This window comes from Oncorhynchus masou, chromosome 10, assembly GCF_036934945.1.
Source record: "Oncorhynchus masou masou isolate Uvic2021 chromosome 10, UVic_Omas_1.1, whole genome shotgun sequence".
Lineage (NCBI taxonomy): Eukaryota > Metazoa > Chordata > Actinopteri > Salmoniformes > Salmonidae > Oncorhynchus > Oncorhynchus masou.
In genome coordinates this window covers 27,440,778-27,584,956 of record NC_088221.1, presented here as the reverse complement: position 1 = coordinate 27,584,956, position 144,179 = coordinate 27,440,778, and the positions used below count along the sequence as shown (strand labels likewise).

The 144,179-nt window shown below is 41.6% G+C and overlaps 6 protein-coding genes across 7 annotated transcripts; 3 read left to right on the top strand and 3 right to left on the bottom strand.

Annotated features, from left to right (window-relative positions):
- Positions 1-14,909: 14,909 nt before the first annotated feature.
- LOC135546962 (glycine receptor subunit alpha-2-like) lies at positions 14,910-24,815 on the top strand. The gene is made up of 9 exons (XM_064975524.1): positions 14,910-14,977; positions 15,617-15,744; positions 18,577-18,644; positions 20,017-20,240; positions 21,457-21,539; positions 21,645-21,788; positions 21,906-22,120; positions 23,235-23,384; positions 24,184-24,815. Exons 1-9 carry the CDS (start codon positions 14,910-14,912, stop codon positions 24,463-24,465), a joined length of 1,362 nt encoding a protein of 453 aa, XP_064831596.1. The 3' UTR covers positions 24,466-24,815.
- A 7,855-nt stretch (positions 24,816-32,670) lies between these two features.
- Positions 32,671-42,315, bottom strand: fancb (FA complementation group B). Its single transcript, XM_064976478.1, has 9 exons — positions 42,172-42,315; positions 40,939-41,929; positions 40,709-40,864; positions 40,464-40,556; positions 40,151-40,279; positions 39,830-39,993; positions 36,702-37,114; positions 36,246-36,486; positions 32,671-36,013 (listed from the first exon to the last, which is right to left on the bottom strand). Exons 2-9 carry the CDS (start codon positions 41,863-41,865, stop codon positions 35,596-35,598), a joined length of 2,541 nt encoding a protein of 846 aa, XP_064832550.1. The 5' UTR covers positions 41,866-41,929; positions 42,172-42,315; the 3' UTR covers positions 32,671-35,595.
- A 278-nt stretch (positions 42,316-42,593) lies between these two features.
- On the top strand, positions 42,594-69,164 carry LOC135547449 (motile sperm domain-containing protein 2-like). The gene is made up of 15 exons (XM_064976477.1): positions 42,594-43,092; positions 43,203-43,260; positions 43,985-44,137; positions 45,175-45,261; positions 45,446-45,600; positions 47,033-47,093; positions 47,310-47,348; positions 47,478-47,602; positions 47,859-48,029; positions 57,381-57,502; positions 63,823-63,916; positions 64,123-64,219; positions 64,977-65,106; positions 65,392-65,500; positions 68,566-69,164. Exons 1-15 carry the CDS (start codon positions 43,060-43,062, stop codon positions 68,707-68,709), a joined length of 1,578 nt encoding a protein of 525 aa, XP_064832549.1. The 5' UTR covers positions 42,594-43,059; the 3' UTR covers positions 68,710-69,164.
- An 8,895-nt stretch (positions 69,165-78,059) lies between these two features.
- Positions 78,060-86,335, bottom strand: LOC135547448 (ankyrin repeat and SOCS box protein 9-like). Of its 2 annotated transcripts, none has more exons than XM_064976475.1 (7): positions 85,980-86,331; positions 85,783-85,862; positions 85,286-85,393; positions 79,575-79,725; positions 79,180-79,314; positions 78,748-78,939; positions 78,060-78,521 (listed from the first exon to the last, which is right to left on the bottom strand). In XM_064976475.1, the coding sequence occupies exons 1-7, from the start codon at positions 86,071-86,073 to the stop codon at positions 78,370-78,372; spliced, it is 912 nt and encodes a 303-aa protein (XP_064832547.1). In that variant the 5' UTR covers positions 86,074-86,331; the 3' UTR covers positions 78,060-78,369. The 2 variants fall into 2 exon arrangements, with proteins under 2 accessions (XP_064832547.1, XP_064832548.1); XM_064976476.1 differs by having other exon boundaries at positions 78,385-78,521; positions 78,736-78,939; positions 85,980-86,335.
- Positions 86,336-87,820: 1,485 nt separating this feature from the next.
- On the top strand, positions 87,821-108,406 carry LOC135547447 (G-protein coupled receptor 143-like). Its single transcript, XM_064976473.1, has 9 exons — positions 87,821-88,271; positions 88,794-88,903; positions 94,586-94,680; positions 94,906-94,998; positions 95,527-95,636; positions 95,872-95,980; positions 98,042-98,159; positions 98,315-98,570; positions 105,387-108,406. Exons 1-9 carry the CDS (start codon positions 88,013-88,015, stop codon positions 105,488-105,490), a joined length of 1,254 nt encoding a protein of 417 aa, XP_064832545.1. The 5' UTR covers positions 87,821-88,012; the 3' UTR covers positions 105,491-108,406.
- Positions 106,581-139,259, bottom strand: LOC135547446 (F-box-like/WD repeat-containing protein TBL1X). The gene is made up of 15 exons (XM_064976472.1): positions 138,949-139,259; positions 121,157-121,522; positions 120,602-120,747; positions 119,959-120,178; positions 117,982-118,114; positions 114,168-114,309; positions 113,972-114,035; positions 113,765-113,862; positions 112,490-112,550; positions 112,258-112,379; positions 111,971-112,045; positions 111,703-111,830; positions 110,557-110,722; positions 110,264-110,365; positions 106,581-108,695 (listed from the first exon to the last, which is right to left on the bottom strand). The coding sequence occupies exons 2-15, from the start codon at positions 121,212-121,214 to the stop codon at positions 108,669-108,671; spliced, it is 1,542 nt and encodes a 513-aa protein (XP_064832544.1). The 5' UTR covers positions 121,215-121,522; positions 138,949-139,259; the 3' UTR covers positions 106,581-108,668.
- Positions 139,260-144,179: the final 4,920 nt, after the last annotated feature.

Sequence of the window (144,179 nt, the reverse complement as noted above, 5' to 3'; positions counted from 1 at the left end):
AAGGGGGTGTGCCCTCCTTGTTCACCGACCCACTCCATTGATAATAAGCTGTTTTAATGCATAGCCTCTTCTGTATGTTCTCCCAGTTTGTGTTTTTAGTACTTCAGAGAGCTGCCTGGCGGAAGTCTGTTTTTAGGTCAGTGCTCTTGTACTTTCTGCACTGCTCAGACTCCTGGGAGATTCAGAAATCACTGAGGAGAGCTGTGCTGCCGTCAAGTATAGCCTCTTTCAGTTTATCATAGGCTGCAGAATAGTCAGGTTTGTCCATCAATGTCCTCTTCTCTACTGCGGAGACTCAATAAAGAGCCCCCCAAGATGGTGTATGTTCTGAGTCTTGAAGTTTGTGTACCATCCATGTAGGCCTAATCTTATTTTTCATTGTTTGCAACAAGAATGTGTGGTAAATGCTGAGTGCATGAATATTACAAAGGGCATTGACTAAATACAGTATATGTACTGTAATGGTTATCTTATTTACATTTTTATCTCAGGCATCACGGTAGGCTAATCGAAATTGAAATGATATTAAAATATTGTAAATTAATGTGTATTTGATTGTTACAAGGAAATTAATTTGTCCACATTGTGCCCACATTATCTGCTTGTTATCTGTGACTGATAATGCAAAGAATCAAATAGATTCCTCTACTTCTGTGGATCTCCCTTGGAGGGTCGTCACTAGTTACCACAGCTACAAAGTCATGATCATGTCTAAACCCCGCTTATTTCTACTATTTCTCTTCTTAAAATCTGATTTGAAATCTTAACCATAACCACACTGCTAACCTTATTCCTAACCCTAGCCTTAAACTAAGACCAAAAAGCAAATGTGCGTTTCCATGAATTTGTACTGTGGTAACTAGTGACAACTCTTGAAGACATTGTCAATGTTTAATTGTGTTCTTCAACTGAAACACTCTCAGCTTTTGAGGCTCCATTCGTCATCACAGAAGTGCAGAGCAATTCGCTTATCAATGTGTGTCTGGGGGATGTTTCCCGGCTGTGTTCTGGAAATGGTACCAAAGTGATAACTGAGCCAGACCTGTAAGTGGGGTGTACTGAGAGTCGGACAATGTAACAGGTGGATCCAAATGAATGCACACAAACCAAGGATTGTATTCGCCAGGTTTTTATCAATTGTAACAATTCTCCTTTAAATAAGATGAAAACTGATAATTAAGATTTTCTAACCTCGTGTTCTGTTTTTGAAAGTAAGGTAAATCAACTTATTAGGGAGAGCATTGTATTTGGCATTGGATCTGGAAGAAGTTAATACTTATTATAGAATAATGCCTTTTGTGTCTCAATTAGTCCTGTTTCCATGGTTATTATAACTGGCAGCTTTGAAGGGGATGGGTTCTGGGTAGTGAGAGCTGGTGAGTGCTAATTTAGATGGAAGCAAATTAGAAACACATACAGTATTAGTGTGGAGAGCCTATTGTAGAATGAAAAGGGTTAATGAAAGCCATTATTTCCTTCCCTTCCTCACAAAGTGGATTTCCCTGGCATGTTGCCCAAACCTGCACACTAAGAGATAGTTTGCCTTTTTAAATTACTCATACCAAGGGGAACCATTGTCATTATAATTGCTTCATTTCCTCCAATTTTATCCTTCCCTTTTCTTACAGCATAATGGGAGAATCTCAATTGCATAATCTTCATGTCCTCTCTCCTCACCTTCTTCTCAAAACCCATTGGATGAGAAAGCCAGAGACCCCTCCCCTCTGACCTTCTCCTCCCATGGGTGTTGAGAAGCCGAGGAGAGCGAAGAGAGGACGTGAGGAGTATGCAATTGAGATTCTACCATCGTAGCAGTGGCGGCTAATTATAATACTTTGGGGCGTGGTTTGCACAGTTATATCCTTCCTGTTTGGCCCTGTCCGGGGGTATCATCGGATGGGGCCACAGTGTCTCCTGACCCCTCCTGTCTCAGCCTCCAGTATTTATGCTGCAGTAGTTTATGTGTCTGGGGGGCTAGGGTCAGTTTGTTATATTTGGAGTACTTCTCCTGTCTTATCCATTGTCCTGTGTGAATTTAAGTATGCTCTCTTTTTTTTTACCTTTATTTTACTAGGCAAGTCAGTTAAGAACAAATTCTTATTTTCAATGACGGCCTAGGAACAGCGGGTTAACTGCCTGTTCAGGGGCAGAACGACAGATTTTGTACCTTGTCAGCTCGGGGATTTGAACTTGCAACCTTTCGGTTACTAGTCCAATGCTCTAACCACTAGGCTACACTGCCACCCCTCTAATTATCTCTCTCTCTTTCTTTCTCTCTCTCGGAGGACCTGAGCCCTAGGACCATACCTCAGGACTACCTGGCATGACGACTCCTTGCTGTCCCCAGTCCACCTGGCCGTGCTGCTGCTCCAGTTTCAACTGTTCTGCCTGCGACTATGGAATCCTGACCTGTTCACCGGACGTTCTACCTGTCCCAGACCTATTATTTGACCATGCTGGTCATTTATGAACATTTGAACATCTTGGCCATGTTCTGTTATAATCTCCACCCGGCACAGCCAGAAGAGGACTGGCCACCCCTCATAGCCTGGTTCCTCTCCAGGTTTCTTCCTAGGTTTTGGCCTTTCTAGGGAGTTTTTCTGAGCCAACGTGCTTCAACACCTGCATTGTTTGGGGTTTTAGGCTGGGTTTCTGTACAGCACTTTGAGATATCAGCTGATGTACGAAGGGCTATATAAATAAATTTGATTTTCTAAATTTGATTTGGATGAGATGTTCCGACGGTTTGGAGCACTGCAAGGTCTAGAATGACTTGCCTAGTTAAATAAAGGTTAAATAAAATAAAAACAAACAAAAGGTCTCCACAGTGATCAGGTGAGACATTTTGACATTTTGTCCTTTGGAAGTCCTCCGGAGCTGGAGGTTTCCTGGAGCAGCAGGCATGGAGTACCCAGTACCCCTATGACTTCGCTCAATGACTCTTGTCGGAAGCAGGGGTCAAAACGACCCTGTAAAGTCCAGGGATTTAGTCTCTAATGACTCATCAGAAGGTAAGGAGACATGTGAGGTGAGTTCACATTGAACAAATTTTATCCTTGAACTTTGCGACCTTTTGCCACATTTCAGGCTTCAAACATAAAGATATAAAACTGTATTTTGGGACACAATCATGTAAGTGGGACACAATCATGAAGTGGAACGGCATTTATTGGATAAATCAAAATCAAAAACTGAACAATTGGGCGTGCAAAATTATTCAGCCCCCTTAAGTTAATACTTTGTAGCGCCACCTTTTGCTGCGATTACAGCTGTAAGTCGCTTGGGGTATGTCTCTATCAGTTTTGCACATCGAGAGACTGAAATTTTTTCCCATTCCTCCTTGCAAAACAGCTCGAGCTCAGTGCGGTTGGATGGAGAGCATTTGTGAACAGCAGTTTTCAGGTCTTTCCACAGATTCTCGATTGGATTCAGGTCTGGACTTTGACTTGGCCATTCTAACACCTGGATATGTTTATTTTTGAACCATTCCATTGTAGATTTTGCTTTATGTTTTGGATCATTGTCTTGTAAAGGGGTAAGTAAAAGTAAAGGGGCTGAATAATTTTGCACGCCCAATTTTTCAGTTTTTGATTTGTTAAAAAAGTTTGAAATATCCAATAAATGTCGTTCCACTTCATGATTGTGTCCCACTTGTTGTTGATTCTTCACAAAAAAATACAGTTTTATATTTTTGTTTGAAGCCTGAAATGTGGCAAAAGGTCGCAAAGTTCAAGGGGGCCGAATACTTTCGCAAGGCACTGTATGTCTTCATATACAGTAGATACTGTATCTTATTGATTGATCTGGTGATGTAAAAATGGCTTTATAAATACATTTGATTTGATTGATTGACAGTAACTATAGAGAATCAAAAATGGAGAAAAGTGATATTATTATCTAAACAAAAACTCCAGGACCTATACATTTAGAGTAAAGTAAATGATTCCACAGATATATTCAGTTATTCATTGGCACTGACCAGTGGCACTTTTCCCAGTTCTGTGGAGTGAAGCCAAGCATAGCAACCTCTTCTTCAGTAATCAGAGCTCACTGGGCTGTCTCCTGGACCTGGCCTGATAGACTAGATCAATGTCCTGTCAGATCAATGTCCTGTCAGATCATACCCTTCAACGTACCATGTCACTGGGCTCTCCACAGCACAGGCCCCACAACACAGGAATGACCTGCCATCTCACAACGTCCACTAGTATTTACCTGGTGTTTCATAGGAAGTTAGGTGGTAAATGAAATGAACCGGTAATTACCTGCTGTAAAATCGGTACCTAGAGGTGCTTGTTTTCATAGGGGGAGAATATCTTTACTTCAAAGACAAGTCCCTGTAAGCTTCACTAATTTTCTATCTATGTAATAATTGTGTATTCAGTAGCTGCATGGCTCTGGAATTTTTCAAAATGTAGGTTTTCAATATATTTCCATAACTACGTATCATTAGACTGGTGCATTCAAATCACATTTTATTTACATGAAGGTATGAATTTGCAGCCAATTTAACATGCAACATTTCAAGCTTATAATAATTATGTAGCGAGAAATTTAGTGAGGCTTACAATTGTTGTCAAGTAATAATACACAACATACCAAAAATATGTGGATACCTGCTCGTCAAACATCTCATTCCAAAATAATTTGCATGAATATGGAGTTGGTTCTACCTTTACTGCTATAACAGCCTCCCCTCTTCTGAGAAGGCTTTCCACTAGCGGTTGGAACATTGCTGCGGGCACTGCTGCGGGCACTATGCTTCCATTCAGACACAAGAGCATTAGTGAGGTAGAGCACTGATGTTGGGCGATTAGGCCAGGCTCGCAGTCAGTGTTCAAATTCATCCCAAAGGTGTTCCATGGGGTTGAGGTCAGGGCTCTGTGCAGGCCAGTCAAGTTCTTCCACATCGATCTCGACAAACCAATTCTGTATGGACCTCGCTTTTGTGCACTGGGGCATTGTCATGCTGAAACAGGAAAGGGCCATTTCCCAAACTGTTACCACAAAGTTGGATGCACAGAATCGTTGAAAATGTAATTGTATGTTGGAGCATCAAGATTTCCCATCACTAGAACAAAGGGCCTAGCCCAGACCTTGAAAAACAGCCCAGACCATAATTACTCCTTCACCAAACTTTACAGTTGGTACTATGCATTCGGGCAGGTAGTGTTCCCCTAGCCAAACTCAGATTCGTCCGTCGCACTGCCAGTTGGTGAAGTGTGATTCATCACTCCAGAGAACATGTTTCCACTTCTCCAGAATCCAATGGCGGTGAGCTTTACACCACTCCAGCTGACGCTTGGCACATGGTGGTCTTAGACTTGTGTGTGGCTGCTTGGCCATGGAAACCCATTTCATGAAGCTCCCTACGAACAGTTCCTGTGTTGACGTTGCTTCCAGAGGCAGTTTGGAACTTGGTAGTGAGTATTGCAACCGAGGACAGACGCTTTTTACATGCTACGCACTTCCGCACTCGGCGGTCCCGTTCTGTAAGCTTTTGTGGCCTACCACTTTGCGGCTGAGTCCTTGTTGCTCCTAGACATTTCCACCTCACAACAACAGCACTTACAGTTGACCGGGGTATCTCTAGCAGGGCATACATTTGACGAACTGCCTTGTTGGAAAGGTGGCATCCTATGACAGTGCCACATTGAAAGTCACTGAGCTCTTCAGTGAGGCCATTCTACTGCCAATGTTCGTCTATGGAGATTGCATGGCTGTGTCCTCGAGTTAATACACCAGTCAGTAATGGGTGTGACTGAAATAGCCAAATCCAGTCATTTAAAGGGGTGACCACATACTTTAGAATATACAGTGTACATTCCAAAGTAGCTCCAGTAGTTTGTGGAGCTGCTTTTAAAATTTGGTTAAATTTAGTTAAATTTCCTCAGGATTACTTTTTATAGTAGTATCAAAATAAAGATACTGATCACGAAGGGGTTCAATTAATGAGAAAGTAATGAGTAAAATATGTAGAGAATCCTCAGGAATAGTCTGCTTAACATATCTGGTCTATTTATCATGCATTCTCACACAGGGTTTTGTCAATTAAATGCAGTTTGTTAGATTAATATAGCAGGAAATGGATGAGTCATTGTTTTACTGTTCTCACCATGACTAACATGACATGTGGGCAGGAAAACATGACAAGTGAGGACACTGAATAATGACAGCAGTGTTAGCCCTGTTACTGCAATGAGTTTAAACCCCTATACAGGACTTCAGCATTATACATTCATGTAATACACATGAATAGAATACAACCATTAATGATGATGATATTGTGTAATATAGCATTAGTGACATACAGCATAATATCAATGTACAGTACAGGTACAAATTGATTTTACGCATTTGTTCAGTTTCTTAATAGCGCATATAGCCACAACCCTTACTTAAACCCTACTCTATGTATGGGAGCATATTCAGTGTCTGACAGTCAGTCATCTTAAGCATAGCCTTCCATTTGACAGAATGCATGTTAATCACTTTTATGGATGTTTGGTGCAAGCACATCATGTGCTGTATTATGTGTTTACAGCCCATAGATATACTTCCTGCACATACAGTGCCTTGCGAAAGTATTCGCCCCCCTTGAACTTTGCGACCTTTTGCCACATTTCAGGCTTCAAACATAAAGATATAAAACTGTATTTTTTTTGTGAAGAATCAACAACAAGTGGGACACAATCATGAAGTGGAACGACATTTATTGGATATTTCAAACTTTTTTAACAAATCAAAAACTGAAAAATTGGGCGAGCAAAATTATTCAGCCCCCTTAAGTTAATACTTTGTAGCGCCACCTTTTGCTGCGATTACAGCTGTAAGTCGCTTGGGGTATGTCTCTATCAGTTTTGCACATCGAGAGACTGACATTTTTTTCCCATTCGTCCTTGCAAAACAGCTCGAGCTCAGTGAAGTTGGTAGGAGAGCATTTGTGAACAGCAGTTTTCAGTTCTTTCCACATTCTCGATTGGATTCAGGTCTGGACTTTGACTTGGCCATTCTAACACCTGGATATGTTTATTTTTGAACCATTCCATTGTAGATTTTGCTTTATGTTTTGGATCATTGTCTTGTTGGAAGACAAATCTCCGTCCCAGTCTCAGGTCTTTTGCAGACTCCATCAGGTTTTCTTCCAGAATGGTCCTGTATTTGGCTCCATCCATCTTCCCATCAATTTTAACCATCTTCCCTGTCCCTGCTGAAGAAAAGCAGGCCCAAACCATGATGCTGCCACCACCATGTTTGACAGTGGGGATGGTGTGGTCAGGGTGATGAGCTGTGTTGCTTTTACGCCAAACATAACGTTTTGCATTGTTGCCAAAAAGTTCAGGTCTCCCAGGTGGCTTGTGGCAAACTTTAAACGACACTTTTTATGGATATCTTTAAGAAATGGCTTTCTTCTTGCCACTCTTCCATAAAGGCCAGATTTGTGCAATATACGACTGATTGTTGTCCTATGGACAGAGTCTCCCACCTCAGCTGTAGATCTCTGCAGTTCATCCAGAGTGATCATGGGCCTCTTGGCTGCATCTCTGATCAGTCTTCTCCTTGTATGAGCTGAAAGTTTAGAGGGACGGCCAGGTCTTGGTAGATTTGCAGTGGTCTGATACTTCTTCCATTTCAATATTATCGCTTGCACAGTGCTCCTTGGGATGTTTAATGCTTGGGAAATCTTTTTGTATCCAAATCCGGCTTTAAACTTCTTCACAACAGTATCTCGAACCTGCCTGGTGTGTTCCTTGTTCTTCATGATGCTCTCTGCGCTTTTAACGGACCTCTGAGACTATCACAGTGCAGGTGCATTTATACGGAGACTTGATTACACACAGGTGGATTGTATTTATTATCATTAGTCATTTAGGTCAACATTGGATCATTCAGAGATCCTCACTGAACTTCTGGAGAGAGTTTGCTGCACTGAAAGTAAAGGGGCTGAATAATTTTGCACGCCCAATTTTTCAGTTTTTGATTTGTTAAAAAAGTTTGAAATATCCAATAAATGTCGTTCCACTTCATGATTGTGTCCCACTTGTTGTTGATTCTTCACAAAAAAATACAGTTTTATATCTTTATGTTTGAAGCCTGAAATGTGGCAAAAGGTCGCAAAGTTCAAGGGGGCCGAATACTTTTGCAAGGCACTGTACTTTTCATAGCCCCCGCCTCTGCTATAAAATATAGCAGGCGTTCTGAAACCTCTCCTTAAGTAACCCTGACGTTCCATGTATTTGAACTATTCCACAGCTCGCACACCTGATTCAAACGATCAACTAATCATCAAGCCTTTGACTAGATTAATCAGGTGAGTTCAGGGCTACAACAAAATTGTGAACCTTCTGGGGTCCCTGAGCAGAGGTTTGAGGACTGCTAAAATAGAGTGACAGCAACTACCAAGGGAGGAATTTCCCAGCTTCCTCTGACAGACCTCTGCGGATGTAACAAGCAGTTGTATCAGTCAACATTCCTTACCTTACTTAGGGAATATCCAACCGGACATATGGAATATGAGTCAAACTGGGTTGGAATCTCAACCTACAGTAAAATCCTACACAAGCCGCTGAGGATTTGAGACGAGACTCAAATAAAATATGATTAAAGAACATGAAAATAAGTGATTGTCCTTTGTCGGTCTCCGTCTTGTTGGTAACTGGGTCTTTAACATACTGCTAAGCTCCACTGAGGGGAGAGCTGATGTAAACAAGCTAAGCAATTGGAATTGTGCTCAATCTTCAATCTCCCCCTTCATCCTTCTGACAGTCATCTACAGCTCCAGTGACATTGCTCAGTGAGAAAAGCCTGCCAGCCAGAAATAGATTAATTGTGAGCCAGTGTCAGCGTCAAGCAGACGTTGGACCAGAGAAATGCAGACGTTGGACCAGAGAAATGCAGACGTTGGACCAGAGAAGTGTCTGTCTTTTGGGTTTGGGTGACTGTATCTAGAGATTCCAACCTAAACCTTAGACCGGAGAGGCAATGAGGCAAGCAGGTAAGCTGATCCATGCAATGGACTCTATCAACATGTAACCCCAAATTACTTTTGGAGAACAAGCAGGAAATACACTCAATTCAATGTGCGTGCTCCTTCTACCACATGGATCCTAATAACATTGTTTACCTTGTATTTTTGTGCTCAGTCTTATTCCATATATCCCTAAGGGCATGGGAGCCCAGTTCAGTAAGTATTTGCTACAGAGACACTGTAATCACACAGATAGATAAACAGACAGGGTAGGGTTTTGTTGTGACTGACCAGAGTGAGTATGGAGCGTGGAGCCTACTGAGGGTCTAGACTGGGGATCAGTGGGGTTTTAGTGCTCAGTGATGTAGAAAGGAAGGCTGAGTGACTGCCAGGTTGGTCCCGCTGATGGGGAGAGAGGGCTGTGATTGACAGGTGGGCTCGTCACCAGTCACCCACTCCTCACCTGAGATCAGCATCCTCCTATAGGCTCTGAGGGGGTCACTCAACCTGGATCCATCATGCACACCACAGGCTGTCTGCTCGCTCAGAAAGCGGTCCTCTGCAGCTCAGTTGGTAGAGCATGGCACTTGCAATGCCAGGATAGTGGGTTAGATTCTTGGGACTACCCGTACGTAAAATGAATGCATGCATGACTGTAAAGTGTAAATCATAGTCCACAGACGCTGAGACGCGAGAGTCCGGCGACCCATTGTGACACAGCTATGCAGCTCTGAGACCACCATCCGGGTGCACAGTCCGGACAGGCACGTCCCCACAATTCCCAACCAATGTGTCTCTGGTACACATCCTCTATTCATTTAAAAGTGTTGACAGTTGGAGAAATTGCTCGAGCTGTACTGAGAAATTCCAAAAGTATGAAAGCCAGCGGTCCAATATTCTAGAACACTTGTGTGTACGCGTACACATTTGATATTCTGATAGAACCTTACATCGCTTTGGATAAAAGTGTCTGTTAAATGGCTTGTATATTTTTGTTGTATATTAGAAAGTCCATGGAAGCTCCATATCTCCACACTGAAACCAGTGTCCCTGTCTTGTCATATTGTGTTTGTCATCTTCAGTGGTTATGGTAAGATTCTGCTAAATAGCTTCACGTTACTTTACTATGAGAAAAAGATCAGGGATAATATTGAGGGATGTTGTCTCTATGTAGAATTCATTACCATCCTCTCTCCTCATGAGTCCTCTAATTAAATATTTGTGTGTTTCCTCTTTCCAGTTAGTAAAGCTCACCATGGTATAGCTACTGTATAACCACCAATAACAATCCACCTCTTCTCTTTGTTTAAATTCATGGGATGAATGATACAGGGAAAGTCATTAAGTGGGATAAAAATACAAGGGATCGATGGTGCAATGGATACTCCCCAACACTTGATGCTCCACTCCACTGAACATGAGCATCAGGGAGGCTCAAGCCTGCTTGTTGTTTCCAGGTGAGCTCTGTAGCCCAGCTTTATCTCTCTCTCTCTTTCTTTCCATTTCTCTTTCTGTCTCTCTACTTCCCTCTTTCTCTCTCTGCTTTCCCTTTCTATCTATCTCCCTCTCTCTGTCTCTCTCCCTCAGCCTGTCTTCTCTCTATCTATCAACCTCTCTCTGTCTCTCTCCCTCAGCCTGTCTTCTCTCTATCTATCTCCCTCTCTCTGTCTCTCTCCCTCAGCCTGTCTTCTCTCTATCTATCAACCTCTCTCTGTCTCTCCCTCAGCCTGTCTTCTCTCTATCTATCTCCCTCTCTCTGTCTCTCTCCCTCAGCCTGTCTTCTCTATATCTATCTCCCTCTCTCTGTCTCTCCCTCAGCCTGTCTTCTCTCTATCTATCTCCCTCTCTCTGCTTATTGGAGAGGGTCGTTGGAACTGCTTCGTCCTGACTGGGGAGAATGTAGAGGCTTTCAGCAGGTGACTGCCTCAAGTATGTTCTTCTGAAGATAATGTCATGTCGATTTAAAGCCACAGCCATCAAGTGGACATGCCCCGCATTGACAGCCTGTTCCCTCATAATAGCTCATCAACCTGGGCATACCATACTGTGGCACTGGAGAACAGTGATGGAGATAACACATTCACTTATTCATTATTCAGATCCTGGATGTTCTCTCTCCTTTTACCCAACTATGCAAACCAGAGTGAATTTGATTAAGACGGTGCGATTAACAGATGATGGATAACGTATTTAATATTGCAATAAATTTGATAAAATGCTATATTTAGAGTACACAGAGTAATTTCCATGTGAAGAAATATCTTAAATTATATCAAATAACGGTAACACTTTATTTGGCTTGTCCCAAGTAGATGGTTTGTAGATGTTCAATAACTGTCAACAACATTTTCGCTAACTATCCACTAACCCTAACCATAACCATTTTCCTAACCCTAAACTTCACCCTTACCCTAACACTAGATAACGTTAGCCACCTAGATAACGTCAGCTACCTACCTAATGTTAGCCACAACAAATTGGAATTTGTGATATATCATACCATATGACACTTATCATATCACACTAAATGGAGGGGGACAGATTTACTTTTACTATGTTACATCTACTCCTGAGTCCAGGGTGGATAAAACAGCGTGGATTAATAAGGACAATGTGAGGTTATTCAACTCATTTGTTCGAAAATCGTTTGTCACTGAATATATTTTCCCTTTGTCATTCACCATCTTTTTCAGTTAGCATATTCATATATTGTAAGTCGGAGTGGATAAATTGTCTCTCAGATATGAATAGTATAAACAAAAGGCACACCAGCAAGATGCCTCCGGGGATGTATTTGGTGCCCCGGTTGCCCTGGAAACAGATTTCAGAGGCACATCACTGTAAATGCTGAAAGGTTGGCCACCCAGAGGGAGCCAGGGGATAAGGGGATAACTGACTGACTGACAGAGAGACGCTCTCACTCTCACTCTCACTCTCACTCTCACTCACACACTCACACACACGAGTGAGACTGACATATCAAATCCGATTTAGATATTTAGCGTTGCTCATTTCTTAAGTATTTATATAAGAGCATGCACCTGTCCTGAATTCAAACTGTGTAAGCCATTTAGGAGGCTGCAAGTGCCTTATCATCATGGTCGAAAGGCATGAATGATGTTCATTGGACTTGGAAAGGCTGGAGAGCACACAGGGAAACACAACAACAATAACAACAACAGTGTGAAAAGGTCTCTCTCTCTCATTCATGTCAAGCCATCCATAGGCTGTGTGAGATTACTCCTAGGTACAACACATGGCTGAATGCTGTGACATGCTTGGGGGTTATATTACTCCTCAGTCTGGCACTCTGTTACTGACTGGCTCAGCTTCAAGCTCCTCTGCTGTGCTGTTCTGCTGCGAGAGACTGAGGCCCAGGAGGAAATAATCCACTCCATCTTCCTCCTCCCCTGTTTAATTCTATGAACCAAATTGCAAGTGTCACATTGGATCCCATGGTACAGGATGTATGAATTGCTCTGGTTTGAGGTGTGTCCTTTCTTTTTCATTAGAGCGCCTGGGAATTGACATGTTCTACTCCCCAACGGCAATGAAAGGTTAAGAGACTTTCAATGGATGAATCAGTTTTATTTGCACTACAGTATACAATACATGAACCTTCCAGTCACAGTCATATTTTACTAGGCAAGTCAGTTAAGAACAAATTCTTATTGACAATGACGGCCTAGGTACAGTGGGTTAACTGCCTGTTCAGGGGCAGAACGACAGATTTGTACCTTGTCAGCTCAGGGGTTTGAACTTGCAACCTTCCGGTTACTAGTCCAACACTCTAACCACTAGGCTACCCTGCCACCCCAAATGAGAAAATGTAGAGGAAAAAATGTAGTATGTTTTGAGTCATCAGACCAATATTGAATCATCTAGGTCAGGGTTTCCCAAAGTCGGTCCTGGGGGCCCCCCTGGGTGCCTGTTTAGTTTTTTTGCCTTGGCACTACACAGCTGATTCAAACAATCAAAGCATGATGATGAGTTGGTCATTTGAATCAGCTATGTAGGGCTAGAGCAAAACCCAAAACATGCAGCTGGGGGTGTTTCCCAATCTTTATTGAAGTAGCCTTGGCCTATTGTAATGAGCTGCAATAGTTCCCTCCTGTTTTCCGTGAATAGGAAGACTTTTGTACACAACACACACACCAAAACATATCTTGTCTGAGATCCCAGAGAAATCTCTTAACATCCCTAAAGAGAAACCCTCATCTTGGCAAACGTTATCTTAGAGAAGGTTTCACCGATCAACCAGAAACTCTTCCCATATCTCATTAAATAAACCCACACAGGATGTATGATGAATAAGTAATGAGACAATGTATAGAGGATCAAGACACACTGACCCCATCCGTAGTCACTCCGAGTCCAAAGACAGCTACAATTGGCTTGACCATGTTCCAACCTCCAGTCCCCACTCCAAATGGTCATTAGATCCCATCAGTAAGGACCTTTGGGCAGGTGGATCAGATAACCGTCAGATAATTAAGGAATTTAAATCCCATTCTGCATGTCACCAAAAAGAAAGAGAGATGTATCAATCTGTGGGTTTAACAATAATAAAACACCCTAATCCCCTGACTAGAGCTGTCTCTTTCACTCACCCAGGACTTCCAATGCCCATTAAAATAAGGCACAATGCAGGACAAGCCTTTCTTTCATAAAACTGCCCAGATACAAGTGAGATTGGCCACTGTTGCTTGCTGCTCTATGTGGAATTGAGGATTTTACATTGCCTGGTTTATAGTGCAATCCATTTAGACTCTGGTTGGTGCTGGTTTTGCAGCACCAACCTAAATGTTGTTAGTATACCTGTTACTGCTCACAGAGGATGCTGTTAATCTCTCTTTTCTAGGTGGTTAATTGCCGTATGTGTGTCTCCATTGGAAAACATTAATCATTTGGGTCACACTTTATTCAGATAGTCCCGTACAGGTGATCTACAGATGGTTATACTATCAACAAACTATCTGTAGATAAGCAACTGCTTACTAACATTAGCCAGCTAGCTACAATTCGTAACATATAGTACTTTATGCAAATTCTTACCTTATCATATGAATTACAATTTGTATTATATCATACGAAATGGGTGATGGACATCCACATATTAATACATACCACATGAAACGTAATATATCAAACTAAATGGAGTGTCTCAGATTTACTTACAGAATAATATGAAGTGTTCTGAGACCAGGTTGCAGGCAGCCAGCCAGCCAGTGTCAGGTGGTGAAACATTCTAGAAAACTATTTTCTGACAACAAGATGTTCTGGCACACAACATCTGTGTACAGTCCCTCCTGACCTGAGCACTTCCATATCCATACCGTTTTATGGACAGCTTTCAGGGGAATTTTACTCGAAACACAGGAATTTGGATCATTAACAACGATAATTTGAATTTATTTTTTAAAATGTTGTATTCCTCATTTATATGACATGTTGAAAATCAACCCAGTTCTTAATGGTGCGCTTGCGCGCAAAGGTAACGGGAGCTATCCAAGTGCTGAATCTGAAGAGGCGTCCACTTGTCTCCATTCCAGCAGTGGACAGTCTTCAACGCAAGGAAAGATTATGCTTCAACACCGCTATATGTTTTTGAGAACATACATCTGTTTTCAGTGAGTTTTTGAATGAAAGTGAGAACGCCTCATTGACGACTCGGCGAATTGTGTCACCTCACGACGTTTTTTTTACAGGTTATTTTTTGGCGGCAATGACTCAGAATTTATGATTCTGGGAACCAGTGTTTCATCAAACTAAACTATGATCCTACGGACTGGAATGCCACCTGCGTATTCTCTGTGTGCCACGAGAACACCCAACTGCGCTTTGGTCAGAAATAAAGCGATACTGCTGCTTGGATTGTGTGTTTGACCAGCATTCACATATGGAAGAAATAAAGAAGTGAAGAAATAAAAAATCAAGAGGAATGAATCGCCCCTTTATCAAAGTCTTGACTGCTTTATTTGCATGTTTAATGGAGACCAACAACAGCAGGTAGGTGAATGGCTACGTTATTGGCCATTTAACATAAACAAATAAAACTATTCCAAATCGAATTAGATACTTTCTTGGATGTATGTATATGTAGTCTATTCAACTGTAATGTTAATCGTTTGAAAAGGCAAAGTGCGTTGCCATTAAAACAAAGTTTAGGAAATGTAATATGAATCTACCTAAAATGAACACATTATTTCCTCATGGACCTCAAAGTTCCAATGTTACTAATGGAAGGTAGAAATCATACAGCTTTAATGTTCAATCATTGGACTGAAAATATAGCTTAGGATGTGTAGCCAAGCTAATCACTGCCTCTAACTCTGTGGGCGTTGTCAAAACGTTGTGGAATTATAGTAGCCTATGCCAGAGTAACTTATTTCAAAATGTGCATAGCCAATAGGTATACAATGAGGAGAGTCACGATGCCAATTCTTCATTAGTGACAAGAGGCTTATTGCACACCTTGTCTGCCAATGTGTTCCACACTATTGTAATTCTCCATAATCATAGAATTTGAATCGCATTTGTGTTTATCTTAATACCTATTCAGGCCAGGATCATCTTTGGTTGTGTTTAAATAGAAATGTTTTCACCACACTTTGGACTAAGTAGGTGTTTTTCATTTGTTTCTCACAGGGTGGTGGATGCCAAGGAGCATGAGTCCAGATCAGGATCTACTACTAACTTGTCTCCCTCAGACTTTCTGGACTCATTGATGGGTAGAACATCGGGTTATGATGCACGAATAAGACCTAACTTCAAAGGTTGGTTTTTATTTGGCTTTCCTATGACTTGTTTAGTGTGGATTACAAAACATTTGCATGAAATGCATCTGGAATGATCAGTGTATCCACCTATATGGCTACATTTATTTTTCTAAAGTATTGACATCCCTTACATATAATGATGTAGGTGTATACATTCTCAACTGAACACATCCTCAACAGTCAATAGGGCATATTTTGAACAATGTCTACATTCACAACTTAAAAACCCATCAATTGTAAATACGGTTTATTATGAACATGAATTATGTATTTGTCTATTGATGTAACCCACCCCTTAAATATTTAAAGAAGAATGGCTATCAATCACACTTGTAGACAGTGACACCCTCATCCCTGTAGGACTTATGGGATTGAGCTATCGAACATGAAGGGCTCACACCAGAACCAAGCAGTAGGCTAGATATAGTTTTGTATCTCAGCCCACCATCACAACACCCAATAACTATAGCTATTTCCTCAATTGTCATTTATAGTGTGCAACAGCTATATTTACCATCAGTATTCAACACTAGAAAAACAATAATGAGCTTAAAGTTATAGATGTGGGCCCCAAAACAACGATGGTGCCACAGTGACAGCCACAGATGAGGGATTGGTTCCCTCTGGCTAGACTGTGGGCTGTTGAGTTCCTCTATTGTTGTGTTGTGGTGAGGGGGAGAGACACAGCATATGTCACTGTGATGGAGCTGAGTAAGGAGAGGGAAGGGAACTCATTGATGCTCAGGGAGCAGGGTAGGCATTTATTGTCATGAATCTTGCCCTGGAGGCAGCTCTGCAGAGTGGTCACTAGCTAGCACAGCCACAAAGTCATACAATTCATTTAAACCTAACCTTAACCACACTGCTATGCCTAATGCCTAACCTTACATTTTTCTTTTCATTATTTTTACAATATAAGTTCTTCCTCCAGTGCAAGATTCATGACAATAAACGGCAGGCAGGCAGGGAGGCAGGCAGGCTGGGTCAGGAGGGCTGGGAGACTAGTGGTGGAACAATGCTGAAGAGAAGGCCACTGTGAGGAGAATAGCACAGGAAACCCAGTCTGAGATTGGTCAGTAAGACTCAGCCTCAACCCAGAAACATTGGCCCAGATCTATCCACTCTGTCTGGGAGAATGGAAAACAAGTGTAGACAAGACCTCAGAAATTGACTTAAGATTAGGGGAAGACTTGTCTGTTCTGAAAAGCAGAAACAATTTGAATCAGTACATGGATATGGGAGAATGTTGGAGTAGAGGTGAAAAAAAAGTCTGGAGTGAAAAACATGATCTTACCTTGTCTGGTAAATTGATGAAGGACTGAGTCTCTGGCAGATAGAGAATTCCAGTCTAATGAGGTGTAATACCACACCAACACATGCGCATGCACGCACACACACACACACACACACACTTACAGTACATTTGCACATCCATGTACAGTATACAGGGATATACATAGATGATGCTAGTTTATCACTTACAAACCATACTGTGTCACAACTATTCCCCACAGTGCTGATGGAGCCTGACCTACATTTCCTTGCCGAGGTTGTTGTGCAGAGTTATTCCGTAAAAATGTTGTTACTGACATTAAATGTAGTTGCCCGACTACAAACAGAGGCAAATATTAATACCACCACGTCACATTGAATATTGATGAATACACAGGGGAAGGGCACTGTGCTCACATCTTAACACAGAGACCAAGATTTGGCGCTGCTTTAAAGGGTCTTTGCTGTCTGAGGCTGCTTGGAGAACTCATGTCAGTGAAGGCTGCTTGGAGAACTCATGTCAGTGAAGGCTGCTTGGAGAACGCATGTCAGTGAAGGCTGCTTGGAGAACTCATGTCAGTGAAGGCTGCTTGGAGAACTCATGTCAGTGAAGACTGCTTGGAGAACTCATGTCAGTGAAGACTGCTTGGAGAACTCATGTCAGTGAAGGCTGCTTGGAGAACTCATGTCAGTGAAGGCTGCTTGGAGAACTCATGTCAGTGAAGGCTGCTTGGAGAACTCATGTCAGTGAAGGGCGTTGAGATGACACAGGGTTTACTATTTCCTAATATTCTTTTCCCACTGTTAATGTATTTACCAGTCATTCTGCCACCAGTCCTCAAAGATATCAGCATAATGCTTGTGACACTAAATGAACTGTTCTGTTTGCATGTGCCACTGTTTAATGCCAGTGTGTGTATGTGTCAACGTGTCTCTCGGTTTGTCTTTCAGCATGTGTGTTTGTCTGTCCTTTAACCCAATCCAGTAAAACATTCGTTGTCATCCTTATTGATTTAGTGAAGTCAGTAATTCTGAACGATACCACTGTTTGTTGAATAATGATCCGTCATTTTTTTCCCTGGTCTTATTACTGTACCAGGCCTGCTTTTGAAGACAAACACTTGGTGATGAGATTAGTCAACGACTATCTGTGGCTTTATGACTTGCATGGCGTGCTTAGGAGAACAACATGCCTTTCTTAAGTTGACAGAAATACATACAGCCCATATTTTGATGATAGATACATTTATTACACTCAAGTTACGTCCAACAGATATTGCACCACTATCTTCCTCAACCTCCCTCACCTCTATTTGCTAAAGCACCCCGTGCAGATGGCACATGATAATTAAGGGCTAAAAAAACGTATTGACTTTTTCTTGTCACCTCATTCTCACTCCATTTCACATGTCCCCCTGTAAACGTTACATGCAATATTTTTATCAACAGCTTTGGGCTCGGTCACAGAGACCAGCATGGTAAGTGTCCCGAACGTCTTCTTGCTTTACCTCTTCCCTGTCAAACATGTCAATGTGCTATCTGTCCTCCAACCTGCAGGTCCCCCAGTTAATGTTACCTGCAACATATTTATCAACAGCTTTGGTTCTATAGCAGAAACTACAATGGTGAGTTGGAGTGTTGTGCTTGGTCATGTTGTCTTCAGCCTGGCTATTTATCTCCTCTGGAGTTTAAGATTTAAATCATCCAATACAAATCATTTCTTTGCTGTTCATGAGCTAATTTTCCTTTTAGTTTATGGATGTTTTCAACGTTGTCCCATCCCCTTAGTCTATTGGCAGCTTCAGGGGGCAAGTATAGCACACTATACTCAAGGCAATATTGGATTGCTATTCCCATGACACTCCCTTGTGCATGTGTTAATCATTTACACAGTGAATGCAAGCACATAATTCACTTTAATTGCAGCCAATAGCTGTAGGTGTGAGATTTAAGCAGATTGATCGGGTGTAATATCTCTAGACATGCAACTGCCCAAGGGGTAAACAATAGCAAACCTAGAATACGCATTGAGATCCCATTCAATAGTTATATCGCAATGACGTTAGTTGCCAGCTGAGCTGGGGGTTCAAACATTTGCCCACAATTGTTCAATACCTTGTCACACATAAGCATACACATCTGGGACTGCCAATAGACTGTTGACTGCAAATACACTACTGCCTACCAAAGAGGTCTGTTCTGAAAGGAAGAGAAAAGGCATCTCATCTGATACGGTCGGTTCATCTGCAATCAAGCTTCTTGCAACCTGCATGAGTCAATACTAAATGCATCTTCAAACTTCAATGTACTTTCTGCTTCTACTTCCTGGGTCACCCAAACATCATCTATCTCCTATTATGGCACTTCAGCAATAACAGAGGAAACTGATCATATGGAGCAAGTAACTAAGTTAGACTGAAGGCTGCAATTTTTTGATGGCTCTTTTCAACAAATTTGTATCTACTCTTAAAATGTCATTTGGATTTTAGATGATGGTATTGTGCTGTGATTTACAAACATACAAATATGCATTGAAATCCACGTATTGCATCCATTCATTCATGCTATTATTTATCATATTACAATTCTATGTAAAACAAATAATTGAGCAATTTCTCCAGTTAAGGTTGTGGTCGTCCCACAGTGTCTGTATTCTATTACCATTGATATTAATATTAGTATCATTGGTGCAATATTAGGTGCCAAATGTAATGCTGCATGTCACTACGATGGAACCAAAAACCTGAGGCAGGCATTTGGCCAACATATTAAGAGGTCAATGTTGTTTTGTATTAGTAACACTATCATTCTAAATATGTAAAAGTCCACAGCAAAATAATGTTTTCATGAGTAAGTGACCAGTCATGAGTAAGTGACCAGACGCAACATATTCTAGTCATCAAAAGTAGAGTACTGTATATTTAATGGGGATAGACAAAAGTAGTTAATATGTCAAAAATCAAGCCATTCTAAAGCTGATTTCACTATTTACTCAAGGATTACAGAGTGAACATCTTCCTGCGACAGAAGTGGAGAGACCCTCGGCTGGCGTACAGCAAATACCCAGACTCCTCTCTGGACCTGGATCCGTCCATGTTGGATTCTATCTGGAAACCTGACCTGTTCTTCGCCAATGAGAAAGGTGCCAACTTCCATGATGTCACCACAGACAACAAGCTCCTGAGGGTCTTCAAAGATGGTACCGTCCTGTACAGTATCAGGTCAGATGTGGAGCATGCATTGAATGGTGGACTCAACTCTATTGATTGGGGAAATAAGTGAAATAGGCTGGAGAGATGTAGAACAAGGTCACGCAGAACATTTCCTGTTGGAAACATCCAAACAAAGATAATATTCAAATCCAGTGAAATTTCAGCAGACAGTCAGAGATTCCCTTCAACGTTAGTCTACTTCCAAGCCCTTAACGCACATGTAATTACTTTTGTAAGAAACATCAAAGACAACCTCTCTGGTTTCATGGGATTCATCTGAATAAAGCATTCCTTTACCTGGAGGAATTGGCTGCAATATGGTCTCCACTAAGAGTCTCCATAGAAACACAAACTACTTGAGTAGCCAAAGGCTACAGGGAATTTTTCTCCAAAGATGTTTAGAATACGTTCAGGGACGGAGTATGGGGAAAAAAAGCCGCTCATGTAGGCTATTAATTTCCACTGGGCATTTGCTTCATCCCTAGCATTGCATGGGATCAGTAAGATGGAATCACTTTGCAGTAGATGCAGCCCACTCGTAGTAGATGAGACATGGGTAACCTTCATACAATAGCCTCCTCCTACAAAAATCACTACTACACTTACATTACATAAAATTTCATTTAATTTCAATATCACTTCAGTCACACAACTCAGCCTCAGATTTAAACCTCAAGGGAACGGAATAATGCAGCTCAATTTTGTCCATTTGGAGAGCTGATTCAGGTGGAGGAGCCCAGGTGTGGAGGGAGGCAGGGGGTTCTGAGAGAACAGATGAAAGGTGGTTAGCCACTCACTCCATTCATGAGAGAAGAGATGAGAGAGAGAGCAGACTGCAGACGACAATACATCTCAGACGCAATAACTGTCCAGTAATGAAAGTGTGATAAGAACCTGCTGAAGGGAATCCCACATGCTGTGTGGGAAGGGGAGGCTCTCAGAGGGGAAGGAGAAAGAGCATTGACTGCAGGAGAGGAGTATATGTTTATCACATACTGTACACAGTAGGCATACATTGTAGGGAGCTTGTATTTAAATTTTGAAACAGTAAAAATTAGGTTCCATATAAGATTTTTAATTTTACATTACATGCATCTATTGAGTGAGGTATAGAACACGATAATGTAATAAGCCAGTATCTACATAATTTATATAATTTACTTGTACATTCACAAAGAATGCCTGCACAGTTGACTCCTTACCTTTACATGTCTCTTCTTCAAAGGTTGACTCTCATTCTATCTTGTCCAATGGATCTGAAGAACTTTCCCATGGACATGCAGATCTGTACCATGCAACTGGAGAGCTGTAAGTGACTGCTCCTTACATCCCATATGGTAAAGCACATGCAACATGGTTTGTAAAAATGCAATAACCTCTCAAACATCTTTGCTGTATTCATTCATTCCTCAGTTGGCTACACTATGAATGACTTGATCTTTGAGTGGGAGAGCAAGGACAAAAATCCGGTGCAGGTGGCCGCAGGGCTGACCCTCCCCCAGTTTATCATGAGAGATGAGAAGGAGCTGGGATACTGTACCAAAAGCTACAACACCGGTCAGAGAACCACACACACACACAGTACACACACACATTCACAGACATTCTCCGCACACACCACACCTCTCACCACACCATCCCTGATCTGAGGTGTCAGTGTGTTTTGTTCTCCAGGTAAATTCACCTGCATTGAGGTGAAGTTCCACTTGGAGAGACAGATGGGTTACTACCTGATCCAGATGTACATCCCCAGCCTCCTCATTGTCATCCTCTCCTGGGTCTCCTTCTGGATCAACATGGACGCCGCGCCCGCCAGGGTAGCGCTGGGCATCACCACTGTGCTCACCATGACAACCCAGAGCTCCGGCTCCAGAGCCTCCCTTCCTAAGGTAATATTGTTAACCCAAGCAGGGTGAGTGGACAATCTGATGGAGGAGAGAGGGATACTGGGCCATGTTCAGATCAATCAATATTCAATTTCCTACTCATTTTCGAAGTCGTACATAATCAGATACTGCTCATGAAATGTAAATATGCCTAAGGTTGAAGTCTCCATGCTTTCCTGAATTTTGAGTATTGGGTTCTGATTCAAGTGGCCTAGGGCAATAGATAAGCAATCAATAGATTTATATCAAGTGAATATCAATGCACTTGTGAAGTCTTTAATTTTTAAAATCAATAAGTTGCAAAACAGAGAAGACCTTTAAACATTACATTATCACAATATATTGAAATGTATTTAACTTGTTAGAATAGTGATTTAGGTGGTGATATAACATGACTAAATTTAACAGTAGTGTATACACAGCGACAGTGCACTGTCAAACACTAAATTGCTATTCACACTTACGCTAGCAAGAGGCCTCCAGTGTGAGTCATCTCTTGAAGATCAATAATTTCCCTACACATTGGACCACACATGACCACGGAGGGCTCGACAACGGAGGGCTCGGCCACGTCAAAGAGGCCAACATGAAAGAAACGCTGATAAATATTAAGATAGGACTTTGAGAGGCCCAACTCAGAGCAACAAAAGCTCAATATGCCTAAAGAGCACTCAACAACGTTGAGTTGTTTTCTCTCCATGCAAATGACCTGTCATTTTGAGAGACAGATGAGGTCATTGTAGGATGAATAAGAGGTCATCCTTCAGATTCTAGCCTCCATCTCACATCCGGCTGGGAGATGAAGGCTTCAGCCTAACTGCTACTGTTTCCTTTATGTTACCTTGGTAATTGAAGCAGCAATTATTTCCTTCCAGTGCTATCGCTGAAATCACTCATATCAATTTCAGCTTTGAAAGTTTAAAGCACTTGTTAGCAAATACCACCCCTCTAATTATGGTGATTTAGAATTTACATCAACTCTGATTAACATAACAAAGCACAATGAGGGAAGATAATAATCCCATTGAAATGTTAATTGACCGATGCATCATGACGCCAGGACATACAAGGATTATGCAGTCCCAGTAAACTATTGTTTGTTTGTTTCTTGTCACAGGTGTCCTATGTGAAGGCCATTGATATCTGGATGGCCGTGTGTCTCCTGTTTGTATTCGCTGCCCTACTGGAATATGCTGGGGTTAACTTTGTTTCCAGGCAACAGAAGGATTTACTTCGCTTGAGGCGAAGACAGAGGCGGACACACAAGGTAAACAGTCTAGTCTTGAGGAGCATCCCACTGGACACATGCTGCTTAAATCAACGTTGTTTCTACTCCATTTCAATGAAATTACGTTGAACCAACATGGAATAGACATTCAATTGACGTCTGTGCCCAGTGGGATTGCCGTTAGAACAGTCACTGCAAAGCCCAGACTCATTAACCATTTTTAAAGATTGGGAGTTCCACTCCAGTATTTTTTAATTGCTATTGAAGAGATGGGGAGAGACAGGCAAGACTGAGAAAATGTGTGTTGAAAATGCAATATGGGACCAGGACTCGATCAATCCCTCGCTTACACAGGCTTGCATGCACCAAAGGCAGGCGGTGCCAGTAACTGCTACAACAAATCCCAGGGCCTCATGGCTGATCATATGAATGGTGTCTTTCAAAAGGAAGTGTGACATGATGAAACTGGGCTGAATGAACATTTAGGGCAGACAGAGACTTGTTGACTGAAGTGTGTCAGGTTATCTAAGGTTATCTAAGTGTGTTAGCTTGTTGTTGCTGCTGCAGCAGAGGGAGGGAGGTAGGGAGGGTGTATCTGGGAGACATTCAGCTGTGTCCCCAGTGTTAATGAAGCAGCTGTAGATGTCGCCTGGAGGCATCCTCAGGTAAAGGGTACAACACCTGAGTCACGGGCCAAGAAAAGGACGCAAGAACATGGCTACTGGCCATACACCACAATGTCATAGTGTGTGTGCACATGGGAGTGTGTCTGAAACTCTTTCTCTCCATTGAACAGAAGCAAACTCACCATGGTTCTGCCTTTGTTTTGTTTCACCAGGATGACGACATGAGGGATGGCCGCTTCAATTTCTCTGGTTACGGCATGACTCAGTGTCTGAAGGATGGGCCGGCTGTTAAAAACGCCGTCTCAAACCCCAGCTCAGCACCACCAACTCCTAAAGAGAAAGAGGTGATAAGAAAAAGGTTTGTGGACAGGGCCAAGAGGATTGACACTGTGTCCCGAGCAGCCTTCCCTATGGCCTTCCTCCTCTTCAACATCTTCTACTGGATAACATACAAGGTCATCAGGCATGAGGACATTGGCATGCAGTCAGGGTAGTCGCTCTGCCCGGCAGGTTTTACCTATGGAACCCTCATCTCTCTCTCACTCTAATTTTACTGAATGAGAAATGATTGGACAGCAGTGAGACTACTTTATGTTGTGGGACTGTACATGGAGGAGAGGCACAGTGATGCTGGGGGTGGTGGTGTTCTTTCAGGGATAATTGGTAGGTGTTCAAGCAAAATCGAATAGACTAATGCACATGTTTTAGATGAACAAGTGGTGAGGCACAGATATATTCCTATGTGTTAATGCATCCTGGAGATTCTACTGGGTTTTTACTCAAGGCACAGAGCAATGATGTAAAAAAGTGGACCACATTTTATGAGACAATACTGCCTTTGCATTTGTGCAACCTTGCAATGGAGCAACATTCCATGCATTTGTATGTGCAGTAGTCTGGGCTTTAGGGTTAGACTTTTGTGTGGTTTTCATATGAAGGTTGATTTAGAGCAGTTTTATACAATTGTACTGTAGTTCCTCACTGTTTCTACAAGCAGCAGTTCTATACGAGCACAATGTATATACACACACACACGTTTTACTATCCTTGTGGGGACCAAACAATTGATTCCCATTCAAAATCCTATTTTTTCTAACCCCTAAACCGAAACCAAACTCTGACCTTAACCCTAACCCCAAGACTAAGACTAAAAAAGTATTTTTCCTTGTTGGGACCGGCAAAATGTCCCCACTTGGTTGAATTTTCCTTGTTTTACTATCCTTGTGAGGAGTTCTGGTCTCCTCAAGTATAGTAAAACCAAACACACATCTATAAGGCCTACATGTGTGAAGAGATTAAATCCAGATTGACAGTTAGAAACTGCATTTTTATAAGCTACCCAAAGCCTTAGATATCATGGATTTGGAGATAAATGGTAGGCTTCCCTATCTTTCACAAAGCAATGTCTCTTTTCGCTCAGCTGTCTGTCAGAAATGAATGCACTTATTTATTTAAAACTCAGTAAAATTTTGCCTAAAGGTGGTTTGTATTTTCCACTCCCCTTCAACGTACAGTTGAAGTCAGAAGTTTGCATAAACTTAGTTTTCAACCACTCCACACATGTTTTGTTAACAAATTATAGTTTTGGCAAGTTGTGCATGACTCAAGTAATTTTCCCAACAATTGTTTACAGACAGATTATTTCACTTATAAATCACTGTATCACAATCCCAGTGGGTCAGAAGTTCACATACACTAAGTTGACTGTAAATTTAAACAGCTTGGAAAATTCCAGAAAATGATTTAGAAGCTTCTGATAGGCTAAATGACATCATTTGAGTCAATTTGAGGTGTACCTGTGGATGTATTTCAAGGCCTACCATCAAACTCTGTGCCTCTTTGCTTGACATCTTGGGAAAATCAGCCAATATCTCAGAAAACAAATTATAGAGCTCCACAAGTCTGGTTCATCCTTGGGAGAAATTTCCAAATGCCTGAAGGTACCACGTTCATCTGTACAAACAATAGTACGCAAGTATTAACACCATGGGACCACGCAGCCGTCATACCACTCAGGAAGGAGATGCATTCTGTCTCCTAGAGATGAACGTTCTTTGGTGCAAAAAGTGCAAATTAATTTCAGAACAACAGCAAAGGACCTTGTGAAGATGCTGGAGGAAACAGGTACAAAAGTATCTACATCCACAGTAAAACAAGTCCTACGACCTGAAAGGCCGCTCAGCAAGGAAGAAGCCACTGCTCCAAAACCGCCATAAAAAAAACAGACTACGGTTTTCAACTGCACATGGGGACAAAGATTGTACTTTTTGGAGAAATGTCCTCTGGTCTGATGAAACAAAAATACAACTGTTTGGCCATAATAACCATAATTATGTTAGGATGAAAAAAGGGGGATGCTTGCAAGGCAAAGAACACCATCCCAACCGTAAAGCACGGGGGTGGCAGCATCATGTTGTGGGGGTGCTTTGCTGCAGAAGGGATGGTGCACTACACAAAATAGATGGCATCATGAGGGAGGAAAATTATGTGGATATATTGAAGCAACATCTCAAGTTATCAGTCAGGAAGTTAAAGCTTGGTCACAAATGGGTCTTCCAGATGGACAATGACCCCAAGCATACTTCCAAAGTTGTGGAAAATGGCTTAAGGACAAAAGGTTCAACGTATTGGAGTGGCCATCACAAAGCCCTGACCTCATCCTATAGAACATTTGTGGGCAGAACTGAAAAAGTGTGTGCGAGCAAGGAGGCCTACAAACCTGACTCAGTTACACCAGCTCTGTCAGGAGGAATGGGCCAAAATTCACCCAACTTATGGCAGGAAGCTTGTGGAAGGCTACCCAAAACGTTTGACCCAAGTTAAACAATTTAAAGGCAATGCTACCAAATAATAATTGAGTGTATGTAAACTTCTGACCCACTGGGAATGTGATGAAAGAAAAAAAGCTGAAATAAATCACTCTACTATTCTGACATTTCCCATTCTTAAAATAAAAAGTGGTGATTCTAACTGACCTAAGACAGTGAATTTGTACTAGGATTAAATGTCAATAATTGTGAAAAACTGAGTTTAAATGTACTTGGTTAAGGTGTATGTAAACTTCCGACTTCAACTCTATATCAAGTCATCATCATTACATACATGTTATCTAATCTATTTCATTATTCAACGTATCATCGCTATTTTCAAACTCCATCTTTTGCATTTCATTTTCTTCTTGTTCTATTCTTAAATATGTCACACAGGGTACATGACAAACTTCTGACCCACAGACAATATCCCACTACTCAATATTCTCTTTTTGACAATTCATTTCTTTGTATCACAGATAAATATTTAGAGTTGGGGTGTACCTTTTGTAGATTTAATTGTAATGGAATGTTTATTGTAATGAAGGCAGATGATATGTTTTAAACTGAGATTTCTATTCTACTTCTTAAGATTCCTCAGAGGACTGCTGAATGCATTCCCTCTTTGGGCAGTACGTATTACAGTTAACATTGTATACTACACAGCATTGCCACTATGAAGGATATCCTCGTAACACAATGGTATAGAGCAGCTATTGGTCCTTGCACTCCTGACATACTACAAGGAAAGTATTTTCTTGAATGCTCAGTGTTTCCCCTATTTGCATTTAGCAGCGGCGCAATGTAGATGTATAGATGCATTCCCCAGAAGATCTCATCCCCGTGCACCGCAGGAAGACCCCCCCCCCTACTCTGCCAACGCTGCTGTAAGAAGTCCTAGGGGAAACTAATGCTGTTTCTGAAAAAGGTTGTTTAAGAAACTGTACATCAATAAAGTTGAGTGTGCACCACATATGCCCTCTCCCTCATCATGGTAGTGTGTTGTCCCATCATCAAACAGACTGTCAGAACATCACATGATGTGTACTGTATGGAACTAGCTGATCACATTTTAGAAGAAGAAGTATGATGCAGACTACAGAGTTCAATATTTCTAGTGGGATGGCAACAGGGAATCATTACCCATAAATAATGATTAGAGACCAACCAAGAAAAATCTAGTAAAACAGACATCTCTATGGTGACTTGGGACAAAGTTAGAGAAAAAACAACAACTGTCCTTTCTTCTTACCTGGCCAATGACTCAGGGTGACTGCTGAAGCCTGGCTGGGCTCTCTTTGTATCCAGGTCGCGCCGTGTGACACAGAACTGGGGCGACAGCTGGCTTCCGCTAATGTAGGATAATGGACCTCACGGTGTGTTGGCGAGACATCACAGCAGGTAGCGTTTACCTGTGTGGACACCACCTGAATAGAAAATGCCAGAGTGGCTTCACTGCCACGGCAAAAACATTCTATTAGACATACACCTGGGACTAAGTGGTAGCACCTCCTAAACGGTCTTCACTCAGTGCAATTGTCTCCGAAGTTGTTTAATGTGAAAACCATGGAAATCACTGCTGCCCAGAGAGAATCATGTTATGCTCCCTGACACCAAATGACCATGTGAATCATCTTAATTAGACAGAAAAGATAACATTGCTCTAATGTAGATTGGACTTACCTTTCCCGCTAGTCAATTCACTGGACCTTATTACCATGCTGGAAATGAATGCGAGAGATCAACATTGAGCCACATCCAACAAAGTGTGCTATTGGAGATGATTGATTCTATCAAAGCAAAATAATGCATACAACTGTGGTTGAGTGTTTCACATCAGGATTCTAAACTGATTCATAATGTTAATAGTCTACAAATAATACCTCCAATTTACTGTAGGTGACACTTTACGTCACTGATCATTATTGGTCTAAAAGGCAAGGATGCAGTCTTATTGAAATAGCCAGTCAGTGACAGCTTAGAAAAAAATACAATTATTTTCAGAATAAAGAGTAAAAATAGATAGCATCTTAATTGTCTCAGAGAGAAAATACGACTTCCAATCGTTCATTAGGCTTCGAGATGGTCTGGGAGGGAGAAAAAAATAAATTACAGGGTTTCCATAGCAACTGCACAGAAATGGAAAGGCCAGTGTGTGGGGAAAGTGCGGATTGATTGAGTTTGAAAACTGGTGGATCATTTTGTCACAGAATATATATTTAGTCTTTCTCCTCTTTAAAAAGGCTGGGAGAAGAATATTTTGACAAATGAAAACTGTTTTATGTTATTCCAGTGATTAAACCAGCCTTATAGATGACCATAACAAAGCTATTATCATTGTCATCCAACTTAAACCAATGTTAACCCATTATCCTGTCTGGAACAGCAAAACAGCCCCCCCAAGTCTATATAAACTAATTAACAAAACCACTTAATGTCAATTCAATTCCCACCTTTAGAGGTTGGACACAGAGTTAAAACCCAGTGCTACTGCTGTAGATGGGGACGCTGCTGATATTACAGAGTATTGATCTCAGATCCTTTGTCATGGCTCAATATAGTTAATCTATAAATCAATGAGACTGAACTGTCTGTGCATGCTTCGATTCCCCTCCAGGCCTTCCAAGACTGGTTTCTCTGCTCTTAGGGATTTTTCAAAGCACAACGATTCTATCATTCTAAATCCCTACTCCAAAGTGCATATATAAATATCCCTTTTTAATCACAGAGTTGTACTGCTAAGAGAAATGGTTTCTAACGAGAACTGATAAACACTGTTTATGCTCCTAATGGGACATGTACAATTAGAGGAATTAGACTGAGCAACCCTACGCTTTGAGTCAGGCATGTCCCATCAGTCAGAAGAAGTAGTCAAATCAGAAAATAATATAAATGTGTTAGGATGTGATAAGGAAAGAACGCAGGGGAGTCGCTAAGTTGAACAAATACCATAATACATGATTGATATTTGATAAAGTCACGCAATTGGGATTTACGTCTGAGGTCTACTTTAAAAGTGTATGTGATGGTTCCATTCAACACATTACTGGGAAGTGCTTTTAAGAGTATTTTTTTTTTAGACTATCTGCATAAGAAATGTTGTATTTAGAAAACTGCAAGTGTGCCACTTGGAATTGTAGTCAATAAACACAGGGTGAGAGAGTACTTCTACGACTACTAGTCAAGGCGAAGTCGAAATACATCTTCAATGTAGAGACACTTGGTATAGTTGTGCCTACTTCTCTATTGTAATCAATAAGCCTATGTATTTCCACATAGATTTGACAGTCACGGGTATTTATTGGGATGACTCATGTACTGGAGGGTAGTCACGAGCTGGCACAAAAACAGTCAATCTGATTTGAAACCTAACCCTAACCACACTGCTGACCTTATGCTTAACCATAAATTAAAGGGATACTTTGTGATTTTGGCAATGAGGCCCTTAAACTTCCAGTCATTGTGCTAAAGCTAGTTAGCATTGGTTCGTGAAACTACTTCTAACTTCCTTCATACTGGACAAAGTCATTAAAATGGTATCCAGAAGTTCATCTAACTCTGGGGAATTAGATAAAGTGCCTATTGCCAAAATCCCGAAGTATCCTTTAAAGACCAAAAAGCAATTTTTTGTACTTATTTAGCCAATTTTGACTTTGCAACTGGCCCATCTAGTGTAAATCCCTCAGTTCTGCCTCTAGGACAAGATTCATCCCAATAAACGTCAACGTGCGACATAGTCCTGCAGCGAGAGGAACCTTAGTCAATAGCTATACTAACCAAGCCAGGAGCAGAGCGATCAAGGTTGACCTGTCACTCAGAATCAACATAACAATGACTTCTCTCCACCAACAACACTCATCATTGTTGGTGTTAACATTACCAGAACGATGCCTCTGGAAACAGTCAATCAAGTATCTGGGGCTTGTTTGTCCCTTAATAGATTATTAAAATTGTGATTCATGTTCAGCAACATAAGAATTCCAAAAAACTGTACAAGATGGAAACTAGGCTACATGTTGTCTTGTCAACGGATTTAAATCTGTAACGACTGGAAAATTGCCTTCATGTCTTTAAGGCCAATTCCACCATTTTCAAAAAAAATTCATATCCAGAACAATACCAGTGTCTACATATGTGAAAACAACACATATCTACATTTTGTAGAAAAAAAAGTGAAAGTTCTACCCGATGACATTTTAAAAACAGTGATTTTCAAACACTACGAGATTCGGAGTGACGTGTGGAGAAAGAAGATACCCTCCCTCTGGACTCATTGCAGATTTTGAAAAGCAGTTTTTCTGCTTTCTTATCTTTTTTAACCACAGATCATAAAAACGTGCCATTTTCACATATGTAGACTCTGGTATGGTGCTGGAGATGAGTTTGAAAAGTGGCAGAATTGCCCTATAATAACCTTCAAACTACACTGAACAAAAATATTAAACGCAACATGTGTTAGTCCCATGTTTCATGAGCTGAAATAAAAGATCCTAGAAACTTTCCATATGCACAAAAAGCTTTTTCTCAAATTGTGTGCACAAATTTGTTTCCATCCCTGTTAATGAGCATTTCATTTTTGTCAAGATAATCCAGATGTGGCATATCAAGAAGCCTTAAACAGCATGATCATTACAGTGCACCTTGTGCTGGGGACAATAAAAGGCCACTCTAAAATGTGCAGTTTTGTCACAACACAATGCCAGATCTATCACGTTTTGAGGGAGCGTACAATTGGCATGCTGACTGCATGAACGTCCACCAGAGCTGTTACCAATGAATTAGGCAGTACGTCCAACCAGCCTCACAACCACAGACGGTATGGCGTCGTAAGGGCGAGCAGTTTGCTGCTGTCAACGTTGTGAACAGTGCCCCATGGTGGCGGTGGGGTTATGGTATGGTCAGGCATAAGCTATAGACAACAAACACATTTTACCGATGGCAATTTGAATGCACAGAGACACTGTGACGAGATCCTGAGGCCCTTTGCTGTGCCATTCATCTGCCGCCATCACCTCATATCCAGCAATTGAAGAGGAGTGGGACAACATTCCAGAGGCCACAATCAACAGCCTGATCAACTCTATGCAAAGGAGATACTGACTGGTTTTCTGATCCACGCCCCTACTTTTTTTTTTTTAAAGGTATATGTGACCAACAGATGCATTTCGGTATTCCCAGTCATGTAAAATCCATAGACTAGGGCCTTTTTAATTGATTTCAATTGACTGATTTCCTTCCGTAAACTAACTCAGTAAAATCTTTAAAATTGTTGCATGCTACGTTTATATTTTCGTTCAGTATATTTTGGCTTCGGAGAAGAGGCATATGCAAGCTTCATGCCTGGTCCTCGTCTGCAATGGCGCCTGATGACATTCCTCTGTCAGGAACCGCATTCTTCATTCTGATGAAAACACTTACGTGGATCGAGGGCAGATGCCCTGCAGTCATCCTTCTCAAACTTAAAAGTTAGCTTGCAATAATGGGATGACAAAACAAATCCCCATGCATTCTCCTCAGCCTGCCAGGCAGTGAGGTTTGAAGAGGCCTCCAGGCAGAAAACCATCCCCAGCTGATACCATAACAAATCGAGCAGGTGCCTCAGTGCAGGCGCTGTATACCTAACCCCAGAGGAAAACCCCAAAACCTGTGTGTTTGAAGGAGGCCGAAGGTGTGAATTAGTGCGAGTGTTGTGAAAAAAGACAGACAGCAGAGCAAAACACAAATGGCAGGTATCACCAGATGATACAGTTCTCAAAAAACCGGTTCAAAGCTGAATCATTTGAATTGCATGTCTTACCAGACACCTTTAGTCAAACAGCTTGGGATGAGGACTCATCCCAGGCTGTTTGAGCACACATAGTAACTGTACTACATTTGGTCAAGACAAGACAATATCCAAGATGGGTTTAATTTATAGCATTTTACAGAAAACATAACTGCGCCATAACGGAAAGAGACAAAGCTTTCTCAGCTTCTAACCAGGGAGGCAGGTGTAGACGTTTGCCATCCCGTTACCTCCTAAAGTTCCATTCTGAACACACAGTGTTTCACACTTCAGATCACAGCAGCAGCGTTTCACAGGCTGCCGGTCTGAGGGGAGAGAGGAGTAGCTATTACACAGAGATTAGAGGCGTGAAGCACAGGAGGTGGTCCAAGGAAGACATGCATTCACACACGCACACATTCATACAGCGCCTTCAGAACATATTCACACAACTCAACCTTTTCCACATTTTGCTGTGCTTCAGCCTGAATTTGAAAGGGACTAAACATATATTGGTCACTGGCCCACACACACACAACCCCATAATGTCAAAGTGGAATATTGTTTAGATCTTTATTTATTATTAAAAAACAAGAATAAGTATTCAACCTCTTATGGCAAACCTAAATAAGTTCAGGAATAAAAACTTGCTTAAGTCATTAGTTCAAAACAGAGTTTAAATGGCTGAGGATGGATCAACAACATTGTAGTTACTCCACAATACTAACCCAATTGACAGCATGAAAATAAGATGGTACAGAATAATATTGCAATAAGGCACTAAAGTAATACTGGGAAAAAAGTGGCAAAACAAGTCACTTTTTGTCCTGAATACAGTGTTATGTTTGGGGCAAATCCAATACAACATTACCGAGCACCATTCTCCATATTTTCAAGCATAGTGGTGGCTGCATAATTTTATGGATATGCTTGTTATCATTAAGGACTAGGGAGTTTCAGGACAAAAAAGAAAACGGAGCTATGCAGTCAAAATTATACAGGAAAGCCTGGTTCAGTGTGCTGTACCACTGGGTGATGAATTCACTTTTCAGAAGGACAGTAACCTAAAACACAAGGGCAAATCTACACTGGAGTTGCATACCAAGAAGAGAGCAAATGATCCTGAGTGGGCGAGTTACAGTTTTGACATAAATCTGCTTGAAAGTCTGTCAAGACTTGAAAATTGTTGTCTAGCAATGACCTACAACAAATTTGACAGAGCTTGAAGATTTAAAAAAAAATAATGGGCAATGATTGTACAATCCAGATGTGCAAATCTCTTAAGAGACCTTGCCAGAAAGACTCACAGCTGTAAGTACTGCCAAAGGTTATTCTAACATGCATTGATTCAGGGGTGTGAATTCTTATGTAAAAAACATTTGAATTTACATTTTATTAAACTGTCATTATGGGGTATTGTGTTTAGATGGATGAGATGTTTGTTATTTATTTTGTCCATTTTTAATTCAGGCTCTAACAAAACATTTTCACAAAGGGGTGTGAATATTTTCTGAAGGCACTGTATGCTGCTGTTCCGCTACATCAGAAGAAATAAAGCACCATTGGTTTTGAGGTGCTAATAAAAGGAAGTGAAACTATTTACTTGTTGTGAAGCGCCATAAACCGATTAGGCTGAGCCCCTTCTCGAAACAGAAACTTCTGTAGAGAGAGCAATGCTCCACCCCATCAATGCTGACTTAAATGAAGAACAAGCTTGAAAAATTTAGAAAATAAAATAAATAATAAAAATGGGCAGACATTGCACATACCAGGTGTGGAAAGCTCTTAGACTTACCAGAGAGACTCACAGATGTAATCACTGAGAGATACTTAAGTAAATGAGATTTCAGTATTTCATTTAATACATTTTAAACAATTTTTCAGAACGTTTTCACTTTGTCATTATAGAGTGTAGATGGATGAAACAAAACATATTTAATCAATTTTGAATTCAGGCTGTAATAAAATATGGAATAAGTTGAGGGGTATGAACACTTTTTTTAATGGACCGTACATCTGAGGAACTATAGGTACAGGTTTACAGTATGAGAGATTAACATAATAATTACAATAACCTACAGGGTGAATTGCATCTCAGGTTTGTAACTTCTCATTACCAATGATAACACACAAGGTAGCACTCAGTTCAACATGGCATAAGACAGTGATCATCTGGACTGAATCTCAACATTTCATTGACAACAGGAACATACAGAATATTAGAAACCAAAAGGTAACCATACAATCCTGTAGAAGGCATAGAAATAAAAAAGTACTGCACTACCGTGGCCAGTTTATTAGGTACACCACACCATTCACGATAATGGTTCACTCCTACAGTGAGTCACGTGGCTTGCTATATAAAGCAGGCAGACAGGTATCGAGGCGTTCAGAAACTGTTCGATTGAACATTAGAATGGGCAAAACGAGTGATCTAAGAGACGTGGTATGATCGTCAGTGCCAGGCGCATCGGTTCCAGTATCTCAGAAACGAGAATGATGCGACAAACAAAAAACATCCAGTGAGCGGCAGTCCTGTGGGCGAAAACAGCTTGTTGATGAGAGGTCGAATGAGAACGACAAGAATTGTGCGAGCTGACAAGCGGGCCACAAACAGGCAAATAACGGTGCAGTACAACAACGGCATCTCGGAATTAACAACTTGTCGGTCCTCGTCACAGATGGGCCATTGCACCAGACGACCACACCAGGTTCCTTTCAGATCAGCTAAAAACAAGAAGAAGTGGCTCCAGTGGGCACTCGATCACCAACACTGGACAACTGAAGAGTGGAAGAACTTTGCCTGGTCCAACTAATCCCGGGTCCTGTTGCGTCATGCTGATGGCAGAGTCAGCATATGGCGTAAATAGCATGAGTCCATGGCCCCAACCTGCCTGGTGTCAACGGTATAGGCTGGTGGCGGTGGTATAATGGTGTAGGGAATGTTTTCCTGGCACCCGTTAGGTCCCTTGATACCAATTGAGCTACGTTTTCCATGAACCCAAGAATTTGGACTGGCCATTTAGTGTGCATGTCAATGCATTGCAAGCCTAAATTAGTGGCTGTGTCTCTAGGAGGGCAGCTACATCTCCTTCAAGCTGTACCTGGGTTAGGCTCTGGGTCAACCTGCGATAGCGCTCCACGCCCACCAGGGGGCTCAACTGCCTCCTGCTCCTCTCCTTGTCCCGCTGCCACTCCTCCCTGCACCTCTGGAGTCCCTCAGCAGAGCCTGGATCAGGGGGCTCCATCTTCTTCACTCCACTGCTCTTCTTCACCTCCTCCATCTCCTCTTCCTCACCATGGAGCAAAGATGACACGCCCTGTTTGAGTGACAGTACCTCTTTCTCCAGGGAATGGGCCAGTCGTGGTACCGTCCCGTCTCCTCCCCCCTGCCTGAGGCGCAGTATGGAGCATGATGCTGGCAGGAAACCAAACAGGGAGTCGAGGAACTGCAGCACCTTGAACTGGCTACAGGTGAACAATTATGTAAATATCATGAGAGCTATATATGTATTATTTGTGTTTAATCTGTATTGAAACGTACTATACCATTGAAGTATTACAGCGCCATTAAATGTTCCAGTATATTTGGATTAAGGTACATTCATGCATGGCCCACCACTAAGTAATTTAATCACTCGTGGATAATTTCCTAATTCGTTGAACATATCAAACGGCATTGTAAGCAAAGATTAGCTACCTGCAGTGGACGGATAATTCTCCCTGGAAAGGTGTTTTGTGCCGCCAGTGAAACAGCATGACAGCAGATGGCCCAGCAGGATTGGCCAGTAGGTAGTGTGGGCTGATCTCTAGCCTCTCACAGGGAATGCTTGTCTGGATCCAGCCAGCCACATCACACAGGGTGTGGTCAGGAGAGTGGATCAGGAAGGTCCAGGCATCCAGCACAGCCAATAGGCTAAGCAGGTCTTCTCTAGCCTCATCTAGAGAGACAGGAAAGAAAATAGAATGCAATAGAATAGTGAACACACTACATACATACTGTATTAACTGTTTATTCAATGAGTAAGCAACACTATAACACTGTTAAGAAAAGACGTGAAGATGTCCACACAGAAACGACTATCAATTATCATAAAGGGAGTTACAGAGCTCTTACTTATTAACCATCCACTGATATAAAGTGTCACAGTTTTACCTGTTGTGAGTTGACTGTTGGTCATCAGCTGGCGGTGGTGTTTGACCTGAATATCAATTTGGATTTGACCGCACTGGACCACTGTTGGTCCTGGAGCGGTTACAGAGGCCGAAGATCCCTGTCTGTGGACATAATGGAGCATAATGGGGCATTTGACACTGCCAGAGGTCAGCAGAGGGGTCAGGTCAGTCATAGCGGTCACTGCCAGTCGGTGTGTGGCACGGGCTCCGCTGGCAACGGTCCGCCTGCTCCTCTTAGCCGCTGGCTCTGGGTGAGAGTAGGGAGACGGGGGGCTGGGTGTGGAGGGGCTGGGTGTGGGGAACCAGGACGCTTGGCTGTGGGTCTGGATGACTGCAGGCGTCTGGCTCTGGCCTCTCTCTCTCAGGATGGATAAAGTAACACTCTCCGCTGAGCTGGAACAAAAATATATACTGAACAAAAATGTAAAATGCAACAATATCAAACATTTTATGAAGTTACAGTTCATATGAGGAAAGCAGTCAATTGAAATAAATTCATTAGGTCCCTAATCTATGGATTTCAAATGACTGGGAATACAGATATGCATCTGTTGGTCACAGATACCTTAAAATAAACAGGCCTCACAATGAGCCTCAGGAGCACGTCATTGGTATTTCTGTGCATTAAAAATGCCATTGATCAAATGTAATTGTGTTCGTAGCTTATGCCTGCCCATACCATGACCCCACCATGGGGCACTCTTCACAACATTGACATCAGCAAACTGCTTGCCCACATGACGCCATACACATGGTCTGCAGTTATGAGGCTGGTTGGAAGTACTGCTAAGTTCTCTAAAATGATGTTGAGGCGGCTTATGGTAGAGAAGTGAACATTAAATTCTCTGCCAACAGTTCTGATGGACATTTCTGCAATCAGCATGCGAATTGCACGCTCCCTCAACATCTGTAGCGTTGTGTGACAAAACTGCACATCAGTGTCCTTTTACTGCCCCCAGCACAAGGTGCACCTGTGTAATATAAATTCTGTTTAATCAGCTTCTTCATATGCCACACTTGTCAGGTGGATGGATTATCTTGGCAAAGGAGAAACACTAACAGGGATGTAAACAAAATTGTGCACAATATTTTTGAGAAATAAGCTTCTCGTGTGTATGGAACATTTCTGGAATCTTTAATTTCAGCTCATGAAACAAGGGACCAACACTTTACATGTTGCGTTTATTATTTTGTTCAGTGTATAACACGTCAGTAACAATCCCTTGGACACAGTAGGCTGCTGAACAGGGAATCAAATACATTTAGCATTAATGAAGTGAGTGAGCGAATAAATGAAAGACCAAAAGAATGCATGAAAGAACAAACAGATGAGTGATCTCAAACTGTCTGGAAAGCCTATGTACTACTTGAGCTGTACCAGTGCCATGTTAACCCACAGCAGCAGCACTGAGGGCCCCCAAGCAATTCCACCATAAGGATGATATTCTCCATCCTCAAGACATGCGCCCAAGTTAAAACAGAACAGGTGGCGCAACTTGGACTCTTGATTGCTCTGCGCTCCCACAGAAACCGCTCTGAGGGCTGTTGGAGAGTATGTTGCCATGGTGACCAGATAGAAATTACTCTACAGCAGCCACATGCCTCAAAGTCTGGAGAGTTATCGCCCGAGAGAGTAAGACTGGCTCCTAAAAGTAGCTCTTCTTCAGGCGGCTGAGGCAAGGCAACAGGGTGGAAGGGAAGACATTATTGATGTCCCTTCAGTCTTGCTTTGAGTGCACTTCACAGGCATAAACAGCATTTGATGTTACGTTTGTTTTCTATATGTCCTCATAAATGCTATCATGATCTAAGTTGTATAAGTTCTGTGATATTAACTAGGTTTCCATCTCACTTTTTATGCGAGTGTTGACAAACCAAAATACGCTAGACAAGCTGGAATCTTTTTGTGTCGGTACAATTAATTTTGCGAGAAATGGTGGTGGAAACGCCTTTATGCACACATATTGATACAATAACATCATATCGAAGTAAAATTGGAGTTACGCGATATTTTGTGTGATCCTCTCACTACAACTCGGGAAAGCATGCAGTTTATTAAGCTACAGATGAAATAAATGATGAAGCTCACAGAGTAGTGAAAGTACACAGCGATGAGCTTGATGCTCTTTTCCAATATTCTGGTGACATTATGATCTACGCTTGGCTGTCGTTTGACATAATAATCATCTTATCGTGTAGGCCAGAGATTCCCAACCAATGGGTACTTGAGAAGATTTGAGATCATAGGACTACTGGTAAAATGCATGAGGGGGTAACCCCTAGCAGAGCAAAATTCAGTTGGTGGTACAGTAACGGACAAAGGTTTGGAACCACTGATGTAGGCTATACCTTCACTACATGTGCAAGCTGTTGCTAGAGCGCACGTGCCAAGGCCAGAGTGGGAACATTCTCTATTTAAAAAGACAACATGTTTTGTGACAAAACCATCAGTAGAATTGAAAATGCGATGGAGACCCTTTTTCCCCCCTCTCTCGGTACATGGGAATTTAACCGCAAAAGTAATTTATGTGCATTAAGTCATCACTGCCTTTTGTCCGCAAAAAGTCAATTGGATGACACCACATCTTAAATGTGAAAATGCGCATATTGTTTTAAGCGTATGCAGATTTTACAATATTTGTCACCAATTGGATTGAAACCTAGCTAGTGAGACAAATGTCCGGAGGGGAAACATTGTCTTTCGGGTGTGATTTAAGTGAGTGGATTTAAAGATCAATATTCTGGCAGTTTTTATTTATTTTTTATCTCTTGTCTTTTGGTTGGGGGAATTGCTTGTTGGTAGGTAAAGAAATCTGGTCAGCCACTGTGGGATCTAACATCTGGTCAGTGGCTTTCACCAGGAACCATGCTTGACTGAGCCCATTAACACATACTATCATTACTTTAACACTGCCGCTATCATTACCACGCCCTCAGCTCCATAAAATTAAGATATCAATAAAATTAGAAGCTGCAAAATTCACTAATAACAATTGATGTTCAATGATACGTAGCTGAGGAAAATAAGATGCAATGTTCATAGGGCTCTCAAACGAGCTCACATGACAGTGAAAATATCAACTGATATAGACAGAGAAGTATATTTACATGGCACTCTCTGTGGATAGTATCACGCCCACAATCAAGCGGTCTTCAATGACACGGTGCCAAAGATTGTCCACTAGAGGTGGTGGCATCACCGGCATAACCTGCCTCTTCTCATGAATGGCCTCGTCCTCTGGCTCATCTTCCCATAGAGAAACAAGGCCTTCCTGTTAGAGAGGATCAAAGACTACCATCAACACCAATATGATAACAGTCACATACATCTGGCATATATTGAATTGTCATATAAGAAAGATCATGATAATGTGAGAATGATCATGATAATGTAAGAAAAATAAGTGTGACTAGGCTAATGACAATCACCTGCTCTGTCTGGGTGAGAATGTGTTCTCTTCCCGAGACCAGGTCTGTGAGGGCTTGGACTGACTGGCGTAGAACCCTCTCCTTCACCCTCACATCGCTCTGAAGATCCTGGAGCAAGGTCAGGCCACTCTAAAGAAACACAACATAGTGGAAAATAGCAACATCTTGGATAAACTGGAATATTGTTGCATCTGGACAATACACTCCAAACATGACAACTGTTAAATCATTTATACATTGTTCTCATTAGCACCCAAATACACAACTACAGAATAACAGCTGTTATGTTGTTCTCCTGAATGTAATAATATACCTGTAGTCTGGACTGTAGAGCTTGGACAGTTAGGAGGTAGTTCTCCTGAGCGGTGTCAGATGCCTGCTGTCCTTCACTGCTCTCCTGTTCATGCTGAAACATACAACAATCTTTAAAGATCAGAATAGTACCTTTAGGCATTTGGTTTACAAAACACCAGATATGAACCTTGTTACATACAACATTTAGGGGTATAAATTGGGTGTTATAAAACTGGTAAAGAAGAACAAATAGTAGTGTCTCACAGAATAGGTTTCCCCACAGAGATCTGTGATGAGGAAAAGATCCACTGGATCCACAGGAGGGCTCTGGCTTCCAAAGACCAGCAGCATCTGATCTGTTCCACAGCTCAAAAAGTCATCCACATGTAGGGAGGTCACACCTGACCAGCATGATGCTACCTGAGGGAGACAGAACAGGGCCATGAGAATTTTACAGTAAGCACGATAGCTCACCCAAAATAGCAGAACAATACCTGAAAAGTATCTTTCCACACTGCACAGACATGTCCATCGTTGAAATAGATGGCAAACAGACATCCATTGCGTCCAGTGTTGACCATCTGAATGTGTTGAGGTTCTTCAAAGGGAAGCAGACATACCTCAATGGGAATGCCGTTCTCAAAATAAACCAACTGCTTTTTACTGGTCGCTGCCACCACAGTTGATTTCAACACACTGTTCACCTCTTCAGCAGAGATCACAAATACACACTGTGTGATGGAACTATAGGCATGAGGTAAGATCAGATCTGCATTAAATACTTGTCCGTCCTCTACAAAATACCCCATGGTTTTGCTCCCGCCTGGAGCGTCCAACTGATCTTTCAGGCATTCTTTTGATTGTGTTTGGTAACCTAGTATGAATATTTTTCTTTTGTTGAGAGGAAACTCAACAATACAATTCAGAGAGAGCTTGATAGGTATTTGTCTAACTTCACCTGCCTGCAGTGACGTGTAGAAGACAATACCAGCATGGCTCCATAATACGGTAGGGCCTTGCAAGATAGTAACATTGTCTTTCATTCGGTATGGCAGTTTAAACTCCATATGTGGCTCTAATCTATTTGAGATGCTCAGAGTGAGAAGGCTGTACTTGAAGACATTTCCCTTCTTGCTCTGTATCAGTAAAATGCATGGCGAAGTGACTCTGTTTTTCACATGTAGGGCAAAGGTGCATGCCACTATATCAATATTAGATGAACTCTTTCTGTTGATGACGGCCATACCACCATTCCCCTTTAAGAAAGTGCAGCCATCCCGTTGAAATGTCAGTCTGCTGAAAGCCAATTCTGACCCTCTTCGACTTTCGCCATCTCTGGGATTCGGGAGTTTGCACTGAAATGTGAGAATATCACCATGGAAGGAGAGCAGCTTCGTGTGTTTGGGACTGTCATGTGTCATTGTGGTACTTTTATCCACAGTAGGATGAGTTCAGCAGGTGCCCTCTGTGTCCCCTCTTCGTCACCTGAAAAGTATATGCACATGACTCTTGTTGAGTTTAGCTTGTCTAGCTAGCGTTACCTAAGTTAGCTTAATCAGCTGACTGAAATGCTCAGCTGGTGTACTGTAGTTATAGTAGCCAGTTACTGTAACGTTAGCTAGTTACTTGCACTAAACCCTAAAATTGCACCTAACAAAGTTAGTAGTTAACGAGCTAGCTACGTGATTTCGATATACAATTATGAAAGATGAACCGGTGATGCTTACCTGCAGTTATGGGGCAAAAGTTTGTCAAATAGTTAGCTATCAAATATTCACTGTCAAAACATCGCGCCAGCACTCAGTCAAGGTGCCCTTAATTCATGTCGCCTGCGTAGAAGATGGGTGGAGTGTTTCATGGCCAAATACCAAAATGGTTGATGTAGTTGTGTGTATATATATATATATATATATATATATATATATATATATATATATATATATATATAAATATATAATTCATATAAATATATATATATATATAATGTTATAAAAGTCTCATATAAAGTCCTCAATCTTACAAGTGCATCCGGCGAAGCACGTGACCCATATCTAACGCTTTCAATTACGTAACAAACTTTGCATTGTGGGATAGCCAGTCTTGTTTCCAACAACATACACGTGAACAGTTGTCGTATTCAAAACAACTGGTAACTCGGAAAACTCCGACTCCCGACTTCAGTGCGCTCATAACCATTGGGAACCCTGGAGAAACAAATGAGCTCCAACTGGGAAATATCGTATTGGACAGCTCATCCAACATGGAATCTCTGGAACTCCGAATTTCCGACCTGAAGTTCACTGACGTCATGATTTGACCTTTTTTCCCCCGAATTCCCTGTTGTAGTGAAAGCACCAATGGAAAACTATTGCTTACGTGCTTTGTCATCAATGCTTACGTTGAAGACGTTTGAATTAATCCATATGCAATGTTCTTTACATTTGCATAAATGGACCTGAGATATCATATACTTATGTATATATTTGACGAGCTAGCCAAGAGTAAAAATGGCAACATATATTGCATATCAGTGGGTAGTACTGATTCATCTATCAACTTCCATGTAGCCACACTAGCCACCACAGAAGCAGTCACTTGAACAGAGTCACTTGAACATGGCGGAAGTTGGGCAGCTCGAATCAGAGCAGGTAGCACACCAGCTCATTTTAGCAACAAGATTACATATATTTTGCTTGGCTATTTGTTAAGATAATATTCTTTAACATTACACATGGCAAACTTATCTCTCTTAAAACAGGACATTGAGAAGAAAATTGAGGAGACAAAACAGAAGTTCAAGAATGAGTACGTCCAAGGTAAGTGCCTGTTAGCAGTCCAGTTAGCTAGCTAGCAAAATAACATTTGACACAACACCCCATAATCTAGCTACTGTAACGCATACCATCATTCGCTAACTAGTTAGCTAAAAGCCAAAAAGCTATGCGCTGTTCGATTTCAGTCCATCAATCTAGTTTACTTAGCTAGTTAACGTTACCTATTTGACTGAGAACAGATCATACTTTTGAAATAGTAGCCTGTTGGCATTTGTTCACATGTGCCACTTGTAAACAATAATTATCATAGTAATCATCATCATACCTATTCCGTTTCTGACAGATTGTTCTGATACATTGATTCATTGATGAATGAATATTGATTTGCCTACTGGCAGTGACATGTTTGTGGTCACACCATTATAATGTAAACTTGTTTTTTTTGTAATAGAAAAACCTGTTATTTTGAGTAGTCTACTTGAAGTGAAAACTATACTATACCTTTCAGTCCCCTGATAAGCGTTCTTAAAAGACCAATCCGTCTTTGAAAGAACACTTGTTTCCTAAACAGCTACATTTAGTAAATGAGGTAGCTGAAGTAGCAAGGCACCCCTGTTTTGTTTTACATACAGTAGGCTAATTGCTGTCTGCACTCTATGGTAGGGTCTTATCGCAAAAGGTTAGAAGCAACAAACTCATAGGTGTGTTTTTGGAGTAGGTATTCAGTTTGAGTAATATAAATTGTTAATTTCTCTATCCCTCACAGAATCAGACAAATATGACTCCAGAGATGTGGACAGGCTACAGAAGGATGACGCTCTGGTGGAGGCATACCTGACATGGCGACAATACTCTGTGGACGATGCCTTGAAAATGATTGACGATAGTTTCCTGTGGAGGAAAGAATTTGGTTTGAATGGTGAGGAGACTGGGCACATTTTTAACCTCTCCTAAAATTCCATTGCAGGTGTCCTTGTTTTCAGGGATTAAAGAAGGGAAAGGAAGTGAAACTGTCAATAACCACATTTCCATCCACAGTTTTTATGCGAGTACCATACCAAGTCATACCATTATAAGAAGTTTCGGTACAATTTCGGTACGATTTCATAAATGCCGACCGATAATCTGTTTGTTAGACATGGTGGGATTGAGTCGCAACAAAATGGAATTTAGCATTGCATATAAATGTTCGGAATGACACTTTCATGTGTACAACATCTAAAGATCTACATCACTATACTGAGATCTTTGCTGTTTCTAAAAGGACATATTTGGGTGTTTTTGGAGCCTTTGTTCATGTTAATCTGTGGCCCCCATACTGCAAGTGTGGTAGGTTTCTCAAAACCAAGTTAAATGACAAAAAAAGTGACTGGACCCTTCTATAACATGCCATTTGCATCAAATAGAGATTTGGTTGTAAAAAGTAAACTTCTCCTTTTAAGGTTGTGTAGAAAACAGGAACAACACACATTCTACACTCAGCTAAAGTAGTGTCCTTACTATATTCAAATACAAGTTATAAAGAGCATTTTTATGTAGGCCTATCTGTATTACCACACTGTGACGATTCATCAGTAGCTGTTTTGTGTGCCAATGTGGGATAGATTCTTGGCCTTCTCTCAGAGAAAGGCTTCATAGTCCATCCGTACAAGCCGGAGACAATCTTCTATAAGCCTCACTGGTAAATTGCTGCATTTTAGTCATTCAATTACAGGGTTTTAATCCAGCCAACAGTCAGTTTGTTAAATCGGCGTCATGCAGAAATTGGATTTACAACTTCTGATATGAGTTATTGTCACTTGTTGACATGTTTTGTCAGTCTTGAATAGAAGAGAGGAGTTAGGAATACTTTGGTTTTTAAGATAATTATTTTGGCCAGTAATTGTTCCTATTATGAAACATTATTATTGAATGGCCAAGAAAGTTTTTGGCCATGAGAGTTTTGTCTTATTTCAGACCTCACTGAGAGCAGCATTCCAAAGTGGATGTTTGAGACGGGGGCTGTCTTCCTCCACGGCTACGACAAGGAAGGCAACAAGCTCTGTATGTTGATTCAATATGCTCATACGGTACCATATGTATAATATATTTCTCTAATAATTGCTCACTGACACAATATTTATACCCCTTACAAAAGGATACAAAAATATGTTCAGTCATTGTTCTTTAATACGTTTGCCACATATGTTGAGATTATTGAATGCAATGCCTTTGTCTGTGTTTTCAGTCTGGTTCAAAGTCAAGCTCCATACCAAGGATGCAAAGACCATCATGGACAAGAAGAAGTATGTTGCCTTCTGGCTGGAGCGCTATGCTAAGAGAGAGCCAGGGATGCCACTCACTGTTGTGTTCGACATGGCTGATTCAGGGATCAGCAATATCGTGAGTGGACACTTACCTGTATGGTTAACATTGTAGTAATTTCATGTATTTGTCACCTGCCCTTATTATTTGATAGTCTTTGAAGAATCACTGTAATTTCATCCATTGCTACAGTAATGGATGATATAGCTCTGGTTTCAACCAATATCACTGTTGATCCACTCTACATAGGTTAAAGGCGGGCTTTATTTTTGTTAATTTTTGTCCTCATAATTAAACATGTTTGCCCCCTTTTCAAAAAGATGTGGCCTAACTCTGTGGGTGGTTATGAGTGTCATTGAAGACCCGGTGTGTATCCTAATTTTGCCTGCTGTTTGAGCCAGGGACTTGGAGGGATTGATGCTCTTCAATGCTTAGCACGTTGGAGATTAAAGTGACCTTTAAATCCGTTTGGTCAATCCAAATCGACTGACTACCTAATCCATAGACTGACTTTGTCTGTCAGAGCCTCCAGGCAGGCACTCTCCTCTCTGTCAGTCAGCTTGCTTCACAGGCCAAACTCACTCCTGGAGAAATGCACCAATTAAACACACACGAGCCAGAGAGAGAAACCCCAAATATGAAATGTGTGGATTAGTCGATCAGTTTGGGAAGCAGTCTTAATGACGTTTTCGGAAATAGCCCACTGTGTGGGTTGGAACAGGCCTAGCCAGTGTTATCTCATTAACTTTAGAAAATGTGTCTGTAGGGGGTGGGATCTAGACAGGCTCCTCCTAAGGGTATGACTAGATTGATAGTGTTGTCTGACGATAATAGGCCAATATGGTAATGGAAACATGACTGAGTGAATTGTCATGAACGAGGCTTTTAAGGTTGCTGTAATCCATTCAACTGACTGGAGAGTTTTAGATACCGGTAGTCTCGTGTGTTTGTATGAATTCAACCTTTGTCCTTGTTTCAGGAGACTCGGGACAGATAGCATTGGTTTGTTTGGCGGACACGTGCACACACGAAAAGGAAACCTCTGAGTTTCCAATCTGTCCGTAGTTATCGCAGCCAAGGCTTGTTATGGAGAGCGACTTTATACAACCTTTTATTCAAGGTTCCTCAATCATACAGTAAACAACCAAACTGCAATGTGTCAGCAAATACTGTGATTAATACAATCAGCGCAATGCAAGTAGACTAGCCTTTGCCTTAGTTATGGTGGTTCATGGGGTGCCTGAATTATATTTCATATGATTGAGTTGAGGGAAGGTGTTTGAAAGTATGAAATGGATTGGCTACAGCTCTGTTCAGTAGAACTTGTGACAAAGTTTCAATGGTGGTGATTTGGGTCAATGCACAGCTTGCGGCAGTAAATATCTTAGGCTGAGCAAACAATTTCCCTATTGAAAACCCATAAAACGTCTTTGCTCGTCAAAGCCTGCTTTGAGGCTGTATAGCACTGTACTTTCTGAGTCGTGTTCATTTACTTTTTTTCCTTTTTCAGGACATGGATTTTGTGAAGTATATCATTAATTGCTTCAAAGTGTATTATCCAAAGTTTCTATGTAAGTATATAAAAAGTGTAACAATATGGGTTTCATTCACGGGTTGATCGATCAACTTTGTATGACACAGATGGCCTACATAATTAGTATTATCATTGACACGCATTGTGTGAAATTAGTTTTAATAAATGGATTTAAAACAACGCACATGGCATCATATGATTCTGTGTTGTGGCCTTGTTACCTCTCAGATATGGTTTTATCTTGTCATTTCAGCCAAAATGATCATTGTTGACATGCCATGGATCATGAATGGTGAGTCATGTAGTTATTCAAAATAATTGCTATAGAAATGTTAGTACCCATAAGGAACCAGTCTTTATGATTGAATCGTAGTTTGGACTTCGTAGTTGGGACACCGTTGTTTTTTTGTTTTTTTTTCAGCTGCATGGAAGATTGTGAAGACATGGTTGGGTCCAGAAGCCATCAGCAAGCTCAAGTTTGCATCCAAAAACGAGATCCAGACGTTTATTGACCCTGAGTACCTCCCTCTTCACATGGGTGGAATGGTATGTACCTGCAGTAATTAACTCACTGAAGATGGCAGTGACGCTGTCCATTGATCTACCTGGCTGCATACATTTTCATCTTACTATCTCATCTCATGAATTCCCCTTTTCAAATGTCAACATTTTACAGGTTTTGCCTCTATTCCTCTGCTCACTTTTCATGAGAAAATGTGTCTAGCCTGTGACTAATCAATATTTGGCCATTATCACCTTACTTCGGATGGTTGACCTAATACTATCTCTGAATTCATTTCAGGACCCCTTCAAATACAGCTATCCTCCCCTTCCTGACGATGACTTCCAAACACCCACCTGTGAGAATGGACCAATCGTCAGCGAGGATGACAATGAGAGCAAGGAGGGCGAATCAGAGGGCAAGGAGTTGGACTCAAGCTTCAGCTCCGAGGTCGCTGTCAAACCCAAAAAGGTACAAAGGCTCCCCTTTTATTTATCAACTCTGGTATTTTCTGTCCTCCTCTCTAAATGTAGGTACAGCAAGGAAGACAACAACATGCATAGATACATTGTATATTCACGCTCTGGCTGCATATAAACTCCTAATCTGGCTTAAATAGTTTTACTTATCCATTAGAGTTTTAGAATTAGTACAAGATGTTGTCATGTTTCTAAGGTAGCCTGCCATTAAATCTGATAATGGCTGCTGCTATTACTCATTAACAGTAGAGTGAATTTAGTTAGTATTTGCAGTGAGCTAAAATTGATTACTGACGGTTTAACCCTGCATGGGGTTCTCTTAGAAACAGCAGACAGATTTTATCTTCATCATTAGCTCGAATTACCATTAAAGCACACCCTGTCCACACTCGGCAGTCAAATAAGACGTTAGAAGTAGTCCAGTCGAGTTACTCCTCACTTTGATGTGCCGTTTTACTCCCAGACCCTTTCATTTCTCAACGTTTAGTGTGAGATAACAGTATGTAATCGGGGTCCTCTGTGGAGAGAGCTGTGAATGGTTGAGGCGCTAATGCCATGATTTGGCAGCTGTTAAGCTCCTCCTCATTGTCTCGGTCAAGGTGACTTCCAATGTCTCCAGCTGCAGCTTAATCCTTCCTGTCGACTGACTGACTGTACCCGCACATCGCAGTCCCACTCTCTGGATCTACCTCAGTCTCCCTCACTCAACCCATGGCTCCTCTCATTAGGCTATTTTTTAAATTTGTATTATTATTTTTTGACCTTTATTTAACTAGGCAAGTCAGTTAAGAACAAATTCTTATTTTCAATGACGGCCTAGGCACAGTGGGTTAACTGCCTGTTCAGGTGCAGAACGACAGATTTGTACCTTGTCAGCTCTGGGATTTGAACTTGCAACCTTTCGGTTACTAGTCTAACGCTCTAACCACTAGGCTACCCTGCCGCCCCCTATTGAGAATGTGTCAAGTCTGACTGGCGTCAAAGAAGCTCTTCCTAGCTGCGGTGGGAGAACGCTTTTTCCCGCATGCGTAGCTCGGCTTACCTGACTTCACAGCAGTGTTTAAAGCAGTTCCCAGAATACACCCGCGGGGCCTACTTTCTTTCTTTTGTGTTACCACTAATGGTTTTGTTGCCGGCCGGCCCTCGTGCAGCCAGCGCCCATCAGAGACAACCTGCAGCTCTAGGCTTTAACACACCTCCACCATCTAGTGCTCTCTGCTGTCGTTAGGCTGCCGTACCCTAGCAACAGTCAGCACATCATTACTGGCATATGCTGCACACATTCCCCTCTTTCTCTCCCCTCGGGGTCTTCACTGTTCATCCACAGCACAATCTATTTAGCCTCTACTTTGTGTGACAAGCAAAACAAACACACATTGTAGCCTATGATAGGCTACTGTCATTTCTGTCATATGAAGACTAGCCTGTATGAGTAGATCTACCTGTTTCATATTCTTTAGTGTAATGTCAACTGGATGGTAGTGCGGTGAAGTCTTGGGTGTTTATTGATGTAGCTCTCTGGGTGTAGCTGCGCTAGCTATGTGTCCTGTATTCCTGGCAGAGGGCTGTGTTGTCTCTACATTGTCAGACAATGGGGCGCTATGGCTATGCTGTGACTGTGCTGTGTCAAAGCAGACTTCTGTTGAGCATTTAATTAGGCTTAGGCAATGTACCGTATACTGTGGGAATTTAGAAATACCTTATATATATAATATATTGTTTTTGAATCATACCATCTGTATTTCTAAATTATGGTGGAAAATAAGTATTTGGTCAATAACAAAAGTTTATCTCAATACTTTGTTATATATCCTTTGTTGGCAATGACAAGAGGTCAAACATTTTCTGTAAGTCTTCACAAGGTTTTCACACACTGTATTTTGGCCCATTCCTCCATGCAGATCTCCTCTAGAGCAGTGATGTTTTGGGGCTGTTGCTGGGCAACACGGACTTTCATCTCCCTCTGGAGACTGGCTAGGCCACTCCAGGACCTTGAAATGCTTCTTACGAAGCCACTCCTTCGTTGCCCAGACGGTGTGTTTGGGATCATTGTCATGCTGAAAGACCCAGCCACGTTTCATCTTCAATGCCCTTGCTGATGGAAGGTTTTCACTCAAAATCTCACGATACATGGCCCCATTCATTCTTTCCTTGACACGGATCAGTCGTCCTGGTCCCTTTGCAGAACAACAGCCCCAAAGCATGATGTTTCCATCCCCATGCTTCACAGTAGGTATGGTGTTCTTTGGATGCAACTCATCATCCTTTGTCCTCCAAACACGACGAGTTGAGTTTTTACAAAAAAGTTATATTTTGGTTTCATCTGACCATATGACATTCTCCCAATCTTCTTCTGGATCATCCAAATGCTCTCTAGCAAACTTCAGACGGGCCTGGACATGTACTGGCTTAAGCAGGGGGACACGTCTGGCACTGCAGGATTTGAGTCCCTGTAGGCGTAGTGTGTTGCTGATGGTAGGCTTTGTTACTTTGGTCCCAGCTCTCTGCAGGTCATTCACTAGGTCCCCCCGTGTGGTTCTGGGATTTTTGCTCACCGTTCTTGTGATCATTTTGACCCCACGGGGTGAGATCTTGCGTGGAGCCCCAGATCGAGGGAGATTATCAGTGGTTTTGTATGTCTTCCATTTCCTAATAATTGCCCCCACAGTTGATTTCTTCAAACCAGGCTGCTTACCTATTGCAGATTCAGTCTTCCCAGCCTGATGCAGGTCTACAATTTTGTTTCTGGTGTCCTTTGATAGCTCTTTGGTCTTGACCATAGTGGAGTTTGGAGTGTGACTGTTTGAGGTTGTGGACAGGTGTCTTTTATACTGATAACAAGTTCAAATAGGTTCCATTAATACAGGTAACGAGTGGAGGACAGAGGAGCCTCTTAAAGAGGCAGGTCTCTGAGAGCCAGAAATCTTGCTTGTTTGTAGGTGACCAAATACTTATTTTCCACCATAATTTGCAAATAAATTCATTAAAAATCCTACTATGTGATTTTCTGGATTTTTTTTCTCATTTTGTCTGTCATAGTTGAAGTGTACCTATGATGAAAATTACAGGCCTCGCTCATCTTTTTAAGTGGGAGAACTTGCACAATTGGTGGCTGACTAAATACTTTTTTGCCCCACTATATATTACGGCCCTTGTGTGCACTTCCGGTAATACCCATGTATGGTATGACAATCTGGATGCCACCAACCCTACATTTAAGCCATTTGGGTAACTTGCACCACTTTTGTAGCTCACAGGGGACTCTGTACATATACACACGCAGATACACAGACCTATTCTCCAGAGTGGCCCCGGCAGTTACGCGTCGCAAAGCTGCTCGCATGAGCCTCTTAAGCGCCTGGAGCCTAAAACGTCAAAGTCCCACTTGTAAATTAAGACCACATTAGTCATGCACAACAGATTTAGATTTACAAATGGACATATGCAAATGAGTCGGTAAATAAACATAGTTAGGGCTACCCAAAATCCTTGGGACGTCCCTACCCTAAACCCAAACCTTATCACCAACCCTAACTTTAACCATAACCCTTACCTAATCATAAAAACTTTACATTTCAACTTCAGTGGGGTAGGGATGTCCCAAGAATCCCCGATAGCAAGGACCAATAGTTCGCACCCAAACCCTTTCCTTGGAATGGCCAGCTGACGGTGTTGTAACATACAGACCTGGAGTCAAGCTACACACTCTGCTGTGGCATTGGAGTGTAGCTATGTATTTATGGCCAGGGAGGGTCAGCCTGCCTTGCGCAACACTAGAGGGAACGGTATGGTTGGTGTATGGTTCAGGTTCAGCCTTGGTATTTCTTTGGCATGATCAGGGAATGTCTTGTAATAGATTATAATAAATCAGGTTGGCAAACCAAAACCTGAGCCTCATCCAGTCTGTGTGTGGTTTTGTGTGTAGGCCTGTGTGATCGAGTGGTATGTGAATGAGTCCATCTATACACGCGAGTGAGCACAATGGTCTTTGTTGACTCTAACAATCTACTTAGGCTATAGGCTAATCTCTTGGTTTGCTTTGATTAAGGTTAGAGTCCTAACTCCAATCATGATATCCATTGCTTACAGTTTGTCTGTCTGCACACATTCTGCCGTCATGATCATGTTCTGCTACTCCTCTCTCTACATAAATATTGTCTTGCCTCCTGAATCAATACCTGTGTGTCTCAACAGTGTTGATACAGTAGCGTCCCAGAGCGATCAGCTAATTGCCTTTCTCTCTGTTTTGAACCAAGGGCTGGTTTTGGTAAGCCATTTTATGCTCTTAGCCTCACCAGCAGAAGTACTGAGTCCTGGAGTGTTCTGCAGTCTGAAAAGGCAGTCTGAGGGTTTTACTCATGTAGAATGTGTGAGTACCCCACCCTCGCCATCTAATCACCATCACCGACTCATTCAGCCTTTGATTGAATCCAAAATGGACCTGGATCAAACATTTCAAATTTGACTCCTACAATGTGTTGCACGTTTTGGACTCCGTGAGATGATTTGGAATTTGATTATGTTTTTGAAGAAATTCATAGCCAATCAAGTAGGCTAAGATACATTACTCACAATACTGCATCATAAAAGAAGAAAAGCTTTCCAACCTTGATGCCTGTCCCAGTGACCAGCTTTATAGCATGGTGGTATTTTATCCAACTTGAGTGTTTTATCTTACTTAATATAACATGAGGGAAATTGTTTTTCTGTAGTGAAAAGAAAGGAAGTGAGCCAAGTGTATACATGCCTAAATGTATTGTACTGACCTTTTTAATCCAAAACCATACTGTATTGTATCATTACTGTTCAGTTCAAATGAGCTTATTATAATGATGAATGTACTCATTGTTTATAATACTAGAGAAAGATAATTATACAGTCATACTATCACCAGCGCTAATGTTTTTGGTATTTTTACCGCACCTACGTTAGCAGATTTGCACTTACCTTATTACAGATATACCTGTAATTGCAAGACCTACCTCTGTGTATCGACACCGTTTCAAACGACGAGAGAGCAACTTTTCAAAAATCATCTGTATTGTGCCTTACTGTCAATAACCACTCCAGGGCCCCGTCTTTCAAAAGTTATTTCTCCGGATTCGGCTATCAGATAGGAGTCCCCATTCAAGTCAATGACTTGTCCGTTTTAATTCATTATATTTCTATGCATTTAATCCTCTCGATAGGCGAAATCCAGATGAATGGCATTTTAAAAAACTGTGCACAGATCATCGGACAGTCATTTCACGGTCTGCTTGGGGACGCTGCCGACAAATCATGTTATCAATTCAAGAATTTCATACTGGCTACATTTCTTAGTCATTTCTGGATATATGGATTTCATATTGTGTCTGCTGCCTAGATCAGCCTCATTCACTCCAGCGTAGTGGCAAGACGGTCCTTTTTAATTTCTAAATGTTTGTTCCTGACCCTATGTCATTTTTTGGGTGATTTCACATTTTAGCCAGTAGGATTAATATTAGATGTAATGGCAAAATGTAGATTTCCGCCTAAATAGAGATACCCAAAAGTAACTGCTATTCATGTGTAATTACATGATTCTGACATGCTAACACTTGGTATATTTGGAAAGAAGTCATCTGTAAGATTGTGAGGAAATGATCAGAAGATAGATAGATAGATAGTTACATAGTTCAGGGAACACAATCTCAAGCACACACAAAATTACTTATTTTATTTTGAAATTGATCTTTCATTGACAAGCTATAAGTTAATTATTGATGCCCAGAGCTGGAAACGCATCAGGTGGCTTCCACAACATGTGAACAATATCAGAAGAAATATGGGATTGATAGACCTAACCACTAGAAATGGGCAGATGTTTTAGTAAGTGGTGTCAAGTGTGGTCACGGGACATTTCCAAGTGTCGCTAAACCTCTCCACAGTGGCATATGTCTGTAAATTAGATAATACCAGTGCTATTACATATTTGCAATCCCTAAATGCACATTTTTCAGTCTAAAAACACAATTTCTTCCATATAAACCTCACTCAAACATTGTATCGGTGTTATGGGGTATCCAGGGTACATTCAAGTGTCCTTCTCTCCAAAGTGTCTGAATGTGGTAATTGCACAGTTTTTGCACACTGGATGTCCCTAAAAGTTATTGTTCACTAAAAAATGATATTTCTACAACACCAACCTCTCTCAAACATTGTGGTGGTGTCGGGGGACATACGTGGGATATTGAAGTTTTTTCATATTTTTCATGCGCATTTATTAGTCACTCAGTAGACATTCAATGTTGCCATTAAGTCATACATCATCAGATAACATTGACAATAGGCTATATTTGTTCCTACCAACGTAAGGATTAATTTGATACCCCCATATAGCCCAAACACAGACCAAATTGAAGCTTACCTTGCAAGATGTTTGCTGTTTGGTGAAAACGTTGTGTAAAATAAACATTTGAACTCTCGGGGCTGGTGATCAATAACGGTAGGTCAGAGTATTTTGATCCTGGTTTTGATTAACCAGAATGATAAACTGAACATTTTGTTTTTCACTGTTTGATTAACAATTGATTTAGTTATGACTGTAACTCTTATGCAATTATTTGATAGTCTATTTAATCAACGGAAATTCTGTAGTTTTTTATTTATTCAACAGATTAGTCTCTGCCAGTCAATTATGCTCATGCACATTTCAACAGTAGCTAATTAATCCCTGTTGTGTATTGCACTTGATTTGAACACTGAATAAAAATAGACATTTCAGAAGCAGCTCAGTGTCTCTTGATGTCTTTATTGTGTCATCTGTGTGTGTCGCAGCGGCCTGGTGGAGGTGTGTGTTGCTTATCACAGTAGAAGACACACTCCCCATTTGACTCATTAGTGCTTGTACACGGATCACAGGCACACCCCAGTCACCTCTCATCCAACTCTCCCATCCTATCACATCTTCTCTCTCCTACTGCACTCCCCCTCTCCCTATCTCCCACCTGGCTTACTCAAGCTGTGGGACTGGCCTTGGTAATATACTATAGAGGCCAAATTACGCTCGTCCCACCACAACTGACCTTTCACCTGTCTTTCCATAACTTTCTGCCAACGTTGAACAAACCACGTGTTCATATCGGCTGTTCTGTGGTCTCGTGAACTCATTGTGTGGGTGGGTGTATGAGGGAGGGAGTTGGATGTGGGCGAAAGTTTACGTTTATTGAAGTGAAAGTGCTGACTAGCCATGGGACCATGTGTTCTCACAGGACATGTGTTTGTAGGGTTCCTCTTCTTGTTTCCTCACTATACTGTGAACAATGTTCAGGGGTTGTCATGGGGATTGATGTGGTTATTTAGGAAATGAAATGACCTGTCACACACAGTCCCAAAATGTATTTAACTGATATAATTTGAAATAAATCCAATTTTATATCGGATTTGCTGAATACAACAGGTAGACCTTACCGTGTAATGCTTACTTAAAGTCCTTTATCAAAAATGCAGTGAAATAAATAGTTAAAAAAATAAATAAAAATATAATCAAATCAAAAAGTAACACCAAGAAAATTAACTAACAATTACGAGGCTATATACAGGGGGTACCGGTACCTCAATGTGTGGAGGTACAGGTTAGTCGAGGTAATTTGTAAAGTGACTATGCATATATAATAAACAGCCAGTAGCAGCAGTCCGGGTGGCCATTTGATTAATTGTTCAGCACTCTTATGGCTTGGGGGTAGAAGCTGTTAAGGAGCCTTTTGGTGCTAGACTTGGCGCACCGGTACCTCTTGCCGTTTGGTAGCAGAGAGAACAGTATGACTTGGGTGACTGGAGTCTTTGACAATTTTTTGGGCCTTCCTCTGACACGCCTAGTATATAGGTCCTGGATGTCAGGAAGCTTGGCCCCAGCGACGTACTGGACCGCGCACACTATCCTCTGTAGGGCATTGTGGTCGGAGGGCCGAGCAGCTGCCAACTGGTCATGATGCTCTCGATGGTGCAGCTCAAAACATTTTTCAGAACCTGGAGACCCATGCCAAATCTTTTCAGTCTCCTGAGGGGGAAAAGGCATTGTCGTGCCCTCTTCACAACTGTGAAGTGTTTAGACCATGATAGTTCGTTGGTGATGTGGACACCAAGGAACTTAACTCTCGACCCGCTCCACTACAGCCCCGTCGATGTTAAAGGGGGCCTGTTTGGCCCTCTTTTGCCTGTAGTCCACGATCAGCTCCTTTTGTCTTGCTCACATTGAGGGAGAGGTTGTTATGCTGGCACCACACTGCCAGGTCTCTGACCTCCTCCCTATAGGCTGTCTCATCATTGTCAGTGATCAGGCCTACCACCGTTGTGTGGTCGGCAAACTTAATGATGGTGTTGGAGTCGTGCTTGGCCACACAGTCATGGGTGAACAGCGAATACAGGACGGTACTGTGCATGCACCCCTGAGTGGCTCCAGTGTTGAGGATCAGCGTGGCAGATGTGTTGTTGCCTACCCTTACCACCTAGGGGCGGCCCGTCAGGAAGTCTAGGATCCAGTTGCAGAGGCAGGTGTTTAGTCCCAGGGTCCTTATTGATGAACTTTGTGGGCACTATGGTGTTGAATGCTGTGCTGTGGTCAATGAACAGCATTCTCACATAGGTGTTCCTTTTGTCCAGGCGGGAAAGGGGCAGCGTGGAGTGCGATTGAGATGCATCATCTGTGGATCTGTTTGGGCGGTATGCGAATTGGAGTGGGTCTAGGGTTTCCGGCATGATGGTGTTGTGAGCCATGACCAGCCTTTCGAGGGCACTTCATGGCTACAGACTTGAGTGCTACAGGGAAGTCCTTTTAGGCCGGTTACCTTCGCTTTATTGGGCTCAGGGACTATGGTGGTCTGTTTGAAACATGTAGGTATTACGGACTCAATCAGGGAGAGGTTAAAAATGTCAGTGAAGACACTTGCCAGTTGGTCCGCGCATGCTTTGAGTACAAATCTTGGTAATCCGTCTGGCCTCGTGGCTTTGTGAATGTTGATCTGTTTAAAGGTCTTGCTCAAATTTTCCAAATGGAGGGGGAGGGAGAGCTTTGTATGCATCTCTGTGTGTGGAGTAAAGGTAGTATAGTTATTTCAAAAACAAAATTGTCTTTTTCTTTTTTTTCTCTGGTTGCACATGTGACATGCCGATAGAAATGAGGTAAAACGAATTTGTTTGCCTGCATTGAAGTCCACGGCCACTAGGAGCGCCTCTTCTGGATGACTATAGTTAAGCCTTTAATAGTTTTACTTAGAAATGAATAAATATTACTTATGAGAATATGTATCTTTTTAGAACACCTCTCCAAACAAAGCACTGAGAATGATGAACTGATGAATTATCAACTGTTGTCTTGTTTCAGGTGTATTTTTCTGAGGAGAGTCTGAGCAGTCTGAAACTGGATGACAACGACAAAGGAGACTGTCGGACGAAGGGAGCTAGGAAGCCACTGACCACATTCAAGGGCCCTCTTCTAAACGTCAGGTATTCAATGCAGCCCTCTCTTAGTCTTCTCTTGCTGAATATCAAATCAACCCTTACTCGCTAGGCACTCCTGTATCTCAGAAAGTATTGAAAATTTATAAGCAATATGCTAATTCTTTCACTTTGCCTTCTGGGTGGAATTTTCACCATATTGTTTATCCAATAGTTGCAGATATACAAGATTTTCTAAAAATTCAGGAGGGACTAGGGTTTGATTTGGAAATCAGCATCTCTTAGCTGCACTCAATGCTTAAAGAATAGCAGGACTAGTAGCACAGTGACTAGGCTGTAGCTAATCCATATCCACATGGGAAGGATTTGAATGGGTTGTAGAGTTTAGGATGAATGTGTTTTTGACACTCAAGCCCAGAGACAGATATCAATATGTTTGCACCAGGATGGATCGATTGATCTTGTAGTATCTGAACAGAAATAAAGGATGCCTGCGATCAATAGTGCATTGCGTGGAAATCAGTTGGTGCAGTTAATTACTGTGCTGTGATATTCAATCAAATTAATTGATTGATCATACCGACTATTACCTCCCATATTGACCAAGGAGCAACCAGTAGTCCCCATGCAAATTGGATGGCTAAATGAATGTGGCATTAGTGATCGAGTGACACTTTTGTGCAAAACATAGTTCAAGGTCATTCTGTTACCTAATTGTACTCTTTTGTGTTGAAGCGGATGTATCATTTATCTTGAGGCTGATTATAGAGCGCCATTATTCAGTGTTCTATGTTATTTGAAAGAACTTTATCTTTCCTAATCATTTTATAAGAATTTGTTGATTTAAGGTGACCTGTATGGGGTGCTGTTGTTGCTGTTGAGGTTGACTTCAGGTACAGTAGTTGAGCTACCTCCATTGATGGCTATTTTGATGTCAAATCAGATCATTCCTCTTTTCCCTAGTCATTTCTGTCGAGTTCAGTTTTTCGGAGAGCTGACACTTTGATGTGAGATTTGACAGCTCAGGGCTACGTATTAGATGCAATTATGTCTCTGAGCTGTGTTAGTCCTGATTCCAGTGAGACCATGAGGAAGGCAGAACGCACTGAGAGGGGAGGGGCATGAGAGGGGAGGCTTTGATCTTCAGAATATGTTTGTCAAAAGGTTTCTTGGAGTCTAGAGAGTCATTCTGGGCTCAGGGGAGCGCTGTGCTCCTCAACACTTTACTGGGGCAAAGAATAAATACAGGAGAATGTGGAGAGGAAGGAAGTTGGAACAATCTGTTTAGAGGAGCCGTACCCTATGGAATGTACAATGAGATACTTTAAAGAATGGCGCCCGAGGAGATGGCTGCTGTTTTATGGGCTCCTAACCAATTGTGCTATTTTGTGTGTTTTTTCACGTTGTTTAACTTATTTTGTACATAATGTTTCTTCCACCATCTTTTAAGACCGAAAATAGCTTCTGGATATCAGAACAGCTATTACTCACCTTGAACTGGACAAAGATTTTTTTCTTTAACGAGTCAGATGCAAAGGTTATACTCCAGATACCCGACCAGGCCCAAATCCCTGTCATTTGCATGAAGAGAACACGCCAATACAGGGGGCGCAGGTCCGGGTGCCTTGTGAGAATTTGTTGGCGAGTGGGTAACCCACCTCTACCATCCGTCCTATTGGTCAATGTGCAATCATTGGAGAATAAACTGGATGAGCTCCGTTCAAGACTATCCTACCACCGGGACATTTAAAAACTGTAAAATCTTAAGTTTCACAGAGTCATGACAGAACGACGACATGGATAATATACAGTTGGCAAAACCGAACAGCTGCCTCCAGTAAGACACGGGTTGGTGGTCTGTGTCTATTTGTAAATAACAGCTGGTGTGCGAAATCAAGTATTAAGGAAGTTTCAAAGTTTTGCTTGCCTGAGGTAGAGTATCTCATAGTAAGCTGTAGACCACACTATTTACAGAGAGAGTTTTCATCTATATTTTTTGTAGCTGTCTATTTACCACCACAAACCGATGCTGGCATTCAACAAACTGCATAAAGCCATAAGCAAACAAGAAAATGCTCATCCAGAGGTGGCGCTCCTAGTGGTTGGGGTCTTTAATGCAGGGAAACTTAAATCAGTTTTACCTCATTTCTACCAGCATGTTATAGTACATGTGCAATGAGGGGGGAAACTCCACACACAGAGACGCGTACAAAGCTCTCCCTCGCCCTCCATTTTGAAAAATCGGACCATAATTCTATCCTCCTGATTCCTGCTCACAAGCAAAAACTAAAGCAGGAAGTACCAGTGACTCGCTCAATACGGAAGTGGTCAGATGACGCAGATGCTATGCTACAGGACTGTTGCTAGGACAGACTGGAATATGTTCCGGGACTCATCCAATGGCATTGAGGAGTACACCATATCAGTCACCTGGCTTCATCAATAAGTTCGATGACCTTGTTTCCACAGTGACCTACATACATACCCCAACCAGAAGCCATGGAATACAGGCAACATCTGCACGGAGGTAAAGGGTAAAGCTGCTGCTTTCAAGGAGCGGGACTCTTACCTGGACTCTTATAAGAAGTCCCGCTATGCCCTCAGAGGAACCATCAAACAGGCAAAGCGTAAATACAGGACTAAGATTGAATCCTACTACACTGGCTCTGACGCTGGTTGGATGCGGCAGGGCTAACAAACTATTACGGACTACTAAGAGAAGCCCAGACGCCAGCTGCCCAATGACACAAGCCTACCAGGCGAGCTAAATTAATTCTATGCGGGCTTCGAGGCAAGCATGCATGAGAGCACCAGCTGTTCCGGACGACTGTGTGATAACACCTTGGCCAATGTAAGTAAAACCTTTTAAAAAGCTCAACATTCACAATACCGCAGGGCCAGACGAATTCGCCAACCGAATTACCCGGACATGTACTCCAAGCATGTGCTGACTAACTGGCAAGTGTCTTCACTGACATTTTCATCCTGTCCCTGGCCGAGTCTGTAATACCTACAGTAGCAGTCAAAGGTTTGGGCACCTACTCATTTTCATACTCATTTTCTACATTGTAGTTTGTAGTTCATCACTAAGCTAAGGACCCTGGGACTAAACACCTACCTCTGCAACTGGATCCTGGACTTCCTGACAGGCTGTCACCAGGTGGTAAGGGTAGGCAACAACACATCTGCCACACTGATCATCAACACGGGGGCCCCTCAGGGGCGTGTGCTTAGTCCCCTCCTGTACTCCCTATTCACCCATGATTGCGTGGCCAAGCACGACTCCACACCATTAAGTTTGCCGACGACACAACGGCGGTAGGTCTAATCACCGAAAACGATGAGACAGCCTGTAGGGAGGAGGTCAGAGACCTGGCAGTGTGGTGCTAGGACAACAACCTCTCCCTCAATGTGATCAAGACAAAGGAGATAATCGTGGACTACAGGAAAAGGAGGGCCGAGCACGCCCCCATTCTCATTGATGGGGCTGTAGTGGAGCAGGTTGAGAGCTTCAAGTTCCTTGGTGTCCACATCACCAACAAACTATCATAGTCCAAACACACCAAGACTGTCGTGAAGAGGTCACGACAATGCCAATTCACCCTCAGGAGACTGAAAAGATTTGGCATGGGTCCCCAGATCCTGAAAAATTTATTGAGCTGCACCATCAAGACTATTCTGACTGGTTGCATCATGCCTGGTATGGCATCTGCTTAGTCTCCGACAGCAAGGCGCTACAGAGGGTAGTGCGTACGGCCCAGTACATTACTAGGGCCAAGGTTCCTGCCATCCAGGACTTCTATACCAGGCGGTGTCAGAGGAAGGCCCTAAAAATTGCCAAAGTCTCCAGTCACCCTAGTCATATACTGTTCTCTCTGCTACTGCACGGCAAGAGGTACCAGAGCACCAAGTCTAGGTCTAAAAGCTCCTTAAAACTTCTTAGGGCTGCAATCCCGTTAACGGGATTGATATGACAACAGCCAGTGAAAGTGCAGAGCGCCAAATTCAAGCAACAGAAATCTCATAATTAAAATTCCTCAAACATCTTATACCATTTTAAAGGTAATCTTGTTGTTAATCCAACAAGTGTCCGATTTCAAATATGCTTTACAGTGAAAGCACCACAAAAGTCACAGAAAAATTCAGCCATTTTTCCAGCCAAAAAGAGGAGTCACAAAAAGCACAAATAGAGATAAATTTAATCACTAACCTTTGATAATCTTCATCAGAATGCACTCCTAGGAATCCCAGGTCCACAATAAATGTTTGATTTGTTTGATAATGTCCTTTATTTATGTCCAATTAGCTACTTTTGTTAGCGTGTTTGGTATACTGTACATATCCAAACGCTTGTTCATTTCTTCGGACAAAAACTTCAAAAAGTTATATTACAGGTCGAAGAAACATTTCAAACTAAGTATAGAATCAATCATTAGGATGTTTTTATCATAAATCTTCAATAAACTTCCAACCGTAGAATTCCTTTGTGTCTTGAGGAGGAATGTAACGCAAGTCAATATGATGTGGAATGCACGTGACCAGGAAATGGTTCTCTGCCAGTAAGCTGACTTATTCAGCTCTTATTCAGTCCCACAACGCAGTAGAATCCTCATTCAAGCTTCTAAGGACGGTTGACATCTAGTGGAAGCCCTAGGAAGTGCAACTTCATTCATATCCCAATGTGAATTCAATAGGGCCTGGGTTGAAAATCGACCAACCTCAAATTTCCCACTTCCTGTTTGGATTTCTTCTCAGGTTTTTGCCTGCCATATGAGTTCTGTTATACTCACAGACATCATTCAAACAGTTTTAGAAACTTCAGAGTGCTTTCTATCCAATACTAATACTAATATGCATATATTAGCAACTGGGACTGAGGAGCAGGCATCCAAGCTACTCAATACTGCCCCTGCAGCCATAAGAAGTTAACAGCTTCTACCCACGAACTATAAGACAGCTGAACAGCTAATCAAATGGCTACCTGGACTGTTTGTTGTTTTACACTGCTGCTACTCGCTGTTTATTATCTATCTATGGATGGTCACTTTACCCTTACCTACGTGTACGTATTACCTCAATTACCTTGACTAACCTGTACCCACACACATTGACTCAGTACCGGTACCCCCTGTATATAGCCTTGTTATTTTATTGTTACTCTTTTATTTATTTTTTACTTTAGTTTATTTAGTACATATTTTTCTTAACTGCATTGTTGTTTAAGGGCTTGTAAGTAAGCATTTTAGGGTAAGGTCTACACCTGTTGTATTCGGCGCATGTGACAAATGACATTTTATTTGATTATATGCGCTAGACTGAGATTTGAATCCTGTTTGCCATTTCACTGAGTTTTCAGTAGGTACTGTAACAGGCCATCAGGATTCCACAGCATTGCTGTGTGGGGAAGTGTTCACTGAGGCTGAATTATCCAATTACAGAATAATCCCTTAAACCTGCGCTGAGTGAATGGGGTGCGTTGAGTGAATGGGGTGTGCTGAGTGTTGAAGAGCGAATCAGAGCACCTTGTGGCTAATTTCTCAGGCCATGGATTTTTTGCACTGCTGCTCTGGATTTCACAGCTTTGATGCCAGATCACAGATGTTTTCACCCTAAACCTGGATAATAATGTGGTGTAATTCTCCATGTTCCCCATAAATGGGTTCAGCCAGGCTAGAGGCAGCCTAGTACCCAGGAGCCTGACAGACAGCTCCATATGGGTCAGGAGGAGACACAGCACATCAGAGACTGAGCGTTTGGCCCAGAGGAACATAGTCAGGCGCTATTTCTCTGGAAAGAACCCCCTTTAAAAATATGCTAAAGAACATGTTGACGTCAATCAAGTCTCTCCTTATGTTGAGAGAAGAATATAATTCTGCTAAATGGCACACACACACGTTGGTTTCAGCATCTCTGTAGGATATCAGGCTTTTTGTTTACTCATGCCTGCACAGATGGACATAATCTGCCATGTGTTAGCTAATAATATTGAGGTAGATGGTGGTACAGCAGCTGTTTAGTAAATTTGTAACAACAGAAACTAACAGAAGCTAACGGAAGTTACACGTCCCTGGGTAATCATACTAAAATCACTCTCAGGATGCAACATCTTCATCTAAGCTCACAAAGCTTAATCAAAAAGATTGTTAAAGCGAAGATATCACAGAGAGGAACAACAACAGCACGCTGTAAAGCAAGCTGCTGTTGCTATCCACTTTTAACAGATGTATTGGCTTGTTTTGAACACCCAGATAGCCATTGTGGCCAATGGCTTAAAGAAAAATACATTCATTTATTTAGTTAGACAGAAATTCAGTTGTAGCAACCTTCTCTTCATATGCCGTTTCTCCTGTCTTTTCTCTTTCTTCCAGTCCAGCAGAGGAGTTGAGTTTTGGCACCAAAGAGTCAGAGAGGAAGTGTCTTATCATCCTCGATAATGTGTCCAAGAATCAAGTGGCCTTCAAGGTAGGTGTGTGTGTGTGTGTGTGTGTGTGTGTGTGTGTGTGTGTGTGTGTGTGTGTGTGTGTGTGTGTGTGTGTGTGTGTGTGTGTGTGTGTGTGTGTGTGTGTGTGTGTGTGTGTGTGCGTGTGTCTGATACACAGTGGTGTGCATTTGCACAAAATACACAATGTTGTCTCCAAGCTGACCTGAGTGTGTGTGTCCCTCTACAGGTACGAACCACAGCACCTGAGAAGTACAGAGTGAAGCCCAGCAACAGCAGCTGTGAACCGGGCGCGTCTGTGGATATAGTGGTGTCTTTACATGGCGGTATAGTACTGATCTTATCTCTCTGCACTGTCTCTCCTCCTCTTACCTACTTCGTCCTTTGAATGTTTCCAAATGCTCCTGCAGAAACTTCAGAATAATCAAAAGGTCCAGTCTATTCATTTTGGGAAGTGCTGACAGAGTGCAGTTTTCTTTTGCCCGACATACATATTTTAAGAGTGATAAAATAATAATCTCTTATCTTCCCCTAAACCGAGACTTCAGCAATCTAACAGAGGGTGAATAAACTTTATTGAGACACTCTCAGAACTCTCCTGGAAGGCTGAAACCTCTAAGGTCAATGTTTTTACCTCAATCACTTGAGACCAACATTGAGTTGGGATGCAGGGACTTGGCTGATAAGAAGTTCCGAGGCGTTCAAGCATGGACATGTCAATCATGGCCTCTGATGTACTAGACATGGGTTTTTTGAAGATTTGAATTCTGGCACTATTCCAAAGTTTGAGGGTTTTCTTCTCTCTCTCTGGGTTTTAACTTTAAAACTCATTAATTACATGTTTGAGAGCCGCCATCTATCGCTTCCATCTAGTTCACTAAGTTCTAGTGGATAAGAACCCTCACTGTATCTGTAAATGAGTCAGCTCTTTCACTCTTATATTTCTGAGACTTTGATGCTGACAGCAGTGGGGTGATCCCATCCATATGTAGGACTCTAGATACATAAACTGAACAATATACAGAGATTAAATATCATTCAGAGTTCAATGAGAGAACGAGTGCCCTGGATGTGTTTGTGCAGGCTACCAGGCGTCTCTGCAGGACCGCTTCTTGGTCATGGCTGCTGAGATGGAGCAGAACGCTGGTGCTGGATCACCAGAGCTCGCTCAGTTCTGGAAGGACGTGCCCAAAACCAAGATCATGGATCACAGGTACACCACCATCAATGTCTCATCATGGACGGGAATGGGAATATGTGAATACCTTTTTATACATTTTTATTACCAGTTCATTCAAGGGGCAGGTAGTCATTTGATATGCCACTATCAAAATCTATAATGACCTCAAGATAACTTTGATTGACTTAACCCATTGTGGTCTTGCAGTGTACATCACAGATTGCCTCAGCATGGCTAGTGAATGTCGGTGACCTAGCAGGCTGATAATCCCCTCTACCCGGCCCTTTCTGACATGACTGTGTCCTGTCCTTCCTGTAGATTACGATGTCACTTCCTGGAGAGCACTAAGCCCATTCTGAGCTATCCGAGTGGATGTGACAACCCTGTGGAAGGAGGAGCCAATGGCCACCCAGACCTGCACACAACGGTGAACTCTGATTGGAATATACACCTCATCCCACAATAACTTATTAACCTATACAGTGCCTATAGAAAATCTACACCCCCTTGAACTTTTTTCACATTTTGTTGCATTTCAAAATACAAAATACTCCATAATGTCAAAGTGACAAGTAATAAAATGTAATAAGTGAAATATAGTTGTTGCATAAGTATTCACCTTCCCTACATTAGTTCAGAAGTAAAATTTGGCTGAACATCAAACTGAACTGAGCTGCAGGACAGGAATGAAACTGCTCAGGGATGTTAACTTCTTACGGGTATGTGGGACGGCATCCTACCTGGCCAACATCCAGTGAAATTGCAGAGCGCGAAATTCAAAAATGCTAAATTCAAATATTTAACATTCTTGAAAATATGTGTTATACATCAAAATAAACCTGTACTTTTTGTTAATCCAGCCGCCGTGTCAGATTTCAAAAAGGCTTTATGGCGAAAGCAAACCATGCAATTATCTGAGGACAGCACCCCACATACAAACACATGAAAATCATATTTCAACCAGGCAGGTGCGACTCGAAAGTCAGAAATAGCGATATAAAAAATGCCTTACCTTTGATCTTCCTCTGTTGGCACTCCAAAAGGTCCCAGTTACATCACAAATGATCATTTTGTTTGATAATGTCCTTCTTTATATCCATAAAAACTCAGTTTAGTTGGCGCACGTCATTCAGTCAATAATCCACTCAGTTTCCCTTCCACAAAATGCATACAAAATGAATCCCAAACGTTACTAATACTTTTCCAAACATGTCAAACAACTTTTATAATCAAACCTTAGGTATCCTAATACGCAAATAAACAATACAATTTAAGACGGAGAATAGTATGTTCATTACCGGAGATAAAGAAGAAAGAACGCGCTTTCCTCCTCGCGCATGGAAACACTACAGCCAAAATGGGAGCCACCTAGAAAAACTACAATTTCTTGGTAATTTCTTCCAAAAACCAGCCTGTAATTCTTTCTAAAGACGGTTGACATCTATAGGAAGCCATAGGAACTGCAATTTGGGAGGACTTGGGCTTATAATTATAGTACTAGCCATTGAAAATAGTGGTGAGCTGAAATTATCTTTTGGGGGGATGGTTTGTCCTCGGGTTTCGCCTGCCATATCAGTTCTGTTATACTCACAGACATAATTTTAACAGTTTTAGAAACTTTAGAGTGTTTTCTATCTAAATCTACCAATTATATGCATATCCTAGCTCCTGTAACAGGCAGTTTACTTTGGGTAGGCTTTTCATCCGGGGGTCAAAATACTGCCCCCTACCCCAGAGGTTTAACATGAGGCCATTGGTGACTTTAAAACAGCTGCAGAGTTCAATGGCTGTGATGGGAGAACTGAGCATGTATCATTATTGTGTAGACTCCACAATAATAACCTAAATGACAGTGAAAAGAAGAATACAAATATATAGAATATATATTCCAAAACATGCAACAAGACACTAAAGTAATACAGCAAAAAAACACGGCAAAGGAATAAACTTTTTGGCATAAATGCAGAGCTGTATGTTTGGGGCAAATCCAACACGTCACTGAGTAACTACCTCCTTATTTTCAAGCATGGTGGTGGCTGCATCATGTTATGGGTGTGCTTGTACTCGTTAAGGACTGGGGAGCTTTTCAGGACGAAAAGAAACGGGATGGAGCTAAGCACAGGCAAAATCCTAGAGGAAAACGTGCTTCAGTCTACTTTACACCAGACACTGGGAGAGGAATTCACCTTCCAGCAGGACAATAACCCACATCAGAAGGCAAAATCTACACAGTGAATTTTTGTGGGTGGCCAAGTTACAGTTTTTACTTAAATCTGTTCAATATATGCCAAGAATTGAAAATGGCTGTCTAGCAATGGTCCCCAACACCTTGACAGAGCTTGAAGAATTTAGAAAATAATAATGGGGAAATATTGCACAATACGGGTGTGAAAAGTTATTACTCCACTTACCCCAGGAGACTTACAGCTGTTATCACTGCCAAAGGTGTTTCTAACGTGTAATGAAGCACATACGGACTAAATCGCACACATGTTGATTTTGTCCATCCAGACACGATCAGGAGACGCAGGTTGAAAATAAAAACTAACTCTGAACCAACTATATTCATTTGCGGACTGGTCAAAACACATTAAACATTCATGGCAATTTAACTAGCTGGCTTGCGGTTGGTAGCTAATTTGTTCTGGGATATAAACATTGGGTTGTTATTTTACCAGAAATGCATAAGGTCCTCTACTCCGACAATTAATCCACAGATAAAAGGGTAAATTGAGTTTGTTTCTAGTAATCTCTCCTCCCTTAAGGCTTCTTCTCTTTTGGACTTTATATGGCAGTTGGCAACCAAATTTAAGGTGCATTACCACCAACAACTGGACTGGAGTGTGGACTTCACTTCATCTTTCAATCACCCACGTGGGTATATGCTCCTAAACACAAATGAGGAGATGGGAGAGGTGGGACTTGGAGTTCTATTTTAATGCCTGGTTATGCAGACACTTGCGAGCAGTTTGGATGAAATGATTGAATTACATGTATGTGTACATTTATTTTGAAATGCTCACGCATGTAACGCGAGTGGTGTGGTCAGCATTTCAGGGGGGTATCTTATCTAATCAAGGTATTTTTGTTTTTTTATATTCCATTCATCTTTAAAATTATAGAATATTTTGTTTAGATAGTTGACAAAAAATGACAATTACATCCATTTTAATTTCACTTTGTAACACAATATAATGTAAAATGTGTGTGTGTGTGTGTGTGTGTGTGTGTGTGTATTTTATATATAGATATATATATATAATGGGAGTGTAGACTTTCTATAGGCACTGCATATTAACCAATGTATTTTCTGTACTTGAACTTGATTTACTTTCTTTGTATAATCTTTTTTTACACAATTAGAGCCATTGGGGTTATAATTATGGTGAATTGTGTAGTTTTCTGAAACATTTTAGTAGTGTCAAATTGATATGGGAGACTGAAAAGTGAATAAATTAGTAAGATTAAGTAATCAAATGCTCTCCTCTGCAGCTGATGCGTGTGATGGTGTGTAACGCCAGGCTGGAGCAGAAGCTGGACCAGTGTCTGTGGGTCCAGCAGGTCCTGATTGGTCTGGTGCTGGTTGTCATGATGTTCAGCTTCCTGACTCTCTACCACCTTTCTGGGGCTTCTTGACTCAACCTTGTCTACAGCAGCTTAAAGCTAAACCAACAGACAGGGCTGGTATTGGACTTGGTGATAAAAAAAACAAAGGCAGACTCTCTTCTCTACAATGTCTGTCGTCATGAAATGGAGGAGCGCTTTATTATGTAGCAGTGAACTAGGGACATGTGGAGTTGTCAGTCAGTTGCCCAGAGAGATTCTTCATAGTCTCCTTGGCGTTGTGAGAGGTACCGTAGCTAAAGACTCTCGATACCGTGAAATGAAGTCAATAATGTATTTTTGTTACTAATCATGGAATTATAAATTAAGTATTTATTGCAATATGTAACATATTCATTATTTCAATATGTAATATGTAACATGACGGAGGAGATTTAGTTAATTTTTTTGATCCTAATGAACATTTCATTTGAAATATATAGTATAAAAATATCAGGTCAAGAATAAACGTGCACTTTTTCTTTAAACCAATTGCAATTTGTTTGGCTTATAAAATGGCTAAAATAAGTGTCTGGCATGTACAAGGCACTACCCAACATGAGCTTCTCCATCCTGATACAGTAGATAACCATCTCAGTCCTGAAGCAAGCCTCAAACTTCTCTCTTTTGACCCTGATTTTACTTCAACAGTATAACAGTGTCGGTGATCCAGCCTTGCCACCCTCCCTCTTTGATAAAAGCCTTATCAATCCCAGGGTTCCTAATTGAAAAAATAGTAGTGTGTGACCTCGACAATCCTCTCCCCACTTACCTCTGGGGAGCCTAGGGAGATCTCTTTCTGTGCTATCTCCCTCCATTTGTTTTAATGACCCTACGCTGGCAAACCTAAAAATACCTGGCAATTACTGGTGAGGATGGAGAAATGGCAGAACTCACAGAGCTCAGTGGGAAGGCTGGGTATCTATAACAAGATTCAGCGCAGAGCAGTCAACCACAGAGCCAGTGCAGGGGATCACACTTAGAATATTATAATGAACAAAAATATAAATGCAACATGCAGCAATTTCATTTCATTTTTGCTGAGTTACATCAGGAAATCAGTCAATTAAAATAAACTCATTAGGTCCTAATCTATGGATTTCCCATCACTGAGCTGGTGTGCAGCCATGGGTGGGCCTGTGAGCGCATCGGCCCACCCACTTGTGAGCCAGGCCCAGCCAATCAGAAAGTTTTCCCCACAAAGGGGCTTTATTGCAGATATAAATACTCATGTTCTGACTGCTCTGCAGCTGGTCTGCTGTTGGTGGTTGATTGCATTTTGCCCTCAAAAAGATGGTGTTTGGTCTGGCACTGAAGACATTGTTTCATGTGCATTGGCATTTGTCTTGCTTCGGTTGGAGCCTTTTCTTTTTCTTATACAAGACGATCACGTTCAGCTACCTCATGTTTCCTAACAGTGCTATTTCTGTGTTTTTCCTCATTCACATGTGATGTTTTGAACTCTCCCTTTTCTTTTAAAGGGTTCCTATGTATGAGTCTTTACCACGCGATTGAGAAACCTCTCTCCCTGCATCAATGGACTGTTTGTATTAGTCATTGGATCGTTTTAGGAGAATGTGTGCAGTGGGTGTAAAACTTGCATTATTTGTTGTATTTTTGCTCTCACTGAGAATCGCTTTCGCAGCTATTTGAGGCGGTAAGTGCCTGTGCATTTAGCAGGAGGACGAAGCTAAATGGAGTGCCAGGTTCTCTAGGGGGCTTTAGGTAAAAGCTTTAGTATCAGATGCAGGTGGGTAAGCTCTAAGTGCATCTATACCTCCTTCAGTACCTGACCAAGTCTGTCAGAATCCACTCAGAGACAGATTGATCCTGTTGGTTACATAAGGCGGTCCAAAACCCAATATGAACATCCTCCCAGGCAGGCTCCCACCCGCTCTCACCACTAATGCATTACATTCAGTCATTACAGTAGAGAAAGTTGTTCATTACATGTTTGAAAATGTGTAGCCACACGACTGTCTTCTCTCCCCCCTGACAGACAGACTCAGTCTCTTTCTTGATTTCCCAGATGCCACTAATTACATGGGTCTGATAAGTCTGACCGGGGAGTCTCAGAAGTCACAATATCCTCCACAATATTGATTTAACATTCAGCACTAGTAAATCAAAGGCTGGCTCAATGCGCACGGGTGGCCCAAGGTGCTTATTGTACGTTTTGAAGGGACAATGATTTACCTCAAGCAGTAAATTGGGAGAGGCGATCGATGAAGAGGTAATGAGTATTGCGAATAATGAGAAGCCGTGTATGTGGCTCAGCAGCTGTTGCTGTATCATCACAGAAAGGAAAATCGTGTTCATGGCAGCACATTATCTCCTGTTGAAGTTATAGACATGGAGAAGAGACACGATGACAGACAGGCTACCATGAACCATATACATGAATGACACCTCTTCTGGGGCTCGTTTAATAATCAATTGTTCATAAGCAATAATTTAAATGAATGTGGTCATCGCAGTATCCATTTTTATGGAAAGAAATTGCTCCCTTTACTCTGGTTATGATTAACTCAATAATGACCACCCTACTGTATTGTAAGTAATAGTTTTTTGAAGGGGAATAGGAAAGTGTTTACCCCACACTGTCCCAGAAACCATTTTACTGGTCAAATTTCCACATTCTAAACTGGAAGACTAGGTATCAGATGGATCCTTCATTAGCGACATTTATTTTGTTTCAATCTCCAGTGTCATCACTTGGGGTATGATGAGGAATACAGTGGACCGCACAAAAGCGAGAGAAGGCAATCAATATATCACTCTGGCTAAATGTATCACCTCTTACAGGACACACACTTTTGTGTCTCCAATCGTCCATTTATCTCCCAGTGATTGGCTTTAGTTTTTCCTGATTATCTTGATTCATGGTAAGACTTTGGGGCGGCATCTCCTTCCACAAAGGCTTGATTGAATGCTGATTTTAAGTGACAATGGAATAGCCATGATCAATTTATTCAGGAGAAAACCCTTTATTCTGTCTAATTATGATGTGTGTGTGCATGCGTGCACCTACAGTGCCTTTGGAAAGTATTCAAACCCCTTGACTTTTTCCAAATTTTGTTACGTTACAGCCTGATTCTAAAAAAATATTAAATAAAAACATTTCCTCAGCAATCTACACACAATACCCCATAATGACAAAATTACTTTTTTTGTTTGTTTTTATGTTTGCAAATTTATTTAAAAAAATGTTAAAACCTTATATGTAAGTATTCAGACCCTTTAATATGAGATTCAAAATTGAGCTCAGGTGCCTCCTGTTTCCATGAATCATCATTGAGATGTTTCTACAACTGGATTGAAGTCCACCTGTGGTAAATTCATTTGATTGATTTGGAAAGGTACGCACGTATTTCTACAGTTAAAGTCGGAAATGTACCAAATACATTTAAACTCAGTTTTCACAATTCCTGACATTTAATCCAAGTAAAAAATCCCTGTTTTAGGTCAGTTAGGATCACCACTTTATTTTAAGAATGTGACATTTCCGAATAATAGTAGAGAGTGATTTATTTGAGCTTTTATTTCTTTCATCACATTCCCAGTGGGTCATCATTTACCCTCCCTCATGATGCCATCTATTTTGTGAAGTACACCAGTCCCTCCTGCAGCAAAGCACCCCCACAACATGATGCTGCCACATCTTCGGCTTGCAAGCCTCCCCCTATTTCCTCCAAACATAATGATGGTCATTATGGCCAAACAGTTGTATTTTTGTTTCATCAGACCAGAGGACATTTCTCCAAGATGTATGATCTTTGTCCCCATGTGCAGTTGCAAACTGTAGTCTGGCTTTTTTATGGTGGTTTCGGACCATGGCACCACACCAAACTGGAAGTCTTCCGGCTAGCTTGGAAAGACAGTACCATGCAGTATCGAAGAGCCCTTACTGCTGCTCGATCATCCTATTTTTCCAACTTAATTGAGGAAAATAAGAACAATCCGAAATGTATTTTTGATACTGTCGCAAAGCTAATTAAAAAGCAGCATTCCCCAAGTGAGGATGGCTTTCACTTCAGCAGTAATAAATTCATGAACTTCTTTGAGGAAAAGATCATGATTATTAGAAAGCAAATTACGGACTCCTCTTTAAATCTGCGTATTCCTCCAAAGCTCAGTTGTCCTGAGTCTGCACAACTCTGCCAGGGCCTAGGATCAAGAGAGACGCTCAAGTGTTTTAGTACTATATCTCTTGACACAATGATGAAAATAATCATGGCCTCTAAACCTTCAAGCTGCATACTGGACCCTATTCCAACTAAACTACTGAAAGAGCTGCTTCCTGTGCTTGGCCCTCCTATGTTGAACATAATAAACGTCTCTCTATCCACCGGATGTGTACCAAACTCACTAAAAGTGGCAGTAATAAAGCCTCTCTTGAAAAAGCCAAACCTTGACCCAGATAATATAAAAAACTATCGGCCTATATCAAATCTTCCATTCCTCTCAAAATTTTTAGAAAAAGCAGTTGTGCAGCAACTCACTGCCGCCCTGAAGACAAACAATGTATACGAAATACTTCAGTCTGGTTTTAGACCCCATCATAGCACTGAGACTGCACTTGTGATGGTGGTAAATTACCTTTGAATAGCATCAGACCGAGGCTCTGCATCTGTCCTCGTGCTCCGAGACCTTAGTACTGCTTTTGATACCATCGATCACCACATTCTTTTGGAGAGATTGGAAACCCAAATTGGTTAAGATCTTATCTGTCAAAGATATCAGTTTGTCTCTGGGAATGGTTTGTCTTCTGACATATCAACTGTAAATTTCGGTGCTTAAGGTTCCGTTTTAGGACCACTATTGTTTTCACTATATATTTTACTTCTTGGTGATGTCATTCAAAAACATAATGTTAACTTTCACTGCTATGCAGATGATACACAGCTATACATTTCAATGAAACACGGTGAAGCCCCAAAATTGCCTGTGTTTCAGACATAAGGAAGTGGATGGCTGCAAACGTTCTACTTTTAAACTCGGACAAAACAGAGATGCTTGGCTTGTTCTAGGTCCCAAGAAACAGAGATCTTCTGTTGAATCTGTGAATTAATCTTGATAGTTGTCTCTTTTGACAAACATATCAAGACTGTTTCAAGGAAAGCTTTTTTTCATCTATGTAACATTGCAAAAATCAGAAACTTTCTGTCCAAAAATTATGCAGAAAAATTCATCCAGGCGTTTGTTACTTCTAGGTTAGACTACTGCAACGCTCTACTTTCCGGCTACCCGGATAAAGCACTAAATAAACTTCAGTTAGTGCTACTTACGGCTACTATATCCTGACTAGAACCAAAAAAATTGATCATATTACTCCAGTGCTAGTCTCCCTACACGGGCTTCCTGTCATGGCAAAGGCTGATTTCAAGGTTTTATGGCTAACCTACAAAGCATTACATGGGCTTGCTCCTACCTATCTCTCTGATTTGGTCCTGCCGTACATACCTACATACCTACATGTACGCTACGGTCACAAGACACAGGCCTCCTAATTGTCCCTAGAATTTCTAAGCAAACAGCTGGAGGCAGGGCTTACTCCTATAGAGCTCCATTTTCATGGAATGGTCTGCCTACCCATGTGAGAGACGCAGACTCGGTTTCAACCTTTAAGGCTTTACTGAAGACTCATCTCTTCAGTGGGTCATAAGATTGAGTGTAGTCTGGTGAAGGTGAACGGAAAGGAGTGTGAAGGTGAACGGAAAGGCTCTGGAGCAACGAACCGCCCTTGCTGTCTCCGCCTGGCCGGTTTCCCTCTTTCCACTGGGATTCTCTGCCTCTAACCCTATTACAGGGGCTGAGTCACTGGCTTACTGGTGCTCTTCCATGCCGTCCCTAGGAGGGGTACGTCACTTGAGTGGGTTGAGTCACTGATGTGATCTTCCTGTCTGGGTTGGCGCTCCCCCTTGGGTTGTGCCGTGGCTGAGATCTTTGTGGGCTATACTCGGCCTTGTCTCAGGATGCTAAGTTGGTGGTTGAAGATATCCCTCTAGTGGTGTGGGGGCTGTGCTTTGGCAAAGTGGGTGGGGTTATATCCTTACTGTTTGGCCCTGTCCGGGGGTATCATCGGATGGGGCCACAGTGTCTCCTGACCCCTCCTGTCTCAGCCTCCAGTAATTATGCTGTATTAGTTTGTGTCGTGGGGCTAGGGTCAGTTTGTTATATCTGGAGTACTTCTCCTGTCTTATCAGGTGTCCTGTATGAATTTAAGTATGCTTTCTCTAATTCTCTCTTTCTTTCTCTCTCTCGGAGGACCTGAGCCCTAGGACCATGCCTCAGGACTACCTGGCATGATTACTCCTTGCTGTCCTCAGTCCACCTGGCCGTGCTGCTGCTCCAGTTTCAACTGTTCTGCCTGCGACTATAGAATCCTAACCTGTTCTTCGGACTTACTACCTATCCCAGACCTGCTGTTTTCAACTCTCTAGAGACAGCAGGAGTGGTAGAGATGCTGTTAATGATCGGCTATGAAAAGCCAACAGACATTTACTCATGAGGTGCTGACTTGCTGCACCCTCGACAACTACTGTGATTATTATTATTTGACCATGCTGGTCATTTATGAACATTTGAACATCTTGGCCATGTTCTGTTATAATCTCCACCCGGCACAGCCAGAAGAAGACTGGCCACCCCTCATAGTCTGGTTCCTCTCTAGGTTTCTTCCTAGGTTTTGGCCTTTCTAGGGAGTTTTTTCTAGCCACCGTGCTTCTACACCTGCATTGCTTGTTGTTTGGGGTTTTAGGCTTGGTTTCTGTACAGCACTTTGAGGTATCAGCTGATGTACGAAGGGCTATATAAATAAATTTGATTTGACCAGTGGCTTCTTCCTTGCTGAGCGGCCTTTCAGGTTTTGTCGATACAGGACTCGTTTTTCTGTGGATATATATACTTTTGTACCTGTTTCCTCCAGCATCTTCACAAGGTTCTGTGATTGATTTGCACTTTTCACACCAACGTACGTTCATCTCTAGGAGACAGAACGCATTTCCTTCCTGAGCGGTATGACGGCTACGTGGTCCCATGGTGTTTATACCTGCGTACTATTGTTTGAACGTGATGAAGATGAACGTGGTACTTTCAGGCGTTTGGAAATTGCTCCCGAGGATGAACCAGACTTGTGGAGGTCTACAATTTATTTTCTGAGGTCTTGGCTGATTTCTTTTGATTTTCCCATGATGTCAAGCAGAAAGGCACTGAGTTTGAAGGTAGGCCTTGAAATAATTCCACAGGTACACCTACAATTCACTCAAATTATGTAAAAATAATTTTTGAATTTATCCGTCATTTTACCAGGTAAGTTGACTGAGAACACGTTCTCATTTGCAGCAACGACCTGGGGAATAGTAACAGGGGAGAGGAGGGGGATGAATGAGCCAATTGTAAACTGGGGATTATTAGGTGACCGTGATGGTTTGAGGGCCAGATTGGGAATTTAGCCAGGACACCAAGGTTAACACCCCTACTCTTACGATAAGTGCCATGGGATCTTTAATGACCTCAGAGTGTCAGGACACCCATTTAACGTCCCATACGAAAGACGGCACCCTACACAGGGCAGTGTCCCCAATCACTGCCCTGGGGCATTGGGATATTTTTTTTAGACCAGAGGAAAGAGTGCCTCCTACTGGCCCTCCAACACCACTTCCAGCAGCATCTGGTCTCCCGTTCAGGGACTGACCAGGACCAACCCTGCTTAGCTTCAGAAGCAATCTAGCAGTGGTATGCAGGGTGGTACGCAGTATGCAGGGTGGTACGCTGCCTAATAGAAGTTTCTAAAGCCGTGACATCATTTTCGGGAATTTTCCACCATTTTCCAAATTCTGGCTCACTAGAATTGTGATACAGTGAATTATAAAATATCCTAACCAACTTGCCAAAACTCTAGTTTTTTAACAAGAAATTTGTGGTGGTGTGGTTGAAAAACTAGTTTTAATGACTCCAACCTCAACGTAAGTAAACTTCCGACTTCAGCTGTATATAAGGTCCCAGAGTTGACCGTGCATTTCAGAGCAAAAACCAAGCCATGAGGTCAAACGAATTGTCCGTAGAGCTCCGAGACAGGATTGTGTTGAGGCACAGATCTGGGGAAGGGTACCAAAAAATGTCTGCAGCATTGAAGTTCCCCAAGAACACAGTGGCCTCCATTTTTACATGGAAGAAGTTTGGAACCACCAAGACCCTTATTAGAGCTGGTTGCAACGCCAAACTGAACAAACAGGAGAGAAGGGCCTTGATCAGGGAGGTGATCAAGAACCTGATGGTCACTCTGACAGGGCTCTAGAGTTCCTCTGTGGAGATGGGAGAACCTTCCAGAAGGACAACCATCTCTGCAGCACCCCACCAATCAGGCCCTTATGGTAGAGTTGCCAGGCGGAAGCCACTTTTCAGTAAAAGGCACATGACAGCCTGCTTGGAGTTTGCCAAAAGTCACCCAAAGACTCTCAGACCATCAGAAACAAGGTTTTCTGGTCTAATGAAACCCGAGATTGAACTCTTTGGCCTGAATGCCAAGCATCACTTCTAGAGGCAACCTGGCACCATCCCTATGGTGAAGCAAAGTGGTGGCAGCATCATGCTGTGGGGATGTTTTTCAGGGGCAAGGACTGGGAAACTAGTCAGGATTGGTGCAAAGATTAACAGAGCAAAAGTACAGAGATATCCTTGATGAAAACCTGCTCCAGAGTGCTCAGAACCTCAGATTGGGGCAAAGGTTCACCTTCCAACAGTAGAGCAACCCTAAGCACACAGCCAAGACAAGGCAGGAGTGGCTTCGGGACAAGTCTCTGAATGTCCTTGAGTGGCCCAGTCAGAGCCCGGACATGAACCTGATCTAACATCTCTGGAGAGACCTGAAAATAGTTGTGCCGTAACGCTCCCCATCCAACCTGACAGAGCTTGAGATGATCTGCAGAGAAGAATGAGAGAAACTCCCCAAACACAGGTGTGCCAAGCTTGTAGCGTCATACCAAAGAAGACTCAAAGCTGTAATCATTGCCTTTATGTGCTTTAAGAAAGTACTGAATAAAGGGTCTGAATACTTATGTAAATGTGATATTTTTATTACATTGGCAAAAAAAAAATCTTACCCTGGTTTTGCTTTGTTATGAGGTATTGTGTGTAGATTGATTAGGAGAACATTTTTTTGTGTCAATTTTAGAATAAGGCTGTAATGGAACGAAATGTGGAAAAAGTCAAGGGGTCTGAATACTTTCTGAATGCACTGTGTGTGTACGTATTTACTTATTTACATGTGACTTGTGTATGTAATTGTATGGTTAGATTAATGCATTAATGAGCGTATGAAGGTACAGTATCATGAATGGATACTTACATTTTAAGCTTTTTAGAAAATCCAAAAGGCAATGTTTGAAACAAAATAATTATGTTTATTTGGCATTCCTTTGGTAAACATTTATGATCTTACCGTTGAGCAATATTCACACCAATTTTCAAGTAACAGTACATACTAATTTATTTATTTCTGAATGCAGAAAATCTAGTTCTCTTCTTTCTCATATCTTTCATGTGTACAAATCTGATAATGTGGCACAAACCATCCCACTAATCAACATTCACAATAAGTGTTAACGTCCTCTCTCCACAGATGCTGGTGGTAAGGTGCCACCTATTGACCGAAAGTAGAAATGCATTGAGATAGAACATAAAAAAATATGCTCATTTAATGAATATACCCTTTCGATCTGATTGGTACAGAAGGTATTGCTTCAGTTCTGTGGGGATCTGAAGACCATGGATTGAACTAAGTCTGGCCTTTCCCAAAACCTTCCTGATGGACAGCCGGCACTGCTGCATCAGACGAGACACTCCTGGTCAGCCATCAGAGGAGAAACAGCCATCATTTAGATAACATAAAGATGTTCTCAGGGTTTGATATTGTTAATAACACAAGCACAATGTAAATACTATGCAAATATATTAATTAATCATGCAAGAACTAGAATCCTTTCACAAACACATCCATGATGGATTTAAACTCGATGCATACAACAGCAGTTCAGAATCTTCTGTCCAAAATCTTACGGGTCTAGCTACCTCCTCTGTGGCCCAGTAGTTTCTCAACGGGGCTGTTGGGAGGGGCCAGGTCCAGGGGTTGCTTGCCCTGTGTGTCTCTGCAGTTGCAGTCAGCCCCGTGCTCCAGGAGAACAGACACCAGCTCAGGGTTGGACAGACGGGCTGCCGCGTGCAGAGGAGAGTCCCCATCCTTACTCCTGTTCACACTAGCACCTGACAGAGAGCATATATGTGTGGATATTGTGTGTAAATGTGTGGATTTTATATGTAGCCTACCGTAAATGTCAAATGAGAGTATGATATACTGCAGGCCAAGTGTAAACTGTAAATAACTCATCATATTTGAGCACCGTGTGATAGAAGCACCCTGGTCAATGTCTAGTCCAGATTCTATCTATCTATCTATACATCCTTTCTGCGTAATAACAAACTAAAGAGAATACATTTTCATACCAAGCTGAAGCAGTTTCCTCACGGTACTCAGATGCTGATTTGTGCAGGCAATGTAGAGTGGCGAGCCTGATTGGTCAGTGTGCTGATCTACATCTGCCCCGTGATGAACCAGAGACTCAATGCACTCTGGGTGACCTGGACATAGATATATTCAGGGAATAAAGAACAGTGTGTGGGATCTGCTTTGAAAAACTGCTTACTGTATCTAAATCTGGGGAATGATACATTTCATTACACTTTATCATAAAAAATATCAAATCTGACTGGTTTAACAAAGTGCTATAGCTCCTAGGTATTACAACAAAAAATAACTGCAACAACAACAAATGGAGTTCATGGTGTTTTTTTTTATTTGATAAAAGCTGACGATAAAAGCTAAGAATGTGACCCCTGACCTTTGGCTGCAGCCTCGTGGATGGGGGAGGCTGAGAGGCTGGATCCCTGGGGTGAGGCTCCGTGCTGGAGGAGCAGGGTCACACAGGCCACGTGACCCCGGGCACAGGCATCCGACAGAGGGGTGGTCTTCTTCAACATGGGGACATTCACCTGGTACCGCAGACAACAACATATATCTTGCCAGATACCTCTACCATCCTATACAAACCAACATAACTGCTGGTGATAGCCTGCTGAGAAGGTTAACACTCCACTGGTTGTCACATTCCAAGCATATTAGTGTGTCTGGGAATGGTAGTTGCACACCTATATGGAGATATACACTGCTCAAAAAAATAAAGGGAACACTAAATAACACATCCTAGATCTGAATGAATGAAATATTCTTATTAAATACTTTTTCTTTACATAGTTGAATGTGCTGACAACAAAATCACACAAACATTATCAATGGAAATCAAATGTATCTACCCATGGAGGTCTGGATTTGGAGTCACACTCAAAATTAAAGTGGAAAACCACACTACAGGCTGATCCAACTTTGATGTAATGTCTTTAAAACAAGTCAAAATGAGGCTCAGTAGTGTGTGTGGCCTCCAGGTGCCTGTATGACCTCCCTACAACGCCTGGGCATGCTCCTGATGAGGTGGTGGATGGTCTCCTGAGGGATCTCCTCCCAGACCTGGACTAAAACATCCGCCAACTCCTGGACAGTCTGTGGTGCAACGTGGCGTTGGTGGATGGAGCGAGACATGATGTCCCAGATGTGCTCAATTGGATTCAGGTCTGGGGAACGGGCGGGCCAGTCCATAGCATCAATGCCTTCCTCTTGCAGGAACTGCTGACACACTCCAGCCACATGAGGTCTAGCATTGTCTTGCATTAGGAGGAACCCAGGGCCAACCGCACCAGCATATGGTCTCACAAGGGGTCTGAGGATCTCATCTCTGTACCTAATGGCAGTCAGGCTAACTTTGGTGAGCACATGGAGGGCTGTGCGGCCCCCCAAAGAAATGCCACCCCACACCATGACTGACCCACCGCCAAACCGGTCATGCTGGAGGATTTTGCAGGCAGCAGAACGTTCTCCACGGCGTCTCCAGACTGTCACGTCTGTCACATGTGCTCAGTGTGAACCTGCTTTCATCTATGAAGAGCACAGGGCGCCAGTGGTGAATTTTCCAATCTTGGTGTTCTCTGGCAAATGCCAAACGTCCTGCACGGTGTTGGGCTGTAAGCCCAACCCCCACCTGTGGACGTCGGGCTCTCATACCACCCTCATGGAGTCTGTTTCTAACCGTTTGAGCAGACACATGCACATTTGTGGCCTGCTGGAGGTCATTTTGCAGGGCTCTGGCAGTGCTCTTCCTGCTCCTCCTTGCACAAAGGCGGAGGTAGCGGTCCTGCTGCTGGGTTGTTGCCCTCCGACGGCCTCCTCCACGTCTCCTGATGTACTGGCCTGTCTCCTGGTAGCGCCTCCATGCTCTGGGCACTACGCTGACAGACACAGCAAACCTTCTTGCCACATCTCGCATTGATGTGCCATCCTGGATGAGCTGCACTACCTGAGCCACTTGTATGGGTTGTAGACTCCGTCTCATGCTACCACTAGAGTGAAAGCACCGCCAGCATTCAAAAGTGACCAAAACATCAGCCAGGAAGCATAGGAACTGAGAAGTGGTCTGTGGTGTCCACCTGCAGAACCACTCCTTTATTGGGGGTGTCTTGCTAAATGCCTATAATTTCCACCTGTTGTCTATTCCATTCGCACAATAGTATGTGAAATTTATTGTCAATCAGTGTTGCTTCCTAAGTGGACAGTTTGATTTCACAGAAGTGTGATTGACTTGGAGTTACATTGTGTTGTTTAAGTGTTCCCTTTATTTTTTTGAGCAGTGTATAAAGTGTTGGTCCCATGTTTCATGAGTTGAAATAAAAGACCCAGAAATGTTATATATATGCACAAAAAGTTTATTTATATGTGTACACATTTGTTAACATCCCTGTTAGTGAACATTTCTCCTTTCCCAAGATAATCACTTCACCTGACAGGTGTGGCATATCAAGAAGCTGATTAAACAGCATGATCATTACACTAGTGTTTTTTGTGCTAGGGTCAATAAAAGGCCACTCTAAAATGTGCAGTTTTGTCACACAACACTACTACAGTTGTCTGAAGTATTGAGAGTGCAATTGGCATGCTGACTGCAGGAATGTCCACCAAAGCTGTTGCCAGAGAATTGAATTAGCCGCCTCCAATGTTGTTGTAGAGAATTTGGCAGTATGTCCAACCGGCCTCAACCGCAGACCACGTGTAACCACGCCAGCCCAGGACCTCCACATCCGGCTTCTTCACCTATGGGATCATCTGAGACCAGCCACCTGGACAGCTGATGAAAGTGTGGGTTTGCACAACCAAATAATTTCTGCACAAAATGTCAGAAAGTCTCAGGGAAGCTCATCTGCGTGCTGACTGCAGTTTGGCATTGTAAACAACTTCAATGGGCAAATGCTCATCTTGGATGGCCACTGGCATACTGAAGAAGTGTGCTCTTCACGGATGAACCCCTGTCACAACTGTAATTGGCAGATGGCAGGGCATCGTGTGGGCGAGTGGTTTGTTGATGTCAACGGGTAGTCAAGGACTATATCACCTCCACCCTACCTGACACCCTAGACCCACTCCAATTTGCTTACCGCCCAAATAGGTCCACAGACGATGCAATCTCAACCACACTGCACACTGCCCTAACCCATCTGGACAAGAGGAATACCTATGTGAGAATGCTGTTCATTGACTACAGCTCAGCATTTAACACCATAGTACCCTCCAAACTCGTCATCAAGCTCGAGACCCTGGGTCTCGACCCCGCCCTTTGCAACTGGGTACTGGACTTCCTGACGGGCCGCCCCCAGGTGGTGAGGGTAGGCAACAACATCTCCTCCCCGCTGATCCTCAACACTGGGGCCCCACAAGGGTGCGTTCTGAGCCCTCTCCTGTACTCCCTTTTCACCCACGACTGCGTGGCCACGCACGCCTCCAACTCAATCATCAAGTTTGCGGACGACACAACAGTGGTAGGCTTGATTACCAACAACGACGCGACGGCCTACAGGGAGGAGGTGAGGGCCCTCGGAGTGTGGTGTCAGGAAAATAACCTCACACTCAACGTCAACAAAACTAAGGAGATGATTGTGGACTTCAGGAAACAGCAGAGGGAACACCCCCCTATCCACATCGATGGAACAGTAGTGGAGAGGGTAGCAAGTTTTAAGTTCCTTGGCATACACATCACAGACAAACTGAATTGGTCCACTCACACAGACAGCATCGTGAAGAAGGCGCAGCAGCGCCTCTTCAACCTCAGGAGGCTGAAGAAATTCGGCTTGTCACCAAAAGCACTCACAAACTTCTACAGATGCACAATCGAGAGCATCCTGGCGGGCTGTATCACCGCCTGGTACGGCAACTGCTCCGCCCTCAACCGTAAGGCTCTCCAGAGGGTAGTGAGGTCTGCACAACGCATCACCGGGGTCAAACTACCTGCCCTCCAGGACACCTACACCACCCGATGTTACAGGAAGGCCATAAAGATCATCAAGGACATCAACCACCCGAGCCACTGCCTGTTCACCCCGCTATCATCCAGAAGGCGAGGTCAGTACAGGTGCATCAAAGCTGGGACCAAGAGACTGAAAAACAGCTTCTATCTCAAGGCCATCAGACTGTTAAACAGCCACCACTAACATTGAGTGGCTGCTGCCAACAATTGTTAGTTAGATTACTTGTTGGTTATTACTGCATTGTCGGAACTAGAAGCACAAGCATTTCGCTACACTCGCATTAACATCTGCTAACCATGTGTATGTGACAAATACAATTTGATTTGATTTGACGTTGTGAACAGAGTACCCCATAGTGGCGGTGGGGTTATGGTATGGGCAGGTTATAAGCTACAGGCAATGATCACAATTGCATTTTATCGATGGCAATTTGAATGCACAGAGATACCATGACGAGATCCTGAGGCCCATTGTCGTGCCATTCATCCGCCGCCATCACCTCATGTTTCAGCATGATCATGCACAGCCCCATGTCGCAAGGATCTGTAGAGAATTCCTGGAAGCTGAAAATGTCCCAGTTCTTCCATGGCCTGCATACTCACCAGATATGTCACCCCTTGAGCATGTTTGGAATGCTCTGGATAGACGTGTATGATAGCGTGTTCCAGTTCGAGCTAATATCCAGCAACTTCGCACAGCCATTGAAGAGGAGTGGGACAACATTCCACAGGCCACAATCATCAGCCTGATCAACTCTATGCTAAAGAGATGTTCCGTGCTGCATGAGGCAAATGGTGGTCACATCACATACTGACTGGTTTTGTGATTCATGCCCCTACTTTTTTTAAGGTATCGTTTATATTTTTGTTCAGTGTATATATATTTTTTACCTTGATTTAACTATGCAAGTCAGTTAAGAATAACTTATTATTTACAATGACGGCCTACCAAGAGCAACAACACGATAGCAGCACAACATGGTAGCTGCACAAATATGGCACAAACATTGTTAGGCACAGACAACTGCACGAAGGCCAAAAAGCGTAGAGACAACAATACATCACATGAAGCAGCCACAAGTGTCAGTAAGAGTGTCTATGATTAAGTCGTTGAATGTTGAAATGGTGGAGTGTCCAGTTTCAGTGTTTCTTGCAGCTTGTTCCAGTCGCTAGCTGCAGTGAGCTGAAAAAGGAGCAACCCAGGGATGTGTGTGCTTTGGGGACCTTTAACAGAATGTGACTGCCAGAACCGGGGTTGTATTTGGAAGATGAGGGTTGAATGCGGGTATCTCAGATGTGGGGAGTGAGGCTTAAGAGGGATTTATAAATAAGCATCAACCAGTGTGTCTTGCGACGGGTATACAGAGATGACCAGTTTACAGAGGAGTATAGAGTGCAGTGATGTGTCCTATAAGGAGCATTGGTGGCAAATCTGATAGCCGAATGGTAAGGAACATCTAGCCACTCGACAGCAACCTTACCTGCCGATCTATAAATTACGTCTCCGTAATCTAACATGGGTAGGATGGTCATCTGAATCAGGGTTAGTTTCACAGCTGTGGTGAAAGAGGAGCAATTACAATAGAGGAAACCAAGTCTAGATTTAACCGTGGCTTGCAGCTTGGATATGTGCTGAGAGGACAGTGTACTGTCAAGCCATACTCCCAAGTACTTGTATGAGGTGACTACTGGGGAGGTGCCAGCTGAGTATAAGCCTGTATCATCTGCATATAAATGGTTGAGAGAGCTTCCTACTGCCTGAGCTATATTGTTGATATTCTGTTTTCGCTCAGTGCTTTATAAAAACGAAAATGTAGACTATTCAACAGTTAAATAAATTGTTACACTCCAATTCAGTAGCTATTGAAACATGTGACTTTACACTCACTCAGTGTACAGTTGGGGTATTGTTGTCTACAGATTTGTGCTAGTAATGTTAAAGTGACAAGGAATGAGTGAGGTTAATCGCCTAATGACTCTACAGACACATTTATAACCCATATTCAGAGGGGTCTGTCTGTATTTGGCCGGTGCTTGTTCTACATTGAAATTGAATCATGTAAATAATGTATACAGCTTTGTGCTGTGAGTCTTAAAATCTGCCAAATTCAGAGATGGTGCAGATTAGAGTGAAATTCCTTACTCACATTTGCCCCATTTTCTAACAGTAACTGGGCACAGTCAGTGTGTCCCTGCAGACATGCTCCATGAAGGGGAGAGACTCTGTCTTGAGTGGCCAGGTTGACACACGTTCCCTGTGAAGAGGGTTGAAAAATGACACACAAATATAAAACCAATCCTATTCCCTCTGCCAACCATAGACAGACATTTCTCCATATTGAAATTGTTTTGAATGTTCAGTGTGCTAAGCGGTCCCTTGAATAATACTGTGCTTAAGTGATGCATTCCCTCTACATCCCCATTCCGCAGACAATGGTAAGGCTATTGTTACTTTATAAACAGAAATAACAAATCGGAGTTACACTAAAGCCTGCAGACATGAGCGTGCATAATAAGGACCCACAGGGCACACACTGGTTGAATCGACATTGTTTCCATGTCATTTCAATGAAATTACATTGAACCAACGTGGAATAAACGTTGAATTGTCTGTGCCCTGTGGGTCTGGGTGTGCCTTCCTTACCTGAGCTATTAGGTTTCTCAGTGTGAGAACGCGTCCATTGTAGGCTGCATCATGAATGGGGGACCAATCTGACTCAATATCTTATAAGAGAAGAACAACAATCATAGGATCATTCACAGAGACAGACATTCATTGGCCAAAGCATAGATATAGACAAGTGGAAACTTTTACTGTATCTCACCAAGCAGTCTACTCACCACTCATCAAAGGGTTGGAGAGAAAAACAACTGATCCAGTCTGGGTAGCATTGTTCCTCTGGTTGTCACTGCTGTGTCCTGTAGCCTGTCTCATTGTTGTCCTAGAGAGTTCCCCAAATCAGACGGGAGTCTGATAGTCTGTCTTGCACCATTGGTTTTGTAACATCAGCAACTGGACTTCGACCTGTCGCTGGTGTCAACACTTATCTGTACCCGTCTGTTCCTGAACTGTTTTTGGGTGATTTCGACATCACCTCCCAACTTAAAGCCTGTGATGTCATTTCCCCTCAGCTTCAGTCTGCCCTTCAGGAAGTGGTTTTGAATGCATTTCTGGGCTTGTTTTTACAGTGCATATGGTGTTCATTAGACCCAATTGTGGGCAGAGAGAGTGAGTAGAATCCTGTTGAGCAGATCTGTAACTTGACACTGTCATCACAGACAGTTCACACCCATCACCTCGAGCTAAACAGGGAGGGTTAGAGGGAAGGAGGGGGCTAGAGTAAGAAAGATAGAGGGGGGGGGGCTGGAAAGATACATAGGAGATGTGCAGGTGCACGTTTGTTTTTGTAGTTTGGGTAACGTGTCAACACCGTGACTGACACTTTTTCCTTGGATACAAATTGTAAAGCCATGCTTTAAGTGGAGGACTTTTCCATGCCTAGTTATTCATCTGCTGTAGTCAGACTTTACATGCAAGTTTCCACAAATCCAATCAATTTTTGGAAATAAATTCAGTTCAAAAAGCTGGCTGGATAGACTTAGAAATGCCTAAACTTTACAAGGAGAAATTCCAGGCTCACAGGAATTTGCCAGAGTTATTTGCCAGAAACCAGTTTATGCTCCCTACTTTTTCCATTTGGAGGATAAGCTGTTGTCTTACAGAGGAAACACGCCAGAAAGACTTACTTACTGCATTGTCTGGCATAGATAAACGAGCATCCGGTTCGTCATTAGATCCGCCATGAGAATAAACTAATCATTCACATAAGTTAGTTAATTTTTATATACCCCAGAATTGCTAACCCACATTGACATTATCGAGGCAAACATTTGACAGTGAGAAAACATAGCAAGGCACTCCTTAGCATGCACATTCTGTGACATACATTCTTCATGGATGCAACGTGATTCTCTAATGAAAACATTCTCTACATAAGTTATTTCATCTACCACCAGATGTCAGCAGCAGTTAGGTGTGTTCATTGAGAGAGAAGGAAAGAGAAGCGAGAGCTGCAAAAATCCAATTCACTATGATGTTGATATAATCCCTGCCACTGTAAAATTAAAACACACATTACTTTGTGCCTTGTCAGAGAAGGTGCATGGATTAGAATACCACTGTATAAACCCACTGAATGTCCTCTCTGTAATCAATGCATATTCATAGCTCCATTGATCCACAAATCATTTCTACAACGGTTCACCTGCTTTTCGGGTTCTTAGAGCTGGAATGTAGCAGCTCCTCTAGCTACTCAGGTCAGGTGCTGCACAATAGGCTATTCATAAATGGTCTGTCTGGACAGGGTAGGGTTTAGTAACTTTGTTACTCTATTTCAACTTCCTAATGTAGCCTACCTACATTCAAACCACTCCAAACAACTGCATAGTATCAGATGTTCTTGTACAATTGGTAAAAGTTTGCATACTGTGCAATTCATATTTTCCACTAGGACTACAGCATCTGCTATTTATTAAAGGTATGATTCAGTATTTTCCTAAACACACATGTCCACGTTTTCTCACACTCATAGTGCAATTTAGACTTAATATTATAGAGGCATGGACAATTTTGTGGAAACATTTTACAACAAAAAGTAGCCTAAGCCTTTTTACTACAAATGTTGAGCAACATTCTTATGTGGCCTCTTACCAATGTGGGGCTGTTAAACCCAGACTGGAAGGATTAAATAGAAGCACATGATGATTCAACCCATGATTTTCACTTGAAACAGACCTCATGCCACGGACTAAATTAATGAATTTTCCTTTCTCTTCTCCCCTGACACCGTAGCCTGCTTCTTTCCATCGAGTCCATGATGGCATCCCCAAGGCTGGAGACGTTCTGCTGCCCAAACCGAGACGCATCGACCGAATTTGTCATTACTTTTCAGCCCCTCTTCTTTGGCGCCATTTGCATCGGTAGCGCAACTTTAAGTTTGATATTTTCTATTTTACAAATTTTGCCCAAACGTAGGGGTTACAGGCGCCTTGGACAGTACCCTCTTCCCAAACCAGCGTCTTCGTCGAGAATATTGTTTATCATCAGCATATGTGATATACTGGGATGTGCAGGTAAGGCTATGTCCCGTTACTTTTCATGAACAACTTGCGCGTCACTGTCGATACAATGGAGAATTTAATCAAAGTTGTAGGCATACACCACGTTTGTAATTGTGTTCCTCTACTTTACTGTACAATTTTAGATTGTTTAGCACAGCTTATGACAATGGAACCAGATATTGTAGCTAGTGAAATACAATTTATGCAATTGGCATTTTGCAGGCCAATAGGTCTCACATATCATCAGTCAAAGAATGGATTGTTAGCCTACTAGCTTGATTTTAGAACTGGCCTGGGGGTCTCACTGCAATCATTACACAATGACTGAGAGTAGAATGTGTATGTGGAGGAGCAACGGATACACACACAATTGTGATTGTGATATAGCCTAGACTCGAACCAGGGTCTGTAGTGACGCCTCTAGCACTGATATGCAGCGCTACTCGGGAGCCTCCCTCATTGACATCCTGCAAAACAGATCTTTATAAGATGGTCAGATGTTTTGAGAGGTCTTGTTGTGTTTGTCTCCTCCAGGTATCATAGTGAGGTCATCCATCTGGCTGGGCCTGCCCAACCTTGTCAGGGGGATCAATGTGGCCAACAACAGCGACATGTGGCCAGAGGTGTTCTGTGTCGGCAGTGCAGTATGTATGATAGATGTTTTCTTGACCATGTGACCTAACCAAGAAAACCGTCTGACCTAGCAGAGGAGACAAATATGAGCTCAGCAAATATACATTACTGGGAGTAACAGGCTAGCAGATGATATGATCTTACATTTGAAACAGTCACTTGCATGACAAAATGGTGGTTAAAGGGATACTTTGGGATTTTGGCAATGTCGCCCTTTATCTACTTTCCCAGAGTCAGATGAACTTGTGGATACCATTTTTATGTCTCTATGTCCAGTATGAAGGAATTTAGAAGTAGCATGCTAGCAGATACCCATAGACTTCCAATCATTGTGCTAGCGAGTTAATTGCCTTGTGAAACTACCCCTAACTTCCTTCATACCTAAAGCTTAAAGAAGTTATAACAACCATCTCACTGCACACAGCAGAGGGTGTTGAGGAGAGTCAGGCGTGTTGAACCAACACCTTTATTTAGAGCAGGTATTCCCAAACTGGGGGTATGCACAATGCCGTTGGGGGTACGCCAAATAAAAATGTGATTCATGTTTTTTGAAATTATATTAAAAAAATTAAAAAAATCTTCACATTTTCAAACAGTCCATTTATAATTTCCAACAGGGCTATACATTTGGGTGAGGTTTTTTTCTCGCCTGAGTAGCCCTGTTTCACTGCCAAAAATCAAATTCAACCATCTAGTGTTCATCGAAATAACAACACAATGTAAAATACAGGTAGCCCAGTCAAATAATTAATATCCAATCACATGAACTGTTACTCTATCGTGGGAATTCCACTAACGGTCCGTATGTACCTGGGAAAGCACCGAACAACAGACAGCGACGTTGGACCATCGAAGAGGGGCAAATATGATGGGAACTACTTTGATTTGGGGTTTTCTTATGTTGGGAGTAGTGCCTTTCCTCAGCCACAGTGTGTTATATGTGCAAAAGTACTATCTCACAATTTGACGAAACCTTCACTCTTCTGCAGACATTTAGAAACACAACATCCCAATTTGAAAAATAAGCCACGGGAGTTTTTTGAGTGAGAATTAAGATGACTTTCAAGTAGTAAGACGTATAAAAGCAACAGATACCATTAATAAGAAGGGGCTAGAAGTGTCTTATATGGTGAGCTACCAAGTGGCTAGGACAGGCAAGCCCCATACTATTGTGGAGGACTTCATTCTTCCTGCTGCCGTGGATATGGCTGGGACAATGCTGGGGGAAAAAGCCCCAAAAACTATAAAGACAATGGCTCCATCAAACAACACGACGCATCAGTGACATGGCAGGACACGTTTTGAAACAATTACTGCCTCGCATTACAAGCCTTTGAATTATATGCATTACATCTGGATGAGTCATCACATGTGGCGGGCCTTGCACAGCTCCTGGTATATGTCCGTTATGTTTATGGGGGGTCAATTAAGGAAGACATCCTCTTCTGCAAACCACTGGAAACAGGAGAGGATATTTTTTAGTTACTGGACAGCTTTGTGACATCAAATGGACTTTGGTGGTCAAGATGTGTTTGTATCTGTACTGATGGCGCTAAGCCATGACAGAGAGACATAGTGGAGTGGTGACGTGCGTGCAAGCAGTTGCTCCCGACACCACTTGGGTACACTGCAGCATCCACAGAGAGGTTCTTGCTGCCAAGGGAATGCCTGACAGCTTGAAAGACATTTTGGACACTACAGTGGAAATGGTTAACTGTGTTAAAGCAAGGCCCCTGAACTCTTGTGTATTTTCTGCACTATGCAATGATAAGGGCAGCGACCATGTAACACTTTCACAACATACAGAAGAAGTGCGCTGGTTATCAAGGGGCAAAGTATTGACATGTTTTATTTTTTTAATTGAGAGACGAGCTTTAAGTTGTCTTTACTGACCATAATTTTCACTTGTCTGACCGCTTGCATGATGACGAGTTTCTCACACGACTGGCCTATCTGGGTGATGTTTTTTCTTGCCTGAGTGATCTGAATCTAGGATTACAGGGACTCTACGCAACTATATTCAATGTGCGGGACAAAATTGAGGCAATGATTAAGAAGTTGGAGCTCTTCTCTGTCTGCATTAACAAGGACAACACACGGGTCTTTCCAGCATTGTATGATTTTTTTATGTGCAAATGAACTGAAGTTTACACACAATGTCAAATGTGATATAGCGAAGCATCTGAGTGAGTTCAAATCAAATCAAATTGTATTGGTCACATACACATGGTTAGCAGACGTTAATGTGAGTGTAGCGAAATGCTTGTGCTTCTAGTTCCGACCATGCAGTAATATCTAACAAGTTATCTAACAATTTCACAACAACTCCCTTATACACACACAAGTGTAAAGGAGTGAATAAGAATATGTACATATATATATGGATGAGCGATGGCCGAACAGCATAGGCAAGATGCAGTAGATGGTATAGATTACAGTATATACATATGAGATGAGTAATGTAGGGTATGTAAACATTATATAAAGTGGCATTGTTTAAAGTGACTAGTCAGTATGTTGGCAGCAGCCACTCAATGTTAGTGATGGCTGTTTAACAGTCTGATGGCCTTGAAATAGAAGCTGTTTTTCAGTCTTTCGGTCCCAGCTTTGATGCACCTGTACGGACCTCGCCTTCTGGATGATAGCGGGGTGAACAGGCAGTGGCTCGGGTGGTTGTTGTCCTTGATGATCTTTATGGGCTTCCTGTGACATTGGGTGGTATAGGTGTTTTGGAGGGCAGGTAGTTTGCCCCCGGTGATGTGCTGTGCAGACCTCACTACCCTCTGGAGAGCCTTGCAATTATGGACGGAACAGTTGCCATACCAGGCGGTGATACAGCCCGACAGGATGCTCTCAATTGTGCATCTGTAAAAGTTTGTGAGTGTTTTTGGTGACAAAAACAGCCTCCTGAGGTTCTTCTCCACGCTGTCTGTGTGGGTGGACCATTTCAGTTTGTCCGTGATGTGTACGCTGAGGAACTTAACACTTCCCACCTTCTCCACTACTGTCCCATCGATGTGGATAGGGGGGTGCTCCCTCTGCTGTTTCCTGAAGTCCATGATCATCTCCTTTGTTTTGTTGACGTTGAGTGTGAGGTTATTTTTCTAACACCACACTCCGAGGGCCCTCACCTCCTCCCTGTAGGCCATCTCATCGTTGTTGGTAATCAAGCCTACCACTCTAGTGTCGTCTGCAAATTGATGATGGAGTTGGAGGCGTGCATGGCCACGCAGTCATGGGTGAACAGGGAGTACTAGGAGAGGGCTGAGAACTCACCCTTGTGGGGCCCTAGTGTTGAGGATCAGCGGGGTGGAGATGTTATTTCCTGCCCTCACCACCTGGGGGCGGCCCATCAGAAAGTCCAGGACCCAGTTGGACAGGGCGGGGTCGAGACCCAGGGTCTCGAGCTTAATGACGGGTTTGGAGGGCACTATGGAGTTAAATGATGAGCTGTAGTTGATGCACAGCATTCTTACATCGGTATTCCTCTTGTCCAGATTGGTTAGGTCAGTGTGCAGTGTGATTGGGATTGCGTCGTCTGTAGATCTATTGTGTTGGTAAGCAAATTGGAGTGGGTCTAGGGTGTCAGGTAGGGTGGAGGTGATATGGTCCTTGACTAGTCTCTCAAAGCACTTCATGATGACGGAAGTGAGTGCTACGGGGCGATAGTCGTTTAGCTCAGTTACCGTAGCTTTCTTGGGAACAGGAACAATGGTGGCCCTCTTGAAGCATGTGGGAACAGAAGACTGGGATAGGGATTGATTGAATATGTCCGTAAACACACCAGCCAGCTGGTCTGCGCATGCTCTGAGGACACGGCTAGGGATGCCGTCTGGGCCTGCAGCCTTGCGAGGGTTAACATGTTTAAATGTTTTACTCATGTTGGCTGCGGTGAAGGAGAGGCCGCAGGTTTTGGTAGCGGGCCGTGTCAGTGGCACTGTATTGTCCTCAAAGTGAGCAAAGTAGTTGTTTAGTTTGGCTGGGAGCAAGACATTGAGGTCCGTGACGGGGCTGGTTTTCTTTTTGTAATCCGTGATTGACCCTGCCACATACCCCTCGTGTCTGAGCCAGTTTAACTACTACTCTACTTTCTCTATAATGACGCTTAGCTTGTCTGATTGCCTTGCGGAGGGAATAGCTAGACTGTTTGTATTCGGTCATGTTTCTGGTCGCCTTGCCCTGCTTAAAAGCAATGGTTTGCACTTTCAGTTTTGCGCGAATGCTGCCATCAATCCACGGTTTCTGGTTGGGGAAGGTTTTAATAGTCGCTGTTAGTACAACATCACCGATGTACTTGCTAATAAACTCGCTCACCGAATCAGCATATACATCAATGTTGTTGTTCGACGCTATCTGGAACATATCCCAGTCCACGTGATCGAAGCAATCTTGAAGCGTGGAATCAGATTGGTCGGACCACCGTTGAACACACCTGAGCACGGTCGTTTCCTGTTTTAGTTTCTGTCTATAGGCTGGGAGCAACAAAATGGAGTTGTGGTCAGATTTGCCGAAAGGAGGATGAGGGATGACTTTGTATGTGTCACGGAAGTAAGAGTAACAATGATCCAGAATTTTCCCAGCCTGGGTTGCGCATTCAATATGCTGATAAAATTTAGGGAGCCTTGTTTTCAAGTTAGCTTCAGTTGGGTGTGCAATTATGCAGGTACTTTCCCAAAACGGATGACACAAACAACTGGATTCATTATCCCTTTCATGCCCTGCCTCCAGTCCACTTACCGATATCTGCACAAGAGAGCCTCATCAAAATTGCAACAAGCGGTTCCGTGAAAATTGAATTTAATCACAAGCGACTGCCAGATTTCTGGATTGGGCTGCGCTCAGAGTATCCTGCCTTGGCAAATCGCTCTGTTAAGACACTGCTGCCCTTTGAAACCATGTACCTATGTGAGAGTGGATTCTCGGCCTTTACTAGCATGAAAACTAAATACAGGCACAGACTGTGTGTGGGAAATTATTTAAGACTGAGACTCTCTCCAATACAACCCAATATTGCAGAGTAATGTGCATCCTTTCAAGCACACCCTTCTCATTGACATGTTGTGAGTTATTCACAATTCACAATAAATAAAGAGCAAAATGATTGATTATTATTATTTTATTATTTGTGCCCTGGTCATATAAAAGCTCTTTGTCACTTCCCATGAGCAGGTTTGTGACAAAAACTCACACTCATTCTTATGTTTAATAAATGTATCGTATAGTCTGTGTGTGTGTGGCAGGCTTACAATGATGGCAAAAAACAACATTTGAGAGTGTGCTGACCCTGGTGCTAGAGGGGGTACGCAGCTCAAGGTTGAATGTTTGAAGGGATACAGGACTCTAAAAAGTTTGGGAACCACTGATTTAGAACATGTGAAATTCCCTGAATAAGTAAATTACTCTGCAGGGAGCATTTAGCAACCTTGATCCAGTTTTTGGGCTTGAACACACTGACTGACATTTGCGAAGATGGTCATGTATACATATAACTCTGAATGCATATGGAGACACATACATAGGCTTATTTGAAATAAAAGAGATTAGACCTATATTAGTTTTAGTTACATTAAAAAGCTATCTACTTATTCAGGAGAGATTCTAAACCATGTTTATAATCCTGTATGATGCTAGATGAAGTATTGTTTATATACAGTGTGTTGTTCTGATGTTGAATCTGGTTTTGTGTTCCCCAGATGTGGATCCAGCTGTTCTTCAGTGCATCCTTCTGGTGGACCTTCTGTTATGCTGTGGACGTCTTCCTGGTGGTCAGAAGATCTGCAGGAATCAGGTAGTCTATACTCTCCTCCTGCCATCTATCACCTTCTGCTGTATCACTTCTATATCAAAGCAGTTGCAAATGAGAACTTGTTATCAACTAGCCTACCTGGTTAAATAAAGGTGAAATATATATATATATATTTTTGTTTAATAAGTGAAATATTGTGTGCAGTATACTATGTGTCTTTTGAAATCTCTGCCTGGCTCATGACGTGATGTCTTGTTGTTCCGTCAGTACCATCATCCTCTATCACATGATCACATGGGGTCTGGCCGTGTTGCTGTGTGTGGAGGGTGTGGCTATGCTCTACTACACATCCATCTCCAGGTATGTCAACAGCTTCACACTGGGCACGGATGTCAATTCAACATCTATTTCACATTGGTTCAACGTCATTTCATTGAAATGAAGTGGAAGCCATGTTGATTTATTAACCAGTGTGTACCCAGTGGGTTGGCTTTGTCTGTGTCTATGACATAACGTTTGTGTTGTTCTGAAATGCAATGAAAATGTATACTTGCGAATGTTTACTGTACTGCTGACTGTCAACATACTGGGATGAGTGAGCATTGTCTCAGAATACATGAGGAATGTATGATATTGTGCTAACTGGTGTGAATAACACAATGTTTTGCTTTTGTTCTTGATGTTAGACCAGTTTTCTGTGCATTCCAAGACCTGTGCAGTGCTGGCAGTCAATAGCCATATTGTAGTTCAATGACTGAGGATTGTGGTGTGCAAATTCTCTCTCTACTGATTCTCATGTGATCCTTCCTCCCTGCTTGGAGGAAACGTGCATGGTTGTGTGATGTGCAGTGCAGTGCATTTCTCTCAGTGTGGTCTCTTGTGTTTCAGCTGTGAAAATGGCCTGCAGCATGCCATTCCTCACTACATTACTACCTACGCTCCTCTAATGCTGGTGCTTATAGTCAACCCTACACTGTTCGCCAGGACTGTGTCTGCAGGTCAGTTCACCCTGCCCCTCCGGCCCAAGCTCTTTATGATACAGAGCCCTGAACAGGCAATATACTTCCAAAATGGCACCCCATTCCCTATTTAGTGCGCTACTTTTGACCAGGGCCCAGCACACTCATATCAGATATTCCATACAGAGATAAATACTAACAGCTCTATCGTATTGAACTGTACAGGCCTACAGAAATGTGTTTTTATCTCTAAACGTTTGTATTTTCCATTTAGTGACAGCATTATTGAAGGGACGACAAGGGATCTACACAAAAAATGAGAGACGCCTGGGAACAGAGATAAAAATACGCTTCTTCAAAATCATGCTGGTCTTCTTTATTTGGTAAGACCACAATATTGCATTTCATTGTTGTATACACAGTACACAGTATGGAATTTCTCCTGTGTTCTATTGTATTGTGTTATGTTGTATTGTCAGCCAAACAGCATACAAATAGCTTGATGGCAAGTGAAATGGTCACACCTACTCATTCAAGAGTTTTTCTTTATTTTTACGTTGAATAATAATAGTGGAGACATCAAAACTATGAAATAACAGACATGGAATTATGTAGTAACCAAAAAAGTGTTAAACAATTAAAAATATATTTGAGATTTTTCAAGTAGCCACCCTTTGCCTTTCTCTTGTCATTCTCTCAACCAGCTTCATGAGTAATGCTTTTCCTTCACTCTGAGGTCCAACTCATCCCAAACCATCTCAATTGGGTTGAGGTCGGGTGATTGTGGAAGCCAGGTTATCTGATGCAGCACTCCATCACTCTCCTTATTGGTCAAATAGCCCGTACACAGTCTGGAGGTTGTGTAAGGTTGTCCTGTTGAGAAACAAATTATAGTCCCACTAAGGGCAAACCAGATAGGATGGTGTATCGCCGCAGAATGCTGTGGTAGCCATGCAGGTTTAGTGTGCCTTGAATTCTAAATAAATCACAGACAATGTCACCAGAAAAGCACACCCACACCATCACACCTCCTCCTCCATGCTTCATAGGGGGAACCACACATGCAGAGATCATCCATTCACCTACTCTGCATCTCACAAAGACACGGTGGTTCGAACCAAAAATCTCAAGTTTGGACTCATCAGACCAAAGGACAAATTTCCACCGGTCTAATGTCCATTGCTAGTGTTTCTTGGTCCAAGCAAGTCTCTTCTTATTATTGTTGTCCTTTAGTAGTGGCTTCTTTGCAGCATTTCGACCATGAAGGCCTGATTCACACATTCTCCTCTGAACAGTTGATGTTGAGATGTGTCTGTTACTTGAATTCTGTGAAACATTTATTTGGGCTGCAATCTGAGGTGCAGTTTACTCTAATGAACTTATCCTCTGCAGCATAGGTAACTCTGGGTATTCCTTTCCTGTGGAGGTCTTCATTAGAGCCAGTTTCATCATAGCACTTGATGGTTTTTGCGACTGCACTTGAAGAAACTTTCAAAGTTCTTGAAATGTTCCGGATTGACTGACCTTCATGTCTTAAAGTAATGGCGGACTGTTGTTTTCCTTTGCTTATTTGAGCTGTTCTTACCATAATATGGACTTGGTCTTTTACCAAATAGGGCTATCTTCTGTATAACACCTCTACATTGTCACAACACAACTGATTGGCTCAAATGCATTAAGAAGGAAAGAAATTAACAATTAACAGGCACACCAGGTGACTACCTCATGAAGCTGGTTGAGAGAATGCCAAGCATGTGCAAAGCTGTCATCAAGGCAAAGGGTGGCAACTTTTAAAAATCGAAAACACTTTGTTGGTTACTACATGACTCCATATGTGTTATTCATAGTTTTGATGTCTTCATTATTATTCTACAATGTAGAAAATAGTACAATTTAAAAAAAACTTGAATGAGTAGGTTTGTCCAAACTTTTGACCGATGCTGTATATTACAGCTCTTGGCAACAAAGTCACCTTAAATTTGATTAAGGCAACTGTCCTTCCTGACTGTCTTTCATAAATTACATGACTTTCCTCAGAGAGGTCATACGTATAATCCTGTAGTGTAAATCCATATATTTCTAAAAACACACTTTCAGAACATTATGAAGACCCACAGAGGCCCCTTGGAATCTAATATCCAAGTTTCCAAATGGAATAACTGGCACTTCAACTGATTTTTTACTACACTTTTAATCAATTACTTTAATTACTTTTGTAGGTAGCCCTGGGAGAATCTGTCCAGTCAGCAATGGTACAAAACATTGGCACTATTAAAAATATGCCTCAGTTAAAGAGGTTTCCTCCATGTTCAACATTTAACGAGTATCAGACCACTACTCATTCTCTAATCGACAATAGATCTCAAGACAAATCCCTCTAAAACATTCTGTATGCTTTCCTGCCATTAATGTACAATACCTGTATTATACTTCCCACTTTTCAGCTGGCTTCCCAACATAATCAATGAGAGCCTGCTGTTTTACCTGGAGATGCAGACGGACATAAAAGCCAGTGACCTGAAAAATATACGAAACACAGCCCTCATCACTTGGTTTATCATGGTGGGTTCACTTTGAATCCATTTTGATTATAGTAAACGATCTTAGCCAAAAGTGTTTGTTTGTGTAGCAAACTTGTCCAGCACCAATGTTAGTGTGTTACACTGAAGGCTCAGATTTGTTCATACCTGAGGGTTTCTGTGTTCTACTGTTTCAAGGGGATCCTGAACCCCATGTCAGGCTTCCTCAACACGTTGGCCTTCCATGGCTGGACGGGCTTTGATGTGGACTGCAGCCTGCAGAGGAGAAGGGAGCTGGCCTGGGATTCAGCCTCCACCTCGGCGGCTAACAACCCCATCGTGGGCTCCACCCTGCTCTACCAGAGCCACGCCCAGGAGGCCAAGAACATGACCGGCAAGAACATCAAGGGCAATGGGCAGCCAGCCTCTGACGCCATCAGCGTCCTATCAGAAGGTAATGGGCATACATGGCTGCAGAGCAGGGAGAATGACAATGGTAACGCCCGGGCGTATCAGGGCTGATGAAACCGGTAATACCCACACTGGTCATCATCATCTAGATTCTAAAGTGCATGGTGCTGCCAATAAAGCTGCTCTTGGTCTGTTTCATATTATACCACCGTGGGTTTGGTTTTAAATTATAATGTTATAGATGGCTTCAGACCCATAGGAAATGTGCCTCACTCACCAGGCAGAGGTTCCCTTAGTAAAGCCAGTTTTGATAATATAATACTGTCAGACATTGTCCCCAGGACCAGCTTAGATGATTTCTTGTAGAGGATGATGTTCTGAGCCAGGAGAACTTACCGGGGACAAAAGGATTTGGTTCTAATCAAGAAATGACATTTACAGTGCCCTCAAAGCATGCATTCACATCCTTTGACTTTTTCCAATTGTTGTGTTACAGCCTGAATTGAAAATGGATTAAATTAAGCTTTTGTGTCACTAGCCTAAACACATAATGTAAAAGTGGAATGTTTTACTTTTTTTTTTAAACAATTTAATTAAAAAGCTGAATGTCTTGAGTCGTTAAGTATTCAAGCCCTTTGTTATGGCATGTTTAAATAAAGTTCAGGAGCAAAGATTTACTTAACAAGTCACACAATAAGTTGCATGAACTCACTCTATGTGCACTAATAGTCTTAATAGTCTAATGTAATTTTTAAATGACTATGTAAACTTCTCCACACATACAGTTACTGTATCTTTAAGATCCATCAGTCGAGCAGTGAATTTCAAACTCAGATTCAACCACAAAGACCAAGGCCAGGGAGGTTTTGCAATGAAGCCTCGCAATGAAGGGCACCTATTGGGTAGGCCGTCAATGTAAATAAGAATTTGTTCTTAACTGACTTGCCTAGTTAAATAAAGGTTAAATATAAAAACATACATAAAATATTGGTAGATGGGTAAAAAAAACAACAACAAAAAAACAGACATTGAATATCCCTTTGAGCATGGTGAAGTTATTAATTACACTTTTGATGGTGTATCAATACAACCAGTCACGACAAAGATACAGGTGTCCTTCCTAACTCAGTTGATGGTGAGGAAGGAAGCCGCACAGAGATTTCACCACCTAAATGACAGAGTGAAAAGAAGGAAGCCTGTACAGAATACAAACGTTCCACAACATGCATCCTGTTTGCAATAAGGCATTCAATTAAAACTGAAAAAAAAAAAATGTGGCAAAGAAATTAACTTTATGTCCTGAATACAAAGAGTTATGTTTGGGGCAAATTCAGCACAACACATCACGGAGTACCACTCTTCATATTTTCAAGCATGGTGGTGGCTGCATCATGTTATGGGTATGCTTGTCAATGGCAAGGACTAGGAGTTTTTTAGGATGAAAAGAAATGGAATAGAGCTAAGCACAGACAAAATCATAGAGGATAACCTGCTACATGGTTTCCAACAGACACTGGGAGAATAATTCACCTTTCAGCAGGACAATAACCTAAAACACAAGGACAAATATACAATACAATGTGTTGTGATAAATGCCTCGTTTGCTATTAAACCTGTTAGTTCATATGCCTTGCGACCGTGATATATGCTTAGGGCTGAGACAATAAAAAGACAGTGGCAGAATAAATTCAACTTTGTAAAGTATATTGCAGGTAACAAACAGTTACATGACCTACAGTATGGTCAATAAAGTTCATATTTCCGACAATTTCGGACTACTAAACAACTATTGATTTAGAACCACAGAGAAATACTGCAGGTCGCAAACACTACTATTCCAGCACCATTTCAACTTCAACATCATATCACCTATGATTACTCTAATACATTGACAACTTACAAGATAGTAAAAACAATTTATTCCAATCAACATAAGCTAAATGTGATGTGGCTGGCCATGGTTTTGATTTGTGTGTGTGTTCATGCAAGCAGAAAAAAAACATTTTGACTCACCCTACTTGTAGAGAAATGCCAATGCCATCCTCCTCTCTTTCATGTTGATGAAACAGTCTGACTCTACCATACAGTACACACTTCAGTTTGTTGTTGTCCTAGTCGACCTGGCCAAAAGTCTTGCTCGCTAGCCTAATTTCCTTTCATGGGAGACCGTAGCTAGTTAACATTAGCCTTCTACATCTAGCTACATATTGACCTTCCTTCATCTCAGTCCAGGGGCACAATGTATTTTATGGTTGGATCAAAATCGCAGTTATAATCATTAACCAGTATAGAGAATTAAGTAAAACCACAAGGCCAAATCCATATCACTATACATGGCTAATTTAGGAAAAGGACCATTTTTGCTAGCTTGCTAGCCACCGGAAGCAACAATTCAAGTTGTTTCTATCGATGACGTATTTCTCTGTGATAGGAGTGAAGCCAAATCCAAACTGGTTTCCCTTGACACTTTCTTTTGGCGTACCAGGACCATTCACAGCTAAACAGCTCACTCAGTTTAGCTCAATGCTGATTGGCTATTATTTTAAACTTTTGTAATCAAGGAAGACCAAATGCTCACTGGCTTCCCTTGCATTCAATGCTATGTGCGGCAACAATATCATAATCTTTTTGACCAGACAGCATCAGAAGGATGGGCTACACATACAGAGACAGAGGGGCACTGTTGGTTGCTTTCTCCAGTGAGATACATTCAGCATCTTGCGAATTGAAAGAAAATTATGAAAACACAAAGAGATACATACATGTTTTTCTTAGTCCATTTTTTGGGGTAGCCTGGCTTCCCTTGGCATCCATGAATACACAGCAATGTTCCTGAGTGGCCTAGTAACAGTTTTGGCTTGGTTTAGAACTTTGTGAAACATCACAGTTAAAAATATGTGGCAAATAGAAATCAGACTGGATGGTGTTCAGAGATAGATGGGCGAGGTTAAGGGTAGTGGAAGGATAGGAGTAAAAACAAACAAGATGACTATTGTAAAATAGATTGTGTCCGTAAAATTGATATAGTATGTATAAGCTGGAAGTAGAAGCCTAAGTGTTGTTGTTCATTAGTTTACTCCAATTAGGGGAGGGGTGGTAGGGTTCATGGAAAATAATATAGGAAAACATATTTTTTAAAGATGTGGATATATGTGTAATGTATGCATGTATATATTTGGAAAGTATTCAGACCCCTTGACTTTTTCCACATTTTATTACATTACAGCCATATTCTAATATGGATTAAATTGTTTTTCCTCATCAATCTACACACAATACCCCATAATGACAAAGCAAAAATAGGTTTTTAGAAATGTTTGCAAATGTATTACATATAAAAAATGTAAATACTACATTCACGTAAGTATTTAGACCCTACTTGGTACTTTGTTGAAGCACTTTTGGCAGCTATTACAGACTTAAATCTTCTTGGGGATGATGCTAAAAGCTTGGCACACCTGTGTTTGGGGAGTTTCTCCCATTCTTCTCTGCAGATCCTCTCAACCTCTGTCAGGTTGGATAGGTAGTGTCACTGCACATATTATTTCAGGTCTCTCCAGAGATGTTCGATCAGGTTCAAGTTTGGGCTCTGGCTGGGCCACTCAAGGACATTTAGAGACTTGTCCTGAAGCCACTCCTGCGTTGTCTTGGCTGTGTGCTTAGTGTCGTTGTCCTATTGGAAGGTAAACCTTCGCCCCAGTCTGATGTCCTGAGCGCTCTGGAGTGGGTTTTCATCAAGGATCTCACTGTACTTTTCTTGACTAGTCTCTCAGTCCCTGCCACTGAAAAACATCCCCATAGCATGATGCTGCCACCACCATGCTTCACCTGGTTTTCTCCAGACATGACGCTTGGCATCCAGGCCAAAGAGTTCAATCTTTAGTTTCATCAGACCAGAGAATCTTGTTTCTCATGGTCAGAGTCCTTCAGGTGCCTTTTGGCAACTCAAAGTGGGCTGTCATGTGCCTTTTACTGAGGAGTGGCTTCTGTCTGGCCACTCTACCATAAAGGCCTGATCGGTGGAGTGCTGCAGAGATGGGAGAACCTTCCAGAAGACAACCAACTCCACAGAGGTACTCTGGAACTCTGTCAGAGTGACCATCGGGTTCTTGGTCACCTCCCTGATCAAGGTTCTTCTCCCCCATTTGGCCAGGCAGCCAGATCTAGAAAGAGTCTTGGTGGTTCCAAACTTCTTCCATTTAAGAATGATGGAGGCCACTGTGTTCTTGGGGACCATCAATGCTGCAGAAATGCTTTGGTACCTTTCCCCAGATCTGTGCCTCGACACATTTGTAAAAACCTGTTTTCGCTTTGTCATTAATGGGGTATTGTTTATAGATTGATCAGAATTGTATTTATTTTATTCATTTTTGAATAAGGCTGTAATGTAAACATTTTTGGAAAAAGTCAAGGGGTCTGAATCCTTCCCGAATGCACTGTATAGAGTATTTCTAAAAACATAATTTCACTTTGTCATTATGGGGTATTGTGTGTAGATGGTTGAGAAAAAAATATTTGTAATACATTTTGAATTGAAGCTGCAACAGCAAAATGTTGAATAAGTCAAAGGGTATGAATACTTTCTGAAGGCACTGTACTGTTTTTGTAGTATAGTAGAACATGTATTGAACCGGGGTGTGCTGCTGTGTATCTTAAATCCACAAGGTCAACTATTTAAAATGTTCTACTATTTAAACAGACTTAGTGAGTTGTTTGTGTGCACAATTTCAAGATAATGTACACCGATATTGAATGTTTTTGATTGATGTTCAAGATCCCTGACAGTCATCCTAACTTTTAAATGAAAACCCCTTAAGAAAAACATTTAAGGCTTTAGTGTTTCTTGTTTATGAATATGGCTCTGCATATTTTAATAGATTTTTTATAAAATAAAATAAAAATGTAAATCATGACTTTCAAGGATCGTAAATCCCATGGGAATTAAGTTTCAATATCGAGTTGAGGTGAATTTTTTTTATATTTGAACCCATAACAACACATGCAAATAGAGTCCTGTCGAAACTATTCTAAAATTCCCAAAATACATTTGTCAATCATTTGAAACATATGCCAGATACAGTGCCTTGCGAAAGTATTCGGCCCCCTTGAACTTTGCGACCTTTTGCCACATTTCAGGCTTCAAACATAAAGAAACATTTGTGAAGAATCAACAAGTGGGACACAATCATGAAGTGGAACGACATTTATTGGATATTTCAAACTTTTTTAACAAATCAAAAACTGAAAAATTGGGCGTGCAAAATTATTCAGCCCCTTTACTTTCAGTGCAGCAAACTCTCTCCAGAAGTTCAGTGAGGATCTCTGAATGATCCAATGTTGACCTAAATGACTAATGATGATAAATACAATCCACCTGTGTGTAATCAAGTCTCCGTATAAATGCACCTGCACTGTGATAGTCTCAGAGGCCCGTTAAAAGCGCAGAGAGCATCATGAAGAACAAGGAACACACCAGGCAGGTCCGAGATACTGTTGTGAAGAAGTTTAAAGCCGGATTTGGATACAAAAAGATTTCCCAAGCTTTAAACATCCCAAGGAGCACTGTGCAAGCGATAATATTGAAATGGAAGGAGTATCAGACCACTGCAAATCTACCAAGACCTGGCCGTCCCTCTAAACTTTCAGCTCATACAAGGAGAAGACTGATCAGAGATGCAGCCAAGAGGCCCATGATCACTCTGGATGAACTGCAGAGATCTACAGCTGAGGTGGGAGACTCTGTCCATAGGACAACAATCAGTCGTATATTGCACAAATCTGGCCTTTATGGAAGAGTGGCAAGAAGAAAGCCATTTCTTAAAGATATCCATAAAAAGTGTTGTTTAAAGTTCGCCACAAGCCACCTGGGAGACACACCAAACATGTGGAAGAAGGTGTTCTGGTCAGATGAAACCAAAATTGAACTTTTTGGCAACAATGCAAAATGTTATGTTTGGCGTAAAAGCAACACAGCTCATCACCCTGAACACACCACCCCCACTATCAAACATGGTGGTGGCAGCATCATGGTTTGGGCCTGCTTTTCTTCAGCAGGGACAGGGAAGATGGTTAAAATTGATGAGAAGATGGATGGAGCCAAATACAGGACCATTCTGGAAGAAAACCTGATGGAGTCTGCAAAAGACCTGAGACTGGGATGGAGATTTGTCTTCCAACAAGACAATGATCCAAAACATAAAGCAAAATCTACAATGGAATGGTTCAAAAATAAACATATCCAGGTGTTAGAATGGCCAAGTCAAAGTCCAGAACTGAATCCAATCGAGAATCTGTGGAAAGAACTGAAAACTGCTGTTCACAAATGCTCTCCATCCAACCTCACTGAGGTCGAGCTGTTTTGCAAGGAGGAATGGGAAAAAATTTCAGTCTCTCGATGTGCAAAACTGATAGAGACATACCCCAAGCGACTTACAGCTGTAATCGCAGCAAAATTTGGCGCTACAAAGTATTAACTTAAGGGGGCTGAATAATTTTGCACGCCCAATTTTTCAGTTTTTGATTTGTTAAAAAAGTTTGAAATATCCAATAAATGTCGTTCCACTTCATGATTGTGTCCCACTTGTTGTTAATTCTTCACAAAAAAATACAGTTTTATATCTTTATGTTTGAAGCCGGAAATGTGGCAAAAGGTCGCAAAGTTCAAGGGGGCCGAATACTTTCGCAAGGCACTGTATATTTGTATGAAGTTGTTGTGCATGCCTTGAATGAAGACAGCAGCAGAGGATGTATGATAATTTTAGGCACTTGGGAGTTATGATTTGAAGTGTAAGAGAAGGGATATATTGTATATACCCACTTAACTCAGTCATCTCCCCTATCCCCTATTTTGTCTTGCTAGGTTCAGAGTCTAGTACAATTGAAATCGACATTTCCACTGAGCACCAAGACTATGAGGATATAGACGCAGATGGAGAATCATTGGGGAGTTCTGCAAGGCACTAGCTGCTGCATCACCTGCTGCCAGCCTCCACTCTCCATCTTGTTTTGTCTCTCCCCCACTGAGTTTTAGACCGTCCCATCCGCTGTTTGAAAACCCTCAACTCAGGCACCTCTTTAGATCCAACAGCAGTGTTAAAAATGATATGTCTACCTGTACCATTTCATTTATTTCGCTCTTAAGAACTGCCATTTAATTACTGCTGTAGCACAGTCATAGGCTTGATGTTGTCACAGAACAACATGACACATTTGGCCACCAGTCTGCTCCTCATATGTCGTGACGATACATAACAGGACCAGTTAATTTGCCTCATCACTGAACACCCTCTTAAATCGCCATTTGCTACAGACAGTGTGGTGTTACATTATTGAACTATCACCTGTACAGTAATGGAATAGTCCCCGAGGCTACCTTATATTCCTGCTTTAGCAAACTGGCTCAAATTAAGATCTTACAACTTGATCCAGTATTACTGCCCTATATGACATGTTCATATAATTAGCCCCCAAAAGCATAAAATAATGGGAATATCTTTCCTGAGATGCTATTTAGAGGAAAACATTAACATTACATTTTTTACATTGCACTTTGATTCTATTTTATACAGTATTAAACATCAAGCAATTGTTGAGGTGGTGTTACCTTTAACCCAAATTGAAGCAGGGTGTCACGCCCTGACCTTAGAGAGACTTTTTTATTTTCTATTTGGTTAGGTCAGGGTGTGAATTGGGTGGGAAAATCTATGTGTTCTATTTCTTTGTTGGCATGGTTCCCAATCAGAGGCAGCTCTCTATCGTTGTCTCTGATTGGGGATCATACTTAGGCAGCCTGTTTTCCACCTGAGTTTGTGGGATCTTGATTTTGTTAGTTGCTGTATAGCCTGCAGAACTTTACTTTCGTTTAGCTTTTGTTTTTTTAGGTGTTCATCAAAATTAAGAAAGATGTACGCTTACCACCCTGCACCTTGGTCTCCTTGGTCTACACACCTTGGTCTACACTGACACTAAGTATCTACTTCATCATTATGCACATGATTATAGTAATGCTATACATTCTGCTGCATAAGTGACAAACCCAACAATACAAGAAACGGACAGTGTTTTCTCATATCAAAATAGAGTGATTTATTTGAGACATTGAGTGTGAATTCATTGTTTAGTCTTGGAAACAGATGACCATATCCTAGACTGGGGTAGGAGAGAGATCGCTGTCAGTCACAGCATTTTATTCCACACTGGGCTTCTCAACATGCCAAGATGGCCACCAACCACAGCCCGATTCTCAGTCTGACACAGACAATATTGGCTCTCAGCAAAAAAACATCAACGCCAGATTATTTATATATAAAAAAAATGAAATAAAATGCTGGCCTTCCTCTTTCAGCACAAATCCAAACAAAAGCTGAGCCTACCTTCTGAAAAAGTGCTCTAAAAATGAGCTTGACTGAAAGACCTAAAAATGAGCTTGACTGAAAGAATGGACCAGAAAAAAAAGGCATTCTCAAAGTGGTGGCTTGTTAGTTTGAAAAGACTGTCACGTTAGACCACGATAAGTACAAGTAGACATACTGCACACAAAGCTAAATCCATCATACAGGCAAGTCAAATAAGTCCAATCTGACCAATTAGATCAGGCGGTGGTAATGTCGGGACCTCAACCCAACTCAACCAATCACAGCTTAGAAGCTACAGTAGGACTTCCATTTGACCAATCAGAGCCTGGTTGATCAGTCAGCGTGTAACCTGGATTTCCACCAGAACGATCACCCTGCCAAACAAAGGAGTACTGTAAGAAAAGCTCAGTAGATGACTAGTGATGACACATTGCTACTAAAGCAACATTAAGACAACACAATACAAATGTTCACAGCATCCTCTCCTTCTCAAATCAGCATGCGCTCTGTCTGTTCTGATTTCCATTTCAATGGTTGTCATTAGGGCTGAATACAGACACGTCCTGTTTCACATCCCAGACCTGGGCCAGGGGTAACCCCGACAAAACAGGTAGAGTCTACAGAATGTAACATCCCATCTTTATCCCATTCATCATTACCCATGGTCCATTCAGTTACGTTGAGGCACAGATCTCCATGGCTTAAAGTGTAAAGAGCCATCAGTGAAATGACTACAGTCCACTTCAGCACCACCTGACTTAACACACCAACCTGATACACACATAATTGTCAGAATAAAATAACATACATGGGAACAAAAGAAACATCTATCTGACGTGCATTAAATTGAATCAGGGTCTTGTAACCGAGTATCAGCAAAGAAAAGATGTGATAGCTCAAGCCAGTATTGAGCGTCTAGAAGATTACGTTAAAGTGTACTGAATATAAACATATATACACAGTATATAAGTCTGTGTATTTTTCTAATTTACATATCTTTACATTCATTAAATGTACATCCAGAAGGGAGAATATATGCTTATAAACCACGCTTTTTGCATATTTTCTTTTTAAAGTGAATTAAATGTCATTCAAACTTAGAGAAGTTAAACATGTCAGTTTGGTGATTTTGGTTGACCTTGATGTTATTAAATGCGAGCACAGAGCTACCGCATAGCGGCACCTTTTTTAACTCTGACTTTCAGAAGTCCGTTTGTGAAAAATCTGCAAGAAGTACTGTTTAAACAGGAACTATTCTCCACTGAGGACAATTTAAACATCACATAATTTGAGAATGCCAGTGCAGCAATAACAATGTCACTCTCCTCATGTCTCCCATATTGTTTCTCAACTCAGGACTCCATAGGGCTAACATGTGCTTAGATAAGTTCTAAAACACAACCTTTCTCTCACAATTTCATGTCAAACACACCCAAAACACCAGTCTGTCTCTCCTCACACCTCTTCCTATACAAACCCTCTTCCTCATGATTCAGACCCTAGCCAGATAACAGCAGGGCCGCAAGGCACCTTTAAAAACATGGCTGAACAAAATAAATTGGATTTCGTCCAGTATGTTAATTAACCCAGGAAAAGTTCTTTGTGGTCTTAAACAGGAGACACAAATCCACAAACTGAGGATTGCCTCTGCCATTAAGTAGTTTGTGGTTGTTAAAATGTCTCCTGTGTCCGCCCTATGAGGATGTCCTCCATGTTGCCAGGCCTGCTTTGAGCTATGAGAGTGTTTGCTGATGGCAGGGTCCAACTTCAAAGTCACTGCCAGGATGCTATTTTCTGAGATCAAGAACACATACCTGGAGGGCAAAGATAACATGATTAATAATACATATTATGCTTCGGATTATTTTGGTTCCTCTCCATGCACTTCTGAAAGCATTGGTCCCGAGACTAAAGCATTAGGGGCTTAGCTTTTATTCACTTTGGTTAAAAGGGATACTTTGGGATTTTGCAAATGAGGCAATTTATCTACTTCCCCAGTCAGATGAACTCGTAGATACCATTTTGATGTCTCTGCGTACAGTTTGAAGGAAGTTGCTAACTGGTGCACAATTGCTAACTACCGTTAGCACAATGACTGGAAGTCTATGGGTATCTGCTAGAATGCTAGTAGATGCTCATAGACTTCCAGTAATTGCGCTAAAGCGAGTTAACATAGGCTCACGAAACGAACTTTAACTTCAAATCAAATCAAATTTTATTTGTCACATACACATGGTTAGCAGATGTTAATGCGAGTGTAGCGAAATGCTTGTGCTTCTAGTTCCGACAATGCAGTAATAACCAACAAGTAATCTTACTAACAATTCAAAAACTACTGTCTTATACACACAAGTGTAATGGGATAAAGAATATGTACATAAAGACATATGAATGAGTGATGGTACAAAGCAGCATAGGCAAGATACAGTAGATGGTATCGAGTACAGTATATACATATGAGATGAGTATGTAAACAAAGTGGCATAGTTAAAGTGGCTGGTGATACATGTATTACATAAAGATGCAGTAGATGATATAGAGTACAGTATATACGTATACATATGAGATGAATAATGTAGGGTATGTAAACATTATATTAGGTAGCATTGTTTAAAGTGCCTAGTGATATATTTTACATAATTTCCCATCAATTCCCATTATTAAAGTGGCTGGAGTTGAGTCAGTGTGTTGGCAGCAGCCACTCAATAGTGGTGGCTTTAACTTCCTTCATACTGGACACAAGAAACATAAAATTGTATCCACAAGTTAATCTGACTCTGGGGAAGTAGATAAAGAGCCTCATTGTCAAAATCCCGAAGTATCCCTTTAACATCTAGAAACGTGTGATTGACAGAGCAGCTCACAGATTACTGTACCTGTACATAGCCCACATATAATTTAGCCCAAACAACGACCTCTTTCCCTACTGTATTTATTTTATTTATTTAGCTCATTTTTTAAATGTATTTTTATTATTATTTATCTACTTTGCACATTCTTCCACTGCAAATCTACCATTCCAGTGGTTTACTTGCTATATTGTATTTACTTCGCCACCATGGCCTTTTTTTTGCCTTTACCTCCCTTATCTCACCTCATTTGCTCACATCGTATATAGCCTTGTTTATACTGTATTATTGACTGTATGTTTGTTTTACTCCATGTGTTTCTCTGTGTCGTTGTATGTGTCAAACTGCTTTGCTTTATCTTGGCCAGGTCACAATTGTAAATGAGAACTTGTTCTCAACTTGCCTACCTGGTTAGATAAAGGTGAAATAAAATAAACAGTGCTTGCATAAATGAAAGAAAACAGATCATTACAAATGATATACAGCTTGAAACACAAATTATAATCCAACTCAACTAAAATATGACAACTTACTGATCCATCTGAAGCGCTAGCACCAACTTTGTCTCCTGTGCTGTTCCAGCACACCTCGAAAATCCCTCCGGTCCCCCTGTAGCTATGCACCAAGGCTCCAGTCTGCAACCACAACACAACCAACTCTGGTGAGGTCTGCTAGATGGCCATAGTTGCCTGCTCGACCTTACAACATCACTGATCTCACTGTCTGGATAATGCATTGGGGCCAGGGGTTTTCCATGACCAAGTAACTAACTGTTGTAAGCTGCTATAACCTGTTTTAAGCTGCTATAATCTCCTGGGTGACTCACCATGGTGTTCCAGATGTGGACACACTTGTCGAAGGAGCCGCTGGCCAAGTGCTTCCCGTCAGGGCTGAAGGCCACACTGTAGACGGGCTCCTGGTGTTTGGTCAGGGTGTGGATACACACACCTCGCTCCACATCCCACAGACGCACAGTTGAGTCAAACGAGGCACTAAGGGGTACAACAAAGCACATGGTCATTTCTCCATCTACTATCTGCCATCTACAACATGCAAAGACATACTGTAACTGAAATAGATGAAAGCTCTAACTTTAAGTTTATGTTCATATCAACAAGCCATCATTGGTCTTTCCATACGAATGTTAATTTACAAGGTTTGACAGGCGATTTAACACCTTTATGTCAAAGTAGCAGCCGGGTAGTTTTTCCAGCTTTAGATTGACAACAACACTACATGGAAAGAAGGATATGAAAGGAAGGATATGAAATGTAAGAAACATGTCAATAAGTTTGCTTTGGTGGTCGATACAAATTCTATTTCAAAATGCTGATTCACAGAGCCAAAACAAGATGTGTGATTTTGTAGGATCAGTGAAATGGTGATGGTGTGAATATCTGTCACCACAAAAGGAGAGACACGGTTGAAAGCAAGTGTTAATGAAAAGAGAAGCAGACTTTCATTAACACTTGCTCATCAAAATGTTATTATTAGGTAGTGTAAGTCAACCTGGCTAGGTTGCAAATCTCACTTTACAAAGACAAAGGAAAAGATGGAGATAAAAACTAAATTAAAAAATAAGTTCAGAAAGAACCAAATAAATCACAGGATCAGACAGGAGCTGTATCTTGGTGTACAATAGCCGCATTTACCTCAGATAACTATAAGTTCCTCACAAGTCATAGCAGTAATGGCAGTTTTACATCAATAATGAAATATAGACCCATCCCAGGGGATGCCAGGAGAGGTTGTAAATACCTCTGCTATTTCAACTGTAACATTTACACATGCATTCATGTCTGGGTCATCGGCTTTATGTCCCTCAACGACTGACAGTTATTCGACCTGGGAGGATGTCTGGGACACTTTTTGACAAGAGACCCTTTCACTGGCACACACACTGCCCATTTTCAACTAAGAAATCACAACGTTGTCCCAAAACAAGCTTAGGAGCAGTGTGTGTGTGTCCCACCTAGCCAGCATGATGTTGGCGTTGGGGTTGCTGGTGCCTGGGCCGGTGGGGCTCCACTTGATAGTGTAGATCTCTTTACTGTGGGCCTGGAGGTCATGGACACATGAGTCCTGCTTCATACTCCAGATCTGGGGAAGAGCACAGCACACTTTAAACTCACTATAAAATCATTACATTCTTATATTGACATATAGATCATGATCATAGGAAAGAGGTGGAATTCATTGTGTGTCCAGAATCTTGCCTGAAGTAGCAGCACTGGCATTACCTTTAAAGTCATGTCATCAGAGCAAGAGGCTAGTAGCATCCCTGACGGGTCCCACTTAATAGCGTTGACTTCATTCTGAAACACACATGGGCAGATATCATGTAGACTCAGAGGACCAACACAAGACATCCTGCTCTTCCTACCACTAGTCACAAAATAATCTTGTTTACTTTGCAGAAGTACAAAAGTTGGGGAAAACACATTCAGTAGAGAAATCCTAAGTGTGACTATGTCCTCAGTAGTGTGAGATGTAGAGGTTAGAACACAGATGCTGTCTGTTTGTTTACCGTGTGGCCCTGGTAGGTCTTGAGCGGCCGGTCGCTGCCCAGTCGACACACGTGGATGCACATATCTGTGCTGCAGGAGGCAAATGTTGTGTTGTTTTGCCAATCCACGTCCAGGGCTGGAGCTGTGGGTAGGAGGCAACACACAGGGACAGGAGGGTTTGCAAAGGGTTAACTCACATCAGCCGGGAAGCTGAAGTCCTACATCTTTCTGTTCGGGACACAGGGGGCTTACCTGAGTGGAAGGGGAACTGCTGCTTAGCCTCTCCTGTGTGTGCGTCCCAAATGATTGTCGTCTGGAAAATGACAATAGATACATAGAAAATGCAGTACAAACTCTTGACAATTGGGCGGCAATGTTCCTTCTAAGCTGTGCACGTAGTTACCCCGGGACTGCCGCGTAGAAGAAATATCAGCCTGCGCATAGAAGCATGAGATTGAACTTCACTAAACCTTCTTGAGTTTTCCCCGTTAGTTAACACTATCAATGTTTCCCTTTACTGTGGGAATTGTGATCGAACCAACTCAATACTAGCCACATTCAACGTACCGAAACAAAACAAACGCGCCATAACCAATCAGAGCTGCAGTAGGCCTATATGCCAATAGACCATTACCATATATGGATGTGTACCATTAATTTTGAACTGGACTGTTTTACAGCATGAGTGGTCACAATTATTATGAGCTTGTTTTGAGATCAAAGTGAGAGCTGCATGTAGCCACGTGTGCATATTTGTTCATATTTTTTGCCGGTTGGTGAGTTATTAGTCCAGTTATAACTCATTTGTAGTAAGTCCTACAAGAGCACACAGCGTTAACATTTCTAGCCATCGTAGAAAAGCGATTCAGGTAAACAGCTATTTTATATGTCTTAAAAGGGGCAGTGTTGTATTTTGAGACAGGCTTAAATAAGCTAAGTAACCAATAGGCAGAGGGTAGCAGCATTTGTCTGTTATCTCTGTAATAACGGTATGGGACTAATAATGCATTTTATTTTGTAAAGTGGTTTCTTGCATCAAACACAACAAAATGTTGTCACCTCCTTGTCTGAAGGACAAGTGGATAAACAGGTTAATGTCAAGCCCTGCATGTTTTTTTCAAAAGTCTCATGGAATGTAGGCCTACATTGAACACCACACATTGTCAGCTACTGCAGGCTGAATGACAGAACAGCTATTTCCATGTTAAAATGTTGGGGGATGCATTTTCTCCATTGTTTGATGGTAGGCCACTGGTAGGACTACATTATGATCAAATAGCCACAGTAGTCTACTTGGTCACTGTTAAAAAAGTAAATTACAGCGGGTACAGCCTCAGTGTTCATTGTAAACGCGCACAGAATTTTCACAACGTTCAATTAGCTCTCATCAGAACTGAAATTTGCTCAGTGCCCAAAGACATTTGAAGGAACCTTGTTGGGCAGTATACAAAAAAATTCAGTCAGCATTCTTGAACTAATATTAATTGATTGCTACATGAGTGACATGATGCATTCAATCAAAAATACCTTATCTACACCAGCACTGAGGATACAGTTCCCTTTCTTGTTCCACTTCAGTGCAAATATGGGTCCTTTATGTTGGCCCAAGGTGCTCGCCAGATTACCTGTGAAAGACAAGAGTTTAATGGATCTGCACAGATAACAGTATGATTCAGAATGGGCATTGGGCACGGTTGTTTAATTGAATTAAAAAAGCTACAAAACTCAGCGTACCATCTTTTGTCCATATCCTTGCAAATCCATCATAGGATCCGGTTGCTAAGAGTGTCCCATCGCTCTGTGGGGTAAAACAGAACTGTTAGTCAACTGTCCTCAGTGTAGATGGCTTCTAATGTTCTGTTCCAGACCATTTCAGTCAAGTAAGAATAGATACAGTAGACGTGGATGGAATGGACCACTGAGAACTCACATTCCAGTCTAGTGAGGTGACGTCTTTGTTGCTGGGGACGTCCTGGCCCCCCTCCCTGATGCAGTGTCTGAGCACCAGCTGGGTGGAGCTGCTGTTACTGTTCTCAATAAGGTTCCAGATCCGGGCTGTCGAGTCTCCCGACCTAGACACAAACAGATAGAATATAGAAGAACAATTCAATACATAGTGTGTGTGCGGCAGTGTGTGTGTGTCGCTCTAGCCTCCCAAGTCCCAGAGAAGCTCAACCCAGCACTGACCCAGTCCCTCCCCCTGCCACTCAAAACAAAGAGATGAAAGATCACTTCTTCCTCTATGACAACAAGCAGTTTCAACATTATTTTACTGTAATAGAGGAGAACTTAACCTTTGTAACGATACTCTTTTTATGTCTTCACTCCGGAAATTTAGAACAAAGCAGACCCTACTCGACGGGAGTATCAATGAACATGATTGTGGAAAATAGATGCTCAGTTTGTCGCGTGCAGCATTGCGGTACCACATACTGCTAGCAGCATTTTAGCCTCAGATGGTTACATGCTAGCTGTCTGTTTTATAAATGTGCTATGAGCATAAAAATTGGCAACTTGTTCTCATTCTGAGAAATAAGCATATTTTTTATCAATGTAGTCCACTTGATTTTAACATCTAAGCAAAGTGAACCGGCTGTAGTTCACAAGTTTTAGAGATGGCCAGGAGGGTGCATTAATAACAGTTCAACTGTTCTAAAGTACCTTGTTAGCAGGCAAAAATATCCAAGTTGGCTAGACTTGAAATATAAACATTAGCTGGCTACTAATTAGCAGTGGGTTCGAGTCTGAAATATTGTTTAAGAGACCTGTGTTAGTTTTCATGGTTTTGGTTATATATTCATAGACAGGCTTGAAAGCCAGATCAGTGATTATTGCAAAAAAAGCAGGTGAAACTATTTTGATAAAATAATTAGTCGGTCTTATGGTTGAAGGCTTATATTTGGTCTAGGTATAATTTTACAAGCCCCGAATTCATCAGATTATTCCAGACTGTTTGAAATGCAGTGTATTGACTATTAATTTTGTGCAACAAAGCTTATTTTGAGAAAATGTCAAACCATGTTTTATACATACATACATACATATACATACATACATACATACATACATACATACATACATACATACATACATACATACATACATACATACATACATACATACATACATACATACATATATATATATGCTCTATAAAATACATGTTAATTTGTTTAACACTTTTTTGATTACTACATGATTCCATATGTGTTTTTTCATATGTTTGATGTCTTTGCTATAATTCTACAATGTAGAAAATAGTGGGTGTGTCCAAAATCTTGTGTGTATATATACTGTATGTGTGTAATATTTATATATATATAAATATAAGAATTTTGGTTCCAACCGCCATGTCTTTGTGAGACGCAGAGTAGGTGAACGGATGATCTCCACATGTGTGGTTTCCACCGCGAAGCATGGAGAAGGAGGTGTGATGGTGTGGGGGTCCTTCGCTGGTGACACTATCTGTGATTTATTTAAAATTCAAGGCACACTTATCCAGTATGGCTAGCACAGCATTCTGCAGCGATACGCCATCCCATCAGGTTTGCACTTAGTGGGACTATAATTTGTTTCTCAACAGGACAACCTTACACAACCTCCAGGCTGTGTACGGGCTATTTGACCAATAAGGAGAGTGATGGAGTGCTGCATCAGATGACCTGGCCTCCACAATCACCCGACCTAAATCCAATTGAGATGGTTTGGGATGAGTTGGACTGCAGAGTGAAGGAAAAGCAGTCAACAAGTGCTCAGCATATGTGGGAACTCCTTCAAGACTGTTGGAAAAGCATTCCAGGTGAAGTTGGTTGAGAGAATGCCAAGAGTGTGCAAAGCTGTCATCAAGGAAAAGGGTGGCTACTTTGAAGAATCTTAAATCTATTTAGATTTTTTTAACACTTCTTTGGTTACTGCATGATTCCATAGTTGTTTATTTCATAGTTTATGACTTCACTATTATTGTAAAATGTAGAAAATACAAAACATAAGGAAACACCCTTGAATGAGAAGGTGTTTCCAAACTTTTGATTGGTAATGTACAGTTGAAGTCGGAAGTTTACTACATACATTTAGGTTGGAGTCATTAAAACTCGTTTTTCAACCACCACAAATTTCTTATTAAACAAACTATAGTTTTGGCAAGTCGGTTCGGACATCTACTGTGTGCATGACACAAGTCATTTTTTCAACAATTGTTTGAAGACATATTATTTCACTTATAATTCACTGTATCACAATTCCAGTGGGTCAGAAGTTTGCGTACATTAAGTTGACTGTGCCTTTAAACAGCTTGGAAAATTCCAGAGAATGATGTCATTGCTTTAGAAGCTTCTGATAAGCTAATTGACATAATTTGAGTCAATTGGGGGTGTACCTGTGGATGTATTTCAAGGCCTAACTTCAAACTCAGTGTCTCTTTGCTTGACATCATGGGAAAATCAAAAGAAATCAGCCAAAAAATAATAATTGTAGATTCATCCTTCTGAGCAATTTCCAAACGCCTGAAGATACCATGTTCATCTGTACAAACAATAGTATGCAAGTATAAACACCATGGGAGCACACAGCCATCATACCGCTCAGGAAGGAGACGCATTCTGTTTCCTAGAGATGAACGTACTTGGTGCAAAAAGTGCAAATCAATCCCAGAACAACTGCAAAGAACCTTGTGAAGATGTTGGAGGAAACAGGTACAAAATTATCTACATCCACAGTAAAACGAGTCCTATATCGACATAACCTGAAAGGCCGCTCAGCAAGGAAGAAGCCACTGCTCCAAAACCACCATAATAAAGCCAGACTACAGTTTGCAACTGCACATGGGGACAAAGATCGTACATATTGGAGAAATGTCCTCTGGTCTGATGAAACAAAAATACAACTGTTTGGCCATAATGACCATCGTTATGTTTGGAGGAAAAAGGGGGAGGCTCGCAAGCCAAAGAACACCATCCCAACCGTTCAAGCACAGGGGTGGCAGCATCATGTTGTGGGTGTGCTTTGCTGCAGGAGGGTCTGGAGGAGGGTGTACTTCACAAAATAGATGGCATCATGAGGGAAGTAAAATGATGTGGATATATTGAAGCAACATCTCAAGACATCAGTTAAAGTTAAAGCTTGGTCGCAAATGGGTCTTCCAACTGGACAAGACCCCAAGCATACTTCCAAAGTTGTGGCAAAACGGCTTAAGGACAACTAAGTCAAGGTATTGGAGTGGCCATCACAAAGCCCTGACCTCAATCCTATTGAAAATGTGTGGGCAGAACTGAAAAAGCGTGTGCGAGCAAGGAGGCCTACAAACTTGACTCAGTTACACCAGCCCTGTCAGACGGAATGGGCCAAAATTTACCCAACTTATGGGAAGATTGTGGAAGGCTACCTGAAACGTTTGACCCAAATGAAACCATTTAAAGGCAATGCTACCAAATAATAATTGAGTGTATGTAAACTTCTGGAATGTGATGAAAGAAATAAAAGCTGAAATAAATCATTCTCTCTATTATTCTGGCATTTCACATTCTTAAAATAAAGTGGTGATCCTAACTGACATAAGAGAGGGAATTTTTACTAGGATTAAATGTCAGGAATTGTGAAAAACGGAGTTTAAATGTATTTGGCTGAACTGTATGTAAACTTCCGACTTCAACTGTATATAGATAGTGAATCGCCCATAAATTAGAAGAAAAAAATTAACATATCGCCCAGCCATACACCCACCCCTGACCCATTCCAGTGAGACTCACCCAGAGGCGAGCAGGTCGCTGACAGGGTTCCAGGCACAGATGAAAACCTCTGACTCATGGCCTCGGAGGACCGTGGCCTTGCTAGCTGGGATCTCCACGTCCACATCCATCTCCATGGGCTCGCTCTGGTTATCTGTAATCAGATCAAACCCACCCTCTGTTAGACACATACAACTCCCAGTACCTACTGTACTATATTCAGAATATCACATGGAAATGGAACCATATTTTCAGTCTTTCTATTCTAGTGCCATATTCAGCTTCAAAAACAAACTATCTATTAAGTCCGTTTGTGACAAACATTTGAGATGTTTAACCTCTCACCTTTCAAAATCATAACCATTCAAGATCAAATCGTTTTAATTCGACTAGTTCTAAAACATTGCCTTCAAAAAGAAGAGTGTGAGATTTTTAAATAACTGTGTTATCTAAGATTTTCAATTACAATTAATTACAATCAATTTTCAATTACATACTTGTTGACCCAAAAGAATCAGAGGGAGCAATCTGTGCGGTGTTAAAGCACAACTATTCGGGGAGATGAACTATGAGCTAATCCAGTAATCATCTTCATATCCTGCCAGCAGTATTGATAAAATGTGTTTTTCTACCAGACATGTTTTTACTGCAGTGCAATCCTAAGGGCTGCAGCACAATCCTAAGGGCCTGCAGCGCAATCCTAAGGGCCTGCAGCGCAATCCTAAGGGCCTGCAGCGCAATCCTAAGGGCCTGCAGCGCAATCCTAAGGGCCTGCAGCGCAATCCTAAGGGCCTGCAGCACAATCCTAAGGGCCTGCAGCGCAATCCTAAGGGCCTGCAGCACAATCCTAAGGGCCTGCAGCGCAATCCTAAGGGCCTGCAGCGCAATCCTAAGGGCCTGCAGCGCAATCCTAAGGGCCTGCAGCGCAATCCTAAGGGCCTGCAGCGCAATCCTAAGGGCCTGCAGCGCAATCCTAAGGGGCTGCAGCCCAATCCTAAGGGCCTGTAACGCAATCCTAAGGGCCTGCAACGCAATCCTAAGGGCCTGCAGCGCAATCCTAAGGGCCTGCAACGCAATCCTAAGGGCCTGCAGCGCAATCCTAAGGGCCTGCAGCGCAATCCTAAGGGGCTGCAGCCCAATCCTAAGGGCCTGTAACGCAATCCTAAGGGCCTGCAACGCAATCCTAAGGGCCTGCAGCGCAATCCTAAGGGCCTGCAACGCAATCCTAAGGGCCTGTAACGCAATCCTAAGGGCCTGCAGCGCAATCCTAAGGGCCTGCAATGCAATCCTAAGGGCCTGCAGCGCAATCCTAAGGGCCTGCAGCGCAATCCTAAGGGCCTGTAACGCAATCCTAAGGGCCTGCAGCGCAATCCTAAGGGCCTGCAACGCAATCCTAAGGGCCTGCAGCGCAATCCTAAGGGCCTGCAGCATCCCTGTCTGTTCAGACAAGTGTGAAAGAAAAATTACATATTTACCTGATTTGTTTGATATTAGTAGTTAGCAATTAATACTTAATAGGGGGACATTTCTGTCCTGTTAGTGTCTGAGTTTTTATCAACATGCCTCATTATTGCAATAATGAAATCGATATTAAATAAAGATGATTGTTTGAAGAAATGACCCAATCTCTCTCAGTACTGAATTTCCATGGCACAAGTAATCATTATTTACAGTTTGATAGTCTTTCCTGATGCTCTGCCACTCACCCACACATTAGACTTTAACTCCAGTGGGATCGGCTGACAAACATCCACCAAATCCGCTTCTCCCTAGTCTAATGCGTCACCTGACCCACACCTCTCTGGTTTCACTGGCTGAACTCTACAAGCATCTGAACAGTTAGGGAGGCACAATAAAAGGTAAATGCAGGCAGGGTCAAATTCACCAACACTCAATGCCATGTCACTAATGACCTCACATTTGGTGAAAACCACACTGTTCTGAAATACCCCCCCCCCCACCCCCAGCTAAATGGCTCAGAGAGGAAGTAATTCTTACAGATGGTGTGTGTTCCGTTTTCCTCCCCGTTCACGGTGGCCTCTCCGTTCTTTGTTGCATTAAGTTGGTTGCTAGCGGCAACAACTGCCATGCTGCCGGCCGCCTGTTGCTGGGCTAGCTTGTCGCGGAAGGCCTGCTGCCTCGTCTGTACCACGTCCGGCATCACCGCGTCGATGAGTGACAGAGACTCGATGGGCCGCCCATCAAACACTGTGCCATCCTGCCAACATAACGCCAAACATGCCAGGGTTACACCATATTTCATTAAAGGTGGGATTTAATTTGTTTTCATTTACCAAGTACAATAGTGTATTGATTATTGTATTTATTATGTATTGTTAACAATTCATGATTTTGATCTATTTACTTCACTGTACTTCACTATATTAGTGAAGGCAGTCTTATATAACCCCATTGACTTATATGGAGAGTGTGTGTTTGTTCTGACAGTGGTAGTCCAAGGTTGTATTCTCTAGGCACCAAACAATAGAAAACAGAATGAAACAGGGAGGAACTATGTGGACTTTTACAATAAAAAAACACTTTTGTGTTCTGTTGCAAAACATTTTGCTACGGTGTGCTCTAATGAATGTGTCCCAAGGCAGCACTAGACAGCAGCCTGGACTGGAGCAGCTGGCCTCACCTCATTGATGCTGATCTCTGCCTCCACATACTGGAGGCCTTTCTGCAGGATGGAGATGAGGGCAGCAGGGGGCACTAGTGTTCCATTGATGTTGGACTGGCTGATGTGGCTCTCAATTCCAAAGGTGAACGCTGAGTGGGAGAAACCTGGAAACGAACACACAGAGAACACAGTCAGTACAATGACAACACCAGAGACCCTGCAACACAAACCTCTTATTCCTATACAAACATATCTACACTTTTTATGTCAATGTTATGCTATCAAAAAATACAAGTGAACGCAGACAGCGGAGCGAGTCAATTATCCGTACCAAGTATACTTTTTCACTGCGATATATTTTAAAATGCCAGAGCTATCATGCGTTTCACCAATGACGGGCTTCAAAGAAAGCCCCAACAAAAGAGTAATAAAATACAGCGGCTAGGAACTCAATAATTCATTCAACCTGTGAAATACAGGTTAGCATGAATGGCATGAGAGACAGACACCGACATACAGGCAGACAGGCACAGACAGACAGTGTGTTCCAGGAAGTTTGGCAGTCATACATACCTGACTCCTGAAGATATCTGTAGACCAAGAAGTTAACTTCATCACTGGTTATACTCATCTTAGCCCACCTCGATGGAGGAGGTACTGTATCTTAGCCCACCTCGATGGAGGAGGTACTGTATCTTAGCCCACCTCGATGGAGGAGGTACTGTATCTTAGCCCACCTCGATGGAGGAGGTACTGTATCTTAGCCCACCTCGATGGAGGAGGTACTGTATCTTAGCCCACCTCGATGGAGGAGGTACTGTATCTTAGCCCACCTCGATGGAGGAGGTACTGTATCTTAGCCCACCTCGATGGAGGAGGTACTGTATCTTAGCCCACCTCGATGGAGAAGGTACTGTGCGTAGTAAAGATGGACTCAGTCTAGGGAAGAGAGAGAGGAAGACATTGAGTTTTAGATTCATTACACAGCTAGCTACATATTTTCAGAAGACAACAAGCTTCCCAATGAGTGGGACAATGTAGGTTACCGTTTTTCTTGGTCGGTCCCCAATCATCATAACCAAATGACTTGACAGCTACCTTGTCATCACATACAGAGATAAAGCAAGAACATAAATGTGTCTCTGTCCATGGTTAGAAGTGCACACACAAAGGAAAACCCAACTAACTCCCTCCATTAGTGTGGGCCCCCATTTGCCCATTGGCTGCACTTTTCGACCCACTGAGAATGGCAATGACCGGGTCACTTAGCCAGCGAATCCATCTCCACTGCACAGGCCAAGTATCCCCCCATCTCTCTATTGTGACATGACTGCAGCGTCCAATTCCATTAGTGACCTGGCCACTGATCTAGATGGATAGAAGCCTAATAAAGCATCACAGGGCATTGATGCCTACTGCCAGTATCTAGTACACTGTAGAGAGCTTAGCACACGGCGTAAGGATAATTACTGGTAAAGTTGGGGGACTTTCGCATCATTATCTCTTTCTCAGATAACACTTTATTGGCGCCGATGTGAACAGTTCAACTTGGCATTCTTTCAAAACTACTGGGAGCTGAAGAAAAACAACATAAAAACAGAACCCTTTAGAATCACAGCAATTGAGTTATTGTTCCCACTGATGAGCTAGCCTTCAGGCTAATGAGGGCTTCGCAACAATGGAAAGATTCATCATTTTCCAACAATATATTAATGAATTGGCAGTACACAGTATATTGTGCATAATAGGGAAGGAAATACGAAGGTGAGACTGGGACTTTACTTTTGTAATTGTGAGAGAAAATTCTGAAACTGAAGGTGCAACCAAGTAAACATTATTTTGTATCAAAGCCCATGTATAGGTTTAAGAGTAGAGCTGAATCTCAAACTGAAGTCAAAGCAGACAACAAATATTTGATATACCACACATAATGCAGTCAATACCATGTAGACAACCATACATTGTAAAATGCTTCCTATTCACATTGGCAGCGCCAATCATATTCAACATTTGACCAAAGATTGAAAAACTTGAACCTCTGTACCTCTTCAAAAACTGCCAGTTATCCATCATAAACACCCCCACTAAAACAGTTAAGACTTCCTCAGAGATTAACAATACATTTGAACTTGATCCTCAACCTATCACTTAGAATGCTGAATCATGGCCATTGTTATATTTTGTGCTTTCAGTCTGACTTGAGGGGTAGAACTGGACAAGAGGGACAAGATTCCTTCCAGACCAGATACAGAGTAGAGCCAGTCAGTAAGAAATGCAGGCCTCTCTAAACCTCCATACCACACCATTCACAGAGCTCAACTCACTCCCAAGAGTCACCCTTTGGTAGCATAGCAACAAGCAGGAACCAGTTGCAAAATACACAGAGAATAGTGTTACCAGTGGGCCCTGTGCCAGCTGGGTCGAAAATGTTACCCAACATGAATAACACACGTCTTTCACCTTGGGATATTCTTTCACATGGACTCTCTGGCTCTATTGCACCGCACAGCAGACATGCAGCGCTCAAATGAAATAACCACCAATATTGGCTAAGTGTGAATGTTCACATGAATTTTCCTCCAAAAAAAAGAGATGGTGCTATGATTTGTAGCTGGTGTGAGAATCAATCTCACACTGAGACACATTCCCCTTGAATACATAATCATACCACATGTTATTGAATGAGAACCATTGCTTGATTTAGAGTATCATAACCAAAATGCAATACATTTAAATATGATCAATAACGTATTATACATTTTAAAAAGTACAACATAAACACCAAAGCTGGAACAAGTCCCATTTTCCCTAGCATTCTAGCTAAGCCAAGCCTTTGTGTGATAGTCTGGGTGGCTTGCAGAGCTCAATGCCAACCCACTAAACTGCTTCTCTTTGGGCTAATTAGATAACAAGCAGGGTCTGGCTAGAAGGGAAGGCATATCTGTATCAAAGCTGTGAGACGCTGCTCCCATGGCCGCCACCCCCACAACAACTGGAAACATAATTATACTGAACAAAAAATAAAACAAAACATGCAACAATTTCAAAATGTTAACTCAGTTACAGTTCATCGAAATAAATCCGTCAATTTAAATAAATTAATCGGCCCCAAATCTATGGATTTCACATGACTGGGCTGGGACGCAGCCATGGGTGGGCCTAGGAGGGCATAGAACCCCCCACTGGGGAGCCAGGCCCAGCCAATCAGAATGAGTTTTTCCCCAGAAAAGGGCTTTATTACAGACAGAAATACTTCTCAGCATCCCCCATCCCCCTCCTCAGACAATCCCGAAGTTGAAAAAGCCGGATGTGAAGGTCCTGGGCTGGTGTGGTTACTCGCGGTCTGCGATTGTGAGACCAGTTGGATGTACTGCCAAATTCTCTAAAACAATGTTGGAGGTGGCTTATGGTAGAGAAATTAACATAAAATTATGTTGGGACAGTCCTGCAGTCAACATGCCAATTGCATGCCCCCTCAAAACTTGAGACATCTGCACATTTTAGAGTGTCCTTTTGTGTAATGATTATGCCGTTTAATCAGCTTCTTGATATGCCACACCTGTCATGTGGATGGATTGGCGGTAAGGTAGCCTAGTGGTTAGAGTGTTGGACTAGTAACTGGAAGGTTGCAAGTTCACATCCCCGAGCTGACAAGGTACAAATCTGTCGTTCTGCCCCTGAACAGGCAATTAACCCACTGTTCCTAGGCCGTCATTGAAAATAAGAATTTGTTCTTAACTGACTTGCCTAGTAAAATAAAATTAAAGTTTTGGCAAAGGGGAAATGCTCCTAACAGGGATGTAAACACATTTGTGCACAACATTTGAGAGAAATAATCTTTTTGTGCGTATTTGATTATTTTTGATTATTTTTTAATTCTATGTAAACTGACTTGAGTATCAGCTATGATACAGTATCATTGGAATAACATATCTGCAAACCTAAAGTACATCTTTCAGGAAAACAATCTACATAGGCAATTCCAACGTAACAGAATGAGACTGCAATTTTTCACTTTAAAAGAATGTCAAACAAAAGCCCTTGATTGCAAAGTTAAACAAACCATACAACTCTATGCAAACAGACAATTTCCTTACATTTTACAAAAACACATTTACTCAAGAACAGTGCAGTTGCAAAGTTAGGTAACAGAATGATGGTAAAATCTTGCTCTGTTTTTTATGAGACCAGGTTTTTCAAAACCTCAAAAATGTCTATTTCTGCAGAAAGAATGGGGTGTCAGCTATGACTGTATTTTTGGGCGCCGATTATTATTATTTTTATTTATACCTTTATTTAACTAGGCAAGTCAGTAAAGAACACATTCTTATTTTCAAGGAACGGTGGGTTAACTGCCTCGTTCAGGGGCAGAACGACAGAGTTTCACATTGTCAGCTCGGGGGATCCAATCTTGCAACCTTACAGTTAACTAGTCCAACGCAATAATGACCTGCCTCTCTCTCGTTGCACTCCACAAGGAGACTGCCTGTTACGCGAATGCAGTAAGCCAAGGTAAGTTGCTAGCTAGCATTAAACTCATCTTATAAAAAACAATCAATCATAATCACTAGTTAACTACATATGGTTGATGATATTACTAGATATTGTCTAGCATGTCCTGCGTTGCATATAATCTGACTGAACATACAAGCATCTAAGTATCTGACTGGGCGGTGGTAGGCAGAAGCAGGCGCTTAAACATTCATTCAAACAGCACTTTCGTGTGTTTTGCCAGCAGCTCTTCGTTGTGCGTCAAGCATAAATTGATTTTATTGATGTATTATATTAAGTTAAAATAAGTGTTCATTCAGTATTGTTGTAATTGTCATTATTCCCAAAACTTTTGTTTTTTAATCGGCCGATTAATCGGTATCGGCTTTTTTGGTCTTGCAATAATCGGTATCGATGTTAAAATCATAATCGGTCGACCTCTAATCTGTACTATACAGAAATGCATAATTATTCTCTTCATGGGGATGTGTCCTTAATAGGTACACAAAGGTAGAAGATTTTAATATCCTCCTTTGCATTTTTAGGTATAATTCTACACTCTGGCTATTATTATTAGGATACCTGGGGTGGCAGGTAGCCTAGTGGTTGGGCCATTAACTGAAAGGTTGCTGGTTCAAATCCCCGAGCTGACAAGGTAAAAATGTATCATTCTGCCTCTGAACAAGGCAGTTAACCCACTGTTCCCCGGTAGGCCATCATTGTAAATAAGAATTTGTTCTTTACTTACTTGCCTCGTCAAATAAAGGTTAAATTTAAAAACAAGAGCAATTTAGTTGGTCCGGTCCATCTATGTTTCACAAGTTTGGACATCACATCACAGCACAGCATGTATAACATAGTTCAGTACAGTACAATATAGTACATTATACTGATAGATGTCTTCTAAGACCCCTTTAACCATATGTGACCCGAAATCAAAGCGTTTGCTTATTTCTAATTTGTAGGATGGAACATGGTTGAAAAATGTATATATGCCTTAATTTCTCAAATATAGACTCTTAGCTTTCATTTTACTCCAAATTTGATGTGCTCCTATGAACTTCACATTAGTGATCATAGGGCTTTTTACATTGGAATTCCCATACGCTTCAGGGCTCTAATACCACATGTAGGATAAGGATTACATTTATCAGCTCATCATAGAACCCTACATCCCATCAATCAAGATTGCTTTCCAACAATCAAGATTGCTTTCCAATGTTCTCCAAAGAGATTGCATGAGACTGAGTTTATTCCCTCAGGGTGAATGGACATTAAAAGAGAAGTTCACTTTTTTACAACCAAATCTGTATTTTACATGTAACCTACATGTAAGAGAAGTGTCCAGACACTGTGGGGATTTCACTTGTTTTTGAGAAACTTACCCCAACCAGCAATTGACTTCCTCTTCATTATTCTGCAGTGTGGGGGCTAAAATAACAAATTAACAAAAGCAACAAAAAACAAACAAGCGCTTTGAAAAACAGACACGTACTAAGTATAGTGATACAGGTCTTTAGATGTTGTACATGTGAAATTGTGTCATTCCAAACTTTATCCGCAATGTTATATTCCATTTTGTGCGATTTGAGCCATTTCCCCTACGCAGCTGTACAAGACGGGTGTGTCGGTGAAATATATGGACACCCCCGGCCTGCACAGCTCTGTATGGACACCCCCGGCCTGCACAGCTCTGTATGGACACCTGCACAGCTCTGTATGGACACCCCCGGCCTGCACAGCTCTGTATGGACACCTGCACAGCTCTGTATGGACACCTGCACAGCTCTGTATGGACACCTGCACAGCTCTGTATGGACACCTGCACAGCTCTGTATGGGAAACAGCTTCAGTTGCACAAATCTAACATTGCAGATAAAGTTTGAAAAATGACACAATTTAATGTGTTGGGGTATAACATGCCACTTATATCTAAATGACAGATTTGGTTGTAAAAAAGTAAACTTCTCCTTTAGCTGTAGACACCCATCAAAGGCCAGAGGTAGACCCCAACTTGAGACAGACACATCCCTCATATCATCATGGTTAATAAGACTATATCATTGTGTTGAACCCTTGCATCATTCACTACACGTTACTAATCAATGTATTTTGTCAATAGCAGAGGAAAACATAATTCCTTCAGGATTTCTTTTTTTAAATCTTTATTTTCCTAATTTAAAGAAAAATCGAGTGCAGATGTAAAATGTTGGTATTACTGCATAAACAGCTGGTAAGAAACAACTGGTTGTAATAAGAGTGCATCAGGTACATACAAAGTGTACTATAGTGTAGTGCCTCTCGTCAGATCCATTTCAAATACATTTGTCTTGTTCAAACGGTTGTCCTACTTTGGTGCACGCATTCACACCGTTCCCAAGCAATTGCATATAGCCTCAATAGCATATCCCAGGACTTGACTGACACTGCAGTAGAAGACAAATGGACATCCCACTGGGCAGTGTTGAGCTTCCCAGTGGTGGTCAGCCCTGTGACTCATTAGGGAAATCATTAGCATGTTTACTGCACAGTAAAGGGGGTTACTTTACTGTCAAAGTACAACAGCAGCAACCATCCAGTCATTCACTCATCCAGGCTATGGTGTTTAGGTTGTAACTGAGTGTTATGCTTGAGGCTGTGGTCAAAGTACAACACAATTTAACTGGATGTCCAATTAACTGGTAGTTGCTATGAACCAAATTGCATCTATACTAGCTGCCTGAGCCTTTAGAAACTCATTGGAAAAGAACAATCTTTGGATAGCTTTTCAGAATTCACATGGAAAACTAAAGGCATAAAAACATAAATGACCTGGTAATAGGAAACACATGTATTTCCATGACAGAATTAAAAAGCAATTTGACTGACCAAAGTAGATATTTTCAAATACATGCAACTTAAAAGTTTCATAAGTCAATTTTTTGTGTGAAATTTTTGGACATCAGGGCAATCTTGAGGGAATCCTATTTAGAGTCAGATAAGGATATTCATGTGATAGGTAAGCTACACAAAACCTTGCAGAGAGCCTATCCAACTGACAATCGCTTAGAAAAATATCTAATCTATTGGTACAAAGACTTAAAGAAAACTGACACTGGCACAAGATGAAGGGAATGTTGGAATATAACTAATGACATTACAGTTAACTAAAATGTACACTTAATCCAGTGTAAACTAATGAATAGAATTTATTATACAATAACCGAGTCATGTCTTGAGTGTAAAACTAACAATGTCTCAATAATCTATCGCATCTGGGAATTCTATAAAGTCCAAAAACATTATGGGCTGAGTTAGAAAGCTGGCTGTCAGAAGTATTACTATGTAAATGTACTTTTAATCCATCAGTCTGCATATTTCAAGACACGGCATATATGGGTGCAGTGATATACACGATGGGTTGGACCCTACCTTTCTTGTCAATCATCTTGAATACATATATTTACCTGGAAATCAACCAATACTCCATCATTAACACAATGGAAAGGTCAAATGCTTTATTATCTAAATGCTGAAAGTGTGTGGGTGACAAAGAGAAACAAAATGGTGCAGATTGACACCATGTGGTGGAGAGTGTGATGCGGGCATTGGAGATGGGGGTGTGAGCAGGTGGATCTGTGTAACAGTAGACCGTCCCCTCGCCCATACCCAGGCGTGAACCAGGGACACTCTGCACACATCAACCACAGTCACCCATGAAGCATCGTTACCCATCGCTCCACAAAAGCCGTGGCTCTTGCAGAGCAAGGGGAACTACTACTTCAAAGTCTCAGAGCAAGTGATGTCACCGATTGAAACGCTATTTAGCGCGCACCACCGCTAACTAAGCTAGCCGTTTCACATCCGTTACATCTGGGCAGGTGTGATGTCGTTGATGTTTGTGTGAGTGTGTAGGCTGTCGTTTGGATGAACATGTTTGCATTGTTTGAAAAAATAAAATAACATCTGAGTCATTGGAAAAAGCACCACATCAGGTTGAATGTCCATGTAAGTAAACACATTGCAACAGGTAAAATGGCTTAACCAAAAAGATCTCAGGACTCAAACCAAAATTGAGTTGCTGTCATATAAGCATTTCATGAGTGTTCCAGCCCATTCAAAACTGTATTTATTGCAGTGTTTCCACAAACACGTCCAGTCATTCCAGCACATTGATCCAGGGTCAGATTTGTCTTACCCTCTCCAACTGTGAGGTTTCAAATTTGGGGAAGGGTCAACTGATGGTAGATAATCACGCTGGGGCACTACAAACAGAAATGTCAGCCACTTAAATTCATACTGTAAAAATATGAACTGCTTTAACTCTACTCCTAGATCGAACAAACAGACAACCTACAAGCAGGGGAAGCTGTGGTAAGTCTTCATGATAAGGTCACCATGGGTGGATGGAATAACAGTCGCAAATGCAATTTTTTTGCTGTCTATCCTAAAAATAGAAGTGGATGGTTTGTGGTGTGAAACTCACGTACAGAGCAATATGCTCTCTCAGATTAGAGAAGTCTTAACATCTACTGATTGGATATATACTGAAGAAATAGAAAACACAGCCACATCCAAACATTGCAGAGAAAACACACAAAACCCTAGCAAAATACACAACATTTTTATCAACCACAACAAAGTGTCCAATAAGAAGAGAAATGAAGTGTAAGAGTAAAGAATACATCCTGACATAAGCTACAAGACATCATCATGCCATCAATGTATTCAGAGATTAAACACACAGACAGTAAAGCCAAGAAAAATGCCTGGCTGTAGAGTGTGTGTAGGTTTTGAAAGTGTTTGATGTCGAAAAACAGGACACTACATAATTGAGAGAGAAAAAGACGTTTACAAAAAAGAGAGGAAGGCACATTCTACACCAACATGCCAAGGACCCCATTTTCTCCTGTACAGTCACCTCCTGACAGATGTGCAAACAAGACCTGGAAACAGCAGCCATTTTCTCTTGAACTGCTCTGATGAGTAAAATCCACCTTTGGTTGGGCTGCAGTCTCTGCAGTCTCTCTCGCCTGACCATTGGGGGAAGGGAGAAAGATAGGGGGTAGGGAAGGATAACTAATGATGCCACAATCAGGTAGTCACAACAAGTACTTCTGCATCACTGTCTGCCTTTCTCAATGACTCACTCAACGACAGGCAGTGTAGGCTTGGAGGGAAACTATGGGGACTGGGGGATGGTAGCACTCCTGTCTCTAGGGGAAACCACTTCTCCCACACCTGCCTCAGCCTGCATGCCTGGATAGAGGTGACTTACTGACAACAGTTTGAAGCTGACTATGTTTCTGTAGTTTTAATATTGAAGGGTTGCATGGGTTGTAAAATCTAAAGGGATGTAGGTCTACATCAGGGACTTAGAGGGCGTAATTTATTGAGTAGTACAGTGAATAGTAATATCAAAGCATCATTTCAGCTGGCAGCTTTTCAACCACCAGTGACTAACTTTTCCCTAGTTCTTTTGCATCCTACACAAGATCACACAGGACAGGATAGAATCCATACACGACTTGCTTGAACTTTCATGCATATTGACCATTGATAATTTCAGCATTTATGCCAAAGGTCGAGTTTGTATAATCGTAATAAAAATGTTGGCCAAACTAAGTATACCAAACATTAGGAACACCTTCCTAATTTTGTGTTACATCTACCATTTTTGCCCTCAGAACAGCCTCAATTTGTCGGGGCATGGACTCTACAATGTGTCGAAAGCGTTCCATGGGAATGCTAGCTCAATGCTTCCCACAGTTGTGTCAAGTTTGCTGGATGTCCTTTTGGTGGTGGACCATTCTTGATACATACGGGCAACCCAGCAGCATTGCAGTTCTTGACACACTCAAACCGGTGCGCCTGGCACCTACTACCATACCCTGTTTTTTTTCCGACATATTCACCCTCAGAATGGCACACATACACAATCCATGTCTAAATTGTCTCAAGGCTTAAAACCATTTTTTAAAACACCAATGATATTCACTAAGTCGATGGTTTATATTTAGGATCATGTTTGACAGCTTTGTAATTCTATTTTTAATCTTATTTAATATATTTTACATGTGATAAGGCCAGAGAAAGGTCCAGAGAAAATTACAGACACGTGTGATAATTTGAAGAACCCAAACGAGACACATGAAGTCTTTTGATAGACAACATAAAATCCTTGAATGATAGCAAAATTCCAGTAGTTTACTCATCAACTAAGCAAGTTTTCAGTAAAATACCCCCCCCTTTGAAACCTTATCCTGAGTCATCTATAACCTTTATTTTGTGGCTCCCTGGAGAACTCATGGGACAGAGACAGATACTTAGGCTAATTGAAGGGATTCATCATGACTTATCATTATGAACATGACCTATGATCCGCTACACTCAAAATCCACTGCTTTGCATCGCATAGGTCTACCGGTGACAATATTTTTAGACTCTTGGCATTTACCAGAGCAACCGAGTGAGAACGAGAATAGTAGAATGGTTCTGACAGCAGAACCACCAGGGCAATTACAGTGTTGTGGAATAAAGCTTGTAATTTTTTATCCATCCTCCTCTAGGGCTGAGAATTGGCAGGAATCTCCCGATACTTAGGTGTTGATATGTATTGCGATGCTCATGATTATATATGTATTGCGATTCGATACTGGTGTTTTATTGCGATTCTATTTATTTTATTTTTTTTGAGAATTGATACTTGGAGTCATATAATCTATATAATATTGTCAAAAATAATTTTGCAATACTCTAGTGTATCAATTTTTATCCCATCACTATTATCCTCTATGCAGGCCGTGTGGATCTAAACACCCAGGCTCTGTGGAGGGGACCGTGGCATCTGGTTGAACAGAAACGGTATTCCTCAGTAATGCTCACTGCAAAAGTCATTAGCAAACTCATTCAGCCTCCTCTCTCTTAGTTAATTCACTATATTGGAGAACAAAGCAAGCCAGGCGACTTTGAAGACTGTTGTTTTAACTCAAGACAAAGGATATACCTAAGCCAATATTTTTTTATAGGCCTTACAAGTTCATGTTATGATGGCTATCATGACAGCCAGCCTGAACCGTACCATTCAGTCTATATCAAAAGCTTTAAATATTTCATAGCCTGTAAATCCATGCATGCGAATATGACAACAGGACAGAAATTCCTGACTGCAGTGTTTATGATTAGATTAGCCAATAGCCATTCACTCCGTCATGTCCCCGAAGGAGATGGCTGTCTGACAGAACCAGTGATGGCCTATTGGTACACATCTCCATGATTCTCATAACACTACGTGATTGGTGACAGAAAACTTCGCCCATGAGCAGACTAGACTATTGCTTGTATGGAGCCAATAGCTTGCTTTAATTTATTATTCATTTAACTAGGCAAGTCAGTTAAGACTTCTTAGGGCTGAAATCCCGTTAACGGGATAGATATGACAACAGCCAGTGAAAGTGCAGGGCTCCAAATTCAAAACAACAGAAATCTCAAATATACAAGTATCTTTTACCATTTTAAAGGTAATCTTGCTGTTAATCCCACCACAAGTGCCCGATTTCAAATAGGCTTTATGATGAAAGCACCACAAACGATTATGTTAGGTCAGAGCCAAGTCACAAAAACACCCACAGCCATTTTTCCAGCCAAAGAGGAGTCACAAAAAGCAGAAATAGAGATAGTATGAATCACTAACCTTTGATGATCTTCATCAGATGACACTCATAGGACTTCATGTTACACAATACATGTATGTTTTGTTCGGTAAAGTTTATATTTATATTTAAAAAAATCTCAGTATACATTGGCGAGTTATGTTCAGTAGTTCCAAAAACATCTGGTGATTTTGCAGAGAGCCACATCAATTTACAAAAATACTCATTATAAATGTTGATGAAAATACAAGTATTATACATGGAAATATAAATAAACTTCTCCTTGATGCAAACACTGTGTCAGATTTCAAAAAAGCTTTACGGAAAAAGCAAACCATGCAATAATCTGAGTACGGCTCTCAGACAAACAAATACATATATCCGCCATGTTAGAGTCAACAGAAGTCAGAAATATTATAAATATTCACTTATCTTTGATGATCTTCATCAGAATGTACTCCCAGGAATCCCAGTTCCACAATACATTTTTGTTTTGTTTGATAATGTCCATCATTTATGTCCAAATAGCTGCTTTTGTTTGGTAAACAAATCCAAACTCACAAAGCACGTACACTAGTTGCAGAAATGTCAAAAAGTTCCCTTACAGCCCGTAGAAACTTGTCAAACAATGTATGGAATCAATCTTTAGCATGTTTTTAACATAAATCTTCAATAATATCCCAACCAGAGAATTCCTTTGTCTTCAGAAAAGCAAAGGAACAGGGGATACCTCTCGTGTGAATGCTCGTGGCTGCTGGCAGACCTCTGACTCATTCCCTTCTCATTCAACCCCCCTTCATAGTAGAAGCCTCAAACAAGTTTCTAAAGACAGTTGACATCTAGTGGAAGCCTTAGGAAGTGCAACATGACCAATATCCCACTGTATCTTCGATAGGGGCTGAGTTGAAAATCGACCAACCTCAGATTTCCCACTTCCTGGTTGGAATTTTTCTCAGGTTTTTGCCTGCCATATGAGTTCTGTTATACTCACAGACATCATTCAAACAGTTTTAGAAACTTCAGAGCGTTTTATATGCAAATACACTAATAACATGCATATATTAGCAACTGGGACTGAGGAGCAGGCAGTTTACTCTGGGCACCTTATTCATCCAAGCTACTCAATACTGACCCCCAGCCATAAGAAGTTAAACAAGGACTTAGGAAGGATACACCTCCACTGAAAGTGACTATTCTGCCCCCTTTGTCTCGCTTAGTCATTAAACCAAGTCTTCCTGTAATGATTTACAACTATCTATGCAAACGCAGAGCTATTTATATAGGACCCTCCACACTGCCAATATCTGGTTTGGCTGAGTGCCCTAGTCTACGCCACCATGGTAGAGGAACCGCTTGCATTTGGTTATTACTTTACAAATGAGCTTATCACAAGGTGTGGGTTTAAGACGTCTAAGGAATAAAAATGATCTCAAATCTCAACCAAACAGCTTTTTCTGAGAAGTTAAAATGGTAGGGCAGTGAATTCAGATACAAGACAAGTCAAAGTCTGTATTACTTGTCACAGTGTCTAGGTGTTAGTGAACCTCTCAGAACCTCCAGTGGTATCATTATGAGAGTGTATGGCTGTTTCAAACTACAAACGGCAGGAAATGGCAGTGATAACAACTAACGGAGGTAGACTATCTCTGGCATTCTACACATGAATGTTTGGGATCCATTCCAGAGCCACTATTCAAGGACAGGGTTATCCTGGAAACTTGATAACCTTAACAGACAGAGGCTGGTCATGGCCAAGAGCAGAGCAGACGAATGATCAACACAAACATACTTCGAGCATCAGAAATCATTACAACTAACACCATGAATTATTAACTTCAATGTTATCTTCTTTTAACTTATTTTGATTTTTTTCACACTAAAAACAACTTCACAACTCATTGGGGACAATACAATGTCACACATATTGGGAATTCCTTTCGGATGCTGTAATTGTATCATGAGTTGACAGTAAATGCCACCCAATTACTCCAATTGCACTGTGATATTGGTCAACAAACAAATCTAAACCATACTTTGCAGTGTGTGTTTAAATGTGAATATGAATTCCCCTGTATTTCCCTCACACAAATCTCTTGCTTTCCTTTTTTATGACACCTCACACACATGGCACACATTACCAGTCAAAAGTTTGGACACGTACATTGTAGAATAATAGTGATGACATCAAAACTATTAAATAACACATGGAATCATCTAGTAACCAAAAAAGTGTTAAAAAAATCTAAATATATTTGAGATTCTTCAAAGTAGCCACCCTTTGCCTTGATAACAGCTTTGCACATTCTTGGCATTCTCTCAACCAGCTTCACCTGTAATGCTTTTCTAACAGTCTTGAAGGAGTTCCCACATATGCTGAGCACTTGTTGGCTGCTTTTCCTTCACTCTGCGGTCCAACTCATCCCAAACCATCTCAATTGGGTTGAGGTCGGGTGATTGCGGAGATCAGATCATCTGATGCAGCACTCCATCACTCTCCTTATTGGTCAAATAGCCCTTAACCAGCCTGGAGGTGTGTTTAGTCATTGTCCTGTTGAGAAACAAATGATAGTCCTACTAAGCGCGAACCAGATGGGAATGGCGTATTGCTGCAAAATGCTGTGGTAGCCATGCAGGTTAAGTGTGCCTTGAATTCTAAATATATCACAGACAGTGTCACCAGCAAAGCATCGCCACACCATAACACCTCCTCCATGCTTCACAGTGGGAACCACATATGCGGAGATCATCCATTCAGCTACTCTGCGTCTCACAAAGACATGGCGGTTGGAAACAAAAATCTCAAATTTGGACTCATCAGACCATAGGACAGATTTTCACTTGTCTAATGTCCATTGTTTGTGTTTCTTGGCCCAAGCAAGACTCTTCTTCTTATTGGTGTCCTTTAGTAGTTGTTTCTTTGCAGCAATTTGGCCATGAAGGCCTGATTCACGGAGTCTCCTCTGAACAGTTGATGTTGAGATGTGTCTGTTACTTGAACTCTGTGAAGCATTTATTTGGGCTGCAATTTCTGAGGCTGGTAACTCTAATGGACTTATCGTCTGCAGCAGAGGTAACTCTGGATCCTCCATTCCTGTGGCAGTCCTCATGAAACCCAGTTTCATCATAGCACTTGGTGGTTTATGCGACTGCACTTGAAGAAACTTTCAAAGTTCTTGACATTTTCCAGATTGACTGACCTTCATGTCTTAAAGTAATGACTTGGGCATCTATCTTCTGTATATCACCCCTACCTTGCCACAACAAAACTGATTGGCTCAAATGCATTAAGAAGAAATTCCACAAATTATCTTTTACAAGGCACACCTATTCATTGAAATGCATTCCAGGTGACTACCTCATGAAGCTGGATGAGAGAATGCCAAGAGCGTGCAAAGCTGTTATCAAGGTAAATGGTGGCTACTTTGAAGAATCTCAAATATAGTTTGATTTGTTTAACACTTTTTTGGTTAGTACAGGATTCCATTTGTGTTATTTCTTAGTTTTGATGTCTTCACTATTCTACAATGTAGAAAATCGTAAAAATAAAGAAAAACCCTAGAATGAGTAGGTTTGTCCAAACTTTGGACTGGTACTGTATATACATACATATCCTATATGCTCGCTTACACAACTCACAGCATAACTGATTGGATATGCATCAATTACTCTAGTGCTTTAACAGGAGCAGAATGGGGGGGGGGTATCTGGATTCTACAGCTTTCAAACAAGGGCTCTAACAATCATTACAGTTTAGGTCCGAGAATAGACATTGATTTGCAGCTGAAGCGAGCAAGAGAGCAGTTGCCGTATAAACATGTACAGTGAGGTTTCTGTTGAGGCCTCCAGTCCACTCTGGACAGACCTCCAACTTGTCTTTATAGCCTAGCCTGAACACAATTGTAAGGTCATAAAGGCACAGCCACCCCTGTTCCCAAATAAATAGCTGTAGTCTTGAACAAGGATGTACTGCAATGAGTGTTACTTCTATGTAATGTATTGGCCTGCCAACACTGGTGGCCCACGTGAACCTTAAACCCCTCTAAAAGGGAGGGCTTTCCATGCCTCCTCCCATGTTCTATTAGGGATAAATATTGCTGCATAAACATTTGGACAAATGCTGAGATTGAGAGTGGTTGTTTTCACATGGGATTTTTGTATGTGGGGCTAATTTCAGGTACTGCTGGTGTATGGGGAATGAAGCACTGCTATGAACAAATGGGAGTTTGACAGAAAATAACCTCTATCTCCTGCAGAAAGGGGTAAACACATTAGTAACAAAAAAAAATGTGTACCCAAAATGAAACAACAAACTACTGTCTGAAGGAGAATGTCTAAATGACCATTAACCTATAGTGGGACATTGGAGACTGGAGGGGTTGTGTTATTGGTCCATGCCATGAAGCGTAATAGGCTACCTTCTATGTGTTACGCTGCTTTCTGTTGTTCGTCAGTGAATGTTTCTTTTGCATGTAAAACTTGTCTATTTGAACAAATGAAAAATATACTTGTAAAAAAAACTACATCCTGACTGAGGACAAAGATTACATCTGAAACATAAACGGTATCATTGCTCTGGAGCTCATTTATAACATGAACACACCGTGTCAACACTAAATCCTAAAGGTGTCGTGTCATTTCAAAACAAGCTCACTAAAACTTCAGCAGACATATACCCCTAGAACGCTGAGACACTCAAGTGTAAACTATCTAAGTCTTCTGAAACAGCCTATCAGAAGAGAAACCACAATACAATCTCCCAGAACAGAATGTTCGCTGAGGCATAAACCAATTCCAATATCATGGAGATTTAGCATTGCTGTTACCTCTCCATTTCCAACACGGTGCCATTCTACCAAGGTTCACACAGCCATAGCTTACTAATGGATTCCAACATTACCACTCTCTAATAGCTTGTAGAATTCAACAAATGGAAAAGCCTCGAGTCATCGAAGGACAAGCAATTACGCTATAATACACCCCATTGTTCTTTTAATAGATGGCACTAAACCAGTTGTTTTTTTATGACTCATTTGGTTTAATCTACAACCAAACCAGTAGACACAGGCACAACAAGCTCCAGTTTTTGTTGTGGGATTCTACATTTTTATTAGTTAAAATTCCTTATTAATTGAAGATCATATTTGGAGTTGGAGTAAGATAATTCCAGTGTCACTGTCCTGGTGAACTGTTGCCATACATTGAAGAATGTTGGTGGGGGTTGTCAAGTCTTACATGTCTGCACATTATCCCATAAACTTAAGTGGGAGGATGGAAATGCCTTTACGTTAATATAGAGCCTAAGTAGTCTTTACATCACCATATTTTGTGTCTAAAGTAAGGACCTAGATCTAGAAAAATCACAGTTTGACCATATAATCACCAGATCAACAGGTGTTAGAGGTGGTGCCATATAGGCCTCGGTTACATCCCATTACGTGATGATGCCTCTTTTAAACCTCACAGTCTTTGTTCCTAAAGCTTCCCCAATACCCTTCAGAAATAAAGTGCCAACAGTCAGTATAATCATTCTTTAAATATTAATCTAATGTCATGTGTAAACATAATGAAATAATGATAATAATCATGTCAAATCTAATGACCAATTAGCATTCTAAATAATGTATTGAATAGGCATGAGGGTGAAGGTTGTTTTTGTACATGGTCTAAATGTCACCATTTTGACTGATACTGTAACAAGAAGTAACCGTGGCAGCAGGCTACTTACTAGTGAAAGCAACGTCTGCTGGTGTATTGAATCAACTTCCCCTCCCCCACTCATTGCGAACTATCAGCATGTGCAATACCCTTTAAATGTAGCTAATATCATTACAGTTTGCAGAGTATATGAGAAAGAAAACTGATGAAGTAACTTTCAATACTCAAACTTAATCATAAAAAAATCTGGGAAACAATAGCCACCAAAAGTTGATGCATTTGATGTCTTGTAGTTCAAAACAAAAGCGTTCATTTATGCCCAAATATACAATATTTCGAGTATTATGTCCAAATAAAAGGGCAACGTTTTGATAAGCCTAGCTCGTTACTACTACTAATAATACAATAAAACATAAAGAACAATGCTCCTTCGGGAAACATTTATACACATGTAAAGTGATTCATGTGACCCAGTAAATGATTCATAACAGTGTTACTAAGTTCAGCAAGTAATTACATGCAACAATGTATCATTCATGAAATTACAATGTTCCAATTCATGAAACTTGAGCGAAAGTTTTAACTTACCTTTCTCAGAGAGTGAGCTTGTGGTGTTGCCGACTTGCCGCCACCTCTTCCACTTGGATAGCCCCCAACTTCAGTGAGCTAGAAACGACTTTCCTCCCATTTTGCTTATCATAATTCAAGTTCTGACCACCGGTGCAATCTCTGCGTTCCGAAGGTAACATAAACGGTCTAAAATATATTTCCTCTCGAATGTTTGTGTGGGATGTAAAGTTTAAAGAAGCTTGAGGTCTAAATAAAGCTGGGGATGTGTGGAATAGAGTTTCCAGCGTTCTGAGAATGAAACGAAGAGACCGCAGCAAACACTCATCGGCAGAGAGAGAGAGAGAGAGAGAGGGAGAGGGAGAGAGAGAGGGAGAGGGGGGGGGGTATTATTTCCCTTGTTTGTTTCCCTTTTTGTTTATTGTCTATTCCACTTGCTTTGACAATGTAAACACGTGTTTTCCATGCCAATAATGCCCTTTGAATTTACTTGAATGGAGGGGTTGGGGGGACTGTCATGACCTACAATTGATTTTTTTGTAGGTCATGACAGTCTATCTATCTATCTAGCACCTGACCTTAAACCTGCTTATTCAAAACATGACATTTCTTCCAGTAAAACTTAACTGAATGACCATGTGGTTATCATGTTGACCACACGTAATTTCCTTTACAGCTAGAGCAACTAGTGCTAGTGAATGGCTTTGCTTGACCTTTATTGTGTGATTTGTTATTTGTATTATATTGCCTTGTACATAATGTAGGCCTTCATGTGGTCTCAGAACATGGTCACTGCAAAACTACAATCAAAGAACAATGTGGCTAGATTAATGTATTGTCTTTGGTAGCCTAATTGTCTTTTTTACATTGCATTTGAACATTTTAAAAGGCTAATATAAATGATTGATTAATTTCATTGCAACCCAATATAATACGTATTTTGTGATATAATTTCAAACTAGGCCTATGTATTACTTTAGATGCTCAAATTATATTGTATGATTAGACATCTACATCAATCAAGAATATACTAAACGGTAATCCCAAAATATATATTTTAAATTAGTCAGAATTCCAAGATTAAAGAATTGCAGTCATTATAATCTTAGTTTTGTTAAAAATTACTAATATGCACCATAAAATGCACAAAGGCCAAAAACCCTGGGTTGGTTGGATCTAGTAAAACAAAAGGACTACAGCAGCTGAAGTCTTTTCATGATGCAACTCTACATTGTATGTGGCCTTAGCGGTCAATTCCCCTCCCCCACAGCTCCGTATTTTTCGCCTGCCGAGTCACATAGTGGTTGATTAATTCTCTTTTCGCCTTGCTCAGTCATTCAGATTTGGAAAGTAAATAACAAGTTGACATCATTACAGCTCTACATTGGTGTGACACATTCCTTTGGTTACCGTATGAGCTTGAATATTTGTGCACAAAGACTACAGAATTATGTAATTTAATCATAAAATAAAATGTTATTGGTCACGTACACATATTTAGCAGATGTTATCGCAGGTGTAGAAAAATGCTTATGTTCCTAGCTCCAACCGTGCAGTAATATTGAAATATTAGAACAGGCAATGTCAGAGTCCGGGATATAAATATATATGTATATTATTGTGTGTATAGACATTATTGGTAGTATATGAATATAACATTGTAGCAATAATATAGGATAGGCCTTGACTAGAATACAGTATATACATATGAATTGGGTAAAACAGTATGCAAACATTATTACTATGACCAGTATTCAATAACTATGTATACTGAACAAAAATATAAATGCTACATGCAACAATTAATTGAAATTAATTCCTTAGGCCCTAATTTATGGATTTCACATGACTGGGAAGGGGCACAGCCATGGGTAGACCTGGGAAGGCATATTAATTGATATTAATGTAATATGTAACAAAATATTATGTTGCTATTAGAGTTTCTACAGTGTAACTTCACATGTGTAAACTGTTACCCGTTTCCACATTTTTATTTCAACAGTGATAGTGATATGATACAAACTGTATACTGTAGCCTAGCTGTGTCCTCAGAGCATGCACAGACCAGCTGGCTGGAGTGTTTATGGACATATTCAATCTCTCCCTATCCCAGTCTGCTGTCCCCACATGCTTCAAGACGGCCACCATTGTTCCTGTACCAAAGAAGGCAAAGGTAACTGAACTAAATGACTATCACCCCGTAGCACTTACTTCTGCCATCATGAAGTGCTTTGAGAGACTAGTCAAGGATCATATCACCTCTACCTTACCTGTCAAACTAGACCCACTTAAATTTGCTTACCGCAAGATAGGTCCACAGACGATGCAATCGCCATCACACTGCACACTGCCCTATCCCATCTGGACAAGAGGAATACCTATGTAAAAATGCTGTTCATTGACTACAAGCTCAGCATTAAGCTTGAGACCCCTGGTTTCGACCCCGCCCTGTGCAATTGGGTCCTGGACTTCCTGACGGGTCGCCGCCAGGTGGTGAAGGTAGGAAATAACATCTCTCCTTCACTGATCCTCAACACTGGGGCCCCACAAGGGTGCGTGCTCAGCCCCCTCCTGTACTCCCTGTTCACCCATGACTGCGTGGCCATGCACGCCTCCAACTCAATCATCAAGTTTGCAGACAACACAACAGTTGTAGGCTTGGTTACCAACAACGACGAGACAGCCTACAGGGAGGAGGTGAGGGCACTCAGAGTGTGATGTCAGGAAAACAATCTCTCACTCAACGTCAACAAAACAAAGGAGATGATCGTGGACTTCAGGAAACAGCAGAGGGAGAATCCCCCTTTCCACATCGCTGGGACAGCAGTGGAGAAGGTGGAATGTTTTAAGTTCCTCGGCGTACACTGAAGACTGAAATACAGCTTCTATCTCAAGGCCATCAGACTCTTAAACAGCCATCAATAACACAGAGAGGCTGCTGCCTGCATACAGACTTGAAATCATTGGCCAATTAAATAAATGGATCACTAGTCACTTTAATAATGCCACTTTAATAATGTTTACATATCTTGCATTACTCATCTCATATGTATATATTGTATTTTATACCATCTATTGCATCTTGCCAATGCCGCTCAGTCATTGCTCATCCATATATGTACATATTCTTATTCCATTCCTTTACCTAGATTTGTTTGTATTAGGTCGTTGTTGTGGAATTGTTAGATCACATGTTAGATATTGCTACACTGTTGGAACTGGAAGCACAAGCATTTCGCTACACTCGCAATAACATCTGCTAACCATGTGTATGGGATCAATCAAATTTGATTTGATTTGATTTAGTAACAATTTGGTTTCAGCATGCCTGCTAAATGTGCTCGTATATCAAAAGCATCATTCATAGGTCAAATTGAATATCAATAGAATGAATTGGAATTTCTATGTTATTATGACAGGAAATCCCCAAATACATTATATTGTGTTTTACATCAAACAATTCACATAATTCTTTAGAGTGAAGTTGCTGTTTTTTTGCATCACAGATATATCTGGAGACATATGATCTCACTTTCACAGATTCAAGTGTTTGATCATATTCAACTTCACATTGTCTTATTACATTATAACCCCCTTATTTATTTTTTACATACACCGGATAGGTGCAATGAAATGTGTTGTTTTACAGTTTAGCTATAGTAGTATGGAGCCCTTAGAGAAAATTAGTGTTAAGTTCCTTACTCAAGGGCACATCCACAGATTTTTCACCCTGTCAGCTCAGTATTCAAACCAGTGACCTTTCGGGTTACTGGCCAAACGCTCTAACCACTAGGCTACCTGCCTACGTTATTTATGGGTCAAATGAGCAAAAACATGGACTTTCATATCTGCACGTGTAGCCACACTATCCAGGCCTCTGGTGATGTTGTGTTCTGAGATACATGTCTAGCTGGCTATAGTTTTCTGCCCTGAAGTACACCAATTCTTAGAGCTGGGCTTTATTTGTAGCCTGTGTGCACAGCTATTAGTGTATGTGTGGTAAAGAGCACTTCCTGCCATGGTGCTGGGGCTGACCTCGTAACAAAGAACAGGTTCAATCTGCTTCCCCTCCCCCAACCCGGGAGACTGATGAGGGTCACATGACCTTTCTAGGCGGCAGAGAGCGGGGGATGGTAATATATTGATGTGGGGGAAGGGTGCTGCTAGTCACACCACTCTTGTTTGTCTGTTATTAGGCCTGGGAAGCGCTGGCAAAGCACAGCCTCTAGCTGGGATTATCCAGCTGTGTCTCTGTTTCTCACAGTGCTGCAGTACCATCAACATATTGGATTTAGCTCCCAAGCCCTTCTGCTTTATTCATACCATAAAGAGATTACGAGCACAGGCAGGGTGTGAGTCAGTCTGGCAGGGCCAAGACCATCCACCCACCAGCACAGAAGCCTACTGTGTGTGTGTTAGAGTGTGTGTGCGCGAGTCAGCGCCTGTGTATGCCTCTGTGAGTGCATGCACGTGTGTGTGTGTGTGTGTGTGTGAGGAAAGGCTTTGTGTACTCAGTAACACTGAACCACCCCTCCCCCACTCCCATCCCTCCCATCCCCCACTGCAAGCAGCCACACAGGCGGGAGACGCATTAGGGTTTCTTTGGTGCTGTTATGTCATACAGACCCATTTTCCAGACACAGCAACACATCGTCAAGAAAAACAAAGCTATTTTCAGACACAGAATTTGAGTATGTTTACCTTCATGTGAAATTTGACTTCACAGACGGAATATACTTTTTATATGACTACTCAATTTCCTGCAAATGTATACAACAATGTATACAACCTTCTTCTTACATAGATCTGTACTTACATATTACATTAATTGTTTTATTTAGCAAATGCTCTTATCTGGAGCGACTTACAGGATATGTCTGACCTACTCAAAATCACATTTTATTTGTTACATTCGCTGAATACAACAGGTGTAGACCTTACATGACACCTACAGCACCCGATGTCACAGGAAGGCCAAAAAGATCATCAAGGATATCAAGGCGAGGTCAGTACAGGTGTGTCAAAGCTGGGACCGAGAGACTGAAAAACTGCTTCTATCTTAAGGCCTTCAGACTCTTAAGCAGCCATCACTAGCACATTAGAGGCTGCTGCCTATAGGAATAGACTAGGAATCACTGGCCACTTTAAGGAAGGGAAAACTAGTCACTTTAATAATATTTATATATCTGGTATTACTCATCTCATATGTATATACTGTATTCTATTGTCACGTCTGCTCCTGCTCCTCCCCT

Bases quoted from the DNA above. Each gene is read 5' to 3' on its own strand.
- LOC135546962 (XM_064975524.1), top strand. From the start codon at position 14,910: ATGAATCGCCCCTTTATCAAAGTCTTGACTGCTTTATTTGCATGTTTA. The intron at 18,645-20,016 runs GTGAGTTGGAGT...TATTTACTCAAG, and splicing joins CTATAGCAGAAACTACAATG to GATTACAGAGTGAACATCTT. The intron at 21,789-21,905 runs GTCAGAGAACCA...TTTGTTCTCCAG, and splicing joins TACCAAAAGCTACAACACCG to GTAAATTCACCTGCATTGAG.
- fancb (XM_064976478.1), bottom strand. From the start codon at position 41,865: ATGACACATGACAGTCCCAAACACACGAAGCTGCTCTCCTTCCATGGT. The intron at 40,865-40,938 runs GTATTGTTCTGC...TGTCTCCCTCAG, and splicing joins TGTGGAAAGATACTTTTCAG to GTAGCATCATGCTGGTCAGG. The intron at 40,280-40,463 runs GTATATTATTAC...GTGTTTCTTTAG, and splicing joins CTCTACAGTCCAGACTACAG to AGTGGCCTGACCTTGCTCCA.
- LOC135547449 (XM_064976477.1), top strand. From the start codon at position 43,060: ATGGCGGAAGTTGGGCAGCTCGAATCAGAGCAG. The intron at 43,261-43,984 runs GTAAGTGCCTGT...TATCCCTCACAG, and splicing joins CAAGAATGAGTACGTCCAAG to AATCAGACAAATATGACTCC. The intron at 63,917-64,122 runs GTAGGTGTGTGT...GTCCCTCTACAG, and splicing joins AGAATCAAGTGGCCTTCAAG to GTACGAACCACAGCACCTGA.
- LOC135547448 (XM_064976475.1), bottom strand. From the start codon at position 86,073: ATGAGACAGGCTACAGGACACAGCAGTGACAACCAGAGGAACAATGCT. The intron at 79,726-85,285 runs GTGAGTAAGGAA...CTGCGGTACCAG, and splicing joins TGTTAGAAAATGGGGCAAAT to GTGAATGTCCCCATGTTGAA. The intron at 79,315-79,574 runs GTCAGGGGTCAC...ATCTATGTCCAG, and splicing joins CCACGAGGCTGCAGCCAAAG to GTCACCCAGAGTGCATTGAG.
- LOC135547447 (XM_064976473.1), top strand. From the start codon at position 88,013: ATGATGGCATCCCCAAGGCTGGAGACGTTCTGCTGCCCAAACCGAGAC. The intron at 88,904-94,585 runs GTATGTATGATA...TGTGTTCCCCAG, and splicing joins TGTTCTGTGTCGGCAGTGCA to ATGTGGATCCAGCTGTTCTT. The intron at 98,571-105,386 runs GTAATGGGCATA...TTGTCTTGCTAG, and splicing joins CATCAGCGTCCTATCAGAAG to GTTCAGAGTCTAGTACAATT.
- LOC135547446 (XM_064976472.1), bottom strand. From the start codon at position 121,214: ATGAGTATAACCAGTGATGAAGTTAACTTCTTGGTCTACAGATATCTT. The intron at 112,551-113,764 runs GTATTTTTGATT...GTCATTTTCCAG, and splicing joins TCAGTGCTGGTGTAGATAAG to ACGACAATCATTTGGGACGC. The intron at 111,831-111,970 runs GTAATGCCAGTG...GCTCTTCCCCAG, and splicing joins CTGATGACATGACTTTAAAG to ATCTGGAGTATGAAGCAGGA.